Source organism: Scomber japonicus, chromosome 13 (genome assembly GCF_027409825.1).
Source record: "Scomber japonicus isolate fScoJap1 chromosome 13, fScoJap1.pri, whole genome shotgun sequence".
Taxonomy (NCBI): domain Eukaryota; kingdom Metazoa; phylum Chordata; class Actinopteri; order Scombriformes; family Scombridae; genus Scomber; species Scomber japonicus.
In genome coordinates this window covers 17,798,100-17,940,545 of record NC_070590.1, presented here as the reverse complement: position 1 = coordinate 17,940,545, position 142,446 = coordinate 17,798,100, and the positions used below count along the sequence as shown (strand labels likewise).

At 40.0% G+C, this 142,446-nt stretch overlaps 10 protein-coding genes across 12 annotated transcripts; 4 read left to right on the top strand and 6 right to left on the bottom strand.

The window, feature by feature from the left end:
- The first annotated feature begins 87 nt into the window (after window positions 1-87).
- smpd1 (sphingomyelin phosphodiesterase 1) lies at window positions 88-6,458 on the top strand. The gene is made up of 9 exons (XM_053331732.1): window positions 88-239; window positions 410-653; window positions 1,992-2,312; window positions 2,726-3,006; window positions 3,312-3,485; window positions 3,812-3,983; window positions 4,283-4,359; window positions 4,937-5,082; window positions 5,180-6,458. The coding sequence occupies exons 2-9, from the start codon at window positions 447-449 to the stop codon at window positions 5,596-5,598; spliced, it is 1,797 nt and encodes a 598-aa protein (XP_053187707.1). The 5' UTR covers window positions 88-239; window positions 410-446; the 3' UTR covers window positions 5,599-6,458.
- Window positions 6,459-7,622: 1,164 nt separating this feature from the next.
- On the bottom strand, window positions 7,623-14,071 carry tpte (transmembrane phosphatase with tensin homology). 2 transcript variants are annotated; one of them, XM_053331501.1, is made up of 19 exons: window positions 13,855-14,071; window positions 13,430-13,520; window positions 13,205-13,285; window positions 13,079-13,126; window positions 12,810-12,971; window positions 12,243-12,362; window positions 11,539-11,638; window positions 11,385-11,448; window positions 11,205-11,269; window positions 11,058-11,118; window positions 10,889-10,970; window positions 10,544-10,632; window positions 10,309-10,370; window positions 9,441-9,521; window positions 8,820-8,925; window positions 8,622-8,719; window positions 8,432-8,527; window positions 8,247-8,317; window positions 7,623-8,132 (listed from the first exon to the last, which is right to left on the bottom strand). In XM_053331501.1, exons 2-19 carry the CDS (start codon window positions 13,474-13,476, stop codon window positions 8,030-8,032), a joined length of 1,536 nt encoding a protein of 511 aa, XP_053187476.1. In that variant the 5' UTR covers window positions 13,477-13,520; window positions 13,855-14,071; the 3' UTR covers window positions 7,623-8,029. The 2 variants fall into 2 exon arrangements, with proteins under 2 accessions (XP_053187476.1, XP_053187477.1); XM_053331502.1 differs by lacking the exon at window positions 13,430-13,520.
- A 1,326-nt stretch (window positions 14,072-15,397) lies between these two features.
- On the top strand, window positions 15,398-17,734 carry fgl1b (fibrinogen like 1B). Its single transcript, XM_053331096.1, has 9 exons — window positions 15,398-15,403; window positions 15,522-15,620; window positions 15,817-16,084; window positions 16,222-16,381; window positions 16,543-16,640; window positions 16,790-16,878; window positions 16,971-17,096; window positions 17,192-17,256; window positions 17,493-17,734. The coding sequence occupies exons 1-9, from the start codon at window positions 15,398-15,400 to the stop codon at window positions 17,671-17,673; spliced, it is 1,092 nt and encodes a 363-aa protein (XP_053187071.1). The 3' UTR covers window positions 17,674-17,734.
- Window positions 17,735-17,737: 3 nt separating this feature from the next.
- LOC128371214 (thrombospondin type-1 domain-containing protein 1) lies at window positions 17,738-25,141 on the bottom strand. Its single transcript, XM_053331473.1, has 8 exons — window positions 25,089-25,141; window positions 24,121-24,236; window positions 22,738-23,132; window positions 21,989-22,649; window positions 20,563-20,724; window positions 19,960-20,380; window positions 19,346-19,862; window positions 17,738-19,234 (listed from the first exon to the last, which is right to left on the bottom strand). The coding sequence occupies exons 2-8, from the start codon at window positions 24,170-24,172 to the stop codon at window positions 18,596-18,598; spliced, it is 2,847 nt and encodes a 948-aa protein (XP_053187448.1). The 5' UTR covers window positions 24,173-24,236; window positions 25,089-25,141; the 3' UTR covers window positions 17,738-18,595.
- Window positions 25,142-27,383: 2,242 nt separating this feature from the next.
- Window positions 27,384-35,092, bottom strand: vps36 (vacuolar protein sorting 36 homolog). The gene is made up of 14 exons (XM_053331510.1): window positions 34,933-35,092; window positions 34,733-34,801; window positions 34,570-34,640; window positions 34,115-34,229; window positions 33,881-33,970; window positions 33,306-33,392; window positions 32,815-32,847; window positions 32,551-32,628; window positions 32,229-32,363; window positions 32,003-32,068; window positions 28,613-28,677; window positions 28,126-28,210; window positions 27,861-27,937; window positions 27,384-27,726 (listed from the first exon to the last, which is right to left on the bottom strand). The coding sequence occupies exons 1-14, from the start codon at window positions 35,026-35,028 to the stop codon at window positions 27,645-27,647; spliced, it is 1,149 nt and encodes a 382-aa protein (XP_053187485.1). The 5' UTR covers window positions 35,029-35,092; the 3' UTR covers window positions 27,384-27,644.
- A 254-nt stretch (window positions 35,093-35,346) lies between these two features.
- Window positions 35,347-46,038, top strand: proser1 (proline and serine rich 1). 2 transcript variants are annotated; one of them, XM_053331487.1, is made up of 12 exons: window positions 35,347-35,958; window positions 36,050-36,115; window positions 37,006-37,074; window positions 37,294-37,388; window positions 37,549-37,642; window positions 38,006-38,116; window positions 40,807-40,908; window positions 41,180-41,258; window positions 41,540-41,632; window positions 42,713-44,111; window positions 44,837-44,981; window positions 45,072-46,038. In XM_053331487.1, exons 1-12 carry the CDS (start codon window positions 35,914-35,916, stop codon window positions 45,195-45,197), a joined length of 2,424 nt encoding a protein of 807 aa, XP_053187462.1. In that variant the 5' UTR covers window positions 35,347-35,913; the 3' UTR covers window positions 45,198-46,038. The 2 variants fall into 2 exon arrangements, with proteins under 2 accessions (XP_053187462.1, XP_053187463.1); XM_053331488.1 differs by lacking the exon at window positions 41,540-41,632.
- A 2,687-nt stretch (window positions 46,039-48,725) lies between these two features.
- On the top strand, window positions 48,726-53,053 carry stoml3b (stomatin (EPB72)-like 3b). Its single transcript, XM_053331003.1, has 7 exons — window positions 48,726-48,786; window positions 50,510-50,613; window positions 50,706-50,778; window positions 50,948-51,030; window positions 51,141-51,344; window positions 52,005-52,139; window positions 52,316-53,053. Exons 1-7 carry the CDS (start codon window positions 48,726-48,728, stop codon window positions 52,502-52,504), a joined length of 849 nt encoding a protein of 282 aa, XP_053186978.1. The 3' UTR covers window positions 52,505-53,053.
- Window positions 53,054-59,310: 6,257 nt separating this feature from the next.
- Window positions 59,311-84,933, bottom strand: mtus2a (microtubule associated tumor suppressor candidate 2a). The gene is made up of 15 exons (XM_053331095.1): window positions 82,858-84,933; window positions 81,683-81,941; window positions 77,903-78,150; window positions 68,311-68,479; window positions 66,302-66,400; window positions 63,530-63,717; window positions 63,312-63,437; window positions 62,302-62,368; window positions 61,440-61,654; window positions 61,206-61,311; window positions 61,030-61,103; window positions 60,424-60,522; window positions 60,091-60,210; window positions 59,857-59,957; window positions 59,311-59,740 (listed from the first exon to the last, which is right to left on the bottom strand). The coding sequence occupies exons 1-15, from the start codon at window positions 84,931-84,933 to the stop codon at window positions 59,311-59,313; spliced, it is 4,377 nt and encodes a 1,458-aa protein (XP_053187070.1).
- A 10,918-nt stretch (window positions 84,934-95,851) lies between these two features.
- slc7a1a (solute carrier family 7 member 1a) lies at window positions 95,852-116,049 on the bottom strand. Its single transcript, XM_053331001.1, has 13 exons — window positions 115,879-116,049; window positions 107,033-107,300; window positions 106,767-106,949; window positions 106,479-106,637; window positions 106,069-106,246; window positions 105,723-105,856; window positions 103,702-103,924; window positions 102,910-103,049; window positions 101,125-101,227; window positions 100,400-100,605; window positions 99,530-99,681; window positions 99,313-99,421; window positions 95,852-99,046 (listed from the first exon to the last, which is right to left on the bottom strand). The coding sequence occupies exons 2-13, from the start codon at window positions 107,211-107,213 to the stop codon at window positions 98,862-98,864; spliced, it is 1,953 nt and encodes a 650-aa protein (XP_053186976.1). The 5' UTR covers window positions 107,214-107,300; window positions 115,879-116,049; the 3' UTR covers window positions 95,852-98,861.
- A 337-nt stretch (window positions 116,050-116,386) lies between these two features.
- On the bottom strand, window positions 116,387-126,179 carry paxbp1 (PAX3 and PAX7 binding protein 1). The gene is made up of 18 exons (XM_053331000.1): window positions 125,766-126,179; window positions 125,394-125,516; window positions 124,001-124,213; window positions 123,512-123,733; window positions 123,317-123,417; window positions 122,867-123,090; window positions 122,340-122,529; window positions 121,142-121,265; window positions 120,403-120,505; window positions 120,055-120,170; window positions 119,717-119,916; window positions 119,469-119,616; window positions 119,238-119,359; window positions 119,024-119,100; window positions 118,850-118,916; window positions 118,409-118,555; window positions 117,392-117,546; window positions 116,387-117,152 (listed from the first exon to the last, which is right to left on the bottom strand). The coding sequence occupies exons 1-18, from the start codon at window positions 126,082-126,084 to the stop codon at window positions 117,032-117,034; spliced, it is 2,772 nt and encodes a 923-aa protein (XP_053186975.1). The 5' UTR covers window positions 126,085-126,179; the 3' UTR covers window positions 116,387-117,031.
- Between the last annotated feature and the right edge of the window lie 16,267 nt (window positions 126,180-142,446).

Here is a 142,446-nt window from a genome sequence, read left to right as displayed (position 1 = left end):
GGGGTGCACGTGATAAGTCAGGTGACTTTCTGTGCCTTTCACCAGGAGGAGCAGCAACGAGACTCATCATAACAAGCCGGACTCAGCTGACTGGGGAGCACTTCAGAGGAAGGGCTTGTTTCGCTACAGTTTTGTGAAAGTGGAACCGGGGCTTGAAGCTTCCTGTCTAACCTGCCTGCTTTCACCCGGCGAGGCGACGACGGACATCCGCTTCGGACTTTTTAAACATTTTTGTAGAGGTAAGGGTTGCAAAGGAGTTGCAAGTTAGCTATTTTGTTAGCAGACGTTCGCATGTATGTTTTCTGCTAGCGTGTGTCCGAATGAGTCATTTATTCTCCAAGTTTAACCGGTGAGTGTATCAGCACTTCATCTACACTTCTCGTTTTTCTGGTTTTGTTCATGTCGGCAGGCGCAGAGGTTGCAGACCAAGACCAGCTGTCGGAACAATGAAGCTCCCCACGCTGCTGCCCTCTTTCGGGCTGACAGCCTGTGCTCTCCTGTTATTGTTGCCACTGTTAGGGTCCTGTCACCCAGCACAGACCTCAGACAAATCCAAGCTGCTCATGGAGCAGTTTAGCAGCAGATTTAACTGGAAAAATGTTAGCTGCCCCCTGTGCAAAGCTGTCTTCACCATCCTTGATATCGCTCTTCTGGTATGTTTTAAAATGTCTCTTTAATCCAAAGAGGATCACCTACATTATCTACAAATCTAAATTGTGTAATTCCGTATTATTATAGGGAAAAAAGCATAACATCAAGTAATTGTCTAAGTAGAAGTTTGACCAACCATTCAGTCCGAGACGTCATTAATCTTTAACTGGTCACAAGTAGAATAAAACTAAACATAGCTACAATGACCATGAGTGCAATATATTCTGCATTCACTCAAGGTTATGTTGCTCAATTATTGCTGCAGCTGTTCAGAGTTGTTGATTCAAATTGTGTGTCAGTAGGTCATGGAGGCTGTATTTTTAGTGCTCTTGGATTGTATTACATTGTATTGAGATGTGTTTCTGCAGCCTCCAAAATATAGTTGATTAAACACCTCTCTAAAACATTTTAAACAACCAACTGAACACTGTGACCTTCATGAAAGTAGGAGCTTAAAGAAGATATGTTCAAGTTACCTGGATAATGGTAAATGTAGTGGTAACTGTTTTAATTGCATTGTTGCATAGTTCTTTTTGGGTTTGCCCACTTCTTTTTATTCAGCTTTTTTTTCTTTTTTTTTTATTGTGACTTGATGCATAGCAAAAGTAATTTCTGTCTTAGCTAGATATGTTCTGTCCTGAAACACTGTATTGCTCCCATATTGGCCAGTGCTCCTGTGAAAAAGAAATCTTGTAATCTCAATGGGATTTAACTGGTTAATTAAAGGTTTAAATTAAGCAGTTAGAGATTTCTGACTTCCTAAACTGAATTCAGGGCTAAATGGTTGGCTTAACTTCTGGTTAGATGTCAAAAATGTTTTATTTATTTTTTTAATCCATTTAAAAAATGTATATTGTAGGCACTTCATACCAATTATACTGCAGGTAATATAACTGTTATACAGGGTTATTCAAGTTTGCCAGCAAATGGGGAACTTGAAAAAAACCTTTTTATATATATCTCCTTGTGTTTAATGCTGACATGGCACAAACACATGCTTAACACATCAGATCTCTTTGTTGACCTCAAGTGTTCCTGCTAACCAATAATTATAGATGTGGAGTGCAAAAACATGCTGATTCATTTTGATTAATCTCATTGATTTTTATTAAAATTCAGAGTGTAAATATTACACTTACATGCTGCACCCATTAAAAATGTGACTTATATGATGTCAAGCTATATATATTGTGGTCCAGTAAACTGAGTATTTCAGATGAATCAGTCCATTTTCAGCTTGACTGCCTTTCAGGATGTTTGAGGTTTTTACATCAGTCACTGAAGCATAACTTTCAAGCCACTTCTCTGATTCTGTTCTGACTTTTTGCTACTTCTGCTAGAGCGATGCAAATGAAGAGCGAGTGGCACAAGCAGTAGGCAAAGCATGTATCCATCTCCATCTGGCTGATGAGGTGGTGTGTCATGAAATCACAGAGTTGTTCAGGGATGACTTCATCCGGGCCCTCCAGCAGTCTTTGCTGTGGCCTACTGAAGCGTGTGCCGTGCTGGTGGGGCCTTCCTGTGGCAAATTTGACATCTACGCATCCTGGAACATCACCTTGCCTAAAGTTCCTAAACCCCCTGTTACACCACCATCTCCTCCCAAACCTGGTTCTCCAAAGAACAGGGTCCTATTTCTAACTGATATCCACTTGGATCAGGTGAGTGTGTGTCATTTGGAGAAATTATCTAAAGAAGCTGCGAAGCCAGTGCTGGTACAGTTTGATTATCCCTCTTTTTAATGTATTGGTTAGCATGCCAGGTTGTTTGTTTGTTTGTTTATTTATTCATTTATTCATTTATTCATTTATTCATTTATGTATTTATTCATTTATGTATTTATTTATTTATTTTATAAGCCTTCCAAGTTTCAGCAGTCTTCAGAAATAGAAAGTGGATTGGAATGTTTTCAGTGAATTCACATCTCCCAAAACTGCTTGAAATGATTGATTTTAGTTTTTGTCCTTTCAAGATAATATTGTAGTTTTCCTAGGAAATAAGGAAATAACTACACAGAAAATGATCAGGGCATTTAGATCAGCCAGACGTTAAATAATATTCTCCTCACTAACAGGAGTATGAAAATGGCAGCTCAGCAGACTGTAAAGACCCTCTGTGTTGCCGTAAAGACTCTGGCTCTCCCAGCTGGCGGCGGAGGGAGGCTGGGTACTGGGGAACCTATAGTAAGTGTGACCTGCCACTACGGACAGTGGAAAACCTCCTGGAAAACGTTGCCAGAGCTGGACCCTGGGACTGGGTCTACTGGACTGGAGACATACCAGCACACAATGTTTGGTCTCAGACCAGGAAACAACAGCTGTCTGAACTGACCGTCGTCTCCAGGCTCATCCACAAGTAATCTTTCTCAAGGATTAGATAAACATAATTTCATTCACAATGCTATGGGGATATATTTCTAATTATTACTAATATTTCAGTGCCAAACTGACAGGGCCACATCATACAGCTAATATTTTTAATGTTTCAATGCTGGAATTTCTGGATAATGCAGTTGCTCCATTTTAACCTCAAAAGGCCTTTGTACTATGACTGAAAACACATGGGACATTTTTTGCTGTAACTTTAGGCAAATGTTTGTCATGTGTAACTTGGAATCAATTCAAACAGCGATTGACTCTGTCCTCTGATCTTCTGTCCAGACACCTGGGACCTGATGTAACAGTTTATCCTGCAGTAGGAAACCATGAGAGTACACCAGTGAACAGCTTCCCACCACCTTTTGTTCATGGCAACAGATCCTCTGCCTGGCTCTATGAGACCATGGCAAAGGAGTGGGCACCATGGTTGCCAGAGCAGGCTTTAAAGACTCTGAGGTTGATTTAAATTTCTTTTTTTTTTTTTTTCCCCATAAAATTTCAAATTGTATTTTAATTGAATTGTGTGACCTTTTTTGTGCAAGCAGGTGGTGCAGATAGACATAAAATTAATATCATGAAAGTAGAAACTGTATCTGATACTTGTTCATGCAGTTTCACATTCTACTATTTGTAAACAGAAGTGGTCACATTTCTCAGATTATTGTTCCCTAGGTTGGGTTTGGAATTTTGGCGGTTATCCTCAGAGCTTCTAACTTGGTGATCAGGAAAATCCTTTCCAATCATTAAGTCTTCCTATTCTGTCTGTTTGTGGATAATTTTAGATACGGAGGATTTTATACCATGGAGATTCAGCCAGGCCTGAGGGTGGTCTCACTCAATATGAACTTTTGTGCTCGAGAAAACTTCTGGTTGATGGTGAATTCTACCGATCCTGCTAACCAGCTGCAGTGGCTAGTCCATATTCTCCAGGCCAGTGAGGACAAGGGAGAAAAGGTGAGTAGAGCAGCAAAGACAAAAGACCATATGAACAAAGCAGCATTTAAGAACGTTCAGCACCAATAACTGAAGACTGCACAGTAGTTTCACTTCTTAAACTGAGAGATCATGCCATGCTCAGTGTGGTTTTAATGCAGCTAAAGTTCACATTGTCCTACCTTAGTCATGTGCTTCTTGCTACAGGTAGATAATAACTTCATATTTTACCTTCTTGTCACCTGTACTGAGAATGAGATTGTTCTTGTGTATAATCTGTGTAATAATCGTCCTCTACATGGTGTGATTTCCTCATTTAGGTGCATATTATTGGTCACATTCCACCTGGCCTGTGTCTTGGCAGCTGGAGCTGGAACTACTATCACATTATCAACAGGTACACTGATCATTTATAGTAAGATGTAGAAAATGAGAAGCTGTTACAGGGAAGTGAAGACAGTTGCAGTAGCAGTTCATAATTTTGTCACGTTTTTGGAAGGACATAATGCACTGTACACTCGCAGTGGTTAAATGTTAATATGCAGCGTGATTGTTTGTGGTAGCTGCAGATCATTGGATGTCATGTGTAACATGCATTCCCCCATAGTGAATGTATAAATGCCACATGTCTATTGTAGCTGACACTACTTTAAGTGTAATGCTAGTAATTGGCATCAGTCCAGATTACGGGTAGTCAGGGACTGCTGTTATCTTGCAGATGACCTGTGGTTGTCTCATTAGCAGCAGCACTTGTGTCTCTTCCCCTCTTATTTGCATGGCTGATGTCTCGTGTTTGCTTTTATGCACCTGCTTTAGTTAATAATTATGCACATTTTTTTTGTCCCAAAAGGTCAGTGTCCCACTGGGCATAAATTTGCGTCACGTAACAGCCACTGTTTGCAACCTACCAATTGGAAGAGAGATGAGAAAAGTTGTAAAGTGTTTTTTTTGTTTGTTTTTTGTTTTTTCCCCAGATATGAAAGTACAATTAGTGGGCAGTTTTTTGGCCATACACATCTGGATGAGTTCCAAATGTTCTATGATGAGGAAACCATGACCCGCCCATTAGGAGTGGCATTCATCGCTCCCAGTGTCACTACCTTTGTTAATCTTAACCCAGGTGAGGACATGAGCTGATTTAGCCCTCTGTCCTGATCTTAAAGGTGAAGGGCAGTAATGCTTGGGCATGGAAACTATAACATTTATCCTTTTTCCAGGTTACCGTGTCTACTATGTTGATGGGAATTACCAAGACAGCTCTCGGCTGGTGCTTGAACATGAAACTTATATCCTCAACCTCACAGAGGTAAACCACAGTCCAGGACGGCCAGGTAAACCTGAACCGAACCCAAAATGGACTTTGCTGTACCGTGCCACTGAAGCTTATGGTCTTTCCAGTCTGTTCCCCTCTGACTGGAACGGGCTGATAAAGACCTTTTTCAGTGATGACCAGGTCTTCCAGAAGTTCTGGTACTTCAGACATAAAGGACATGTCTCAGAGCCCTGCAAAGAGACCTGCAAAACCACAGTGCTCTGCTTTCTGCGAAGTGGGAGATATGATGAGCTGGAACAGTGCGACCTCCTCAATGGATTTGGGGGAAACTTAGCCAGGGCTGCTAGAACAACCCTTTGTTGATTTGAGGAAGTTTGGACTGGATGGGTAGTGGGGCAAGGAAAGCAATATGACCAAATATGAAATTGAGCCTAAAAGTTCCTCTTTGTTTCCTGTGGCTATTTAATCAGATAGGATTGTTATATTTGTTAGATTCCTATGTCATTTGGGAGCCATTACAGTTAGTTTGTGGATTTCATAAACCTGACAAGAGTTTCAATGGTTCTCAGATATGCCTTGTGTTCACTGATTGTATTTGGCAATAGGCCTTGGGTTTGTCAACTGCTTGAAATGTGTTTTGTTTACTGGAAATGAAAAGAACGACTGAGCTAGTAGGTAGTTTGTTCAGAGTCAATACTTTTGGCAGTAGATTGTGCAGTTCTACTGTAATGGGTGCCTTGTTTTGTCCTGCAACTATAAAAGCTGCTTACATACTGTGTTACTACAGACAATGAGTTTAATAAAACTACAGTGTTCATCAAAGGCTCATCAAACTTTGCTTTGGGAGTAATGGACCTTGTCGATAATTTCTCAGGTTTGAGTTTAGCTGATGTATACAGCATGCAGTGAGTGTTAAATTAAGACAATTTTGACAATTCATAAGTAGCACAGTTATGGTCAGTTTCTCAAGTATCTAACTTTAATGCACAGCATTTCCCTTTTGAGGTTTACTTCTGTCTGCACTTTAATTTTTGGTTGGGCAGTTCACTTGAGGATTGAATCCAGAACAGTATTGATAGACACACAGTGCAAGAAGCATGAGAACGTACTCATATCTTTGTCTGTGTCATCTGTGTTGTTCAGTGTGTGACAAGTCATGCAGCTTGTAAAATGAGCAATAATTGGAAGAGATTGTATGAATTATGTATAAAAGATTAAATCTGATACTTCTATCCACTTTGTTTTTTGTTTGCTATGGCATCCTGTGTTCTGGTAAACTGTTATGTGGTTTTCACCTTTGCCTCACCATTGTCTCATTTTAGTTCCATAAACTAATCAAGTAAATGCAGTGTAGTAGGTAGAAATGGTACATTGAAAGTTTGATACTGACTGCTTCAGAAGCGATAACTTCACAATAGCACTGGAGAGAAGTTCAATATGTCAAATATTGTCATTAGTGTGAAACCAATCTTACAGCATTATAATTTCATCAGGTGCAGACTCTTCAGATTTTATTTTAGGACACCAAAAGGACACAACTGATTCAAATGACTACTTATTAAATATTGACTCTTAACACATTTCCCCTTTAGCAACTCAAATTCTGATGTTCTTTCTAAACAAATTTAAAGTAGACTTCATGTTATCCAAGGAGGATTACATGTCTACTTTTCCTCTTGGTTGATTTGGGATTTATATGAAGTGCTAATGAAAATGACAAGTATGCTTCAAAAATTCCCTTTTTAATTTTTTACATTTTTATAAACAGAAGTTCAAGTTCTTTCAAAATACAAAATCTAGATCATTCATAGTCAAAATAAACCTGAGGCATGTACTACGAAGCTGGATTCACATACCCAGGATATCTCTCCATTACCTGGGTTACCCAGACATTTGCAATCATGATAAGCGGTACTACGAAGCTGGTTATCAACTTGGTAATTGAACCCAGGGTTTTCCAGTCTGGATCACTGCGCGCTCACAAAGGGGAGGTGTTTGCAGCGTCTGACCAATCACAAACATGGAGAAACCCTGCAGAGCAGACTACTTTACCATGGAGGAGTAGACAATTATACTTCAACAACAAGAATTAAATCACATCATCCAGGCCAAAAGCAACACTGTTGCTGCAGCAAAAGCCATACAGTTGGTTTGACATCATTCACTCAAATGGTTGAAGCGCATAATAGGTTTGTATTTTGAAAGTCAAATGAATGTTGAATATTAAACTAAATGTCGCTTGAAAATCATTCTGTACCTTTCATATAGGATGTCATCGGGGACATCTAAAGGATTGCATCTCCCTAAAAACTCTTATCCGGAACATAACCTGCTCCGGAGCAGGTTAGCCGTTCAGCATAAGTTACCATGGTGATTTATCCCGGTAAGAAGTGAACCAGCTTCGTAGTACGGAAAACCCAGAGTTAACCCTGAAGTTACCTCGATAAGAGAAAATCCAGCTTCGTAGTACAGGCCTCAGATCTGTCCTGACCATCATGACAATACAAACAGAACTTTTGTCAGGCCTGAGTTGGCTCAATGGGAACCTTAAAAGTCATCTCTGGCATTCATACAACATTCAAAAAAAGAAAAGCCTTATACATTTTTTTCACACAAGACATTTGAACAAATGTAAATTAATGCTTCTATTAGAAATTTGAACCTTGTGCTTCCATTCTTTTCTTAAGTTAGTGTTCACTCTACCAATTTATGCCCACCATCCATCATTCGTGTCATGTCACCAGCCATTTTTATTTGTTAAGAAGAACCTCCTCATCTTTGTGAATGGCTTTTATTAGGGTTCTGAGAAGAACATAGTGACACCAAAGTCCTCCTTGTACAAGTCCCACATTTTGGGTTTGTGTGGGTTGTCCAGCTCCTCCCTGGGTAGAAACAGCCTGTGGAGAGTTTGGTGGGAAGGCAGAAACATCAAGTTCATCATTAGCACTAATCGAAAAGTGGAACATGAACACTTTTGAGTATAAAATTGCATCAGAGCAACAGAAACATACTTGTTGTCCACTATGAAAGAGGTATTGAACCAGAAGTAGAATGGAACATCCTCATATCCTTTTGGAAGACCCTGCGGGGAATGTGTAAAAAAACAAAAGAAACTAGATCACAGGAGAGCTACAACCAGCCTAAACACAAGCTTTTCTCACATACATGGTTTAAAAGTGTAAATGCAAGCACTCACAGCACTCGATTCAAACATGACCTTCACATCTCCATCAACCACAGGCCCATTCTGCAGGCTGATGACTGCTGCATTACTGCCCACATCAGGAAATACCTAAAAAAAATCCCACCAGCAATGCGTTAACCAACAAATGATTCAGTATGACTTGATGAGTGTGTGTGCTAAGTGTGCGTGACTTAAGACTTACTGTGCAGTTCTCCTGCTTGCTGCACACACACTGAAACACGAGTTCTTTCCTCACGATTATCTTCACCTTGAGATCGCTGCCGTCACCTTTACCCACACCTGTATGAAAGCAAAACAAAGGAGAAAAAGCAAACATTACCATGCGTATAAACAGACATATAGAATATGAAGTTAAATGTATTATTTTGTTGGGTTTTACCTGCTATGGAGTGAATGCGGATGCTCTTGACCCTGAGGCTTTTAGGTGGAGGCAGCTGTCTGTTGAACTTAGTCTTCATGGTCTCATAGTAGCCCACGTACCTGCTCTTTAGTTCACACAGACAGCAGAGCTAAAGCCTCCTCACTCATCATTTCAGGTTTTATGTGGAAATATATTAATTTTTCTCCAAAATGTATTCAAATCTTACACTGTCAAGATAACAGACAATTAACTATAACTACTGACTTGAAATAATGTTCTACTATAGAAACGGATAAACAAATATATGGATTGACACACAATAACTAGCTTATTAAATTCTCCAGCTTGTGTCATTCATATGTTAAAATCACTAAGTGTATAATCTGTGATTGCAGTATCTTTCAAATTTGTTTTACTTTATAGAAAAATGAAACCATTCTGGTGGAATGGTCTTTCACCCCTTTTATTTTCAGTATCTTTTTTGTTAATACTACTGTACCACAGGGGGGCGCCAGAGAGAATATTTCAAATTCTATACAAAGTGGTTTCAAATAAAGTCCTAAATTGGCAACATTTCTAAATAAACACTTCTGTTAAAACGTGGTCTTTGTAAGTGTGGCCCAAATGGCTTGTTCTTACCTGTGAGGGAGTCTCCACTCCTTGAAACTTGGAGCTGCGACTCTTGTCTGTCCTCCTCTCACCAAAATACTCCAGACTGTCCTGGTGAAGAAAGACAAATGCATATAAGGAAGTCAATTTATCAAAATTGTTTTACTTCTCAATCTAAATAATTAAATCAATACAATTTTTACATTTAAGAGCAGCAAATCATCCCAACACGATTCTTTAGCCTGAAACTATCCTCAACTGACATGGAATATACAAAACTTAATTTTTTGTTCCTGTTTTAGGTAACATAGATCCATATTAGTGTGACTGTGATCCCCCCCCCCCAACAAACCTGTAAAAACTAAATACACTCTCTGCTCTTTAATGGTTTAATCAAGGAGTTATCACTAATTTATTAATGACTGATAAGTTTTTTTTATGTTTTATGGTACGTTGTTTTATGGTTCACAAATTTGGCATAGACTAATCATAAGGGGATACTGTGAAAAATAACAGTATTTAAAAGGACCAGTCTGTAGGATTTAGTGGCATCTAGTGGTGAGGTTGCAGGCTGCAATCAACTGAATTCCCCTCCCCTCAACTCTGGCCTTTCTAGCATAGGGGAACCTACAGTGGTTGCGAAACTCACGAAAAATGTGAAAGACCCTCTCTAGAACTAGTGTTTGGTTTGTCCATTCTGGGCTACTGTAGAAACATGGCGGTGCAACATGGTGGGCTTTGTGGTAGAGGACTCTAAGCTAACAGAAACACAACAATTCTTATTTTCATGGGATTATATGCTAATTAAAACATTCCAGTGAATATTATTTTTAATTGCTGCAAAGTCTGGTCCACTAAATTCTACACACTGCACCTTCAAAAGGTTACAGAGACTTACCTGTGCACTCTCAAACTGGTCACTGTCAATAAGCCAGGTGCACACCATAGTACCTGTACGTCCTGTGAAACAGAGCACCAGCATTATCAAACCATATGTGACTTTTGTTTTGTACAGTTTCAACAACTGTACAACAACTGTACAGTTTCAACAACTGTACACCAAAATAGTGTCTTTATTCAACTCTAATTATTCACAAAATAATAATGAAACAAGTAGAGATGTTTGGCGTCACCTTTCCCTCCTTTACAGTGAATAGCAATGATGTTTTGGGGATCAGCAGACATCCAGTCCCTCACATTTGCTGTGTATTTCAGCATGTCCCTGAGACAATCAGTCCAATGTACAATTATAAAGACGTTAAGATAAGCTGACAAGGTGCTTTACAACCAGTAATACCAGTTAGTGATACTTATTACCTTATCAAGCTTCTATAGGTATTTATAATACACATGCTCACAACTTTTAAGGATACTGTTTACAGTTCAATAATGTCAAACCAATGCATCCATACTATACCTATGCCTCAGTATTACAAGCAAAAGGAAGAGACAAACCAAAAACAGGAAATGTTACTCACTCTAAAGAAGGAACGTTGTGGTCATCAATGAACACTCGTTCAACCTTGTAGTGGAAGAACTGGGGGTCGTAGCCTTTCTCGCCTGGAAACAGTAAGATGATTTTGACCAATTGTGCAATTCCACAGAAAGGAAACTAAGTGCATGTGATGAGAGGAGGTGCAAACTTACTGCACAGGTTGTAAACTTTATAGTGGCCTTCATGTTTAGTGTCAAAGAACCTTGCCACCTCCTGTACATGAGAAGAGAAATATGTGGGGAGACTTGTGCATGCTGAGATGCTTAATACATGTGTGCCCATTTCCTCTGAATACTTACCTTAATTGGATTCCTGTAGAAGGACTGTTTGCCAGAGGAGGGGAAAGACATGGCGATGACACGGTCTAGAGAAGTAGGTAAAGATGCAATCAAGTTATAGTTTTCTACTTTAAGGGTTTAGCAATCTACTCACTATCTACTTTCTTTTTTGCAGTGTGTGATCCAGTATATTACAACTACCTGTAACATAGGTAAGATCAAGGTCAAATCCATCCTTCTGATATCGCCGCTTGTTCTCAGAAACCTGAGAAAAATAACATTGGGAAGCAGCAGACATTAGTAAACAACTACATTAGCTGTTCAGTTTTCTATGCTTCCAGAGTGATGACCTTACCATCCTCCTGGTGACTTTCTCTAGCTCCTTGCTCTGAGCCGCAAGTCTGAAAACCCTTACCAGGATTATTATTCTCAAGAAACGCAGGAACGCCACTACCCTGGTGAAAAAAATTGTACAGTATATGAAGTAAACAAATATAAATAATGTTGTCCAGAACAATGTACTCAATATCATAATTGTATTATATAATATGTTCTATGTACTATGCTAGGACGTTGAAATCAATATTACGGTACACCCCTGATCGGTACTGTAAATATCACTTCATTCTCAACATGTTTGTTTCAGATGTTCACTGAACTGATTGTTCAGTCTGACATTCTGCATCATACCTAGATTTAAAACATCCACTGCAGCTGTAGCATTATCATTATTATTATTATTTTCAAGACCATTGCAACACATTTTTTTCCTGTATTAATATTGGATTGTCAATCATTGATGCAGCACTTTGAATTGCACAAACCCATATGAAAGGAAATAAAGTTTGATTGCTTTATGATAAACAAAGCTGTTATTGTAGTGTTTTGCAGTATTTAAAGGTTCCCCTAAAGCAGGGCTCCCACTCTAGGCTTAGCCACAAATCAGCACATCAGTTTAAAGATAAAAAAAGAAGTGTATCATATTATTCCTCAATTAAAATCTATCTCCAGACTAACATTAAGCGACCTTTAGCAAGGAATGCAAGGGAGAGGAGGTACCTGGGGATGAGGCTGGTTCCTGACAGTTCAGTGAAGGTGTAGACCATGTTGACCACGAGTGTGATTACCACAACACAGGCGTCTACGATGTTCAGCTTGGATCTGAAGTACACTTTGAACCTAAGAAATGGTCAAGGGAAGTTAACCATTGCATGAAACAAGCAAAAGTGGCCAGATCATGCAACTTATTGCAGTCTGCCTGAAGCTTACCACTGTCACAGAGAGTTCAACATAAACTACAAACTAATGTACTCATTACATTACATCATTATATTTGCCATGGAGCAGCATGATACATGCCATGAATTTCCTGCCTAGCTTCCTCTTCATTGCTTCCTGTTTAACAGTTAATCAGAACTTTACACTTTGTTTCTGCTGACACAGGACACTGGGAATGTTTGCGTCACTCACTTTCATGTTGCACAATGAGAACTTGAGACAACGGTTTGTTGCAAAAACAGCAAATAAAAAAGTGTTCATTGTTTTTACAACATTGTATAAAAGACAGCTTAAGTGCATGAGTTTTTAATTACAGGGTGTTGCCTGTGTGTCATAAATGGCACTCACCCTTCAACATAGACCCGCAGGAGAACATCAATGAGAAAGAAGAAGGAGATGGTGAGGGACACAGCCTCTAATGCATTTCCAACATCCCTGTTGCTGGCTGGCAGGGAAAGGTCCACAATCACCAGCACAAAGTCCACTAGGATCAGTATCACTCCAAAAACACTGGAGAAACAGACAGATACACTTAAGCATAATCAAAACACCAGGCAAAGATAGAACAGAACGATCACACATCAAACACTCTAAAAGATCTCTCAAAATACACTCACCGAAATCCAAAGGACATAACATACGGTGTTATCTTCTTCCGGATATTGCTGCAAATGTGGATAGAAATTAATGCTTCTGAATTGGGTGTTGTAAACAAATTTGCAACCCAAGCTGTGTGAACTTACTGGTACATCGTGTCTGGTTCATCACTCTCATCTTTTCCATCATCAATCTCCACTTTGGCATCCTCCATCTTTGCAATGTTTCTAACAGAAAGATGAACATGATAGAAACACATCTTGACAAAAAAACAGATGGCAAAACAAACACCACATGCACACATAAAGCAATTACATGTCAAATACTAAATGCTGCAATTAACATACAGTAAGGACAATAAGTTTCCTCACCCATTTACACCTGAATCCGACCCTGGACTGAAATAGACAGAGGACATGATGTGTGTATTTTGCACTCCTTGCTTTGTTCTGAATGTGTAGTCTCTAGATTTGAAAGCAAAAGAGTGTAAAAAGATTAAAGTTCAGCATGCTGCTCCATGGTTACAATGTTAAAAAATAAATAAAGAGGACAACTTTGAGTCTTGTTCGTCATCAGTTTGTCACATGCATCCTCTTTCTCTTTAAATTAAACAAACTTCTAATCAACATGAGCCCATTAGTGTTAATTACATCCGCACAGCAATTAGTGCTCTCGTCTGCAGTAAATGTTAAGCTCCAAGCAAGAAATAAGCAGTTTAATAAATCAAATGAAGGATTGCTGGACCCATATCAGGAAAAAGAATGAAAAGCGTCCAATAAAATTTAATAACACAAACCATCCGATCTCTAGCTCCTCTGGGCCAAAACAACACAGTCCAGCCGTAGTCCTCTACACTCCTGGAGGAGTTTGTTTAACTGGTAGACCCCCAAAAAACTAGTTTAACCAACACCGCCTGCTCACTGTTACGATTGCCACTCGTGAAATTATACGAGAGTTTGTCTTGTGACTTCTTGTGAAGGCAAAGGAAGACGGTTCAAAGGTTAACCGGGTGATTTTTTTTCCTATCCATCCACTCATCGTTTCTGCAAACGTAGCGGTTTCGGACTTCCTGGACAGGGGTAAAAAAGCGCTGTGGGTTTTCGTCGTTTAGTCTTCACCCATCTTTCCTATTCAGCCCACCCTCTCTCTCTCTCTGTCACTCTCTCGCTCTCTCTATCTCACGATAACTGACTGAGCCCTCCTGTGCAGAAACGTTCAAACTTCAGTATTAGTTGTTAAAAAGTAGGCCAACAGGCTGCTGCTGCTGCTGCTGTTGCTCTCACGTCTCCCTCCTCTTTCAAACATCTGGTTCTAATTGAATGCACACTCTCAAACAAATGGTGCTATAGATAGTCTGTAAAATCTAATCTGCAAAGATAGCGACAAAAATTATGTTGGAGGTTTATTGGTTGTTATTGTGAATTTGGTAGCTACATTTGGCAATTATATATTTTTCACGTTTTAGCTTTTTTTTCCAGTAGGGAAAGGGTGAATTAAAGTTTAAAGGGGTATAACATTGCAAACAACAACTGTGACTACGCTACGATATAGCATTATAAACGTCTTACGTGTATTTGCATAACTTCAATTCGTTAGTAAATATTGGTACTTTTACTTTTAAAAATATTGAAAATATGGCATAGTAAAATAGCCAGTAAAGGCCTATCAAAACAATGAAAACTTTTATTGTTAATTTTTTGAATGCGCAATAACCCACAGCCACCACTGGAGGGAGCCTTTCTACAGTGCATATTGACTTCCAAAAGAAGCATCTGTTATGAGTCTGCTGTTCTTGGACTGAATAGCTTGTGTTTGTTTTCATGTTTTTGGAACGTACTGTTATTTGAGGTACTCTGAGTTTTGTATACTCATATAGTTGTATAATGTTCAGTGTAGTCTAAGTTAATGCTGTTCCCCTAAGGATCAAATTGATCTAATATTAATTGAACCACTACTAACAAATTATAATGTAACACAAATCAATAATTGATATGAAAGATGAACATACAATGACTTACCCAAACATAAGGATGTACAAAAAAAGGGGGGGGGGTGTCTTATCAACAGCACCTGTGGTATGTAAGGAATGGAGTCCTGTCAACACTTTCTGTCCATGAGGAAATTTGCAGCTCTATGATCAGCTACTCTTTGAAATAATGATTTCTTGATAAAAGAAAAAAAAAGACACACTGGCTGGAGCCCAGTGTCTGGCAAGGTTGGTCCACTCTGGATCCTCTAATGTGGACCATGCAGAACCGGCCCCACCTATAAATAATGCTGACACATTTTTAGTGGAAAAGAACATTCAACCTGGACAAAACAAGTGGAGGCATCGTGAAATGAAGGTACTTTTTACTGACTTTAAAAAAAATGACTTTTTAAAGTAGGATGAATTGTACATTGTCTTGTCCATCTACATCTATATTCTTCTAAATATATATTTTATGTGTTTTATCATTTCAGACCGATACTGCAACAAAGGACTTCTTCCTGAAAGGCATGCTAGTGTTCATGCTTTTGGCTCTGGTGTTCCCGACCAAGGCTTCTTCTACACAGTTCTCAGTAGGTGATCTTACTCTCTAAGAACTTTAGAGCATGCTTACATTGAAAAGAAGCAAATACCTGAGCAAAATATTTTAGAACTTTCATTCCTAGAAAGACCAGTAAGTCACCATAAATTAAACATTTCACAGACGCTTGCAGAGGCAACCCTGGCTCTCTGGATGCTAGTATATTCATTTGATTTTCCTCATTTAAGGCAGTGGACTCATGCGGGCCAGAGGTTGCAGCTCTTAAGGACAGCATAAGGAAACTGGAAAACAAACTCTTCATCGTGGCTTGGCAAGTTGAGCACTTGCAGACACACAAATACTTCCGTCCATTACAATCTACGGTGTCTGATACGGACCTTACTCCAGATACAGATGCTGATGTAAAAAACAACAGCAGTGGGACATTAGACAGCTCTAATGGGACACTGATGAACCCACTCCCATCTGCAGGCAATTTAATTGTCTATGACAAAGGTAAGGAAAGCTCTCATCCTTTCTTGTCCTCTCAGTGTCAGGTTTATAGGTCTTTAATATGCATTGTGAAGTACACTGTATAACAGTAACTATGGTAAGCAGAAATCTTTAGGGTCTTTTCAATGTCACCTTCCTAGACTGCTCTGAGCTGTTTGACAGGGTGAAGGCACCCAGTGGCTTCTACCGTATCAGACCCAAGTCACACCAGGAGCCATTTTTGACCTATTGTGACATGGAGGACGGAGGAGGATGGACAGTATTTCAGAGACGTAGGCATGGAAAAGTTGACTTCAACAGGTTTGTAAAAATAGAAAGTCCCCATGTACAGTACATTATGTGGGAAAATAACAAGCCCCACAATCCTTGCAAAGCCCAGCATCAGATTACAATGTAGGTGTTGATAGAGTTTACACAGCTTTTTCATGTGAGGTAACAGGTCTACCTAATTCTCTTTTTAGAGACTGGGTGGACTACAGAGATGGTTTTGGTGACTTCAAACTGTGGAATGATGAGTTTTGGCTGGGAAATGAGCACATTTATTCTCTGCTCTCAGAAGGTAAGCAATTAATAAAATCCCAAAACATCTGAAACTATAAATTGTACTTCTTTTATATACTGCATTTTATTTTGGAACAGTCTTGTTTTATCTCAAAGGTCTGCCTCGTTGAATGTCTTATTTATTGCATGTATGTGTCTGTCCTAAAGGAAAGAACCTGGTGAAGATAGACCTAATGGACTGGGATGGAGAGAGAAGTTATGCATTTTATGAAAACTTCAGGATCACAGATGAAGCTGTAAGAATTTTTTTTTACAACATTCTTTCTTGGTCTCAGAACAAACAGTAATCCTCTCAACAAACATTAACTTACTCTAATACCTACTCCAGGATAAGTATCGTCTTCACTATGAGCTCTACAGTGGGAAAGCTGGAAATGCTCTGGCAGGTGGTGGAGGGATGGTGGAGCAGTGGTCTGCCTCCCTCAGTGGCATGCAGTTCAGCACCAGGGATCAGGTTAGTCATCTGTCCCTTTTTTTACCCATTCTAAGATGGTTCTTCTATGGTATCACTGATCTTAGTCTACTGATGATGTTGTTGATCACCGACAGGACAATGACCGCTACCTTCAGGGAAACTGTGCCAAGGAGAATCAGGCAGGTTGGTGGTTCAACAGGTGAGACTTTTCAAATAAAGCCAAATGTGTATTACCATTTCTCTATCTGTGATATTCCCTTTGTTTGATTACTGTGATTGACTGTCTTTTCCTAAAAGTTTTAGTTGCTGTACTGGATTTTGTTTTGCCTGTGAACCATGAAAAAAAAAAACGTTTTTCCAATTTATTACACAAAAAATACTTCTTGTTCAACATATATATTTACATATTATGAACTGTGAATTTTCTATCTACAGGTGTCATGCAGCTAACCTAAATGGGAAGTTCTACTACAGAGGGAACTACAAGGGCCAATATGACAATGGTGTGGTGTGGGGGACCTGGAAGGGCCTCTGGTATTCCCTTCGACACACCACCATGAAGGTGCGGCCTCTGGTTTTCTTGGACACCATGGGCAGTGGAGATGGGGACATTTAAAAATACTTCAGACACTTCATATTTGTGAATGAACAATAAAGAATAAGTGCAACTTAGACTGATGGCATGTTTCAATTCTTTATATTTTAATGTCTCCCTTTACTTCATTATCTGAGACAGTTATCAAAAGTACAGTGACTCCTGTTTTCCAGTAGGCACTTGATATCATTAAAATGTATGATATTACTCAAACAATAAAACAAATTGCATCTCAGCCACAGTGTCTCGTTGTTCATAGGTGACTGCCCTCAAGCATCGCAACAAGACACAACAGAAAACATGAAACACATGAAAATGCTCAACATTGCTTGGATCACACTCGTTCTCAAAGGAGGGATTTTTGTCTGAATGACACATTCAAATTGTCCCTTAACAGTAAACTATGTCTCACTACAGCACAGTATGATTTCACAGCATGGTAAAAACAGCACATTTAGTAGTGTACAATAATAAGATTAACCTCTTTTTGTGGTGTTTTGAATAATGATAGATCCTGTGTTTTACAGTGCTTACAGACATGTTAAATATGAGTTAATATAGCAAATACTGTACACTAGTTACTGTATACAAGGTTGTATACAGTGAAAAAAGCAAAATTCTGACAAACTGGACAAAAGTATGTTCAATTATAATGCCTATATTGAAATATTATATTGAATATTAAAATAAGTACAATTAAAAATGCAATAGAAAAACATTTTTTATAAATTGAATTAACTTGAACATCTTTTCTTTATTTTTACTTTCCTTCCCACAGATGTGCAAACTCCCTAAATCTCTAACCAACCTCTCTGATACCTGTGTATTGTTTAATGTCAGAGCTGTAGTGGAGAGGGTTTAAGTTAGGAATATACTGTATGCATATGGCAATAACAGTTCCTCCATTGTGTGGTATTACAAACCTGTCTCATCTAATCCTCTATTATGGTGAGGGCAGATCTAGGTCCAACATCCTCTGCTCTGCCTCACTCAGCCTGAAAGGAGAGCCGTCACTGTTGTTGTAGTCTCCAGACATTGGCAGAGAGTGGCAGCGACCTTTCCTCTGCTCCGAGGATGACGTACTGAAGGTGGAGCTGCGCTGACGCCCTTTGACTGCGGAAAAGGACTGAGCCTCCTTTAATTTCCGGGCCAGGATGTTCCTCTGTATAGGTGATGGGCCGCGGCGGTTCCAGTTCTGCTCAGCCCGTTCTGCCCGATCCACACTCAGCTGGTTCATTCCACGAGAACTGGAAGTCACCGTGGCTGGACCCCCAATCCCTGAGATTCCCTCTCCACCTCTACCTCCTGTCTCACCACCCCTTTGCCTTTCCCTAGTTCCATTGAGGTTGGCTTTAGCATTTTTTTCAAAGGTGATGTTTGTGTTGGTTCCTGTGTGTTTGAGTTCAGTGTTAAGAGAAGGAACAGCTGTCTCTATCCAGGGCCTCCTCTGGTCATTTCTCTGGGGTCCGGATTTAGCCCATTCTGAGGCCCCATGCTCTGGAATGGGGTAAGAGCAGTACGGCTGCCTCTCCCTCACTCCTTTGGTCCAACAGCTTCCTTCAGGAAGAGTCCGAGATCCCACCTGAAAAAGATAAGAGTATGAGTATTGTTCATTTTGACAAAATGCTTAAACAGATCTACATATACACTGTAGCTTAGATAGGAAATTCATAATTATAGCTGTATAGATGACCTGAGTCATGCTCCTTTCTCTGAAGTGTCTGGAGTGTGCAGAAGATGGAAACTGGGGTTTAGTGTCATTAAAACTGGAGGTCCGGCGGAAATTTGGATTCTTATGATATGAATTTCCCATTCCTGATAACCCGCTCCTCTCTACCATCTCCACCCAGTCAGCAGTGCGGTCAAGCCATTTTGAGCTACCCCGACTTGCATGTCCAGAAATGGGAGGGCCTAAGACCAGCTCCACTCTTGGACTCAGTCTATCTGGTGTGATCCTAGAGGTCTGTGTTGGCAACTCTGAAAAGGAAACTGCAACGTGTAAATGGCTATGATCGGTGTCGCCTTGGAGGCCCAAAGGTAACGCTGATTGAGCAAATCCAGTTGGTGTGGGAACGGGGGAGTTGGTGGGGGAAGCGGATGTCTCTCCCAAGGTGTCATGGACTGGGCTTGAAGAAACATGGTACATCTGTGTGGCCTCCTTTAACCCCTTCTTCTTCATTTCTTTTAACTGCTGCTGAGCTAACCGGTACCTGGGGAGACAGATTTTGTTTTCCATGACTGTGAACTGATAGAATTAAATTACTTACAGTCTATGTCTGATTAAAGAAAATAATATTCTATACATACCCAAATATGGGTGGCAACATCTTCAGACCTGTGGGAGACAGCCTTTCTGGGTCATGTGAGAGAGGAATCACCAGGGTCTGTGGGAGAGGCTGACTGCCCAGGGAAGGCATGCCATTTTGGGCCACACCCACACTCATGCCCACTGGTGGGCTATGGCTGTCAGACAGGCTAGGTCTTTGGAGGCTGTGCCCACAAATGGAGGCCTCATCAGAAAGTTTGCGTCCACCAGGGGAATGCATGGACCCTCTGCGGACAGAGCTGCACTGAGGGGTCTGGCAAAGCTTTCTCCACACCGTTACCACAATAGTGGCCAGAATCGCAGCCAGACAAAGTGATATACCAACCACCACAACCATGTTACCACCCAGGGGTGCAACTCCAACAAGAACAGGAGGGAGGGATGGAGAAGGAACTGGCATCACTAGGGAAGAATGGGAGACAATAATGGTCATAATTATTGTGCTGCAAAGTGAGAGAGAGATGTGTTTCATTTTATAGTCTAAGGTGAGAAAATAAGAAAAAGTGTGTGTGTGTGTGTGTGTGTGTGTGTGTGTGGGGGGGGGGGGGTCCAGGAAAGAGAAAGTGAAAAAAAGGGAGACTGACCGATACACTCCTCCAGTGAACAGAGGGACTGTTCCTTCTCCTTGACAGTGCAGTGCATCTCTCCCACACCTGATGGCATCAAACACTCCCGCACCCGTTCCCTCATCCCTTCTCCACAGCTCACACTACATACACTCCATGGCTGCCAGGGGCCCCATGAGTCTGCAAAGAAACAGATTATCAAAAAGCATGTTAAACAGCAGGTAAGTGAGTAAGCTTGTAAACAATACTATTTTCCTAATTCATCCACATGTTCACATGCTAAAGAGCCCCATACGCTGTCCTCATCCATATTATCACAAAACAGTAAGGTTTCCACTATGAATTTTTTAAGAAAATAAAAAGCCAGTGGAAGTATAACAAATCAGACTCTTCTACACACAGCTGAAAAATACATTACCATCACATCATATGACATCAACCAGTTAATGCTTTATCCCCAAAATAGACAAAGTAAGGACACAGCTGGAGGAATCTTTCTATAATGAGAATGGGGCAGTTGTGGCTGATTAACTCCCATGTGTGCATAATTATACCGATGTTAAATGTGTCGACCATGAAACATCACATTTAATGGATTTCCATTTAATTTGGTAAGTGGGCTTAATTACAATACATCTAGTTTTAATGGTGCTAAACATGATATTTTCTTATGAATGATGCAATTATGTATCTGTATAAAGAATAAGTGGTTATGTGCTGAGGTTGATACTTCAAAATACTGTGATATTATCTACTGTACAATTTGCTACACTGGTATGTACAATATGAGGGTTATTCTAGCTGCAGGTTGCCTGTTTTCCATGTTATCATGATGCATTGATTTCATAGCTTTGTTTGGTGGTCCATTTTGAGAGCGCAGGCAGTCACACACAGATAGTCATGTAGTTATTAAGACATACAAGGTCACGCTCCTCTTCAATATTGACAAAAAAGATAACTTCTTTAGTCTTTCATCACCTAAAATAGGGATTTGTGATGCGTTATTAATTTCTCTTCTTAAAGTTTGATTTTATTATGCCACCAAAAACTGCCCCACTACCAATCCTTTTTCTTCCATGTTCATCTTTTCTTTTTCTCTTTTTCAGTGCAGTGCTTGTTCTCAACAGCATATTGTTATATACAAATGGCACAAATCACAGTTAGTACCATACTAGGATAATAACAGTTAAATACTGTCACTAATATAATTAAATTTAATTTCAAAAGTGAAATCAGTGATCAGTAGTCCAGTCAGTCATAACTGCAGCCAAACACATTAGCAAAGGTAAAAACACATACTAAACTTTACTGTTTAGAATATTGAACACTGTCTACATGGTAATGACACCACATATTTTAATCAATGTGAGAATATTTGATTAAAATTAAGTTAAGCAGCTTTCCTTCCCTCCAAATGGGAATGTGTTTATATATCAAATCTTACCTGCACTCCTGTGAACCACCAAACAGGTCTGTGCTGGACTAGGGGAGCTACTGTAGTTGAAAACAAAACGGAAGCAGTATTTATTCCTCCCTGGGTAAAACACAGAGCAGTTGAATTCTGTCTCATTCTCCCCCCGAGTCAGCCAGTTAAAGGCCAAATGAGGAGAAGACGGTTCCTCTGGTCTGAACCCCATCAGTGCTGTTCCTCCTGCTCCCATCCCAGTGGAAACCGCAACCCCTCTTCCAGCACCAGCATCCTTATACAGCAAAACTTTCCCATCAATGTGTGCACACGGTGGGGTTACAAGCTTCACAGTCATAGTCCCTTCACAACCACTCTTATAAATGTTGGCATTTTCCACCAGTAGCTTATAGGAAAAGATACGGGACAAGTAGAGAGGCCCAGCGCTCTTCACTTCCTGTGTTGTATGAGGAGACCGTAGAGCCACTTGTATGAAGTCCTTTTCTGTGAAGGGGAAGGCACATGACAGCTCAATGCTCTGGGAACGGACAGGTTTAATTGGATGTCGTGTGCGGGCTCGGACTTTGTTGATGCTGTTTCGCCCAATCTGGTTGTATTCCATATAATTGACTTCTAGGAAGAGAGCAGAGTCCAGGCCGCTGGAACAAGCCTGAAAGTACTCATTGGTGGATATCCTGACCTGGAGAGAGACAGAAGAGGAGATGTTGGGACATAATTCACTCTGCTGCACACTTAGATTGTGAAGTCTGAGACCTTGTTTGTCTTGCCTGAAAAGATCCTGAGTGGTTTCCAGCCCTCTCTACAGCGATGTGAAAGGTGGGCCACTGCACCTGCAGTTCTGAACTCCACCACCAGGTTGTGCTCTCCCTACTACCGCCATTTGTCCCATTTCTATGAGAAACAGCAGTGATGCTGGTCTGCCTCAGCAGGAACCGGAAAGTTCCTGCATACAGGAAGCATGAACAGTTGAACTCCACCCGACCCACAGTGTGGTCGTTAGGGAGAGTCCTGGTGAAGAGGCTGGTGTTGGTTTCTGTGTTGATCAGAGACAGACTCGTGTTGCAATTGGAACTGCGATTGGATTTTGTGCTGAAGTCCACAAATACGCTGGCGTTGCTAAGGGCAACGTGGAAGGAGGGCCAGATATTGAGCCCTGCCAAAGCTGCAGAAAAGGATACACATAAGTGAGAAGTCATGAACTTTGTGCAAGACATTCTGAACAGGTCCACTATCCATGAAGTGTTATCTCACAGATTTTGCCCTTAATTTTTAATTCCTCTTTTTTCTTTCGAAATGCTTCCAGTACCCGTGATTTTTTCATTTTTCAATTTTCTTCTTGTGTGACTTGGCAAGGTATCATTTGGATCTCTTTGGCAGGGTTTCTGGCTCTATTTACAGCAGAAATTCCATAAGATAGACAAACAATACATATATTGTTGGTCACTTTCACTATTGCATTGTATTTTAAATATAGCGTTTACACTAAAAGAGAGGAAGCTTTCCAGAATCGATTCTATCCTTAAAACTGTGTAGGTGTGCTAAATTATATGTTAAGACATCTAGTTGATAACCATCACCTTGGACTGTGTGGTAGGATGAAGTCAAATGGGAATTCTCATTTTCTCATACATTTTAGAAATAACTCTAAGAGAAATGTGATTTACTTGCTATGTTACTTTTGACCGCATAATTACATATCATAATTCATGATACAAAAAAGTGACACCAAGTTCAGTTTTAATGACCACACAACCACAAATGGTGGAATTTGCTCTCAGTACAACTAAATAAACAACTCAGTTTTCAAGCGAGACACTGTGGATCCACAATAATAAGTTACATATTTCATAGACAAGATAAGTTAAACCATTAGTGCAGTATAAGTATAAAAACAAAGCGTAGCATAGCATATCATGTTAATAGCTTTTGTGTTGTATAGTGTGTAAATCTGGTTGTGCAAACCCCACATCTTCAAGGAGGGTGTTGGGGAGGAAGAGGCTGACACCCCCCCCCCACCCCCCATTATCCTCCTCCACTCCTCCGTCTCTTCATTCAGCCCTGCTTCCCTCTCCAGTTTAAATGAAAGTACACACAGTAGAATACGCAGAGTTAGGCTATGTCGTTTAGGTGAACGGTTTTGTGACACTCACCGTATCCCATGAGCGCCAGCAGAAAAGTCAGCAGTGAGACAGCTTGTGGCATTCCGATGTCTGTGCCTCTGTTTTCTCCTACTCCACATGACCGTACCCTTCCACCATCCCTGCCTCTATACAAATCAGGGGCAAATTACAAGATAAACAACAATAATCCAAAAGAAGGCAGCACACAACAACAAACAGTGCTTGTATGTTGCCATCAGACAGAAGGAGGCATGGACGAAGTAGTGCACTTGTCAAAGGTATGAAAAACAGGAAAGCCAGTGCAAGAAGCTGTGACCATGAGCATTCTGGATTTACAGTGGCGTCTTCCTCTTCCTTCAGTCTTCACAATGGGTATGTAGAGCTGCCGTCATTGCACAATGTGTAGAAAAAGGAGGGCTTTGTCCAGTGAGGTAGAGCAAAATATTTGCTGTTTGATTGGTTTTCACTATTGTTTTTCTCTATTGAGCGTTCTAAATTCCTCAGTTTCATATTGTTTCTTTACAAACACAATACTGTAGGTTACTGACTTTCTGTCCCAGAAACAAATTAAAGAGAATCACATATGTATTAGAAACATTGGATTTTGGAGCACCAGACTGCTGATAGTTTTTAATGGATTAATCCAATAAAGTGGCATGACATCAATAGACAGTTCTCCTTATTCTCATGTGAAATGAATCATGTATATTTGAGATTAATACTGAGAAAAAAACCCCAACTAAATAGTTAGTGTAGCCTTAATAACCTATTTTTGTCAATGTAAGTGTATTTGTGCTTACTCATTTGGCATGTCACTGAAAATCGGTTATAAACTTCACCCATAAGTGTGCGCGAATATGAAACGAATACTGACTGTAAACCTGGACTTTTCGCCCAAATGTAGTGGGCTACCTAAACTAAAAAAATAACTTGTGGTGATGTTCATAACCTTCATAGTCTTTCCTAGACTACATGTAAAATAAAGCTGTTGTACTCACATCTCAGCACATCGTTCTTCCTCTTCACTGTTCCAACACGGCAGACTGTAGCACCAGCCGCTCCATGTGCTGCTATCATTGCATTATGCTTCTGACCCATAAACTACTAATACATTTCAGTGACTGTCATGAGCGTGACAGAGCTAGTGAAGTTTCCCGGAGGCGCGCGCCGGTGTTGTGTTCCGTGAGAGCGCGTGGGACAGAGCCGCTCACCTCGCGCTCAGCAGCACTGCAGCTGCACTGAGCCAATCAGCTGTATTTCTATGTAATTCATTAGTGTTTCTCACAGTATGCTGCTTTGAGAAAAACTAATGAACTAATGGTAGACCGGGCCATTTCTTTCAGTAAAAAAGTCGAATATCTTTTTGGGGGAAAGGCCAATTACAAATCCCTAAAACTTATGCTCTGTGTAATACTACTACTACTACTACTAATAATAATAATAATAATAATAATAACAATAACAATAATATATATATATATATATATATATATATATATATATATATTTTTTTTTTATTTAAATCTTTCAAAATATTTGATATAAGAATGCATTTACAAGGTGACTACAAACAAGTTAATTTTTGCAAGATATAGTCTAATTTTAGAGAATTATAGAAAGCTATAGTAAAAATTACAGGCTTCTTCCCCTCCAGTCACTAAAAGTATAGCATTATACAGAATATATTAAATAATTCTGGAGATTGTTATCAGATTAAGCAACAAGCCCCTGACTCATCACAGGATTTCAGCACAGGTGCCTGAGGAAAGTGACTACATGGAGAAAAATGTGAGATTCAAGTGCCAGTTGCACATACATCAGCTGTTGGAAGATTACAATTAAACAGAAACTAATGTGGGTTTTTGTGTTGTTGTTGTTTTTCCAGCCCTCTTTTTGTCTTTTTATGCTAACTGGCACACACAAGGAGGCATGGTAACAAAATAAATAATTTCCTCCTATGCTTTCATACCAATAAACTGCAGAGCTACTTATCCCACACTAACAGAGCACTTTCCCTCCACATTAAAGGACTGACAATACATTATTCTATAATCCACTGATGAAAGCAAACATTATTGTTATTTGAACAGGATATGGATTAACTTAAAATGAACCACTGTATAAATCAATTCATCTCAGCAAGCAAGAACAGAACCCATTTTGTATGAAAAAAATTTCACCAAAAGACATGGTCATGGACGAATACCTAATTATTATGATCTGATCTGCCTCATTTCAGTTCTCAAGATTTCCTAAACCAATTGAGTTTATTTACTATCAATAAGTGAACCACATGGTAGAGTAATCTAATCAGCTGTACAGTTCTGCAGACCTTCATTTTTTTTTCTCCAGAGAAAACCGGCAGAAAACAGGAAGCTTCTCTGGAGATGAAACACCGCTCACTGCTCAGCTCATTTCACAATGGGAACAAAGGATTTGCTATTCTGTGTTTGAAAAGCACTATGGGGACATACAATATTTAAAAAGTCCAAGTGCAAACCTCCCAGCAGCAAGTATAAAATTTAGAAAGCAAGCCACATAGACCAGGTGGAAGTTTGTTATAACTTCTGTTACTTTCTATACTGTAGAAAGAATAAATATGGCAATCTGATAGCACTTTTCTGATTGAAAGGTCTGTTTTAAAAGCTTTGCTGTGCCTATTGATAAAGACACTTATCTTTTAATTTGGCTTCAAAACAGTCAAATGCAACCTCTGCACTGAGGGGATTGATTGCTTTAAGAAAGACATTTGGCAATGTCATCCATATTTTATAAGCTTTGAAAAGGATTGGCAGCAGATCAGGTATTTTATTCCTATCTTGGTCTTGTCTAGGATACATACTAGACAAGTCTAATATGTTCAAAGACTGTTTTATTGGAAGGAAAGGGAAAGTTGGACAAGACTGAGAGACCAAATTGAGATGATTGGTGAAGTAGGGTGTTTAGATCCATTGAAACTTGGACATCTGGGCATTTATCTCCATCCTCAGAAGATAGTTTTATTCCTTACTCATTTGTTGTGTTATATGTGCCTTGTAAGGTGACCTTGAGTGCTTTGAAAGGCGCCTTTAAATAAAATGCATCATTATTATTATTCTTGTTATTATTATTATTTACTACATAAATGTATATTTAATTTGATATCCACCTGATCTGCCTGTGTCTCAGTGCCTTTTCATAACAGAACACATAGTTAGAAAGATATAAGCTATGTAACATAGGAAGGTGTTATCAATTAAATTAAAAATCAGAGCAGTGCAGAAAAAAAGAAGCTGTACTGTATATTCCCCAAACCCATTTATTAATAAACACACATGATGATCACTCTACCAAGCAGAGTAAATCTAGGAACACTTTGCTTTATGTACAGTATTTGCAGGTTGTTGAGCAGTTTCCCAGAAATTCTTTGCAGAGGTCTACCAGCACTAGATGCTGTTCAATAATCATAACCAGACTGGATATGATAGTGGATAAATACATTACAAAAAAAGTACAGCAGGCACTCTGCTTGTACGTAAGGTCAGAAGATTGTGTTAATACATTATGTCAACAGGTCAAAAGAGGTTTGGGTAGAATCTCAAACCCTCAACAGAGTCATCTCTACACAGGTGACCCATCTTCTCAGCCAGCAACAACCTAGATTCAGGAGAGAGGAGCAAAGACAAGTGCAGAACACAAAATCAGAAACTACAAAACTACAAAAATACTACTTGGTGAATTCTCATCTACAGTATGAGGTGTTTTACTGTTTTTTCTATGAGATAACTTACCGCTCTTTAGACAGAAGAACAGAGAGACCCAAGAGCTTTGCAAACTCCTCTGCTGTTAAAGAGCCTTTATCTGACACCTGTAGAAGAGAAGATTAATCAGAAAGAGAGCTACAAAGGTAAGATAAGAAATATGATAAAAACATACATCCTATGAAGTTTGATCTCTCTTTTAAGATACAAATCCAGGATAGTGGAACATTTTGTTTGATCAGTGTTAGGCTCATTACGTCATTGCCAGTATAGTGTTTGTAACGGTAAAGCTTACATTGTCCAGTGCGGAGGCTATCATTTCCTCTTCACTGTGAGACTGCAGCTGGACCACCATCACACCGCTGTCAAACACTCGCAGCCTACACAGAGGAGAAGACAAACAAGGGAAAGAGTGCGTGCGCTTCAGTTTATTGTTAAACTGAATTTGACCCTTTATTAGGCTAAAGTGGAGGGCTAGCTAAAGGACAGTATCTGATATGGGGGTAAAAGGACCAGCATGGCAAGCTAACAAGGGAAACAGGCTGGTGTTTTTTTTTAAATCCTGGGAAGTGGCAGGAAATGACAACCGCACAGGGCTGGTCAGCACTTCCAACAACAGGAAGCCAGGCAGGAAAAGCCTGACCGATTCCTCTGTGAAGCAGGCGCCAACCCTGCCCTATATTCCTTTAATATACACATAGCCTGGTCTGTACACAAACGAATGTATGCAAGCGTGCATAGATAAATTAAACAACACAATGACAAACTCAACTCAAACTCACCTCAATGGGAGTTTCAATGACTCAAACATCCTGCATGCGTTTACCAAATCTTCTGGAGATAAAAGCTAAGGAAGAAAAAGAAAAAATAACAATATCTGACAAGACTTTCATGTGGAATGTGAATGCATAGATAGAAAAGTTGCAATATACTATCACTTTAGTGTGAACGAACATGCTGGAACATGCCTGCACAAATACGAGCTATGCAAAATTTCTGTTGTTATTGTTAGGGAATTTTCCATCATTAATATGCACTGGTTCAATATAGGTCAGTGTTTGACTGTTTTCCCGAACGGGGTAAAGGTAACTGGAGTCAGAGATTTGATATAGTGTTGGATGGAGGACAAAGGTCCTGAGTGTCATCTAAGCTAGACTAAATTCTGTATATTGTAGATGTGTTGGATCTGCCCATATTTGGGCATGGCTCAACCTGTGGCATTATCTGTGTGGTTTAAAGTCTATCCCCGGAGGACAGAAACTTCAGAATTGAAGGAAGCATCAGTGGTGTAAAAACGCTGCAGTTATTTCAAGTCATTGCTCAGAGAACATTGAGTTTTTAACCCTTAACTGCCGTCCATTCTACCTGCCGCGTGAATTCAATATCATCAACATCACAGCTGTTTACCTCGCCCCCAGCGCTAACACAAAGGAGGCTCTCTCCATTCTGTACAAGTCAGTGAGTACACTACAAAACACACACCCGGACGCAGTCTGCATAATCGCTGGCGATTTTAATCAGGCCAAATTGAAAACAGTAATGCCACACTACCACAAGTGTGTGAACTTTGCTACAAGGGGAAAGAACACACTTGACCAGGTCTACACTAACATCAGACAGGCCTTCAAAGCTGTTCCCCACCCTCACCTGGGTTCATCAGACCATCTCTCTGTTATGTTAATCCCAGCCTACAGACCTCTGTTGACGAGAAGCAAGCCAACTGTGAAACAGATCAGGGCCTGGCCAGAGGGCTCCACAGCAGCTCTACAGGACTGTTTTGAATACACAGACTGGTCTGTTTTCAGGGAGGCGGCCACTACCAACCGGGAAGTCAACCTCACCGAATATACAGACTCTGTAACAGGATACATAACAAAATGTATGGAAGATGTAACCGTCACCAAGGACATTATAGTAAGAGCAAACGAAAAACCCTGGTTCACCAGGGAGGTACGTGAGCTCCTGAGGGCACGCAACGTTGCTTTTAAGTCTGGGGACAGGGAGGCCCTCAAGTCTGCCAGGGCCAACTTGCACCGGGGCGTGAGAGCAGCCAAGCGTGCATATGGACAAAAAATCAATTCGCACTTCACAGACACAAAGGACCCAAGACGCCTGTGGCAAGGCATCCAGTCAGTCACAGACTACAAACCATCCCCCCTACCGTGTGAGGACAACACAGACTTCCTCAACTCACTCAACACCTTCTTCAGCCGGTTTGAAGAAAATAACACCACAACACCCACAAAAAACCCCACAAACCCAGACAGCACAACACTTCAACTGGACCCAGCCGACGTGAGGAAGACCCTACTCAAGGTGAACCCCAGGAAAGCTGCAGGGCCAGACAACATACCCGGGCGCGTGCTCAGAGACTGTGCAGACTCACTCACTGACGTCCTCACAGACATCTTCAACACCTCTCTGAACCAAGCCATCTTACCAGCAAGTTTCAAAGCTACCACCATCGTACCACTACCAAAGAAGTCACCAGCATCATCACTGAACGACTACAGACCCATAGCACTCACTCCCATCATGATGAAGTGCTTTGAGAGACTGGTAAAGGTCCATCTAACATCCATCCTCCCCACCACTCTGGACCCATACCAATTTGCCTACCGCCCCAAGCGCTCCACTGATGACGCCATAGCAACAGCACTCCACCTCTGCTTGGCTCATCTGGAGAACAAAAACAGTCATGCACGGATGTTGTTCATTGACTTCAGCTCTGCGTTTAACACCGTCATCCCCCAACATCTGGTGAACAAGCTGAGTACAATAGGCATTAGCACTTCACTGTGCAACTGGCTGCTGGACTTTCTTACAAACAGACCGCAAACAGTCAGAGTCGGAAACAACTCCTCAGCGACCACCATCATAAACACCGGGGTGCCGCAAGGATGTGTGCTATCCCCCCTGCTGTTCACGCTGATGACCCACGACTGCTGTGCCAGATTTGAAACGAATCACATCATCAAGTTTGCAGACGACACAACAGTGGTGGGCCTCATCAAAGACAACGATGACTCAGCATACAGAGAGGAGGTGCAGCAACTCATCGCCTGGTGTGAGAAGAACAATCTGCTTCTCAACGTAAACAAAACAAAAGAAATTACTGTGGACTTCAGAAAGGAACAACCAACACACATCCCACTCATCATCAACGGCAGTGCAGTGGAGTCTGTGAAAAGCACAAAATTCCTGGGAGTGCACATCACAGATGACCTCTCATGGACCACCAACACCACTGCGCTAGTCAAGAAGGCGCAGACAAGACTCCACTTCCTGAGAAGGATGAGAAGAGCTGACCTTCCCACCTCTGCTCTCACCATCTTCTACAGAGGTGCTATTGAGAGCATCCTGACCAGCAGCGTCTCTGTTTGGCACGGCAGCTGCCTAGCTGCAGACAAAAAGGCGATACAGAGGGTGGTGAGGACAGCAGAAAAGATCATCAGGTCACCCCTACCAGCCATCCATGAACTGTACACTTCACACTGTTCCAAGAGGGCAATGAACATCATCAAAGACACAACTCATCCAGCACACAGACTGTTCTCCCTTCTACCATCAGGGAAGCGGTACCGCAACCTGCGGTCCCGCACAAGCAGACTGAGAAACAGCTTTTTTCCACAAGCCATCAGACTCATCAACACACTGAAGAAAACCACATGAACATTCCAAGGTCATTGGATGACATTCCATGAACATTTCCTTCACCATGCCACTGGCACTTTACTATGACCACTGATTGTACTTATGCTGTTATGTGTGTGTGTGTGTGTGCGTGTGGTTGTGTATTATGTCAGTATTTGCACACTGTGTGTGTGTGTGTGTGCGTGTGCGTGTGTGTGTGTGGTGGGGGGGGGGGGGAGATTTTTTGTCTATGTCTTTTTACATGTCTTTTTAACTGCACATTGGAGACTGGTAAAACGCAATTTCAGACTTCTGTGCTAACCCTGTTACATAGATTTTTGACAATAAAGTTGAACTTGAACTTGAACTTGAACTTGAGAACATAACGTGTACTGATCATTCATTCACTTCTCCTTGGCCAAGTAAATAAACCTTTCAATGCAAGACATCCTGGACTCTCTACTCTCTCCATTAACATATAGGCTGCATAATTAAAATCTCTAACAGTTATTTTGTATGTGCATTTATACAAACATTACCTCCATCCCTCTAGCTCGGTTGACGAGACAGTAGACCTCAGTGAGAGCCATCATACCCCCACGCTCCTGAGAGAGTAGCGTGTGGCAAAAAGGGAGTGCGAGTTATGGAGATTATTGAAATGAGTGTATATATCATAGACTGAATAGATTTGTCTTGATCAACACAACAGTCATAGTACACATCATTTTGCTGTCAAACACACATTAATGCAGACAAAACACTTACCTCGAGAGGGGCCTGTAGCATATCTCCCAGTTGTTTAGCCAGCTGCAAATGGTAATGTGTACCTGACCCGTGTGTTTCTCTGGTGACAGGGTCAGCGATACCCATGCTCAGAAGGTAGGACTTAAAGCGGATTGTCTGTGAAGCAGAATAAAACTGTTAATAAACAGCAAAACTAAAGGAAAACCAAACTGTAGGTGTTTATGAGTAAAGATTGCATGGTGTACTACAGCAGCATCATAGCAACTGAACATAATTATTATGTTTCATATGTTATGTTTCATATCAGGCCTCACCAAGGCTTTTATCATTAAGTCCTCCTTACCTCATCCTCTGTTATGTCCCCTTGCTTGTCTTTGATCTTGTTAGCTATAGATCTGGACACCTCCACCATTTCTTTAGCCTGTTAAGTTAGAGTGAATAATCACTTACAGCAACAATGTCCACAGCATAGCAGTGTATGGGCTTAAAACAAGTCAGTTATGATGTGTAAAACAATCATATAGTCATAAATAGATCAGCTTTAAGAAGACCTCAAGAAAGAAAACCATTCTTATAGAAATGAAAAGACAAAGGGAAGCATTTTTACCTTCACCATCAGCTTACTGAGGTCCTCAAAGGCCTGGAAAAGGGACCAAATGGGTAATAGTGCTAAAACATGTTCACAATTCAATAAACCACAAAACCTCATGGCTACAGATACTATTTAAATGTCATTCCACAACACCCCCACCCCTCTGGCTGATGTCAATTTAACTTATATTCAAGACATGCATTCAGTATGTCCAACCACAGTTGTATAAACACATCATAGTTCAGTCTATAGTTACCTAATCAGTGTCATGGTGGCTGTGGCCAGCTTGAACTCACATCAGTTATTATAAATTCCGATGGTGACAAGATTTTTATGACAGAAAAAAAGAGACCAAACGTTCGGGAGCAAAGTCTCAAATCTCTCTGAATTTTCAATGTGTTCACAACCATTTTTGTCTAAATAACTCAATGACAACTACAGTGACAGCACCTGCAATTCCCATTCTGACACATTTTTCAGTACTTTAGTATTTTACTTTACACTACCTCTGAAATGTTTTTGTCTGTTTCTTTCCTCTTCTCCTCTATCTTCCTTTCAATGCCGACAATCCCCACTGCACGTGTCCTTCCTGCCTACATGACCACAAAGGAAAGAAAAACACACCTCGTGAAAGATACAAGGAATTTAAAAGTTGGCACAAAGCCTCGAAGGAAAGGCGAAGAAAAACAGTGAAGAGAAAACAAATTGTGGCTGTTACAGAACATTTTAGTCAGTATTATTTAAAAAATATATAGTATTAAACATTGTAGTAACTAGTGTTCAGGGTTAGTTTTACTGAGCTCTGTGAAGTAGAGTTCAACTGATGTGTACTATACCTAATTTAATGTTTATGCCAATTTCTACCAATTGAGAGATACATGTATTGACCATATATCAGCAACATCCATACCAATACTGCATCTCTTTGAAAAGCCCTAAAAAACTGAAAAAAGTTCTGATTCAATTGTTAGGTCCAAGAATATAGTGATAACACTGCCACCCTGTGGATGATACTTTGAATTGATAGTTGTGTCATCCCCATGTACATGTAATGAGGTGGAATGTCTGTTCTACTTCTAACCTGAGGGCCAGTTCCTGTGGGGATCGGTTGTGAAACTGGTGTATTCTCCCATCTCTTCTGGGTCATCTCCTCTGTTAGCCTCCTGTAAAACTGCGAGCAAATGACACCATGTGATTTCCAGGTAATAAAGCATTGAACAAGAGTCTGTGTAAAGAAATCTCAGTCTATCGTGAGCAATGAGTACAAAAAGTTAAAACAAAAAGCTCTTTCAGATGCATGTGTGAGTGAGATTACCTCAATCTGCCCATGTTCTTTGAAGGAGAGCTTGATGTGTGAGTATTTGCTGTGTTGGTAGGGTCCTGGCTCCTTGTTGGCAGGTACTGGATGCAGGTGAATAACTATTTTTGCACTACAGAATAAGACACAGATAGTGAATTTACCACTCTTATTATTATTGCTGTCATAAGTGTTGACAGTTGAGAGGAGTGACAGTTCATGGAGTTTTCAACCACATGCCATAGTCTAAATAAAATAAATGAATACATAAATATAACATTGACAGTGTTGGTGTGCAACTACTTACATGTAATGGTGCAACGCAATTTAACTACAAAATAAATGTAACTATAATCTGTTACAGTTACTGAGAAAAATATTTAATTAAATTACAGTTACTTAAATGTTGATTATTACAAAGGGGGGACATATGAAGTCAGACCACAATACAAGATCTATGTACAGAATGTCACCTCTTTCCTATTCCTGCAGCCTGCTCCTCAAAGAAGATGATCTGAGACAGGGGCATGGCAATGCAGCACTCCTACAGATGACAAGAAAAATACAGAATAAGTCATGACACTTGGGGCAGGCCAGGTGTAAATAGAAGTATATGATAGGTAACTGATCTCTTACATGACTTTTTACATCCCTCCAGATCAACTGATGGGTGCTCAACAAGGCGACTCCAACATCCAGCTTAGCCTGGTAACGTTATACGACAGAAAAGACACACGTTATTACTCATTACTACATTGCTGCTCTATCAAATATCTTATTAACACTGTTTCCTGTACGTTTTAGCTGCCGTATTGTGTCAGACCAGGAAACTATACCTTTTCATCACCGTCATACAGTTTGACACCTCGCTGTTGAATCACTAAAGTTTCGTTTATTTCTAGAAGCCCACTAGACCACGAAAAGCGATCCATGATCGCCTTAAAAGCAGCAACTTATTCTCTTATCCAATTCCGCCACAGGCAGGCTCATTTTATGTTTACTTCCTGTGTAATGTCTAAAGGGATGGCCTGAGACTGCCTGTCGAGAAACCCCAAGGTGGAACATGGGGGGAAAAAAAGTTTTAATTTAATTAATACACACAATTACTATGAATCGATTATAAATACTGATTTTATCCCCAAAAGCAGCTGTAATTTTGTGTCTTATCTGACAAGCTGCCTCAGAGGGGTCCTTTCTGGTGTTGACGGTCCTAGCCTATGGTCCTAGCGCCAGCTGTCAGTGGAAGCTAGCATCACTGCTATATCTCCTAGCACGTCATTTTGAGATTTGTCTACTTTTTTGACGTTTCGCTGCCTCTATAATAATTGTCGCGGATATTGGACTTGAACTGAGCTTGAGTGAACTGATGTGCAAATACTTATTTTAGCCTATTTGTGTGTGTATTTGAGTTAAATGCTCGGGATTTAGGTAGCCGTAGCCGGCTAGCTTGTTGTTAGCTGCAGGCAGAAATCTGGTGCAGGCATTTTTTTGCACCGCAGAAACATAATAGCGGCAGCAGTTTGGATGTCATTGTTCACGGTCGGAAAAGTTCTGTCGTAGAGAACGTCTGGAAAGACCATGCAGGTTTACCACGGAACTAACACATTTCTGCGAATATTTATTTCTTCAAACGATGCTTTCAAAGCATTATGAATTCAGTTCACTAACGTTGGACCTTAATGAATTAAAGTCATCTGAAAGCTTGTAATCTTAAATGACCTTAGCTGTTGTATTGAAAAGAAAGAAAGAAAACGTGTATTTACCAAGTGCGTGATATAGTAACTCTGTTCATAGTCACGTTTTTGTTAGTCATCAACATGGATAAGAAATCATTTGACATTGTCTTGGATGAGATAAGGAAGGTAAAGACTGACCACTAAAATTATCTGTCTGAATTTACACTGAAAATCATCTCAGCTTCACGGTTTGGTGATTCTTCATCCTGTGTTTTAGTGTGTCCTGACCGATCAGCGGATCAAAGCCATCGAGCAGGTGCATGGATATTTCTCCAGCGAGCAGGTAACATAACTGTCTAGTCAACAACATTGACTGTGTTTTATACGCACTGGTATCCTGGTTTAGGGAGTATCCCTTTATACTTTTTTCAAAAACCTCGATATGCTGCCCAGATTACTCCGATAGAAACCAGGATTTTGTCACATGTAAACACCTGATCCAGGTTTGGTACAGAATATGGTGGCTGAGATGATGAGTGATTAAGACACAACAGGATGATCAGGAACCTGTATACCGAAACTTTCAGTCATGTAAACATGATATGAACAACCAGGTTTCTCATGTTTCATGTAAATGCTATGTCCTGAATATGAGCAAAATCAGGATACTAGTGTGCATGTAAACCCTCTCACTGTTATGTCATAATTTGCTTTTCAGTACCTTTTTCAGCAAGAAACAATTCTAGACCTTCATAGCCGGACCTATTCAATCTATCACTGGATACATTCCCTTTTTCCACAGACTGGTGAAGTCATTTAGCCCCACAATTCATTCAAAATTCCTCTTGTCCAGAGCTGATAATATTACTACTTGCCTTATAACCAATGCTGCATATGGGTAGAAAAATGTAAATCGTAAGTTAATTGAACTTAAAGACTGTTGATTATTTTAACATTTGTAACAAAATGAATAAAATCACAAAGAACATTGTTAGCTCTAATGCTTACTGAGTATACTTTACATAGTGTATGGATATGAAATTGCTGTTTTCATGCCAAATAACAAAGGCATGGTTAAAACTTACAGACCAAACTGCGAGAATATCTTCTCTCTTTTTTTCAATGTATCAATTACGATGGAAGTCAAAAGTGACAGGGTGCTATGTTCACAATATTCAAGCAGCAAAGCTCTAGTGTTATGTTAAGCTGTAACACTGTCTTGAATGTCTGCAGGTGACGGAGATATTGAAATACTTCTCATGGGCAGACCCTCAGATTAAAGCAGTAAAAGCTCTGCAGCATGTAAGTATTCTGTTGTAAGTGATCAGTGCAACAATAGGAGTAAAGGAATAAAAATGCATTTATGTGTGTAAATATATATTTATATTTGTGTGTGTATATATATATATACATATATATATATATATATATATATATATATATATATATATATATATATATATATATATATATATATGTTTGAAACTGTTAGTTGAACTTGTTTCTCCTTCTTTTGCTTAGAAAATGGTTGCAATCCCTACAACCAAGGTTGCAAATATTCTGAATTGCTTCACCTTTTCGAAGGACAGACTGGTTGTCCTGGAACTGATAGCTTTGTGAGTGCAATTTAATAATAGATTTTACTCTTGTGAACTGTTTTTTCATTTTTTTTTGGTAACATTTAAGTAATATTGTATTATAATATTTCCCCATTGGGTTCATTCTATATAGACTAATTTGTTACTCGATCAATGTTGGAATTGTGCTCTTATACAGGAACATATCAGATGCTCAAAATTACCGTCCTGTGGAGGATCTGTTTCGCATACACTTGTCTGAGAAAAAGCGGGCTCGCAGGATACTGGAGCAGGTAAGTTCAGCTTTCCAAATTCACCCTTGTCGTGTGAAGTGTGTGTGCGCTCTAATCCACTTGGTTTCGGAAGATCTTCTGGAGTCCCTGTGGTAGCCTTTATGTCCCAGAAGACACTATTGTTGCCAAGTGAGATGTACCAGTACAAGTGATTAATGCAATTAAAAAATCAATTTAAAATAAATAATAATAAAACAGTCAATAAGTCTTCATGTGTAAACGCATGATCTTTTGCATCCCTAATAATCATAATATTTTCAAAGCTGTACACACACACACACACACACACACACACACACACACACACACACACACACATACATGCACCCAGTTTCTAAATTGTTATTACTTGTGTTTCCTCAGGTGTGTAAGGTTGGCTGCAAGGCTCCTGTAGCCATGATATCCTCCTGTGGTATGATACCAGGAAATCCATACCCCAAAGGCAGACCCAGTCTGGTCACTGGCACATTCCCCGTAAGTATGTGCAGGACTCGACTCTGAACCTTTCTGTAGGAATCCCAGTCCTGAGCTGAATGCGGGGGTGTTACCTGGCCTGAGATTTGTAGCTGTAGATCTGAAGATTTTTTCTTCAGCCCCAAATAATTCTCCACCTTGATTGGTTTCTCACTAAAGAAGACGGCAGTGTAATTTTGTATCTTCAGTGAGTTGAACGAAGGCAAGAATAATCAGGTTTTACAGGGAAATACATGAAGTACTTGTGTCCTATTGGGTGACAGGTCTCTTTTAATTCTTGGGGTTACTATGCCAACTGGTAGCTCACACTGTCAGTGTGAGCAAAAACATGGACAAACAAATGTTTTTTCCCCTGTAAAAGGGAAGCAGAGGCTCTCATGTTGAGCCAGGAAAACAAGGTGTGTACTGTAAATGTCTGTATGAATTCAAAAGTACCTGAACATGATATTAGCAGAGCATAAGTCTAATGCACTTTGCATTGTACTGCCCAACTAAACCATTTGCAATGATAGCTTAGTTGTGCCTCCCCATGCCTTGCAACACTAACCTAGCCTAACTAACCATTTGGGGTAGACAAAACACAGAACATAACAAACATTGTATTATGTGTTGTAGATTGTCATAGTTATTGTCATCATATCGTCATATAATAATAATGATAATAGGTATCTCATATGGCACATGTTTAATGGAGACACATTTTTATATATATATATTGATGTTCATTTATTTGTCGTAGAGCTGGAGAATTGACCATAATTGTCTTGTGTCTACTGATACAATTATTACAGATGAGCCAGACAGGATAGAGGAGAAAGAGAAAAACAGGAAATACTGAAGGAAAGGGGACAGAAGAGGGAGATAAAATAGACAGTAAAGATGAGGGAGACCAGAGCAGAGGGCAGTGAATAACCAAGGAGGCAACAAGAAACATCCTAACTGAACACACTGATTAGGTGCCAAGGCGAGTAAAAAAAATCACTGCTTTCCATCCAGCAAGTTTGGCCTGCAAAAAAGATACATTTAAGTGACTAGAATAGTCTATAACTGCCAATGCAGCATTCTGTTTCATGTGCAGATTATATGGCAAACTAAAACAAGCAAGCAAGCAAGCAGCTTCTTGGGAAGCAGGGGATTGCTTTTTGAGGTCAAACAGACAGTGACAATAAATTGAATGTTATTGAGTGCATGTTATAACTTCAAGGACCATCGCTGAGATTAAAGAGGAACATGTATTTGATAATGGTGGATGAAGTAGAGGATTATTGTTTGAAGCAGCTTGCATTTTGTGTGCGATATGTTAGTTCACAGGGCTTGCCGAACAAGCTACTTTTTCGATTTTCCCCAGCGTGAAGCATTTGATGCTAGCTCCATCCCTGACATTATAGAAAGGACTTTGAGAAACATGAAATGAGACCCCTTACATGTCTGGCAGCAGTGACAGTGTACAAAGCTTGACTCAGTAAAAAGCATCTAAAAGCCCTATACATCCATTGCTATGCCCATAAACCATCATTACACATCTTTAAAAAGCACCCAGGAATAGGGACAGAAAACTTGTCCAGCTGTCAAAGACTCACATGGAGTCTGTGAATGCCACCCTAAAAAAGCTCCCTGCTTTGATCCAAACTTTAAGAAGCATTTCAGCACCTCTGGCTAAGGGACTGGAAAGTCAGCTTTGCAGATTTAGTATGGAATACTACAGTGTATAGTGTCTTGGGAACACCAAGGCACTGTTTGAAGATCTTGATATCTATACTACTGGAACACAGAGGGTGACGTGGAACCAGTTTAGTTTCTTGTGTTATCCATGTTATAGTACGATATATATAAATAAATGTAGACTGATAATGCTCAAAAGCTTTTTGTGAAAACTGATTGTCAACACACATGTAATGTGTGTGTAGAGACATATATTTGTGTATGTGTGTATAATTTCTCATGTTTTATTACATGTACCACTGAGGTAGGAATTGTGGTTTGTATCAAGTGGGTTCATCAGCAATGATTTTACAACCAAATTATGAGTAGTTTGCTGATTTCAACTTTCATTTTTGAAATTCGATTTTGAGGGTTTTCCGTCACGTAGGTATATAGTAATAATGGTAGCAGGGATCTGATAGGACTCAGTGTCTCAGTATTGTTTGAAACATTCAAGTGGCTGGAATATTTATGTGCATATTATATGGTAAACCAAATTCAAACCCTTCCTTCCTCCTGCAGTTTTCCTATTTTTTAAGCAAATTGTAGCCCCCCAGGAATCTCTATAGAAGTATATTTTTTTGAAAGAGAATCTGGGCTCAGCCTCTGATGGTTAACAGTCCAGCCAGTGAGCCTGGCTGAATGATCTTACCAAGCAGACCATTTCATATTGTTACACACAAAGTAAAGATGTAGATTATATTGTGTATTTAGTCATTAGTGAACAGAACAAAATTCAAAGTCTGTGACCTGCAGTGCTCTTTGTACACTACAAACTGAGGGAGCTTGAAATGGAAGTATTAATTATATTTTTCCCCAATTTTCACAATTTTAAAACTAATGTAAAAAAAAAACAACTTTTTGGTAATCTCATGCATGTGGCACAAAAAAGGTGGCACATGTGTTTCAGCTCCTGGAGGTTTATCTACATTTCTTCCATATCAAAATAAGCCTGACCATCAACAAAGTGTGTTTTGTTATGATCACAGGGAATCCCTCCAGTAAAGAAAGAAGGAGAGAAGAAAGAGGACCCATCTAACAGTATGGAGGGGAAAGGAATCGCTTCCCGGATTATCGGACCATTTAAACCTGTAAGTACAAGAAAATGTATCACTGGGCCAATGATGTAATAGTGACAGATGCCCCAGAAAAATGTCATGACTGATTGAGGAGCTCGCACATGACTCTCATATGACACAATTATGATAGTTGGAAGACAAGATAAAAACTTCAACGTACAAATTACGCACTGTTATCTAAGCTAATGATTGACTGCAGTAAAAGAGACGAATATCGGAAACACATAAACTGCTTACTAGTATGAGTATGTGATTGTGAAGTAATTGGCATTTCCTTCTTTAGTTTCCATCTACCTACAACCCTCATCGGCCTGTGCCCTACCCTATACCACCGTGCCGACCACATGCTACCATCGCACCAAGTAAGAATCAATGCACTTAAACACGCCCATCACTTCCTTTCCTGCCCTGTACAGTGCATTAACACCGTATACAACCTGTCACTGAGAAGAAACCATATGTGAAAGATGCAAAGCACTAAGACAGTTGAGGAATTAATGATGATGCTGCTGCTGCACACTAAGACATGTTCCATCAGTTTGTTTTACTTCTCTCTGGGACTGGTCGAGGCATAACTGTAGTTAATGGTATAGTGTGTATGACTGCGTGGTGGACACTGTTAATATTTGCAACTGCTACTCAGGTGCATACAACAACGCAGGCCTTGTTTCTGTGGGAGGGGTAATAACAGCCAGCGTGCCCCCTCCCCCCTACAACTCCGCCCACAAAGTAGCAGGTATGATTCAATGGAAACGAGTGTGTGTCTGCTTGTGTGTGTGTATGTGTGTGTGACAGCAAATAGACACTCCTCGAAGCTTGCTGCCTAACTACCTGGCATGCTGCTTACCTGCGCTTCTCCAGTTTAATGCCTTTAATCAGGTGAAGAATCTACTTCCTACTTCTGATGACGTACGCTGAGTGACCAGAAAAATACAAACCCCCCTGTACATTTTAATGCAGTCTATTCATGTGTCCTGGCTTCAAGGGAATTTATTTTAGAGTTGTTGGAGAGATGTTGATAATTTAATACAGTATTTCTGGTATTTTTTATCCTCTATTGATGAGATGGACAAAATGTTAGAAAAGTTTCTCAATATAATTCTGTCCAATACAGCAACACCACCAGCCTCAAAATATGACATAGAATGTAATTTATTACATTGCATTATACTGTGCAGGTGTTTTTTGGTCAGTCAGTGTAGATCTATGTTTTAATGAACTGTGAGGACGGGCCTTTGGTTGGGAATCGCTTTTAATGTCATTAATCTTTTTTTCTTTCTGGATTCATGCTTGAAGCTGAATATGTTCTGCACAGGCATTTAACATGCATCGCTTAGAATAACTTGGTTTTTTTTGTTTGTTTTTTAATGCACCATCTCATCAGTTTTCACATTTGAAATACATCTCTTGGGGCCTTTGGGGAGATATGTGGGCAGAAAATGTCTCATGTTTCATTGAACAAAAAATGGTGAGAGATGTGATGAAAGTTAATTTGAGGACACCAAACGAAATAAGATATTTAAACATTTCCCCAAAGGTAAGAAGAAGATATTCCAATCTTGAAAATTGTAATTTATTGCACGCAGGGAAGCTCTCTGGCTGTTCCTCCTTGCTCTGTCTCATTTTCTTTTTTAGATGTGAGTGGATTGTTTCCTCTCGTGTGTTGGGTTTTAACCTACTCTGGACTGAAATTAGTTTTTTTTTAACAATAATACCACTGATTAGAAAAATCAAACATCTAAGTTACAACTTACCATGTCAGATAATAGTGGTCATCATTTTAGATTCTCTAACTCTGATTTCTTTTTACCACTAGGTTACGCCAAACCAGGCAATCATCAGAACACCACACCCGGAGTCAACAGCGGACCCCTGCTCATTCCTCATGGGTCCACACCGTCTACCCCTGTCCCACCCCAGGCTTCTCCTGCTCACCCGCCTCCCACAACCCCCATCACACCAGTTTTCCCTGGCATGGTGCCCTCTCACAACCCTAATGCCCCCTCACCCTCACCTGCTCCATCCCCGTCGGTCATCAGAGCAGGTCCACAGACCCCCACTGGCCACGTTACACCTACACCCTCATCTGTCATTAAAGCGCACACCCCCTCAGGAACCCCTTGTGCAACTCCTGTTTCCAGTAGTGGGGGCTTCTCCTCTTCCCCCTTCCATGCCATTTCCCGACCTAACACGCCTGCTACCTCACGCAGTTGCCAAGATCCCCTGCCACAGACGAACTCCATGGGCTCAACTCAGCAGAGAATTTTTACCCAGACTGCAGACCACCAGTCAGGACCCACCTTCCATGGCTTACCCCAACAAGCAGGTAACCTCTCTGGGTCTGTTATAAGAAGTTACACCCCATCTGGACCACCATCTCTCACTCCTGGATCTTCCACTCCAAATTGTTCCACCCCAGGCCCCACTCCCAAACTCTCCCCAGCCCTCTCTGTACAGGCTCACGCTTCCATGGGGCAGGCTGGAGTCCTTCAGATCGAAGATCATCGAGCAGTCCTGAGTAGACACACCGGTGGTGGCAACAGTGGCAGTAACAGCCCAGTACACTCTGCTTTTAAGGGCACCTCTCGCTCAGGCACACCTTCTGTTAGCTCTCTGGTGGTACCAGGTTCTGCTCAAGCTGCTCTGGCACGTTCCTTGGGTCTGTCGCACCCTTCAGGTTCCCCTCAAGTCTCTCTCCCCAGTCCTGTTGCTATCACCGGCCTCCAAGCTCTGTCCTCCAGCCCAGCACCCTCTCATTATCCAGGCCTGTCCCCGTTTTCCTCCCTTTCTTCCTCTCTCCCTCCTTCCTCCATGCCTTCATCAATAACAGCGATGCCTCCTGTTAGCAATATGTCCAACCACCCACAAACCTCTATCTACCCAGGCATGGCACCCGGCATGGCACCCAGCGCTGCCCCCAGTGCAGCCTCCCCTTATGGTCTCGGCCTCACCTCTGCCTCCTCTATATTCCCAGGCCTTCCGCCTGGCCCCAGCCCTACTGCCTTCCCAGGGTTGGGGGTTTCAGGAGGGCATGGTGCTGGGAGCCCTGTGTTGTCTTCATTCATGGGATTGCCTGGTGCCACTCCATCTTCAGTAGCATCGGTGGCACCACTGCAGGCAGTGGCAGCAGCGGCAGCAGCAGCAGCTGGGGTTCCATCATCATCACCAGTTTTACCTGGATTTGCATCTGCCTTCAGCTCCAACTTCCAGCCTGGGTATGTCATATAACTTTGACGGACAATTACAGAAAACTTTGATAATTGTTTCTGACAAATATACAGAAGCCATGTCATTTAGTCCACATAATTAGACCAGAACAATAACTGAATTTGCCAATTGTGTTGCTGTTGCATACCCATATAATAGAGCACAGTATTCAGTGGGCAGAGTTGCATGTGAGCATGTGACTAATTTTCCACTTGTGTGTTAAATGGCTGGAAAAAGATGATCATAAATCATGTAAATGAATCCTCTTGGGGTGATAAGTGCACCCACAAAGGGCAAAGTCCGCTCATAATTGTTCCTGTAGTGTCAAGCTTAGACTTTAGTTTATGCTGTCTTGTGTCGGTCATAAATGTACAATGTTATCTTGCCAATGAGCAAGTTGTAAGCACAAGCCTCACCTATGTGTTGACATGTGATACATTCAAGAGTTTTGAAATAAGTCAACAACTTATAATTTTTAATGTTTATACAATGAAGAGTTGCAAAACTGTAAAATATATACAAGGGGGGGAAAAATCATCAAGCATCCTACAGTCATCTACAGCATGGCCATGTTTTTTCTTTAAGGATGTGTATTGAAAATGGAAAAAAACACGGTCATCTTTTTTGTCTTGTTGTATACACAAGTTACACCAGCAGATACAGAATGATGTGAAATAGTAAAATATGAATAACGTGTGTCTGTAGTTAACAGGAGTTATTGTGCATGTTCCAGGTTGACCAGTGGCCTCCAGCCTCCAGGAAGCAGTGGGTTCCCCAGCTTGTTGTCCTTCCCCGGTGTACCAGGCTTCTCTCCCTCTGCCTCCCCTGCTGCCCTTGGTGGCCTCCACAACCCAACCATGCAGTCTGCCCTGCTGCAGGTAGACACACACACAGACAGACACACAATACTCTGATAGAAGAAAAGTATTTGAATGTCAGTTTAAAATCTCGTCTTCATCTCTTTCCAGGCTCATCCCACATCTGCTTTAGAGAACTTTCCTTCTCAGCCCAATAGTTTCGCCAACTATCCCCCAGGCCCAGGAAACCCTTTCCCCCTCCAACCAGGCCTGCACCCTCAACTGGGCTGGCAGTGAAGCCTACCGTACATTTTGAAACATTGAGTATATTTTCATGCTGACCTCTACTGTTACACCCTTCCCTACCCTTTCAGGATTTGACATGTTTTATTTTCTGGCCTTGAACCCTGCAGAGCAAAGGACATCCAACTGAAGAGTTTGATTTCTGTGTATTTTACAGTCAGAGTGATTCACCACTACGAGGAACACTACTATGTAAACAGTTAAAATAGTGTGCAGGGGAGAAGTCTTCTATTATAGTGAACAGTTGTAAATATCACTTGTCAAATTTGTTTGGTTTTACAAGTAGACTGTGATGAACTTTAATGTTAGCTGGATTTGGCAGTTGGTCAACAATAATTTGTAAATAATGAAGTGTAGAAATAAAAACAATATACATGATATCATGTAATGAATTGACAGTATCCTTATGTAGTATTTCATGTCCAAACTCAGTGTAAAGGCCATTCTTATGATACTGATTGATTGCCTTGAATCAAATATTGTTTTATGTCTTGAAATCTTAAGCTGACTAGCATATTGAGTTGTATGGCGCAGTCACATTTGGAAGTGGCCACACCATACATCTTTTGGTGTGTAAAGGGTGGAAGCGTTGTGCACAAAAACCCACATTTGGCAGTTCCACTCATTATTTGTATTTTCAATGAACACTCACTCGGGGCTGTCAACATTTTAATGTGATTTATGTTTTGTATGTTTACAAAGTTCTTTTGCCAGATGTGACACTGCTGTTACTGCTGTTACAGTATTTGACCAGACATAAAGCGTTTTCAGACTGGAGGAACTTTTTCGTAGTTCTGTTGGTGGAACTACCCCTTTTTATTGTGTCCACACTGCATACTGTTTTGAGGAAATTCAGGGTAGTTACTCTCCCAGAACAAGTGGAACCTTGAGTGACATAAGTGTACAGTGATTGGTTCAGATATAACTGTATGCTGATTGGTCAAACTCATGAACCAATTCAGCTCCGGCAACCACCATTTTCATATATTTACATACTCACATTTTTGTCTCCTTTCTAACTCTCTAATTATCATGAAATCCACAAAAAACTCATAGCTCCAATCCCAATGTCCCTCATCTTCTTGTATTTTGCTCAGAAGTGACTATAGTGTACCGTGCTATACAGTACCGACCACCAGCTGGCTTACGTCACTTCAACGTTCCTATAGGCAGTGTGAATACAAACAGAAAAAAGCTATTGAAAGTATGAAGCTGTTGCAGAAACTCCCCAGTGCGTAGTTCCTTGTAGGGAGTTCCTAGAGTTGTTTGGTCTGAATGATCCTGTACTGTATACAGATGATACAGTTGAAAGGTTTGTTGAGTTATGTGACTGTATTTTTCAGTACAACATACTAAAAATATTACATTTTACTTGATTTACTGTATACTGTATGTAGTGCTTCTTACCTGCAGAGGTCACTCATGGGCACTTACTGTATTGTTTGAAAGTAATCATTTTGTTTCACTGTTTTCTTTTTTTTTCATTGTTTCCCTTTTTTTTGTATTTGCCCCTGTTTTCTTTTTTGTCAGTAAACTGCTCCTTGCTGTAGCTTTTGCTGTATTGTATTTGTATTTCTATTTCTATTGTATGTCATGCCATGGCTGTCAGGCCCCTGAAAATGAGTGGAGGTTGACAAAATAATAGAAACACTTCATGGAAAAACTAGAAATACTTGCCCGTGGTTATATGGCTCTGCCAGTTGAGATGCATCCATGTCTTTCCAGACTTACATAATATCTGTAGTGAAGACTTTGAAGGAATTTAATAAAAGGTATAATGTGTATGTTTCTTGTATATGTTCACATGCTTGACCAATGAAGTTGATTCTGATAGAACACAAAGTTATAGACAAAGCTTCAGATATGGACATTGCTGCAATGAAGCTACAAATTCTGAAATGTGGAGGCTTAACACATCTTCACCTGGCAGCACAGAAGATCTGTACAGTGTTAAAACAGCCACCCAAGATTTTTGTCAATTAAGTATCTGACCAAATGTTAAATATGGTAACAAAAAAAATCTAATCAGTTCATCTTTTAGTAGATATTTGAGCCAAATTTGAAGAAATGTCTTCAAGGCATACCAGAGGTATTAAGTTCATGAGAATGAGACAACCCCAAAAGATAATGCCTCTGGCCACGACTGTCGCCAGCACCGAGGCATAAAAATATTGCTTTCTTACTATTACAAAGACAGCATGCAGATCATATCAAAGATGTGCAGTGCCTATTATTGGAGGCAAGTTATTATGTTTAAAGAGTTGCAATAACCATCGTCTATGTATGTAGTTTGTGTATATATATGTATATATATGGCTTTAAACTTTTTAAAGTTCATTAAAGTCAAGGTTTATTATCAGAATCTATTTCTGAGATAGTTGTTAAATATGACTACTTACTGCCTAAACTATGACCAGAATTGAATTTGTACCTTTGGCTCTGGAAGTCATACACCATAATATGTGTATATGTATATGTATAGTACCAGTCAAAAGTCTGGACTTTCTTGTTGATGTGAATGGGAAAGTGTGTCCAAACTTTACACACATGCACACACACACACACACACACATATATGTCTCTATATATATTTAAATATATATATATATATACATATGATTTTGTTATTTCAATCCACTTATAGTCCTCTTTGCACTCTATGTGGTGCTTATCATGAGCATCAGTGATATTGCGCAACACAAACAGTGGGTCATGCGTCAATTAGTCATGAGACAACTAGTCCGGTGATTTCATGGAAAAATATAATTAACCTTTTTTTCCATTCATTGCTCAACTACACCTAATAGTCCAATATATGCAGTACAGACAATACATTTATTATACACCTGTAAAACTTAAGATATGATACTTTAAGGCATATTTTGATCTATGACATTGGTTTGCATTTTATAGCAGTTTTTCAATTTCTTTAGCAGAGGAATCATGTTTTGTTTTGATTACCTTTACAGTAAGTAATGTTTGTTAATGTAATCTTACCAATGAGGTAACATGAAGGGAAGAACACCATTTCATTTTGTAGGTCCACTTTTGAGGGAAAAACAACCTCTCATTTTTGGAGGTACAATATGTTGAATGAGGAGAGGCAGGGAGGGTCAACTATTGAAATATTTACTCATTGGGTAATCTCTGAGTGACAGTTGCTGGTATTTGCATCTTTGGACAGTTTTACTAATATATGTATGTAATGTTATCATGTATTACTCTATATATTACCAGTAAATTACATCCTTCTTCATTGTGCAACTGAGAAGGATTGGTCTGTTTTTTTTCCCATCATAACATACTGAAATAGGAATTTTATGCATAAACACTAAGATTATTTAGTGACCTATTGCTGATTGTATTTTGTTGATGATCAACTCTGAGTCTTAGCCACACCTACTCATCTTATCTGAATTGGTTTATGTGGCAGTGTTACAGCTTTAAAAGGCTGGACAACTCCCTCTAGATTAGAAACATATTTGCTCTCTACTTAGTTCCACTCTCAGTTTCAACCATTATATGGAAATGGACCAAATGGAGAGCCAGAAGAGAAGGGGAATAAGCAAAGAGGACCTGATATGTAAGCTGAACGACATTTTCTACTGAGCTTTTTAAATGTTACATAACGGATTGTGTTAAAGTAAATAAATATAATATATGATTAACATTAGACTGGGTTAAAGATCAACAAATGTGTTGTTTAGTCTTCGCTAAACCGGCTTCCATGTTAACATTGTCAACATGCTATCAGTTACATGAGCTGAAGTACATTGTGTATGCTGTATAAGTAGGAGCTTACCTGTGCAGGTGGAAAGCAGACACAGAGGCAAAGGCATAACATAACTGCATCACCATAGAGACAGAACTCACATGTCACAGAGATAAAGAGTCCCAAAAGCATGTGACTGTGAGTGTTTGTGTGTGTTTCCCTTTTTGTGTGTGTTTATTCACACTCTATGAAGGCAGGTGGCCAAGGACAGTCATGTTACGTGGTTGTATTTGGCTTGTGTGAATGTCCCTTCATTTGGTTATAGATAAGGGCTTGTTTTCATATCAGAGTTTTTGCAGAATAATTATTTCCCAGGTCTTTGTTATCTCCAACCTGTTGGACAGGATCATGTGACATAAGGCAGATAGACAGCACACACATCATTTACATACATCCACTTTCAATTAGATCTTTATTGACAAGGAGGTTCAAATCAATAAAACATGAATTGGGTGAACAGATTATTAAGGAATAATTTGTTGTAATTGTTCCATTTAGGTTTAGGATATATATAAATGGTAGAGTGAAGTTCTTCAATAATCAAAACATTATGGTGCTATGGTGTAACTCATCAGCCAACTTACATTTACATACCTTGGCATTATGTCATTATGATATATCTATGATTATGTAATAACAATCCTCATAAGCTTCCAACATACTCAACATAATAATTGTCAGAGAATATATGAAACAGTGGAAGTGAATTTGCAACTTTCTGTGATGTGCAATAATCCTCCTCCACAGTTTTGCAAATGTGGTAAATTTCCATTACTTCAACTACAGGAAGTTGCATTTCCTGTGGTTTGGCCTAGAAAGAGAGCTTTTGCTTAATGTAATATGAGAACAAAAGAAATAGTTACTTGAAATATGAGGCCATGAATCTTTATGTTAAAATGTAATTAGCCTACTCTGACAATGTAAGAATGCTCGCTCAGGTGAAGTCAGGTGAAGTCAGGTGAAGTCAAATGCACCTTTGATATTTGACAATATACAATGTCATGGAAAACTGGTCTGTCTATAAATATGAGGCTAATACTGTGATCACAACTGATTTATTGTGAAATATAATGACTCTGAAAAAAAGATAGAAATACACCCATTAGAGCTGGAAACTATGACACAGCCTATGACACAATGACCCTTCCCTTACTTAATGACTTCTTTTATTGTCACAGCAGTACTTAAGAGATCATGTTGCCTAAGTAAATATTTTACTGTTTGCACTGTGTACTTGACAATCTCTCTTTATGTAAACTCTGAGTTTCTCTGTGTGTGAACCACTATCCAAACTTTAAGATAAAACACTGAGATACAATCCATTGATGCATTATAGTTATAAATGATGATCTATTTTTGAGAAGGTCAGAAGAAATCTTATCTACTTTCAGCCACATATTCCTCACCTTTCTTCAAACATTGCAAACCTCATACTTTGTACTGACGAGGAGTGTTTCCTCTCTGCTTCATGATTGTTTTAAGGATTTCACAGTATTCTAAACTCTGTTGTTTCTCTTTGTGTGTCTCTCCGTAGCTGAACGGACAGGGTCTTTGGGATGTGTTGGTTGGTTCATAGTCATACTCTCTGGCATCTTTACAGTCTTACTCTTCCCTTTAACCATCTGGTTTTGTCTGAAGGTGAGTGCTTTGCAGGGAACGTGTGTCTTCTCTATTGGAAGTTTGAATGTGAATTTGACCTGTGATTTGAGCCTTGTGGTCTGGTCTTGCAGATTGTGCAGGAGTATGAGCGTGCTGTCATCTTCAGACTGGGCCGCATCACAGACAGGAAGGCTAAAGGACCAGGTAGAAACACTCATAATGTATATATTTACTTATTTCTGGACCAATTGTAAAAATATATATGTGTATAATATCCTGATATGGGGATGCCATTTTGTAATTGTAAAAAGAAAAAAGTCACTTTCCCTTTCCCTTCATTTAAAAAATCTATCTTTCTCCTGTTTGTCCAAAGGAATTTTCTTTGTTTTGCCATGCACTGATACCTTTGTAAAAGTGGATCTGCGTACAGTTTCATTTGACATCCCACCCCAAGAGGTACACAACAGTTGTTGGGCGAAATGCTCTCTTACAGCATAATGAAATGATTTCAGTTCAAATCTGTGGACATATACACATAGTATACGTAACATGTATTTCTAATCTAGATCCTGACCAAGGACTCAGTTACAGTTTCTGTGGACGGAGTGGTGTACTTCCGGGTCAGTGATCCCATTGCCTCTGTGGCCAATGTGTCTAATGCTGACTTTGCCACCCGTCTGCTGGCTCAAACTACCCTCAGAAATGTCCTGGGGACCAAGAACCTAGCTGAGCTTCTGTCTGACCGTGAGGGCATCGCTCACAGCATGCAGGTATCAAAGAGTATATTCAATTTATAAGTCCCTAATGTTTCACGATGGTCAATTTGATTGTGAAGTGGCTGCCTTTTAGATAATTACTATTGCCTGAACAGTCTGATCTGTTTTATTTTGCTTATATAGGCCTCTTCTAGATTACTGGGATCTCTTTTGAGTCTTTTTGTGGAATCACAAATATTTACTAAATATTGGAGTAGCTTGTTCATATGTGTGTTGTGCTGTTTGTGAGAACATTATTTACAAAAGTTGTAATACATTTTGTGGTATAGTTTTTCAAATATAGAGTAATGAATAGACACTATTGAACAGTGATTATCACTTTAAATTTGGTATGACAGACCCACAGACAGGTAACAATATTTTGTTGCCATGAGATTTATATACAAAAAACAAGTTGATTACCTACTAATAAGACGTAATTATTAGTTAGGCAGACAGACAGGTTTCAGATTCTGACAAAGATTAGTAGCCAAAATGAGCTATGTGGATATATGTCTTGGTTTTCTTGACATTTCTGACTTTATTTAGATAAGTGGATATCCTATCTGGTTGGTATATTAGTATTTTTCTCAAAATGCACCACATTGACCAATATAATGAAAGCACATTGCATTGTTAACTACAGGTGTAAACTCTTCTTCTTGTCTTTTCCAGTCCAGCCTGGATGAAGCCACAGATGACTGGGGTATCAAGGTGGAGCGTGTGGAGATTAAAGATGTGAAACTGCCAGTTCAGCTACAGAGAGCTATGGCTGCTGAAGCAGAGGCTTCACGAGAGGCCAGAGCCAAGGTCAGGACACATATAGTGTTAACAGAAAGATTTACTGTAAAACACAATGTGCAAACACAAGTATTAAATGGTCATTAAGGAGGGAAAAACACATCATTTGGGGCAAAGATTTGCAGGCATTTATTTTATGATGGTTATTGTGTGCTGGGCTAATGTTTTTATTCAACTGTCAATAGGTAATTGCAGCAGAGGGTGAGATGAATGCATCTCGTGCCCTGAAGGAGGCTTCCCTTGTCATTGCAGAGTCTCCATCAGCCCTGCAGCTCCGCTACCTGCAGACTCTTAACACCATTGCAGCAGAGAAGAACTCCACCATCATCTTCCCCCTACCCATGGATGTCTTGTCTCACTTCATGCGGAAGTGAAACCTCAGCTCAGTTTGCTGAGTTTAAGGGAAATAAAAATAATAATTTGATGGGCTTTGGGATTATTAAAGTTTTATTGCTGTATGCATGATATTTTCACAAATTGATCAGTCTATGGTTAATATAGTACAGCTGTGATTGGGCCAGTCCTCTTAATGTGATCTGGAAGAAATCCACAGTAGTCAGCAGAGTTTACATGTCTTTGAAAAGAAAGGAAACTAGTATCTTTTTATTTTTAATGACATAATGAATAGTGTATTGTTGATGATATTATATGATGTTATGTTGATCAGTTGCATGTTTTGATACATTAAATGTAAAATTTGTAAAGCCAACAATATTGAAGTTTCTTTTTTTTTTTGTCTTGCATATGGCTTAAAAATTGTGTGGTTGTCATGGGCCAAAGGCCAGTGGCTTGGATGGGCCTGTGGAACATGACAATGGCACAGTTGTTAGTGAGTGTTGTGTGAGTGTTTTTCAGTCTCTCATTCTCAGCCTCTCAGTTGTTTAAGCTTTCTGCAACTTCTGTTTTTCATTAAAAGTAATCAGTCGTGACCTGGTAATATGCCTGATATGTCCCCCTTTAATAGGGTAGAATTTCAGTTCATTTCATGTTGACCTATCACATTTAAGGCTAAAAATTTAGCACTTATTACTAATTCTGTATCAAATGTGCTTGTATACAGAGTCAAGAACAACTGTACACATATGTACTTCTTTTTGGTGTGTTAGGGTTCTGGCTGGGTCTCCAGTTTTTCTTCCTGTGTGTGGTAGGTGCAGCTACCCCTGACTTCCCCTTACTGGATGTTATATAGCACACAACAGCTTTGATCCAACCATAACATTTACAGCAATGGCAACAAAATCCTAAATGTAATCGCATTCCATGAAAGACCCTGTACCAGTACACCTTCCTTCACAGCTTTGTGTTGTCAAGCATTGGTCCTGGTCACACTCCAAAAGAGTGTGACAGTGTTACAGAGTTGTCGTTTTTTTCAAACATCAAGTATGAAACAATTTTTCCCACTGTGTGTCCATGATTTAGACAGCACATGAAAGGGTCAATTCATCATTATTATCTGCATTTTAGCACATGTGAACATGCCAAATTAACTGTGAAGATGCATTGCATTTTGGGGACTTTTTTTCACCTCATTCTTCTCTTTGTATAAATCATGTACAATCATTCATATAACTACCACTTTAGATTCAAATACAATGTAGTTATTTGAACAGTTTAATTTTTAAAACACCATATCACACAGGCCCGGCCCTAACCAATTTGGCGCCCTAGGCAAGATTTTAGTTTTTAGAGTTATGCTTTAACATGAATGATGTACACTTTAACACTGATGTAAAGTTTAACACTATAAACACACTTTAGACAATATGAACTGTAACACAACATACAGCTAGGCTTACAACTATAATAAAGTGGTGGAAAAGGAATAGCATTTTGATTGACTATTACAAGCTAAGAAAACCTTAGCTAACCAGATGTTAATAAAAATGCTGAATAGATCTAATATTTACATATTTCCCTGAAGAAACCCAGCGAGCACAAACCGTAATTTCAACGTTGATTTCCGGTTGAAAACAGGTTGATATGAGGTCTGAACGTCTTTTCAACCGTCTAAAAACGGTTACAACATCAACGTGTCACATAACACATATTTGTTTGATTTCGGTTGATAATTACCTCAGTTGTAGCTCTCTACAGAGATTGATTTTTTCTATAAATGAGAGGAGGTGAAATGACGCCTAAACAAAACGTAATTTCAACGCATTTAATGTTGAATATCATAAATATGAAACTATATAGGCTATGTCTGCACACTAAATAAACTGGGACTTTTCTATACAGCAATTCCCGGTGAAATATGGTTTATATGTGAACGTTGAATAAACGTCTCCATATAGCCGGTAAAAAACTTTCACTTTTCAACCAATTTTCAACGTCTTTTCCCTAGTTACCATAGACGTCTTTTAGAGGTCTTTAAACCAAAATGTGCTTGCTGGGAAGTAAGGTGGGAGTAGTTACAGTACTATTTTCCATAACAACTTAGGCCCTTCCATAACATTAACTTGCGTTAAAACAGTAGTATATATAGCTTTTTATTGATTAGCAAACCATGTTATGCTAATGGTTAACGACGTTATTGTCATTCTGCAACAGACAAATAATGTCATGACATCATCTTTATTGTAACGTTACCTCTGTCTTTGTCTCGTTTTTCCTCCTCTTCTTTTCTTTTCTTCCTCCCCTGGGCACCAGACAGTTTGGGACGTTTTGACATGTTGTTGTTGAGCTTGCCTTGGGGTCACATCAAAAAATGCCCCCCCCCCCCCCAGGTAGCAGGTAGAGTCTAATTAGTCGGTGGGGGGAGGGGGGGCGTCTTAGGAAAGTAAGGTGTCATCATTATTATTATTATTCCTATTTAATAGGCTTTGCTATGCAGTTAAATTAATGTGGGCTTATTATCTTCACATTAAGACACAATATCAAGTAGTTTTAAGAAAAGAAAAAAGTCTTTTTTTCTTCCCCCATTTGTGGCGCCCCCTGGATGGACGGCGCCCTTAGCATGTTAGTACTGCCTATCATGCCATGGGCCGGCACTGATATCACACACACTGGTGTCTTCCAAGACATACAGTTGAAGGCTAACTCGTGTAATGTATGGCAAAGTCAGTTTGTCAGTCAAAATGTTCATATATTTATTTAAATAGCTTTATAATTACTAGATGAATTGCCATGCATGGTTCCCAAGGAATGAATCCTATTGACTTTATAATCCCATTGCCTTTTATCTACAAATGTGACGTTCTTTCAGTCTCTCAGTTTCTCCCCACACCTTCTAAATAACCAAACGTACTGCAGTCCAGACTCAATGTGTTTCAGCCTTTATAAACCTCCATAATGAGAGATCTTCATTATGTCGATGCAATCTGCCAGTCAGCCTTGCTCCAATATTACAGATCACTGTATAAAAGATAAATGTACAACTGAAGGCTGACACTATTTCACTAATCCAGCCCTGGCGCCTACCTGCAATTACCTAGTTCAGTTTACATATCTCCCATATCTCTGCAGCATTTGCAGTGATATGTGAAACATTCGTCCTTGACCTGTAGGCCTACTTATGTTCCGGTATAAGAACTCACTAATCAGTGCAGTAGACCTGCTCTATGTGAAAAGTGTTAAGAGGTACATATATTTTCTAACTTTGGGAAGAGAGAGCATTAGTACTTATTATTGGCAGGTTAGTTGGATATCATGAGTTGCAGCACTGGACTGTAGTTTATGTGCTTTTATTGTTCAGTCTTGAAGCCCAAAGTGTCCTTGCAGGAGAAAGGTGGAAAGTCTGAGCACGGGATATCTCACGTCAAAAAGTTTGATATCACTAAACTCTAAATCTGTAGTATACTTTCAAGCTTGTAATCAGCTGTTAAATAAGACAATCCTGTATCCTGAATACATGTTGCCTGTAGCTATGTGTGAATTGAGGGCAGGACTTATCCTTAAATGAAACAAGAGCATCACATAACTTCTTTTTAATATTTTATTTTTGAATATTCTTATTAATATTTAGGTACCGTATTCTCCCCAAAAAGTACAAATGAGAGCATCAACATACTGTGTGTACATTACGTGTTGAAGTATCTCATTCCTCATCCTTTAGGCCTCCTATATGCTACACTTACATTTTGACCATCACAATGCAGAAGAGTAAAAGAAGAGAGCGGGAGAGTGAGAAACAGCAAAGACAGAGAAAACATGCTTCTAGTACTTTGTTGGTGCACTAAGACACAACTCATGTTGTAAATGTATTTACATTCAAACATACAATCAGTGCCAGAACGAACAAATTCAGTAAACATTGTCTCTGGACCAAATCCACAAGGGGTAATTGTATAGCTTACCTACACAAGTTTAAATTCTAGTGCTGAAAGCCATGGACACATTTGTTATGACAGTGTTTAAATATCAACATGGATGTTTCAATCGCTAATGAATTAGTTAATTCACCCATATGTCTTTTGGGGAGGCTCAACCAAGTGCTACATATTAAATGGCTGCTACATACTGTTCAGACAAGAGGTCCTTCCATATTTAACAAAATCACATGATCGACTTATATAAAATCATTACATTTTTGACATTCAGCGCATAGTGAGACACAGATGTCCACAGGACACATTGAAGGGTCATTGCGATACCAGTTTGTAGTGAAATATTAATTTAGCTGTTGTTTGTAAACAATAGTTTTTGTTGCATTCTTGTAGACTATGTGTTTTTTTGCACCTGAGGTGACCTTTAGAAGGAACCTGCAGAATCATTCAATTACATACAGGTGAACTTTCATTCTAAACACTTGTGAAAACACAGTGACTTTCTGACTGGTATGTTCTTACAACTGATCAAATACATTCTCAAAATCATCAGTCTGGTATAAAATTGGTGAGAATTGGGATACATTTCTCAAATCATATGCTGTACTTGACATTCTTTTGTTTGAGAGCATGTAACTCTGTGTTCGCATCATAGAAAAAAGATTGCTTTTCAACATCAAAAGTGCTGGTATAGCACATTTGATATCTACTCACAAGTTTATTACTGGAAAAAACTTTACATGCTGGTAAAAAGTTACCATTTACTCAACCTGTAGAAGTGACCAGGGCAGGAATTTAAAGAAGGCCCTGTGGCAGGCTTAAGAACCCCCCCCCCCCCCCCCAACCCTTCCCTTCATGCATCTACTTAACAATATTACATTAGTCACTAATCCTATCTTATTCCTCAAACAGCAATGTTGCTGCAACTGTCTACAGCCAACACAGCCTTTATTACCCTCATCCGTTCTCTCTTGTCAACTTGAACTTCGTCTTTGTAAAGGATACCACTCATGTGTGAGTAAGTCACTGACTGTATAGTTGACTTGGTCAAAGCAGCTCCAGATGAAAGATTAGGACCCTGAGGGTAAGTTTGTCAGTAGAGTACAGCACAGGAGGCAGCTACGACACTTATAAAATACGTCTTCTTTTTATATACCAAAGGTTGATTTCTCTATAGTGGAAAATTATCTTGGGAAATATCTTGACAGTGTATTATGTCCCGTAGAGAACCTATACAAAAGAAAATGCTAATCTAAATTTAAAAAATAATTCCCTGAATGATTCATTTCTACACACTGAGAATACAGTGTAATTTGCAAAAGTTTAGAAGATAAAAATCAATAAAAAGTGTTGTTCAGATAAACAAAGCAGAAGCATCAGAAGGAAGCTTCTGTGTATGTCATATTCTCATTTTATGAAGAGGTTTACATACTGTAGGTTCAGAAAGGGCTACACTAATCTAGTACATCACAAAGAGGTAAACAGAGGTTTAACCTGTGTTTTTTAAAACCTACATAGCTTATAGACCCAAATCATTTAATAAGACAGTCACCCTGAACACCACCTATGTATCAGGACAAGTCCAAAATATCCATAGTCCATTCTCCAGGGGTACATCACATATTCCATTTGTGTCCCATAGGTGATATTTTCAAAGTTCATCTCTCATTTCCTTCATCCTCAATCCTAATAAAGAGACAAATCACAGCAATAATAACATTCACATTAAGACTGGAAGACTTTCACGGTACATGCTTTCTTACGTAGCAAAATACATGTAATAAATAAATGAGATAACATCACATTTTAAAGAAATCCACAACAACGTTTAAAACAGCAAGTCCTGTGCTAAGTCCCCCCCCCACCCCCTTTTAGCTTTGAGCTCCCTGGTGTTTTGTTGCTGCTGTTGAGCTACAGACACAATAGACTGCACATTCCCGATGAGGTAAAATACAAAATGGCAGACTTTGTTTTTGCAAGTTGACCTGAGGGATCCCAAAAGTGAAGAGTAGCCCATGTGGCAACACTCTGTACTATAGGAAGACCTGGTGAGGTTTTTTTAAAAGACTTTCAACATTAAGTTCTCTATGTTTTACAGGTAAAATGGCTGGGATTCCGGGTTGGCTTGTCCCACACAAGAAAAACTACCAGGATTGAACTGAATACACTTTGAAGAGGCTAAGAAACATGAATCCCTTTGATATTTTTTTTCAATTATTCATGAAAATCTGATATGAAACAAAAATGTTGGTCGGTCTCTGCTGATGAGATGGCAGGACTACCTATAAGGCGCTTTGTTTGGGATTTTTTTGTCCAAATGAAAAACAAAAAATGCTGAAAGACGATTCAGGTCACAACTCAGAATTGTAACTCATCTTTTAAAAGAAACAAATCCCAATGAGAGAGAGAGTATAGCTTATTTTATCGAGGACATGACCGTGTTTTTAACTCACCAGAGTATTGTGTTCTGGTGATAAGCGAGTGCTACTGTACTTTCCGTGTGTTTGTTTCTGTCTGTGTGGGACTCATGAGGACACATGCAGGGGAGGTTTAACTACAATTTGACACTATTTGTGCCACTATCATACAGTATGTACATTTCAAGATTTTGTATTAATGCAAAGACTTGAGCTCCAGTCAACTACCTTCATTTTCCCATTATTTATCTGTATGTAGAATATTGTGTTTCACATGATGGACACCTCCTGCTGTAGAGGCATGAGAAATAAGTTCAAGCCTCTTTGATGCTTTGACTGCACTGTCAGCTTATGCTGTGATGACTGGAGACCACAGTCCTTCTCCAGTATGTACTACAATGCCATTCACATTCAAAAAGGGAAGCGGGAATTAAGGAATTAAGGAGATAATAAAAAAAAACGGAAAATGAAAATAAAAAGAAAGAGAGTGATATGAGTTTATCGCTGTAAAGAGCTGAAATAAGCAGGTGAGTTACAGCGATTGGCTGACACTCTGTGTGTAGGTGTAGCTGGGCCAGGGGAGTAATTCTGATTGCTCGCTGCTCTGTGAGTGGGTGTGGTTGGCCCAGGGGAGAGATTTTGATTGGTGTTGGCTCTGTGGGAAGGGGATGAGTATTGCGCCTGTTGGGGACAGCCGTAGCAGTGAGTTGGGGAATCGCAGCCTGCAACAGGTGAGGAGGAAAATAATGGGGATGAGGGCACGGGGGAAGTAGAGAAGGAGCGGTGCAATGGGGAGGAGGAGGGGGACATAAGGGGACTGGTCTGGAGACGCCAAAGTAGCTCCTCATTGTTCCGACTCAGTCGCTTCTTCTCAGTGTTCTCCTTCTCGACGGACTCTTGGAGGTTGGCGTTGTCCTCTGACAGTTGCCTGCAGGGAGAGCATCACAGTGACAGCAATTGTTAGTAAAAAGCAGGGAGTAAAATTTATAGATAACAGCATTAATGATAATTACAATGCCTTATAATAATGATAACGTGTCTCACCTAGAAACGACTACTTTCATATCAATCTGAGCCTTCAGATCTTCATTCTGCTGCTGCAGAACCTGGACTTTCTCTTCGAGGAACACATTCTTTTGGGCCTGCTCAAAAGTAGAACACAACCACAGTGCAATCTTTCATTCACCAGACATACTGACAGTGTGTATCTAGACCAGTGTGCCTCTGTGTGTGCTTGAGTAGGGGTGGTTGTGGTGGAGACAGCTTATTTGAGCCTACCACTTTCTCCAGGTCAGAGATCTTCTTATCTTGCTGGTGTATTTGCTGGTTCTTCATTTCGACAACCTCCTTCAAGCTCTTTAGATCCTGTTCAATGTGTTGGTATGGTGCCAAAGCATCCTATTACAGACATGTGTGAACAAGACATAAGAAAGGTAGGCAGAAATACATTGAGTGTACCACTTCAGATGGCCAGTTCCCATTTGGACTATATATTATAAATACAGTGTATTTGGATATCTACATTATTTAAAGTGCCACTTGAAATATGCATGCAGTCATGTAGGTCTACTGTGCAGTGTCTACAGTGTATTACATTATAGGTAAACTCACAACTATCTGTTCGTCGGTGCTTCTCCTCAAAGCCTCCTCAAAGCGTTTGGCTTTATCCCTCAGACTCTGGTTTTGAAATGTGAGAGTATCCACTTGATCCTGAACAAGCATCCACACACAGACACATGATATAATGCATTGCTTCAGTACAGATTAGTGTGTCAACTAAAAACGTTTAAATGTGTCTCAGAAATGTGTTTGTCTTCTTCTTCCTTCAGTTGGATGTTTGAGCTTCACTGTGCAGAATGATGTATGTGCAGAGTTTGACACTTTGAGGATCTTTTCACATTCATCTGCTGTAGGTGATGTGTGACATCACAACTAGTTTGGAAACAATCATGGCCTCGTATGCAACTTACACAAGTGTGATGTGGAAGCCTGAAGCCCCCAATGCACAAGTAAGTAGAGAGAGATTATGTGTTCAGCAGTTAAACTTTTTATATTAAAATAATATTTCAAATTCATAGCTTCTGGATTCTTAATGAGGGAGACAGAGCAGGTGTAATTTTAATCATTTCTAACTAGATGATTATATATATATATATATATATATATGTATATATATTAAAACGGAGGGGACCTTTAAATACTTTAATAGAATCATACCTGTAGAGAAAGCCGGAGTTTCTCAAAATCCTCCTCTAGAAGTTGCTTCTGTTGCTCATGAGCTTTCCTTAAGTCTACAGACAGATTCAGACACACATTAAGAAAGAGAGTTGATGTTGTTTTTTAGCAGTGCTGGGTGTCATATTGTCTTATATTGATGAGATTGATGATCATACCTCTCATGGTACGGGCATGCTCCTCATGCAGTGTTGCCATGGTGATGTTATGCATGTCTCTGAGCTCCTGAATGGCTGCCTGGTGGTGGACTGTCATCTCCTCCACCTAACACACACACACACACACACACACACACACACACACACACACACACACACACACAGGCTCTCAAATTACTGATCATATTCAGTGTGAAAGATTAAATTTAATCAGAGCCAACATGAAACAGACACCTGTTCTTGTTGCTGAGTCCTCAGCTCCTCCATCTCTGACTGATGCTCTGTCTTCAGGTGCTCTGCCTCTGCTGAGTGACATTTCCTAAGCCCCTCCTCCACAGCAGCCAGCTCTGCCTCCTGCTGCAGCTGCAGCTCCTGCAGTTCTTGCTCAAACGCCACCTCCAGTGCTGTCTTTTCACGATGGAGTCTCTCCCATCGCTTTGTGTTGGATGCTGCAGGTTTGTGAGTGCAGAACAAGTTTTACTGTACATTTATTACTATCTATACTGGGGTCAGGTTCAATTCACTTTCATTTTAGCTAGTTAAAACTTAAAAACATAACTTCCATTTGGGAATCAGTGACTCAATCATTTGATGTTTAAAGTTGATAAAGATAAATAAAGTTGAATGAGAAGGTGCTCTCTCAGGCTTTTTCAGAACAAATTGGTATTATTCACAGAAAACATTTTGATTTGTCATGGAAAAATAGATTATATATAATAAAATGAATGACGAATGACTGAAATCTGTATTGCACTGTCACACTGTCATGGCTTACTAGGACACTTGAATTGAACAGAGCCATCCTTAGTGTCATTAGTAATACCTGTGACTTTATGGGATAAAATTTGTGTCATAGTAATAACAGCTTTCAAAAATTAAACAAAAAGACTTTGTTTTCCACTCACTTTTCATTCATTTTCTTTTTTTTGGTCTGATTCGTGAACATTTTTATTCAATTATTATGACACAATGACCATAAAATCCCAGGTGTTACTGATGACACTAATGATGGCTTTGTCTACATATTTTACTATGTCGAGACAGTGAAAAAGCGCCATCTGCCTTAGCGCCTTATGTGATTGATTCTCTCACTCACCCGTTTCCTCCCTGATCTTTTGCATTTCCAGGGACAATTTCCTTTCATTCTCTTCTGTAGTTTTACACTGTAAATTGGGAACAAACAACATTTTGATATAGCTGGTACAGCTTCAAATGACCAATTGTACAATTCTGGGGTATGGGTGTAAATGGTCAAACAGCAAGTTGGTTAGCTGATGGATAATGTCAATAATGTAAAGAGTCAACAGCCATACCAGCAGCTGTCCAGGAGAATATGATATCTGGAAACATACTGCACTGAAAGATCCTGATGTACTGGTTAAACTGAATTAACCTGCATGAGCTGCAAAACACTAGATGTTGCTTACTGATAAGAATACATGTGGACAACTCAAAGCACACACTTGCATGCTGTGTTCCACTGCTTATGCTGTAGCTGTTGTGCCTGACTGATGACAGCAGAGGGAGCTCAAACCTACTCAAATGAGCACACACAAACAAGTCCTGTCTTTTATATCTGCACTATGGGCCCTTGACTGCCACACTCAGACAGTGACCATAAAATAACCAGACAGTCCCCCTATAGTCTGGCAGTTACAGTTATAGCACCTCAGAGGCTAAAACCATTACATATACCTGCATGAAACCAGCTCACTGACACAACTTTAAAGGACCCATCCCACAGTCGCTATCATTCATGCTTATAGTACTGCTCATTAACCATGCTGTGAATCTCACCTGATGCAGTTAAATACTGTGTGCTCCTGAGTTTGTGTGTGTGTGTTTGTGTGTGTGTGTGTGTGTGTGTGTGTGTGTGGAATTCAGGAAATAGAAAGATTGAGGCACTGTTGGCTATCTAAGCCAGATCATAGATTTATCTTAAACCTCCTCCATCTCCTAGCAATGTTGTCCACCAAGAGCCCAAGACAATCCTCAGTTAATTAATGAAAATATAGACTTAGCACAAAATAAGCCTACACAGGTGCATTATTATCTTGGTGTAAGACAATTTTATTGAGTATGCACTGTATTATTCCAACTGGCTACCTTGAGGCAGTAATGCTGGGTGGTGATGATGAAGGCTTCCAGACCCAAGGATGTCTTCCTCAGCTCTTCTCTTAGAGCTCTCAGCTGCCTCTCCTGCTGCTCGCAGCGTCCCTGCAGCCTCTGCACCTAAGTGACAAAGAACAGAAGGGAATAGCAGAAAACAGAAAACACTAGTGCAGACTCCAAGCTGTGCCCGGGTATTTTTCTCAACAGCTCACCTCCTCCTTTTGTTCCTCTTTTTCTCTCTCCTCCACTTGCCTCTCTCTCTCTTTCTGTTGAGCCTCTTCTTTCTCTCTCTGCAGGCTCTCCTGCTGTTCCTGCTGCAGCCTCTGGGGGGCTAAGTGATGAGGGGACCCTGGGGGAGCTGACGCTCGCACGGCTGCTGCGGGACGCTGCCCAGACTGGACTGTGGGGAGAGGAAAAACAAACATAGGAGATTAAACTAACAGTTCTTGACCATTCTTGTTTAAATAAAGAGTTCCTGTTAATAGTGATGGTTCCACAAGGTGGAGCTATGCGGTGTGAAGTTGTGAGTGAACATCATTTTCCAGTAGAACAGTATTTGTTTATGGAAGTCAGACAATTTGATTGGCAATTTAGATCATTCAAAGTCATGCAGCTTTCGCTCAGAAAGTTAGCATGGCCACCAAGACAAAAGCAGTAGATTGTGTGCTAAATAAATTGGAAGGCAAGTTCACTTTGAAAATAGAACAAAAACTTGCACTGATTTTTCCTTCATAAAAAGGAAATGTTTGCGCTGCTCCCTACAGGCTCTGAATACGTCATTGTGTATCGTTGATATGATTGGCTGTAAGTTTGTCCAGTAGCGTACAGAAGCATTTGATAGACATTCGTTGATCCCGCCTCAAATACGAGGTGTATTAGGCTATATCTCCACTATGTAATGAATTACTCATTCCTTAATCTAACTGGGAAACATCTATCTATAATATTGAAACTGATGAGTATTAAATCAGAGGAGGATTTGACATGACCTATTGCTAATGACTGTGTTCACATGATAAATGATGGTAAGTTAATTGAATCTTTTCTACAGAGGAAGCCCTGGGGTAATACCCAGTCCGGTGTTCCTCATGTTGGACAATCTAATCTTGTGATGAATGTGACCAGTATCAAGAAATTACTGCAATAACATGTGGACATTGTTACAATATATTGTGTTTGTGTAAAAACATTAGAGCACATTTAAGTAAAGGCTTGATGCATTAATGATGGTGCTAATTTAAAGGCCAGACAAACACAAGCACAAGACATTTTTTCTTCGCGCAGGCAACCATTAGAGCTGCAGCTGATATAGAGGCAGTCCGATTAACCCCTGTGTGAGTCACCTTCACGCAGTGTGAATACATACTAACCTGCGGAGATACATAGCATCTCTCGGATACATGAAATTCTTTCAAGAATTACTTACCATCTATATGTTCACACAGACTGAAAAACAAGCATCAGTGTCCACATACACACAGTAAATCACTGCGGCCCAACATCTACCGCCTCAGCCATATCATTCAGGCCTAGTGAAGCATGGGGAGCAGTCTCCATGACAACACAGGGCTGAGCTTGGGGTGCAGGGTCCCAGGTAATGAGTGAAAGATGGGCTAGAGGGAGATGCTGGGAGGGGGGATAGAATGAGAGGAGTTCTCTCCTCATTTTCAGACAGGAGGGGGCTACCTAAAGGCACCGAATGATTGTAATGGTGACAGACATGTTGAACCAATTTAGAGAAAAGACAGGAGCTAAAGGTCTAAGTTGAAAACATACAGATATTCACAAGTGCGCATGCGTGCAAATAAAACCTGAAATGGGGGAATTCTTCTCTGCACAAAGACAAAAAGAAACTGAAAAATGTAAGAACTAAACATAATAAGGAAAATGTTTATTTCATGGCATCTAATGACCCATGCAGTGCCGCTTCTACAAAATGTTTCAATATTACCGATATATTTTCATCAGTGTCTTTGCCTCAAAGGCACATTAAAATTTGCCGTCTTTGAAAATGACTCCTAGAAGTATTAGTATGCAAATTAGGTATTATTTCAGGCACACACACCGAGCCAACTCTAGTTTCTACCTGAAAGGTTATATAGAAAATAGTGAATACTAAGTGAGTTTATATGGCTGAGTGTGATGGCAGCATGCAGATTTAGGTAGACGGGTTGATGCGAGACACAGTGAGAAAAGGTGATGGCAGACCTTGTGGGGTGCAAAGCGTGTTATTAAAACTGGTGAAGTAGGGTAACTTCAACACGTTGACATTTTACCAGCACACTATTCAGAGCAGCTTAGAGTAGGAGCAACACTAGATACTGTTAATATTTGTATATCCCAGTAAACAAGAGAAAATGCTACAGTGCTGACTAGAAACTAGAAACACTGTTTGTGTTTTGAGACTGTGGGGGAGGAAACAAAGTCCAGCAAAGAGCAAGCAAGATGCAGTAAAGAGAAGGGTGATCACTAAAAACAGCACTCAATATAGTAAGACACAGGTGTAGCCTGAGGAGATGTGTGTCAACTCAGCCAGGAAAGGTGGGGAGGACCTCTGCAATCTTGTGTGACCTGAGATGATTGTTTCACCACTGTTTTAAAACTCCAAACTGTAGGCACCAAGGCACAACATGGAAGAGAGTGCTACAGTAAGCATTGTGTAAGGATACAGGTCATAAATAAGCACACAGCCAGCACCAGAGAATGGATGCAAGCTACTAATTGGTGTGAGTGGAATAAGGACAAAATAGGGTACATTTGAATAGAACTGAATCATCATTTAAGGTTATAAGTAACACCAATGCTTTTACTAATATCACAAGTCAAAATGTCTGCTATGAAAAAGCCCTTTTTGTGATTCTGTGTAAAAGAGACAGAAGATAACCTTTATGTTGCTATTGGGTAAAGATGGACATGCTAAGACAACTGACAATAACTTTGCCTATTGGCTATGGTGTGTTTTGGTAACAAGGGAAAAGACTCACCTGGGGACTGAGGTTTGGGAGGAACCACCGCCAGCCTCTTTGGGGAGGAAGGGAGGGAACGTGTGACCTCAGAACTCCTCTGAAACTCCTTCCTGCCAACTGCCAATTGACAAGGATACAACCAATCAGTGGGTAAGGAAATGTTGCAGTGAAACGTTAAAATCTATCTGACCACTATATTATATGTCCTTATGTCAATCAAACATCATCACACACACTCACACTAGCATCAAACCAACCATCCCTCCATATTGATGCCACAATCTCCCCTTTTCCTCTTTTCCAATCCTTTGTTGATTTTTCTCCTCTCCTACATTTTTTTCAGTCTCTCTGTTACCATCCTGCTTTCATCGCCAGCTACACCCCCCCCTGCTGTGTACTGTAGCATAACTACGTCTCATGGGAATACAGGTAAAAGAGAAGCAGAGCATACTGGGAGAGATCAACTCACTGCTCTTTGTGACATTACACACTTTGCAGCCAAACTCAGAACTCGAGCATCATTTTTAATGTTTCTGTGCTCAAGCATCTTGTCACATGAAATCTGTCGCAGAGCTGTTGAGGTGTGTGGGTGTGAAGAATGTAGCTGGTTTTGAAACAATCAATGTGAGATGTGTTACCCAGGAGCTCAAAATGGTGAAAAAAGTGGAGGAAAAAAAAACAGATGCTAGTGAATAAAGAAGTAGGTGTCAGGAGGTTAGCGGGGAGTCTGTTGTGAAGCAGGGAGGAGAAGGCCTTGGAAAGAAACTAATTAGACCTGTAATGTGAGAGAAGCCTCTGATCCTGAACAAATCCCCATATAACCCTGGAGAGATACTTCAGGCCTGTAGAGGCACTGTGTGTGTGTGTGTGTGTGTGTGTTTTCACTGTGGATAAGTTGGTGTGGTGTGTAGTTGGTGGTCAAATGTGGCTCTCAGAGTGACTCATTACTGCAGAGTGAACCCCAGAGTCACACACGTACAAACACATACAAACACACACACACTGCCACACCACATCACTGTGCTTGTACAACCCCCCCCCCCCAAAAAAAAAAAGAAACTGTCACAAATATATGTTGGAAAACACACCAGGAATTAGTTGAGAACACCAATAACACAAGTTTAAAGTGTGATACTAGAGGGCTTATGGTGTTCATTTTGAGGTGTGAAAAACCACTGTGTGTGAAAAGCATTCCTGAAAGTGAGCTACTTCTTCTTCTTCTCTTCTGACCAAATTGGCACCGTCAACCATGACATATACATCAACATGTATACAGAGCAGACTATGATGAACATGGTAAAAGTGTGGTGTTTCTCCCCTGTACAAAATGTTAGAAGTATAAAAAATAATGTTTAGTTGAGAATCTCTTTCATCATTGTATTTCAATGTGCAAGCATAGTGTGCATTATTATTTCTAGGACGTGAGAAAATACTGTCATCATGAACAGGAGTACATTGGACAACATGTGTGAAATAAACACTCAAAGGGTAATTCCACCCTCGGATATCTCCAACACACTTCAATACATTCTCTGAGTGATTTTATATTGAATTTGAAACATACATTTCCTACGTATTTAGTTGGCTGCAATCTGCAACCTCACTGCTAGATGCTGGTAATTCCTTCACACTGGTCCTTTAAAACCTCATGGGGCCTATTTTAACCATCTATAGTGCATGGTTTGAAGCGCATGTCCAAATCCACTTTTGCTATTTTGACAGTGGAAAAAATGGTTGTACTGAAGTCTCTTAATAATCATGGGTGTGTTTTAAATCACTATTTGTGTGTTTAATTAATTCTGATAAATATTATGACTAACCATTATGAAATGCATTTGTCAAAAATATGTTGATGTAAAGAGTGTATGCACATACACCCGCCTCATGCAATCTTGATAATGTGCCCTTGCCTTCAATTTAGTTAAGTTCAAACACTTTCCACTGCCTCAAAATAGCAATGCACCAACAATGCATATAATACAATATCAGTAAATCAGCTCTGTTTTTATAGACAAATGCCTACTGACCCCCAGGGGAGCCTCTTGGCTGGGTAGGCAGGTAACGTCGGGGCAGGGCAGGGGTCGAGGGCGGTTGGAGGCTGTTGCTGCGACATGGCACACCTCTCTGGTGATCTGTTGATGGAGGGCTGGTGGTCACTCTGTGAAGAGGAGGCTCCTCGCTCACACTCAGCCCTGGAAAAAAAAATCACATAGAGTATCTGTATTATGTCTGAATCACAAAGTTCACTGGGCTGCAAAATGGTGTGTAACCTCTGGGTCTCACTGCTGCTGCTCTGTCTTCCCTCTGTTAACCTGGAGCAGTGCACTTATCCCGCAGATGCATTCACAGTCTTACACACATGTTGACACAGGGCCTCTTGAGCACAGAGGAAAATACAATGTACCCTCACACATAAGCACACCAATCATTGCAGCTGTAATCCATCAAATGACTAGTGAATACACACTTTCTCGCACTGCGTATATTGTACTTATCTCACAATCTCCGATCAATACTGCACTTCTCCACCTTCTGTATGTGACGGTGATAAACTATCTAATGCAAAGCTGCATATAAACAGCCATGAGATGGTGATTAAGCCATGCAGTATAAATCAAAGTGCAACTTGTGATGGCTAGTTATTGTGAAAATGTAGATATCAAGATTTCCTTTTGGTCAGCACTGTCTTATATCTGTGCCATACGCCTCAGGCGCTCAAGATAAGAATAGTACACTGCAGGGAACCTTGTCTATTCAGAGGAGCAGCTTTGCCACTGGTGAGGATTGTTATGGTGACCAAAGGACTCTACCTCAGCATGCGTACATAACCATGCAGGAGCACACACAGATCTCTTTATGAAAACACTTTCCATGTGCTCCCACCAACTGTTTGCTGTATTGTACCAATATTGCTCTGAATACTCTGAATACTGTTCTTATACTCTTGAAAATACAGACTGAGATTGATTCCTTACTAACTTCTCACTAACTCTACACATAAGCATACTGTATGTAAAAGCATAATTTGGTCTAATAATTCACCATTTTCTGGCCACAATCTATTTAATTCAGTCATTTCATTTTATTGAGCCCTAAAGTCTCTTTTATCTGTATGCAGACAGCAAGTAAAGGCAGATCATGTTGTGTTTTCTTGTTTGGCCTTCTTTTGTGTCTTTTGTGATACTATGAATTACTGGTATTGCAGACACAGGGATAAAGACGTTTTTTTGTTTGCTTATTATTACAGCAACGTGCCGATGTGTAAGGTTCAGCACTTTCTTTCTTCTTGAAGGGTTTTCATGGCAGTAACAACAGATGACCAACACCAGGTGCATGAGACAGTGAAATGCAATTCATCTGAACTGTAATTTTTCTTTCTTTGTGTCATTTGAACTGTTTTTGAGGCATGTAAAGTTCAACATATACAGTAATTTAGAGGAGAATGTGAAAAGAAAAGCAAAAATCACCTTGTCAAAGCCCTGACCCACATGTTGTAGATCATAATTATCTATGATCTCTCACTACTGTGTGTACATGTGTTGCTATGTCACCATAGGGACAACCTGTAATCTACATTCCCAAAGCTTCATTAGTCCACCCAGAGGTCCTCCAGGAGTTGATTAACGAGGCTGTTTACAGTATTTCCTTCTTATTAACCAGTCAAGGGCAATGGCAGGGATGGGTAGTGTATCATCTTGGTCAGAGCACTGTGTTACTATTACTGCATGATTTAATTACTGCTGTCAACATCCTATACAGTATGTGAAGACTTTCAGAGGTTAGAGTCTTAAGGATGAGAACAGAACATACAAATAATAGATTCAATTATATATTTCTTTAAATCAAAGAAAATAGTATCTTTCACACTGAATGCTTTCACCAGTACTCCATTATCTGAGTCAACACAGATAAACTGGCTGGTTCATATGAACAGAAACATGTTCACTAGTCATAGGTCACGTATGTATGAAGAAATTCCCAATGCAGGGAGCAGAGAGAGTAAGAGTAAATGATTACATTACAAAACATACACAATTGAGGAGTGCTGTGAATGATTAAAAGGTGACTGTAATTCACCAGCATAGAGAGAGAGAGAGAGAGAAAGCAATGTATTTCATTAATGGTAAAAGCAAGCTGATATGCATCACTGATTGGCAAAACGGCAGCTGATGATGGATAACAGAGCATGAGGAGGAAAAGGAAGGAAGAGACTGGCTGTATGGGAGCAGGAGGAGGTGAACAAAAGGATATAAAATAGAGCTATGAGAAGGAATGAAAGGATGGTGCTGATATGGAGCCAGTGGCAAGCATTGCAAATTATGAAGACGGTTGAAAAATATCAGGGATATTAAAAAAGGACCATGAGCAAGAGGAGCAAGGGGAGAACAAAAGAGAGCAGTTTTTCCGACTCAGTAGGGGGCCATTTGATTGCAGTAGCTTGCACTTCATTGCTCAACTAATGCTTGTAGAATAATGCAGATTTTTGGATCTCAGTCCTCTTGCACTGACTAAACAGGAAACGGATCAAACAAGCCATATGACCTCTCAGTGCTTTCAGTGTGTATTCTCAAATGTTCCACCTTGTCTATATGTAAAATGTAGCCATGTCACTAGCAGGATTACAATGAAATCTGATAGTAAAAAAATAAAATTCAGACGTTAGAGGTGGTTATTTGACTGTAGCATGAACCTGTCTTCACTTGTCAACTACATCAGCACATTCACATCATCATCATGCTGTAGCCTGTCCAGGTGGCAAACAGCAGCCAAAATAGGAGCATACAACCAGGTGCTTATACACATAGACTGCTGAACTGGACCCACTGCACAGCTTGCACTGCTGACATACCTAAGAAATAGCTCGTATTCAACAAAAAAATACGTACCATGGGAAATGAGTGAATACTTTAAGTTGAATTTCTTCATAAACATAAAAACAGCAGCATCTGGTACAAATCGACTCAAGTATGTTTTATGAGCATTTCTATGTTTAACATCTATATTTGCGCATGCTAGCCTAACCCTAACCCATAACCTTACCCTAACCCTAATCCTACATAAATACAGATTGTAGTAAATATAGTCTTCCATATTAAAGGGAATATATGTGAAACTGAGATAAAAACAACTGAAATCATTTAATTCCACATGGAAAGTTTTTCAGTTAATAACGATAATGCTTAAATACTGATTTTATACTTGTTGTGTATTTTGAGGTGTACCCTTAATCTTGCCTGTTTAATTAGACTGCATGCTCCCACAGACAGATGTCAGCTTCATTCAGCAGTGCTCAGTGCAGAAGACAGTGTGTAATTAAGCTGGAAGATTGTATTCATCAGAGCCTGTAATTTGTTCTGCTTATTAATCTTTGCTTCCTGTCATTTGTTTGAAGCTGGTTTCAGATGTCTGTCAATCTTCATCCAGCAGTTATAATGTACAAGGTATTACCTATTAATCACTTTTCCTGTGATATTTTATGTATTAGCAACTGTTTTTGCTATGTCCACAGTATATGCAAACATTATTTTGTCTGCATTCGGTTTCAGCCCGTTAAAACAGAAATTTGGAGATGATATATGCTAATAATTTAAAGTGATTGTTATTTTTTAGGTATTTGGCATTTCAGATTTGGTAGTAGGCTACATATAGTATATGTGTATGTTCTATATATTGTGGATGAAACAAGCTGTGTCATCGATCCCAATTTAATCAAAGTCAGATTTAATATTGTTAAAATACTGACTTTTGTGTATTTAGGAAAGGTAACTGATGCTAAGGGTTCTGAAAACTTCATAACAGCCATAAAACTATGTATATTTCCTCCTAGCAACAAAAAAAGTACAGAAAATGTGCATGTGCAGCAATGTGTATGAAAGCCAAGGTTAAAGCTGCTTACATAAAGCACAACATAATGACCCTGCAGAAACAGACCTGGGCTGTAGAGAGATACTTAAGATGATAACACCAGAGCTGACAGCAGCAGCCACGGGGCCTCCTGTCCTCTGTCAGGTCCCAGATGTTAGGAGATTAAGGTTGAGTATAATCAGGAGGACATGTGAAGTATTTCTTCTCTTATAGTCAACAATGCCTCTATCAGCATTTACTAAAACTGAGAAAATGGCAATTAAATGGCAGTTCAATCAAAAGTATTATTTTAGGACTTATGTCAAAAATGGATTTTCTCTATCGAGTAGATGCTGTCCTGAATCTTCTGAGCACAGTAATTAAAGTTTCCCTAAAAATTAAGGGCTTAGGACAAGAACAAAAGTTTCTAAATGGAAAAGGAGGATACAATTAGGTTGTGGATTGAAAGAGAGGGCAGTGGAGAGACTTTAGCCTTTGGCTGCTGCCACTGATTACATTCTGTAGAATACTGGTAACAATTTTCCCACTACAATCTTTCAGCCTTTGCCAATCTGCACCTGCTTTTTTTCACATGACCCCCCGCAAACTGAGTGAAGGTTAATGTAGTGAACTCAGCAGAGTGCACAATCAGCCGCGCTCACAGTGTAACATTAAGCAGCCAGGCTATGTTCTGGAATAACTCAATATAGCCATAAGGTAAAAAGAGAAAAATAAAAACACACATTTACAAAAGTCTTCAAAAGCTTGCATTTGATGCTTTACATTCACATTTGCATTTCCAGTGGACTATTTGAAACCCTGAAAAAATAAGGTTATGGAGACACTATTATGTATCTTTTTGTATCAGCTTACATTATAGTGTGCTAGTTTGTTTATTACAGTGTGTTTATATACTGGGAGTGACTTGAAGTAGAGTCTTACTGGTTCTTCACTTATTTTCACATTTCTGATATTTTTTTCTGAACAATCGCTTAGTCATGAACTGTGATTAATATGGAGCTGGATGAAACATGCAGGTAGTTTATTGGGTAATGAAAAGGCCTATTGAGCCAATCCAAACTGCCACAGTTCCATTGCTTCAATAAGCCTCTGCCATGTTAGTTTTTCTCTCCACAGCCGCATAATGGCAGCCATATCTAATTGGCCCATCTAATTTGCTGCTCTACTTGAGTGTGTTTTTTTGTGCATGTACGCTTGTGTATATCTGCATGTGCACATACACCATAGAAACCATCTGTTCACAGTGAGCCAGCATGAGTCACAGGCCAGATCTGAGCCATGGCATCTGGGGTATCACATCCACTCTCCTCCCATGCCTCTCTTTTTTCCCTTTCACATGCTACCTTCCTGCCCTCATTTTCACTCACTGGATTTGGTTTTCATCACTGCATCTCCCCTCACTTCTTCTCCTCTCAGCTCAGCCCTTTAGTTCATTTGATTTCCACCATTATTTCATTAAAGAGTAGACTGATAGAGGCAATAATATTCTGTTTATTTTAGCGATCGAGTTTCCATCATGAAGTCAGCGCGGCTCAAAGGCACAGGCTTCATCTGCCTCCTTCTGCTGGATTCACCTTTCAGCTATGTAATAGAGTCTGTCAATCACAGAGGAATTACAACATATCCCCCAATGTACCTTACATGCACGGATGCCCTCTCTCTTTTCACGCACACACCAATAAACACGCATCCTCGAAACACCTTAGGGGATGTCAGAGACTGGGCTAAAGGCAGGATTGGGTTAATGGCTAATCAATGTTATATAGAGTAACCTATAGCCCCCCAGGTGCTAGACAACCCCACTTGCATGCAAACTTATACGCAAACAGAAGATAAGAATGAATCAAGTCCATATCAGTTTGGCTCGGTGTCAACTTTCAAAATGTGTATGAAGGCGTACAAGTCTTTGTGTATTTCCAATGTATCTGTATCTGCATTTATGATTGGTTTCACGACAAAAAAATCTACACTACTAGTAGTTTTTACTTTACAATAAAATACAAAGGATCAATATCAAAGAGTTGTGTTGGTTTTTGATTTTTTAGGTATGCAGTACATCTTTCAAAGGTAGGTGGCACAACAGCAACAAACTCAGAGATGGATTTTTGTATAGTTGCATGGCTTACTGTGTAATATTGGTGAACAAGCCCTTTAACATCATGAATACATAAAGTAATGTACAAATGAGTGCACAAAGTAGTCCTTTTCCTCTCCCTCGCCACTCTCTTCTTCACAGTCACACAATTGCACATCTGCACATCACTCATTGATCAGAGCAGGTTTAGGAGCTATAACAGTGGGGAGTTTAAACTCTGGGGATCTTCCTCTAACCCACTTTATTGAGATCTCACAATCCCTATCGCTCTATTCCTTAATGATTTCTTGTATCTGTATCATCCAGAGCCCTAATGGAGTCTGTTTTGCTAGCTGATCAATGGGGAAACGAGCAACTGAGCCCAGCCTTTCTTCTCTCTGTTAAAGAGGGTTGCTGAGGCTCCTGACATCCTTGATGGAAGGATATGTGAGAACTAATCAATCTATCAGTTCTTTGATTTGCAGTGCGGCAAGTTATAGAGGAAGATAAGGTATAACAAACACTCCTGCATGCATGCCTTTCTTCTTGCACACACATTCACAAATTAATCTCAACAGAGACCCTGGAAATTAGAAACTGAAGATTGTTTACCACTTTCATGACTGCTACTTAAGTTTTCTGATATCATCTTGCTGTGAATTCCACCACCAGTCTACAAATGTGTTTGTGCTGTCACTCAGAAAAATGGTAGCAGAAAGGGAAGCAATTGCAACTGAAAGTTTCCTCAGTTTCTCAAAGAAAGGTTAGCCAAAAAGACATCAGACAGCCTTTTGGTTAAAGCTCAACAAGCACTCACACACACACAGTGGGAGAGACAGAATGGGGTGTACAGTTGAGCCCAGTTTAATCCAGAAGGTCAAATGTGAACAGGGAGTTCAAATGTTTCACAGCTGAAAGGTCACGAGCATCACACAGAGTCAAAATGGGAGGTAAATATTCCTGCTCTTCCTTCCTGTCTATCTCATTGTTTGAAATACACATACACATACAAACACACACACACACACAGAGAGAGAGAGAGAGAGAGAGAGAGAGAGAGAGAGAGAGAGAGAGAGAGAGAGAGAGAAATGAACATCAAAGGTCCTTTAATCTTTACCCTCTCATGTCTATCATTCTTGATTCCATTTTCGTCCCACTGTGCTCAGAGCAGCAGCAGTTCAACAGCAGAGGAAACATTCTGCTGCAGGCATTACATCGAAAACTTCTAGTCTTTCGTCTTCTACTGGCAGGTGTTTCTCTGCTTTGCGTGTTCGTGTGTCTACAGGTGTCATATTTATAAATGGTCACACTGGAGTTTTACACTACAAGTGATGAATGCAGTGAATCTCCACCCTTACATCGCCAGCTACTTAAATAAACTAGGATTTAACTGATGCACTTGTTACCATAGCATACAGAGTTATATAAAGTCTGATGGATATTGCTGGGAAAAAAATATGATTTTTTGGCTACAGATCAGTCACTATTTTGGCCAGCAGAGACTTTTTTTTTTTTTGCTAAGATTTATTTTGGGCTTTTTCACCTTTATTTATATAGTAACTGGCAGAGAGGCCGACAGGAAACAGGGAGAGGGGAATGACCAGCAGCATAAGTGCCTGGCCGGGTTTGAACTAGGGACGCTGCTATTACATGGCATGCACTATGACCACTCGACCACCAGGGAGCTCCGTCCAGCAGAGACAAATGAAGATATCAATGGGAAGGGAAGGGTCAATTCTATACTGATGATGATGTTGTATTTCTCTGTGAAAACAAACCATAATAAAGACAACAACATGAAAATCTAAATAGAGTAGTTGCAGGCAGCAGTTGATGGCATATACACACCTAAGTGCCATGGGAACTGTGCTGTAGCTCATTACTGGTCTGTTTATATAGTGACTTTTTTCATTTTCTAACATGTGCATATGATGTCAGAAGTCAGTATCAGTTTGGGTTTGAGAAATTGATTGATATGGTGCCACAAAACTTAAGGTTGACATTCTGTTGGACGTGGAAGTTTAAAGTCTGTGTCACTATGTGCAACTGGGGAAAAACTGAGTAGAAGAAAATGAGTTTTCACTTTATTATTGTTGCATAGGGCATCAACTGACAATTATTTTCATTATTGACTAATCTGCAGATTATTGACTTGATTTACCAATTAATTGTTAAGTCAGAACATAGCTTTTGCTTAACTGAGTCCAAAAATCCAAAAATCCCACATAAGTTTTATATTTTTGACTCTGGAAGTTGCAGATCAATTTGCTGTTTCTTGACTAATCGATTAATTGACAATGGCATGTGTGTGTGCAGTGTCGCCAGTATACTTGGTCAATGCAATTACAGCACCATTAGAGAGCACTACTCCTGCAATTTGAACACTACTCAATCGTTAAGGCCTTTCTTCAATAATGTTTTTACTCAAACAGAAACCATTGAGGAAAAGAATGATCAAATCAATGTCTATATTTATATGAAACAGACATGACAATAACATTACAGCAATTTTCTAAAGCTGTTCAAAAATTACAACGTCTCTATGTATGCCACTTAATAACATTTAACAATTGCTGTGGAGACCCAGAAGAGTACTCTTTTTCCTATTTCACAGCTCCAGAAAAGCAGCCTCCCCCGCATTGCAAACAGTATGTATTCACTTTCATCCAACGGGGAAGAGAGAAAGAGAGATGAAAAAGTATGACTGGTATGGAGATGGGGGGGTGGGGGGGTGTACAAGGGAAAAGGAGTGATGACATAACAGGGAGCTTGATGTGCGTGAGAGTTGAGGTGCTTACGTCAACTGTAACTGGGAGAGGGAGAGCAAGCATTCTTTATGTAGGTCACATTAAAAACACATGCAGCTATCACAAATTCAGCCAACTAACCGACCACCCTACCAAGCAGCACTGAAATCACAACTGTAAGTGCTCTTCCAGCTCTCCATGACTGTGAAAAACTAAAAAACTATCCACATCATTCAGTCAGCAGCATCACAAAGTAAATTATACTGTAATCTGTGCTAATGCTGTCTGAATCAATCCTGTTTAGGACTCTAATTTAAATTACTGATAAGTCTAGAGAATTCTTCTAACATTTAAGACAAAAAGGTGGTTATAAGCTCTGATCTGTCAAATGGGGAATCACTGAATTTCCTGATAAACTGTACCTTGTTCAGAATATACATCAATTAATTACTGTATCACTGCTGCAGTAAATTGCAGTAAACATTTTCTGCTAAACTAGAGTCGATCCTGCCTTAACATCACACCTACTTAGCACCATGTCATCGCCATTAGTGCATGCATATTTAGAATCAACCCAGAGCCAACGTTCTGACCTTTAATCTTAAATAAATGATTGAAAGTATAGCAAAACTTTCATGAATAAAAAAAATGACCCTTTTATTGTGCCCTCATGTCTTTTATAAAATGCGCTTTGCTACACTGCAGTTGCATAGTAGTTAATGACGTGGAATACATTTGAGCAGGGAGGAGCTCAGGAAGAGAAAGCAAATTGTAACATAATGAATGTGGGAGGGGGCTGTTTATGCAAACTATATTCATGAGGGGGATACATAGAAGAAGGTAATAAAAACAGTGTGATGATGGTGCACTCATGATGTAGTAGTAAAGTAGGTGTTAGTGAAAGCATCCCTGAAATCACTCACGGTGAGCTGTCCTGCAGGGGTCACTCTGTGTGCTCTCAGCAGAGTGGGCAGAGGAAACGGAGGAAACACTGGAACTCCTGACGAAGCCAAAGGCTGCCAAGCGGCCTGCAGGGTGACGGCCGCTGGAACTGGAGCCCGGGGGGCGCAGGCCTGACTGGTTCACTTTGGGAGGCAGAGACTTGGAGGTGGCGGCCTGGGTCTGGGCAGAAACTGCCACTGGAGCAGGAGGTGGAGCATGATGAGTGAAAACCTCATCTTCTATTGGGAAAGTAGAGAATGAAGAATAATGTATTTTTCTTAATATTGAAGCATAGAGTTAAATCTACATGGGTTGCCCTTAGCTGAACTGATATTATACAGACATAGAATACAGGTAGCAGCCAGACAGTATAGAGAGCGGTAAACAGAGCAACTCATTCATCATGCATTTCATCATATCTGGTAATTAGTTGCATAATGATCCATTTGTTTGAGCTGTTGTACTACAGCACATAAACTGAAACCACAAGTCTAGCAAGTAAGACTGCGTGTGTGTGTGTGTGTGTGTGTGTGTGTGTGTGTGTGTGTGTGTGTGTGTGTGTGTGTGTGTGTGTGTGTGTGTGTGTTAGCGTGACTACTGTAAACAAAATGCAGGAGGTTCTGCATAGCCATGATGTTTACTTGCCCCTGTGAATCATTTATCATCCAGTGTTGACTAAGCTCTCAGTGGCCAACCAGGAAGTTCTCTGTGTTGGATGATTCCAACTGCTACTGCAATCAAAATTTAAGTATAGCAACCTGCAAACAGCACCGTGTTGTCTTCCTTGCAGACTGGGCTAGCAGCCAGCACTTTTTCTAATGCCAACACATTTGATATGCCCCCCACAGTGCAGCACACAGGTGATTTATGCACTATGTTTCTGGTTTGCCTGTGTTTAAAGTTCCGTATATTATCAGTACCCAGATAGCAAAATTCTTTTGGCCCATATCTGGCCCACACCTGACATGTTCATCCGGTCCACATACAGCATAGAATGATGGCACTTGGGCGGTCCGCTCATGTTTGCCAAAAGTGGGCCATAACCAAGCCATCACAATGCCAGATGTCAACCAAAAACACACCAAATAAACCAGTTCGGCCAAGACTGGCCCAAATATGTTTCAACAAAGGTGGGCCAAGTATGTTTCCTTATATGTGGGCCTCTTTAGGCTCACATCCGGATTAGTCATTGCCATACTTGCCATATTTCGGCCAAAGATGGGCCATATTCGTTTTGTGATATTTGGCCCAAATGTAGCATTTACTACATGGGCCAGTTTAGGTTCACGTCTGTTTTGTCCGGGCCAGAAGAATGCCTACAGTGCCGGATCATTGCCTCAAGTGGCCCACATTCGCATGCTATCTGGGTAATGTCTCACTATTTTAGATATTACAGTGAAACTAACTAACTAAACTAAAAGCTGTGGTTCTACCTTCCTAGTTTCCAGACCTGTAATGAAAGGTAGATTTTTTAAAAAGAAAGAGATATCTGCAGAAGAGACAGAAAAGACAGGGAATCAAAGAGTGAAAGGACGGATAAAAAAGTAATCATAGCTCCACAGTGGAAGCTATTTTTCGCCGAGCAATGGGGAAAAATCCTCCCTCTCAGTAATCTATGGTTTCCAACAGCAAAACAGATGAAATGTGCAGGCATGAACAACCATGGCTGCACACACACATGCACACAGTGGGCAGTGGGCAAATCCTCAGGCCTTGGATTGAAGCCCCATCTTGGCTACCCCAGCCTTCAACACAGGGTCCTAGATCCTGGGCTGAAGAAGAGCATTATCCCCTGCTGGCTGCAGAGATAAGGTATGAAGCCCTCCTTTCCTCTCCATTTGGCACAGCTGTGTGCTCCAGTGGATGCTACAGAATAACCGCCACATCAATACCAGAGAAGGAAAAAAAACTCAGAGAAGGAAAATACAAGCTCTGCTGATAGAGAGAGACAAAGTGGGACAGAAAGAAGGAGAAGTCTCCAGTGTAACTCCCCTCCAGCATCATCAGTGCCGCTGTTCACACTTCCTCAATATCTGCCTATGTGCCATGCAGTCTGTTTATTAGATTCGAGCTTGCTCCTCTTGAGTGAGAGAGTCCGAATCATTAAAGATAAATGTCGTAATTTCCCTCCTGCCCTACACTACTTTCATCCCCTTGGGGAGAGGGAAAAGAAGTGAGTATGGCAAACATCTACTTAAGCCTAGATATCACAGATCTCTGCTCCTGCTAAATGGAAAAAACACATTATTCATGAGGAGATCAAACTTAAATAAAATGACTTTGAATGTCCTTCTTTCTTTGTGTAATATAATAATAATGTACCTGCACAATACACTGTACCTGATGAAGAGGCTCTCAAAAAAGTACAAAAATTCACACATCTGAAAATGTGACATGAGCATCCTAACTTGAGGTGAATTATAAAAATTGATCTCAGTAAATTCAATGGGACAGCAGGAATAAGCACAATATAATGACCAAGTGATTTTAATTACAGCCCAAGGTGACTGAGACAAACCTGAATGGATTTCCTCTACAAAGCGTTAAATTGCATGCTATTAAATGTGATAGTTGATTGCACTACATAACTATTGAAGCAAAGCACAGGCTTTCATGCTGCGAGAAAGGCATGGTGAGAGCCTCAGTATGCAGAAGTTACAGTACCTTCAACACAAATGTCCTGTAAGTGGATGATCCTCATTACCATAACAATGCAGAGTTAAAACCTACATGGCAATTATGTGAGTAGTTACAGTACTTTGATAGCTATGCAATTCCTATATAATTACTATAGCTATGTCAAATGAAGAGATTTCCTTTGACAAATGCCTGAAAGAAAAAAAGCTAAATTTATTGACACATTTTTAAGGGTTACAGCACAGGGTTCTCCAGAAAAAGAATGAGAAAATAACAGGAAATCCCTCACTTCCACTGACGCAGACAAACTTGATGCTGACCAATGCTACATAATATATTTTAGCTGATGTTTATCCATGCTGTATGTGTAGGGCTGGGTACAGCAGCTATGAGGGATGATTCTAGCAGGAGGATACTGACATTACTTAAGCATTAATTGCTTTGCACTTCAAAGCCTGTAGTTCCCAGAGGGATGAGCACCATCAAGACACCATACATATGTATTAATAGGGATTATGATAAGGAAGCCTGGCAAATTATAACACTATGCTGATCAATTCTGTGTGTGCAGTTTTGGTTATCACACCCAGGGAGACAGCAGATCAAATATGCGTGGTGGTGATAAATGGCGCTGGCCTCCAGCAGTGTGCAGGGTGATGAGCAAATTTCATACTTCAATATTCCAGCGACAGTCAAGCTGTAACATAAATCTGACTTCAGCAGTCAGAAGTGGTATCTGAAAAATCTGAATTAGAAATTTGAAGTGTGTGAACACTATGTATGTGTTCAGAGAAAGTGCAAGCCAGCGTTCATTTATTTATTTTGTTTTGTAGATGCAGCCTTCTGGAGCACAAAACGTCCCTGCAGAATATTTTCTTAAAGCGCTCCAATCAGATCAGCCAAAATTAATCTCAGAGAATGCATTTTAATGAGCTGCCTTCATCTCAGGCCAATTTGAGGGGAAAACAGTCCCATGACTGCTCATTGCTGCACAGAAGAAGAAATATAAGGTAGCTCTGTGTCAAATTTTTCGTTGCTAAAATGAAATTTGACACATTCTGTAACTCAAAAGAGGACATCTCCATCTGACATTCTAGTTATTTTCTGAGAGTTTTTTATTTTTATTTTTTCTACCTGTGTTATCTTGGCTTTGGTGACTGGTTGCTGGGCTGACAGGTTGGACTGGCTGGCTGAAGACAAGCATCGACCTCTGACTTTGACCAGGTCCTCTGCCCTTGGCTGAGCCTGTAGCCGTTCTGGTGACTGCTCCCAGGCCCAGACGCAGACCTCGGCCAGAACGCAGGAGACTGCCGCTCCCTCCGGCTTGAGAGGCTGTGCGGGGCTGCAGCGCGTCCTCAGCAGAACTCCCTTTAAAACTGGCTGATCTTCCCACCTAAGGATCAAAAGTTCATACAATTAAATTGTACTTAAGCAAGACACTCTGTGATATCAAATTTCAATATGAGCAAGACAGATAATGAGAACATGATATGCCTTATCATGATCATGTATGCTGACTACTTTGGTTACATTACTGCTCTAAGGCTTAAAAAAGTAGATCACTGCAAATCTGACATGATTAGCTCTTAAAGAAAATGTAACATCACCCTGAAGGGAAACGAAGATCAAGAAACATTAACTGTTTGACATCACCAACACAAGAGTATCCTCTCAAGGACATCATCTTGTGTAGTGGACAAAACATCTAACATACAGTACTTGCAGTGGCATGTACAGTAAAGTGTTGAGAATTGTCTTGTCCCTGCAGGCTTTGCACTTCAGCATGCATTAAATATTTATTTTCACATACTGTGTTTGCCATAAGAATATGAATGCCAAATGAAGCTATTTAATCAGAATCAATAAGGAATGATTTCAAAGTGATAACGAGCAGCTCTTGTGAGAGCAGGAATAAAAATGCAGAAGATATGTGATCAATTATACATGTTTTTACTGCGGGATAGAAGTTATGGACATCTGCTGGGGAAATTAATAGGCAGAACAGAAGAGGTTTGTCTTTGTACTCAACATATATGACAAACTATCATAAAGCCATTATCTGAAGACACTGCTAATTGATGCAGGAGCTATCATAATGAAATCTTATGTCTGTCCCTTTTCAATGTTTGTGTGACTGTGCTGTGATAGTGGATTGTGCTGACAGAAAATCCTTTGTTGAGAATGAGTACGATACCAAACTATGAAAGAAATTAGAGTATAAGCTTCATTCTTCTAAGGAAGAACTAAAGATCCATAAAACTTTGAAGTCAGATACTTCTAGTAAAGACAGTACAGTAGAAAATACTCACCTCTGATGATGCCCCGTAAAAGTCACCTGCTTTGCCGCCCAGTTTTGGGGGTGCCGTGTGGCTGTGTGTTTGTGCATGTGGAGTGGCATGTGTGTGCGCAGGGGGAACAGTGTTGGTGTGTCCAGGGGGCCTGATGCTCCGGCACAGCATTCCTGATGGGAAGATATTTGTTTGCATCTCTTGGCGATACTTTTCATAAAGCAGGTTGGAGGCACTGAGTACTGGGGCTCCCCTGATTTCTTTGTCAGGCTTGGAGGGGTCTTTATGTATGTCTTTGAAGGAACTGGCTGTTTGGCCATGTGTGTATGCTGAGAGCCTGGATGGTAAAGAAGATACCTGATATGGTCCGTCAGCAACCTGGGGCTTAAACTGAGGATTTTTTCTGACGTAAGTGATGATTTTGGGGCGAACTCCTTTGGGTTTAAGTTTAGGTGAAGGAGAACTCTCTTTGGGGCTGGAATTGTTAGAGTTGGTGGAGCTCTGCTGGTTGCTGAGAGGCGCTTTGGGAATTCCAGTTGTGCTTATATTGGTTCTGACTGGTGCTCTTAAGCAAGGGTTGCCATAGCCCTGAGCTGATGTTGGTACAGCAGGGTTGCATCCTGACGGGATGTGTCTAACCGCTCCAGAGACATTCCTGGAAACAAGGTACATAGAGGGTTGCCTGCGTGGTGATCCCTGTGGTGTCCTGAGAGGGGAGTGGGGAGGGGTAGATGCCCCAGAATCGACCCCAGTCCTTTTGGGACTGGAGCAGTTCCTTCTGTATGTAAGCTGAGTCTGGGGTCTCTTCTCTAAGGTGGAGGGGTTGGAGGGACTTGAATTACTCTGTGCAGTTGCAGTCGCCTGATTTTCCACAGGCAAAGCCTCACACTGGGCCACTTGGTTGGGCGGTCTGGCCTGGGACAATCCAGCTGTGCAATACAGGTGGGAGAAGTCTGATGGTTCACGTAAAGATGTTCTTGTTAACTTTCTGTTTGACCCATTACTGTGTGAATCTAGAGAGGGGTCTGGATAAGTAGGTTTGATGGCTTGATGAGCATTGGGATCTGCTAAGTTCCTTGCTCTCCCCATCTCTGTCTGACAAAGGGGTCTGACAAGCTGTTGCCTTCGTGGTGGCAAAACCCTCTCCTCAAATCCAGCCTTCCTCCTTTGGCCCAGCAATCCATCTGAGGGCAATCCATTCTTCTGATGACTTCCCTCCTCCTCTCTGTATTGAAGGCGGTCATGTTTCTCCTGAGGATGCAATGGTGAGGTGTTCTGGTTGGCATCTACAGGGGTTGCCCTTCTTCTAGTCTGGGCTGAGGTAGTGTTGTTGGTGTTGGGATAAGGGTTGGTCTTGGAGTTGGGCAGAGAGATGAGAGACTGTGGTTCTCCACTACAATCCAAAGCACTGGATAGGCTCCCGCTGTGGGAAACAGCTGACAGACTGGAGACAAACACATTTGTCTCAGACTTGGATTCTTTGAGACCTCCCTTCCGTCTCTCTCTGTCTCTTGATTTGCCTGACCTTGTGTCCCTTCTCTCTACGGAGCCTGTCACACATGTGTCTAGCTCTTCAGTGCTATGACAGCCAATCCTTTTCTGTGACTCTTTGGCCCTCTGTATTCTGCTCTCCACTTCGTTGCTGTCATTGTCATTTCTCTTCGCCCCGATTGAAGCAGAGCTGGCAGTTGAACTAGAGGATATAGACATCGGACCATCATCTTTACCATCTCTCAAACTTCCTCCATCATCTTCCTCCTCATTCTCCTCCTCCTGATCCCTGTTTCCCAAGAATGTATGAATCTCTGGACTCTCCACAACCTCAAACTCTCTCAGTTCAGGCTCCATGCATTGCTGCTCAGAGTCCCAGATCACTAATTTGTCATGTGATTCACTCTGAGAGACCAAAGGAGGAAGGGAGCTTGTGCTGTGCCTTGTGTCCTCTATCAGGCCTCTTCCACTTTGATCATCAATTGAAGACAATTGATTGGCATTATCATCCTCTGGTTGGGAAAACTGGATCTGGGTTTTGTTTGCAATCTTTTCTGCTCTGTCAACATTGACCCTCAGTCCCTGGAAACCAGTTGGGGTGCTCATGTCGGACCACTCAAAGACACCTGCAGGGTCCTGAGGCCATTTATAGAGTTACAAATATTTTTTTCCCTCCCCGTCTCTCCTCTTCAGGGTCTGTGTGATGATGGCCCTTCAGTTGATTCTTCCAAGGACAAAGAGTCATCTCATGAATTCTTGTCTTCAATCCACCACTTATCTTGGCTTTACTGTGAGTTAACAAAGTTGTCTTTCAAGGAGATGTAGGTCTGTTCAATCTGAAATAAGAACCAACAAAGGAAACTGTAAGACCACAACTGCAGAACAAGTAGGCCTGAAATATAGTCATTTTTATAGCAACAATTCATTTTTTTCCCCACTGGGCAACTTAAGGTGTTTCATATTCCATTTGGTCTGAGTACCAGCAATTTCTGACATCAGGTCTGTGTAGCTCACAATCTTGTGCACTTTAGTTGTGTGACACCTATCAGTGATGTCATTTGAAAGAAAATAGGAACAGCTTCCCATAGCACAAATATGTACTGGTGGCATTACAGGAAGTGACAGTCCCTGAGCTACCTTAAATACATGTTTTGTACCTTCAACTTGCTGAATCAAATCATTTACCATGAAATGATGCTAATTTACATGTAAAATGTGATGTTTTGGGTAGCTAAATAACTCAAGGACTAAAACATTCATTTTATAACGAGCAAGAGTGGTATGGCAGTGATAATAGGAATGCAATTATCAAATGATGATGGATGTTCACTGTAGGGCAGAAATAAAGCAGATAAGAGAAGAGAGAGGTGGAAGCTAGCTCAAGCTACAGAGCTGTTTGCTTGTGAGTGAAAAATCACCCTGGGGAAGGCTGATGAAGACAGGCGTAGGGGAAGAAAGGGAAGGGTGCGAAATGTTTTGTAATGAGCTTTTTTTTTCTCAAGAGACATTGAAATATAGATGGCAGAATCAGGATTGGGTGAAAGCATCAGCAATGAAACGTGGTTCCAAAGATTTGGGTTTATGGAGGATATAGTACCATAATATTTTAAATACATATGTGTGCAAGAAATAGTGTCACTAATAAGGTGCATGCATGTTCCTAACATGAAAACCACACAGGTACAGCAACACTAGTTCAGGAAGGATTAATCCATACTGTAGATCTGATCACTACAGGAGGGTTGACACTCTTCTCTCAATGTGTCTCCTCTAACATGCCATATGGCTGACTGAGCCAATGCCATGATTCGATTGCACACATCAACAGCATATCCTGCTTCATTTAAAAACAAAACAAAAATCTGCAGGATGTACACAAAGCAGATTAAAATATTCATGTCATTTGCAGCAGAACGCCATTGCTAAGTAACTGACTGTATGTGGTGCCACTGAATGACTCAACACATGAGCAGATGGCAGGGAGGACAAATGTCTGAGAGGTTTTGTCACACCATGTCAATGCAGGACAGTGGTATAAAACACTACAAACCAAATAAACAACCATACATCCACAAGAGTGGTGTTTCTCGACACCATTGTAAATGAGGACTCCTCCTCAATGGTCTTTTGAGGTAAAATAAAAGTTAATAAGAGAACATGAGTGACTCAGACAACATGATCAGAAACATTAAAATGAATATTAATTATTTGCTTGCCCAGCAGGGAGGGTGTCTTTTGTTTACTTGTTCATAACACATAGCCTATTTACTACCTCATACAGCACATGTAGACTTAAACTTACATTGCAACCACTTAATATAATTTCTTATCATTTAAATGTATTCAGCCACCTGTCTCTGTAAAGCACAAATTTAGACTTATATGGTCATTATGTAGTCAAAAATGTGTCATCACACTGAATATTTGAGTAGATTCCAAAGTTCAAATAGAGCTCCCACCCTCTAATTAAATGTGTAGTGGAGGCGTCAGTTCTCATTAGCAGGTGCCCTCACCATGTGTCCTGTGGCAGTGATATCAGCTAACTGAGAAAAGTGCTAAGCTCTCACCACCTGTGGCACATTTGATGCAGCTTGAACCAGTGCTGAGCTAGATTTTGTCCAAATACACTGGAAGCAGAAACATTCAAGGATATTATTTGCATTCCTGATGGCTATCTTAAAAGTAATCTTGATATATTATCATTTTCCTGAGGAGTGCGTTGGGAGCTCTGTCAACTGGTATATATGGTTAAAATAGGTTGCAAAGATATAATACAAGTATGAAAACTTTTACCAAAAATACCTTAAACTCTATCTAATTGTGCCAAGGATCAGATTGCTGAGAACCACCAGGGGAAATTAATTGTGGTACACAAATAGACAAACAAAATGCAGGATAATCCTCACACTGTGTACTCTACTCTGCCTCTGTGCACACTGATAATATTTACCCTTAACTGGTGCACACAATCAAATAATTAGCTAATTATAAAACACAAACAAACACATTTCAAAGAGGCAGGAGGAGAAAGAGACGGAGATTGTGTTAGAGAGTGAGCGAATTCTCTGAGAGGACATGGTGGCAGATCAATTACGGCACTGATGTAGCACTGGAGGTTGTGCTGATGACAGCAGTCTTGGGAGACTGAGCACTAAGCCTGGTCACAGTGGCTGAACCAGAATAAGCCACATCATCTCCTCATGGCGAGGCAGACAAAACCAATCTGGCAAAAGCTGAATGAAATTAGACAGAGAACGAAAAAAACTGTCTCTTTGAATAAATAGGCCTTTTGAGGTGATAAAAAGTGCACAAACATGTATTCAGCTGGGGATGCTACAGGAGACATGCACCTGTGAAAAAAAGACAGGTTTTCCCTCCTGTCCTATGGTGTTGACATAACTACTTACTGCAGATGCTAAAAGTAAAGGGGGGACACATGGGAGTGAGAGGATGAAGGAGGGCTGGAGAGTTTCCTTTAACTGGAATGTGAATTATGCAATTACAAGTGTAACAAATGTGGAGAAACATCTTTGATCATGAAGCCCCGACTCTTGAGGAAACACTTAAATATGAGCACAGTGTTTGGCTTTATGAGATGAGTATGCACTCTAGCATGAACGCTCTCTCAGTTATTCTCAGTGAATAAAAAAATGATATGTTTGCATGATGATGATATGATGATAAAATGTTTAAAACTAGTACTAATGTCCTATATTTTTGGTATGATTTGGTCGGGAGATACAAAATGCACTGATTTCATTTTTAATGGATTTCAGTGCATATCAGAGAGGACATTAATCCTGCATATATGCATGTTGAGGCAGTCTAGGCTTGAATATGTGATGAGGGTAAGCTTTGTTTTACCTGATGCTGAGTTGTAACTAAGCAGGGGGCAAAGCCTAAGAAAAAAACTGAACAGTCCTGTTGTCATGGCAATGCCATATCCCTGGGAATTGAAGAATACAAGTCCTGACCCTTTCGTCTTCCATCAGTGAGAAAGGTCACTGTCAGAGAGATGGGCTGCTCTGAAGGTCAGCTTTATGCTTTTACTCTCACAGCTCATGCATACATTCTGCTGTGTGTCACTTTCACACTCATACACAACTATGGCACAAATACACATCTCTTAGTACCAGAAATAGCTGAGTGAAAGCCAGGGTATTTTTCCCCCCACTAGGTATGTACTACTCATCTATGAGCAATCATATCCCTGCAAGTGGGTAGATAGATGCCAATTCCTGAAGTGATGGGAGCATGGGGAAGGATGAGACGATATCTGAGCAGTGATCTAATTCAGTAAGGGGCTGAGATTTGTGGTCTCAAATCACAAGCTCATAACCTATCAGGTGCTGCATTTAACCACCGAAAGCACATCTCACAGGGTGGAAAATAACAAGCAGAGAACATGACATAATGAGGGGCTCTCTAAAAATCGAGGGAAAAATAAAATGTAGACTGCAGTAGAACTGGAAAAGAGAGAGCCTTCCTCATCATCTCTCTTTTTTTCTCTGAATACAAGTAGGAATCAGTCTGTGCGGGTGAAGGAATAAGTCAGACACAGGAGGTGGGAGATATGAGACGTGCACATAGATGCAGAAAGGAAGAGAGCTATCGCAGGAGAGCTACAGCTTCTAATTACGTTGATGGAAGGGAATACATCATCTGAACCTCTATAGTAAAAGCTAGAACCCCATTTCTGAAGTAGCATATTAAAGAGCCCCAGAGAGAAGAGTGAAGTAATTACTGAAAATCCTTTGCCATATACAGTATGATGCTATTGAATACTAAACTGCTCCTGTTTATGTTCTGTAGGTAGATATAAGTAAATCTAATGATGGCGGTTAAGAGCAGCACAGGATTTTATTCAGAAACGTAACATTTTAATTGAAAAGAACTTGCACAGGAAAAACACCTCATATTTTTCTTTCTGTAACACACAACTTATAAAGCCAGTGGGATTGTTTGTGTAATCAGAAAATATTGTACACATGTAATAACACAAAGGCTGTATTTGCGCATATGAGCACATAGTGACACATACACCAGCACGCTCACCTGCACAGGCACACGCATACACACACACATATATCAACACATGCTCTCTCTCTCAGTGTCTTTGTTGTCGGTCCAGCAGCACATGTGGCTATTACAGAAGCCATTTGTCTTTGGCACTTTGCTTATTCCTCTCCTCCCCCACTGGAGAGCAGCAGACAGGTTTTATAGCTCTGTTGTCTCAGGGGAACCCCAACGGTACACACACACACACACACACACACACACACAAATCGCCCCTGTCCCATCTCCCTTTCATGCATACCTACACACACATGCTTCTGCAGAGATGTGAATTCTAGCACAATGAGACAGAAGCAAAAGAGAAGGAGGCGAGCACAAATGGACAGAGTGATGTGTGAATAACCATAATGACTGTTGAGTGTTACCACATGACATAATTAGATTTACATTTAAATGCAGTGTAGTAGTTATCTTTAAAAATGAAAATCCATCCGTCTAATAGAGAGCATGCTTTGTCTTTGCATGCATCTAATTAATCTCTAATGAATTCATCCTTGCATGTCCTTGTACACTTTCCCAAGGCTGGATTCTTCTTTAAATGTGTGTGTGTGTGTGTGTGTGTGTGTGTGTGAGTGTGTGTGAGAGAGAGAGTGTGAACTTGTGAACATCTACCCTCTACAGACATGCAGATACTTGAAGATTTTGCTGCACAAACAAAAACATGCCTTCTTGTTCTCATCCTCTTGTCCATTTTGTAAAAATTTTAAAAATTAAAAAATTAAAAATAATAGAGAATTCCTTTTTCCTTATACAACACATTCTCTTACAACCAACCAGCAGGATAAAGCTTAGTGCGGAAGTCTATTCAAAAATAGGCTTAGCTTTAGTCATCCATTCCTTCTCCTCCCATCTCTGTCAATGACACAACAGAGATAGAAAGAGCAGTGAAATAAGCTAAATGCTCCATTGTCACAGAAGATACAATAGAAATCCTATAGACAGAATTTTCCCAAGTGATGATTCACTAAACTGTGCCTGTGTGTTTGTACTAGAACCAAGCAATAACTCGCTATGCACGGCAAAGAGATTATCATCACACAGAACAGTGAAGCAGAGCTGGGAAATATCTAGAAATAGTCTCATCCAGTTGTGTGATTGTTGCTCTGCACCTTCTGTAGTGATGTGCATCAGAAAACAACACCAGGCCTACACCTCATATCAACAATCTTTACTTCTTTGCCAATATAGCTCATAATTGTATCCAATTAAACTTTGTCCTTTAAGGAATTCTCATCTGTTTCATCTCTCCTTAAAAAACCTTTTGATGTTTGTTTTTTTCTCTTCTTCCTCTCATGTGTCTCCACCCATTCCCTCTTTCACCCTAATAATACATTGTTAATGAGGGCAGGGTGAGGTGATCAATCCCATTTTCATCCTTGGAGACGACACATCAGCAGACTACATCTGCCCAAATAATCTCTTCTACCCCCCCCCCCTCCCCCCTCTCTCCCACTCCACTCCCACACACAGTCGGACGCCTTTTTGTACCCCAGGGGGAGTTATTCTATATTGGAAGGGGGACTATAACAGGATTTCTGCAGGATTTCGGGTCAGAGTGGGTGGTCATAGTTAACTGAATAAAGAAAATAAGAAAATCAGATCATCTGCAATAAAAGCTGATTTATTTCCTTATTGTGAGTAGGCAGGCAGTGTTTGCTACCTGCTATGAAATCGTCAGGAAATCACAATATGACAATAACAGGATTTATTAACTGAGGCAAAATGAAAAATGGCAGAGGACTGGCACACATTCACATTCGAGGTCTGTCTCCTTGTTATTCACACTGCCGGTAAGACAACAAACTGTGCTAAAAAAGCAAACGAATGATCCCAAACAATATTCAAAAGCACTAAAAATGTCACTTTACTGTACAAATGCAAAGTGAGCTAGCCTTAACCATGCATGTGTTCAATTTTAAATTAAATTTCAATTGCATACAAAGTTACACATGTTACACACACACACACAGACACACACACACACACACACACACAGGCTCTCGGTAAGTGACCGTCACTGCAGCGGGAGCAGAGACAAAGAGACAGCTTCTTATTGGGAGAAAATGTGGCTTCCCAACTAGAGGTCTGTCACACACAGACACCTTACCCTTTCCTTAATTGTTGTTGTTTTTTCCTTTTTCTTTTTTTTCAGTTTTTTCAGTTACTGGGAATGATTCTCCACTAAATCAGACACACTTCTGCTTCCCTGTCTGGTTTTGCAGTGCTGTGCAGCCTGTAGTTGATAAATGGAAGGCAAATATGGAGGAAATGAAAAGACAAATGGCAAGAGAAGGAGATAAATTGAAAAAATTTGGGAGGGAGATTTCGATAGTTAAAATAAATATATAAATAAACTAAATCTGCTACGGTGTGTAGGAGAGAGTAGGACAAGGAGGAAGATGTGAGGTTTGTGTTTATGGGTTCATTGAGCCCTGTGGTTAAAACACAGACTAGAATAGATCCAGACAGGGGTGGCATGGAGAATGAGCGTGTCCATGCTGGTTGCTGATAGCACTGCATTGTTATTAGCAAAGCCCCTCCACCCACTACCCTCACTCCTGTCGCAGAGAAAAATATTAACTCTTGCATGGCTGTATGAGGGGACAAAGAGGAGAAGAGAGGGGTTCACTTTGAATACCAAGCTGTTATTAACGCATTAATAGTGGAATTCTCAGTGGGACTGTGAGGAAGTTGTCACATGTTCACAAAAATACACACAAACACACACACGCACACACACGCATACACACAGTCAGACATAAAGCTGGCAAGGTGGGACAGCCCAGACAAAGAAAAGCTGAGCGCAACTTATCCCGGCTGAGTCACTTCTGTTATTTTAAGACAATATGATAATAGAAACAAATGATGCTGCAGAGAGCGAGGAGGGGGAGGAGAGGAGGGGGAGGAGAGAATGGGGATGCAGGAGATTCTAGTCAGTATTGTAATGTGTGAGTGTGTGTATGCATGAGTAATGTGCAAGTGGCAAACGCCAGGGGGGTGGGGGAAGGGGGAGGGAGAATTGGCGAAGGATCAGTGAGAGGTGAGCAAAGAATAGAGCGAGTGGAGAGTTTCGGGGGGTGGTGATGATTTGCAAAAAAAAAAAAAAAAAAAAATGTTAATGAGTTGAACTGGCTATGTCTACATGAAAAAAAAGACTAAGGGAGGTGAGAGTGCACAGGATGGGGCAAAGAACTCCTCTGGGAAATTAAAGAGCAATGCTCCTCAGTTTCAGTTTAAGGATTCACATATACTATTGTTTTGACATATGAGGGTTTTTTTGGGAGCATGAACAAGGCTCAAGATGTACAGTGTTGAGAAATCTCATAAAAAATGAATGATGTGGGCTCACTGAATATTTCTGTTGCTTTACAGTTGAGTTAAGAATAGCATTAATCCGTCCATATAATAACACTGTTGTTTCAATTCATTCATTCAATAGCTTAATAAGGAAAAAACTAAGAGATCTGCCTGCACACTTGCAAGTGTCTGTACGTACATACAAACAAGTAAAAAAGGTCTTTCATGTTGACTCCCAATGAGACAGAGATGTGTGTGTGTGTGTGTGTGTGTGTGTGTGTGTGTGTGTGTGTGTGTGTGTGTGTGTGTGTGTGCATGTCATCAGCGGAGGCGTGTCTCTCCATTCAGCCTCTGATGTCCTGCCAGTGACTGCAGGGAAGGAGCTACTGTAAAACAAGCTCATTGCCACCTTCCAGACAAAGGAGGCAGGAATTTGAGAGTGTGTGTTTGCACGTGTGTTGACATCACATTCACACTGAATTTACAAACACGCACATGCACCATGCACTCACATGAGCAAATGCATCCTCATACTGAGCAAAAAGAAGCCTCCAAATTGTTTAATTATGAGCTATCACAACCCGGGTTAGCATAATAACGGCAGCCTCTTCCTCTTCCTGCCCTCTCTTTACACACACACAGAAATTTACTCTCCTTAATTGTATGTTCTACTTTTATATACAGTGTTCACACACACATTATATTACATATAAAAACCACTGTAGTATCTGTTACCATTGTTCAGTGGGAAAAAAAGCAATATATGATTAATAAATAAATAAAACCTTGCAACATGTAATTGAGAGTCATACTGACATACTTTTTCTTCCCTTGATCCTCCACTTATCTCTATTTTCTCCTTCTCTCCCTTTTCTCCTCCTCCTCTGTTTCGTCCTATAAAATGACCTTGAAGGTCGCACCAGTGCGTTACACTCATGGGCTTTGTGACAAACTGTTTTATACCTGCAGAAACACACACACACACACACACACACACACATCAGCACCTGAGCCAAAGAGCGTCAAACACACACACACGCTGCTGCGAGTGGTTTTCCTGGCAGAGATCTGCTGAATTGATTGTTGCTCAGACATTGCAGAGGTCAGATGTAATGAATCAATCACACATGCATCAGCATCTAGAACACTAGAACAGCAACTACAGCAGACAGCATACAGCAGTAGCCAAGGCCACAGGCTCTGCTGCTCTGCTTTAATGCAGTGTCAACCTCCACATTAACATGACTGGGAGGGATTGGCAAAGATTTAGCAATATGGACTGAGAAGATCCATAAATGTGGGAAGTCTCTGATATCGTGATCAATAACGGCAGCAGACAATATCAATAAACACAAAACCCACACTTCCAACACATATTCTATGCACAACATCTCAGACATATTTGGGTGGAGCAGAACAATAAAAAAATGCTAAACAATGTGCAACTTTGGACAGAATATTGTAACAAATACAGCAATTTTAGTCAATTATTCTGCATGTGCACACTAACAAAGACAGGAAAACTGCCCTCCTCAAGTGCCTCAAGGACAACCTGATCATCAGACACCAATCAATCAGGACACAAGACAGCTGAGTGTGAAATACACGCCCTCAGTCTGCTCACCTTTATTTGATCCATCCCTTCCTGTCTTCCCTCTCCTCTCAGCCCTCTAAAGGTGAAGCTGAGGACATGGGAATTGTTGCAAAAGTAACTCAAGTACATACAACCACTGTGCCTTTGAACAAGATTCCTCAGGCTTTGTGAAGTAGTTGGAAGATACTAAAGAAGATAAAAAAGAAGTGAGGTGTTTATGTGTGCAGCTGCAAGAGCGGGGAAGCCTCATTAATATAGAGGAAAAGACTAAAATAGATTGAATGCATTTCACAAAAGAGACTTGTGCAATTGTGCTTCAAAACCTACTTCAGTGGTAAATGGCTTCAGTCTGAGTCAGCATAACAGTACTGTAAGCCAAGAAATGGGATACATATCTAACACAACTATAAAACAATCAGAATCTTAGCCTACTATTCCTCATATAGTGGAAGAACTGTAAAGGATGGGGGTTATAAAATGTTGTTATAAAATTTTACATATTTTCTTTGTATTGATGTCTGAGATGATCATACAAAGTCTGTTATGCAGGAATCTGACAACACAATAACAATTAAGAAATAAAAAAATCTCCCACCAAAATAAATTCCTTCACCTGCTCTCCTTGTCACCTGTCAGTGCAGTGGATCATAGCTGGAGTCAGGTCTAAAGCTAAGATAATCTATGTGATCATTAGCATTACCCTGCTCCATCCATCATCAACCTGCTCTCCCACGTCTGACCTCACTCTCCAACCAGCCTACTGCTCCACTTACAGTCTGAGTCAACTTCAACATTACAGTCATATAGCCTATGTATTTTATGAAGAAACTGATTTTTAAAAAAAATTCAAATACATTACCTCAACGCATCGGGCCTGAGACAACTAAACATCAAATCCGTGTTTTTTTTTTTTAGGATGCTGAGCGACCTACATGCAAAACATACGTGCGACACTTCTTCAAGAAAACTGATGATGGCTGGCCACCGGAGCATCGCGGCAAATTACCCGCATGTTTTCATGTGTGTGACTTACCTCCAGGTTTCTCTGGTGTTGATTCATTGAAGAATGTCGGTCAAATGCAAAACGACACACATTATACCCACGCGTGTCTCTTCACTGTCTTTTCTTCTTGCTGTGAGTGAAAACAGTGCAGAGAGAGAGAGAGAGAGAGAGAGAGAGAGAGAGAGAGAGAGAGAGAGAGAGAGAGAGAGAGAGAGAGAGAGAGAGAGAGAGAGAGAGAGATGCTGCGGACAGGAGGAGGAGGAGGAGGAGGAGGAGGAGGAGAAGCGGTGCTGATGCTGCAGCCGACACCTGGCAGAGAACCATGCTCAAGCTCCAGGGCCTTTCTCACTCTCTCTCTAAACACGATTGCGCCCTCTGCTGGATCATAAGAGAACTATGATGAACAGTCTATTCATGCTACAAAAGATTACACCATACACTTTTGCAAAGAAGGAGATTGTCTTTTTGGAAATCTAGTTTTTATTTACAGAAGTGATGCATGAAACATTTTTTTAGTGTTTCATCTGTGAGCTGGAAACTGTATGACTGTCTCTTACATTTATAGGTCTGTTACATTTATAACTGAAAATATACCTAAAACCAGAATGCAAGGTTCACTTTCTAGCTTTATCCAGAGCTTTCACCACTTCTCGACAGCTTCCTCAGCAGATGGAGTTTAACATCACCTGATTTACAATAAGTATGGAACTGAATGCCCTCTTTCATCCCATCTTCTGGTGCCTGGTCAGTAACTTTGATCCCTTCCCGGTCCGTGCTTGTATTGATACATTGACAACAGAACCAACTCTGTCTGCTGAAAAAGACTGGTGTAAAATGCAGAAGTGGACCATGAGTTTTTGGATGTCCAAGTATATTCACAATGTCCATGATCTCCAGAATAAACATTTGGCTAACACACCATGTTGACAGTTGTGAAGTTCATTTTGAAAAAGCTGCATTCTTGTGTGTAAATGCAGCATCTCAACAAGATTCCCCCTCTTATGAAAGGCAACATCACGTGAGGATGGAGGGAAGGAACCACATTGCTGTATAACAAAATGAGAAGCCATTGACAAATAGTGACCCACTAATGTGACTACAACAGACAGTTTTTTTTTCTCCAAAAAAATGTACACATAATTTCACGCACCAACAAATAATTTTTGAAAAGGCAACCAAAAAGCATCAATAAAAAACATTAAGTAGCAAGAGGATATTATCTAATCACAGCAAAATGATAAACATAAACTAACCAGTCGTCAACACTGACTGGTTCTGGATTTGAAACATCAAAAGCCTTATAAATGTGACACACATGATATGTAAAGGGGAAGGCTAAGGTCAGTAAGATCTTAAAGCAGCATAACAGGAGAAAGAAGCTCTTTCTCAGAAGTTATATGATCACAGAATAGAGTATTTATACATGAGTATATCATATTTACTGCAGACGTAAACACTGAGATTTGGCATGACATGTGGCAAAAGATAGCAGTAAATCTTCACATGAATCCCTTCATGTTAATCAAACTGAAAACTGAATGTACAGTAAATACTTTGGTTGTCTGTGAAACTGCAAGTTTATCTCTGCAAGTACCAAAAAAGTTAAATATTGCTGAGCTGTCTTTTGAACTGTAAATTTCACAAATTACAGAAAACTGCTGGAAAAGTCAGTTATGTATGATTAATCAAATGAATATAGATGTCAGATTATTACACTTTCCCTGTGAACAGCTACAAAAAAAGAAACTGACAATGACCCTAATGAACTTGTCTCTGCTGTCGTCATGCCAATGTCCCGTATTTCTAGTTTTGTAACGGTAAAAGTCAAGACAAAAGAAGGTGAAGGCATTGACTATGCCAACCCTGAGGATACAAAGTTTCAGTTGCACTCATCATCATGTAAACACAAAAAGAACACAATGCTGGACACTTTGCAGGGCAACGTAATATCTGCCATAACCAAAGTACCCACAGACAGATGCTACTGGTTATGCACTAAAGTCATTAGGCAGTAAAAATAACAAAAAAGCCTTTTTTCCAATTTACAAATAATTTACTGCAAGAAATATAAACAATATCTTATATACACAATCTTAATTATACATGTCCCTACTTATAGACAGCTACTTTGTTGTAAGAGACTCCCAAAACCACAGTTAATGCACTAAAGGGTTACAGCTAATGGGAACACCTAAATGTTAACCAATTAATACTTATTTTTAATCTTATGAAAAGAGAAACCCATTTTAAAAGTATTATATATTTTAATGAACACAAACTAAAAATAGAAAAAAAAGTGTGTACCTGATCAAATTCTTTGTAGGCTCTCTCCTCATTATAAAAATTAGTCTGAATCAGATTTGAAAAACAAATAGAAATGACCACATTTTAAGAAGACACATAAGAAAGGCGTAAAATAAACAGGGAACAAATACAAACTCACACTAAACATTCAAAAGGAAAAAAAAAGTTGGCCTGTATTATTTTAAAATAAACTAAATGTTATAAAGGTACAGATGCAAAAAGACACAGCAGCCAGCACTGTGAAAATCTACTATCATCTAATGTTACATGACATTAACTGACTTACACCGTCAGTGTCTTCACCTGATGTTTTACATGTATCAGTAACATCTGTCTTTTATATTGAGAAGAAGATGCAGACATCTGGTAACAAACTGCTCAAGATCTCCTCTTTTGAATCTTATATGTCTGGAATTTTTAACCTAGATTGTAACAGCTGTTTCTGTCTAACACTTAGACATGCAGTTGGACGCGTGGATACTGTAGGCTACAGCTCCCTGCTGGTCCACTTATAGGTGCAACCAGTGGCCTGATCACCTTGCTCTGCTAAAGAACAAGAGTAATTATATAATGGACAAGCAGTGTATTGCTATTACTCTACTACAGCATTTCAGTCACATAAGAGTTGGCAGGTATCCACACATTTGCAATATGAGAATGTAGCTATTTGTACCAATCTGTACTTAATACTGACTGTGATCTAATGTTCAGGAAAGTGTGGCTATATAGTGTTTATATTTTAACATAATGAAAGAAAAGAAAAGAGATTACTGTCTCTGGCATCGGGACAAAAGCTGATTGCACATGTGCACATAGTTCTACTTCCAGCACTGTAACCCAAACACTCTCCAGACGACCCAACATGACGAGAAGCAAATATTATAGTTTTCCAGTATCCCTGAACCTGTAGGAAACGTTGACATGTTTAAAGTCTCCAACATGTCCCCTCCCCCCTGAGACAGCCAAATGATAATGGCAGTTTAAACCTGAGGCCAAGCAAAAGGAACAACAAACAAAATACTGAAATGATACAACAGACGTCTTCAGAAGTCCTGTTTTTGCATGTGAATGACCACCAGTTATGTGTCTTCTACCCAGCAGCTGAAGGGGAAAGTCACAGGTTTGTGAATTTGAAGTCAAAGTTATTTATCATTACTTTGAACTTCCAAAAAGAGGAGTACTGTCAGTGAGGGGACTGGGACTTGTCCTGTCAAAAATACTCACAAACAGACTGCAATGTACAGTATGTTCTGATACTTCCTACAAATCTCCGTCTTCATCTTCCCTGACCTCAATGCTGTTGTGAAGGAAAGCCTCCTTTTCTGGCGACATGGCCTCTGAATCGTGGTCACGCTTGAAGCCATTCATCTCTGTGTCTGGAACCGAGTGGGCCGCAGTGGCCTCGGCGCTGTGATGAATACCGTAGCAGAAGTAGATCAGGAAACCTAAAAAACAGAAGAAGAAAAACTATTATCTCTAAAATCAGATTACAGTTTTAGATTGGCTGTTGAAACATATACAAACAAAACGATGACATAATAAAGTGGACTGAATGGTCACTGTGTTGAACTGGCAGAGTTCAACCTACTAAGGAAAACAAACTGATCATTTGGTGGTCCCTTTGGTGGATCAATATCATTTCTTGCAACAATTAAGGCAGTCTAAACCCTGGAAAAACAAGAAATGATGGCTAGAGATAGAGTCTATCTACCTATGGCCATCCAGATTGAAAATCGTATCCAAGTGCCTCTGTCCAACTGCATCATCAGGTAGACATTGACGAACATGCTGATCACTGGAATGAAGGGTAGCAGTGGAACCTAAAGAGTCAAATACCGTAGCAGAAGAGGAATAGCAATTATTAAGTGTAAAGATCAGAGGTAGTGTTGAAAAACATAAACTATTAAGAACCACTCTGCGGCTCAAACCTTGAAGGAGAGTTTTGTCTTGCTCTGAGGCTGTCTCCAGACGATAAAGGTGAGGAGAAGACATGCCATGAAGATGACACTAAGGGCTACGATATTCCACATAGCCATGCCCCCCTGCACTGCCAGTATACTGAAGGCTAGGATCAACAGTCCTGGAAAAACACACACAACAGGATCAGTCAAATTTGCAAAAGGACCCAGATTTTAGATTATTTCAAGTGTAACTCTAGACTCAGTAATGGTGCTTTTCCACTACATAGTTCCAGCACTACTCGGCTCAGCTCGGCTCGGTTCCAGGAACGACCTTTTCCATTACAAAAAGCTACTTACTCAACGTGGGCGGGGTCGTCATAGCACGGCTCAGCGATACTGCCGTGACTTTGTTTTATACGTGACACAAACACATAAACAATGGAGGACATGGAGGTGATGGTGTACTTGCTGCTGTATGTGGCTTTCTGTCACACACAAAGCAAGATTTGAGCCGTATGGCTGTAACACTGTTACCGGTATTTAAAAATGGCGGGTTTGATTCTTATGTAGGACGGCTCATGACCCTTCCAGTGAAGACTCTCTGACCAATCAGTGGCCAGCAGTCTGTTGACGTCACATTTAGTATCGGCTCGGCTCACTCGGAACCTCACCAGAGCAGGTACTAAAAAAGTAGCAGGTACCAGGTACTATCCCTAGTGGAGACGCAAAAAAAAAACTGAGTCGAGTCGAACCGAGTCGAGTCGTGCTTGAACTGTGTAGTGGAAAAGCGCCAACAATGTACTTTAAATTGCAATATCATCCATTATCAATCTACTGTATATCTGGATTCAAGACAAATAAAGAATAAATGATCATAGGTCTTGTATCTTCACATACCCATGAGAGAGACACAGATGTTGACAGTGAAGCCTGACAGTACAGACGGCTCAGGGTTGTCCGGGAACATCAGGGTGTTGAAGCTGAACCTCTCCTCCATACCGGGTAGGATGTCCATACTTGGGGCACTGATGCCATCGCTCATTTCCACCTCATCCTGGGTATTGGCCATCTCGTATCCTACACTTGGCTGCGCGGGCTGATACCTGACACAATCAAACGCGCACACCCATAGAGCTGTTTTACCATTGCAATGTTACTCTGAACTCACACTACTTGAAATTAGTCCTAATGGTAATGCAGAAATAATATTACAACAGTAGTGTACAATGAACCTTCTTATGAGTAATGTCGGTTGCTAATATCAGCTACAGCCAAATTTTCAGCAACAGCAGTGTAAGTCAGTCATAATTTTTTCTGGTAGTAAAACTGTAAACTGTGTATGAGATTACATTCAATATGAATGTAGTAGTAGTAATAGTACTGCTAAGTAGGCTTTGCAATATTATCATCTTCAACCAATAAAGATTGGTCACTGGAGTAACTACAGTAAAATGTAGTCTGGTTAAACGTCACATTGACAAGCATTTCAGCCTCAAGCCGTACCAACTTCAAATTACTTGCTTCTCAAGCTGCTTGCCACTGTAAATTCCACACATTCATAACTCAAAGAAAAAAATATGTCCCCATTTAAACTCCACATATGCTGTTTGTCCTCAACTAACCTGAGCACCAGGACACAAGCAGCCACTAATGTGTAGGCCAGCAGAGTCCCTATTGACATGAGGTCCACCAGGTCCTTAAGGTCGAACAGAAATGCCATGATAGCTTCAAAGGGCAAAAAAAGAGAAAACAGAGAGAGACAGAATACATGTTTAATCCTAAGAAAACTTGTGATACAAATTATTAAAGGGCTGTGATGTGTGGTAAAGGTCTTGTGTGAAATGTTCATTAGCCATGCTACCTCACTAAATCACTAAACTGGGAGCATGTCTAAGTTCTCTCATCCCTATGACCTCTCAGATCAGGCCCTCCACTAATGAGATCATATTTTCCTTGTTTGTTGGTCCGTCTGGTTAACCCTAACCCTGTAACCCTAACCCTAACTCCTGCCCTTCAGGAGAACCCTACAGTGTATTATGCTCTGGAAGGGCCAGCTCTGGTGCTGAGGGAACATAATGCTCATGAGGGAACATGAGCTTAAGAGGTTAACATATCTGCTAAACATCAGTGTGCTAAAGCATCGCCTCACAAACCTGCTAGCATGGCTGTAGACTCTTTGTAAAGGTCACAAACATGTTTGTTGTGGGTAGGACACAATTCTAAACATATGTACAGTACTAGTCAAAAGTTTCAACAGCCCCCCCCCCCCCCACTCTCTTGAATGAGGCAGTGTCTCCAAACTTTTGATTGGTACTATATATCGCAAATGGCACAACAAGCACATAAGAAAGATTGGCAGCTACATTAGCTACCACACAGCTCCTTTCAGATGAAAATAAACAGAGTTAACCGCAGAATAAATAGAAAATAAATACAAAAAAAATAGCTTCCTGTACTGACAGAGGTCAAACCTCAACATGCAAGTTGTATTTTTTCTATTGTTTGCTCTTGAATTCACTTCGCGTCATATCTACTACTTCTTCCTCACTCTCTGTCATGCCCCCTTATTTGACATTCCCTATTAATCTTACCAGACATAACCCCGGCAGTCATAGTTGACGTAATAGGGGCTTTCCTCTCGCTGACACGGGCCAGGAAGGAGAAGAGCAGGCCATCCCGAGCCATGGCAAAGATGATACGAGGTAGAGGGAACATGGAACCCAACAGACTGGGATTGGCGTGAGGAGGAAAACATCAGATTAGGGGGACAGGTGTAGAGTAGACGCACAGGGGGAAAGGAAGAATTGAAAGAGGTCAGTAGGGGAAAGAGGGGGAGAATTAGCAAAAGAAGATGAATATGGTTGGCAACATAAGAGCTGCAGATTTGGGGCTGACGAATGTGTGACATACATGATACCAGACTGGCTAAACTCAAGAGCTGGAGGGGCGTGATGTTGGACCAAAGATGTTCTGATACCAGCATGCACCATTTTTTTCCTCTTGAATAACAAATGTTGTTTCACAAGCAGTTACTCTTCATTCCAAGACAGCAGACCATCTATTGGCACTACACCATGCATTTTATTATGGTATTATTCCTCCTTTTCCCCAGATGCAAACATCCCTTAAGTGTCTTAAAGTTCATTCGCTGACCCATGTTAGAAGAACAACAAAGAAGACATACTATAACCTTGACTGCTTCGACTGAATAAAAAAAGAGACACCTGGCCATGAAAGACAGGGTTAGAGACAGTTAGTGATGCCCTTTTCGTGCTTGAGTGCTGAATTCTGGCAGGTTTCTGCAAGTGGCAGATCATTTACAACCTGGCACAGCTCAGCCCAGCAGCATGAAAAGAAGCTTCAGTGAGCACGGATGCTGTTTTAAAACATGCATGTTAGTGTCTCACCTGCCCCTATGCCAGAGGTGAGGGTTGCAGTTAGCGGGGTTTTGGTGCGGGGGCTGATCTCGGCCATGAACTTGAAAAGCAGCCCATCGTCAGCCATAGCCCAGATCACACGGGGCATAGGGAACATAGCACCCAGTAGGCTACCAGGGGGGGAAGACCAGGATATATAGTAGCCACACTTATACCCACAAGAATGCCGTGAAACATACATGAACAGAGACACCAGCTCAAATATAGGAATATAGGAACATCATACAGTATACATATGGTTATTTACACAACATAATACACATTGTGCATAAGGTAAGAATGATAGTAACATGAAGGAATGTGTTTAATATCAAAGCATACTTCAACCAATATTTTTTTTCTGCTGTGCTGATCATATGAACACCAGAGATGATGGTCACTTCAAACTATTGACACATTTTTAAATGATATAATTTGTGTATATAATTAGTACTGTATTTACAACAATACCACAATTCAAAATTGATGATTGGTAAATATGCAGCTTGTGGTGGCCTTTGGTGACATGAGCAAGTGTTACTTGACCACATACATAGTCTGATGGCACAACATTCTTAGCAATGCTCTTATTTAGTTAAGGATCATATGCCCATGAAAGTTAAATATACTCTCACATAGTAAGACATATAGACACGATAATATGTATGTATGTATATGTGTGTGTGTGTGTGTGTGTGTGTGTGTGTCTGCATGTTTGAAAGAGTACATGAGCATGTATTTTTAACTTAAATCAGGACAATGCAGGCATGTGTAAATACTTACCTAGTGGACAGAGCGCAAAGAGAGCCTACAGCCACAGCATATTTGGCTCCTCCCCAGCCCACATATTTAAAAGCTACAGGCAGAGGGCTGTTGTTGTCCAGCAGGTAGTATGGCATCATTAGGGTGAGAGCAGCAGAAACACCGAAGTATGCTACGAAGCAGATGAGCAGTGAGGACACGATGCCAATAGGGATGGCTCTCTGGGGGTTCTTCACCTCTTCACCTAAGGCACAGACAGTGAAAAAACAACACTGTTAACTGGGTGTTATTTTTGTCAGACAAAAAGGATACAAAACATTTTACTGCTACCAATTGTCCTATCAAAGGTACAGTGTGCAGAATTGAGTGGTATCAAGCAGAAAGGACATTATCTTAGAATGAAAGCAGACAGGTTTGGTGAAAGATGGTCAAATAACAATACATACAACACCAGAACCAATTCTTACTTTTATTTGTTTCATTGTATGTATTTTGTTGCACTGCCATGTTCCTACAGTAGACTGGAATGGACAAACCAAACACTTGCTCTAGAGAGAATTTTGCAGCCAACATAGCTTCTCCAACATGCTTGGAGGCGGAGTAAAGGGTTTATTCAGTTGGTTGCAATCTTCAATCTCACTGCTAGATGTAGTAAAGTAAGTAAAGGGTACTTTTATTCGGCTGGACGCGTTCGGCTCCCAAGACATTCGACAACAAGTGCAGAACGTCAAGATTTCAGAGTTTACCACTTTTGACTGAGAAGATGTCATGATAAACTAGGCCACCATAATAAATTGTTGCAGAATAACATTTATTTATTTGCACTGAAAGTAACATTAATAAAAATAACTAAACTGTCCACTTAGTTGTCACTTGTTTAAACGGGACAGGCTGTTTCAAATTTTTACTTTCTCAAATGATCATTTGTGCAACTGTCATTGCAATGGCCTGATATCCCTACATTAGCTACCACACAACTGTTGGTGGAAACAAACTATACCCATTTTAATACAGGGCTTTATATGCATCATTTAATATTTTATAGCAGTATTGGCAGAATTCCAGTTAACGTGGCAAACTGACAGAGACAAATAGAACAAGGAAGTTATTTTCTCTGTGCACCCCGCAAGACTGAAACACCCTATTATTCTGCTGCAGGCCATTACGCAACAGTGCTCCACAGGTGAACACTCAGGTCTTGTTCTGCAATGAAATCATGTCGCAATGATGGAGTATGTGAGTAAGTCTGTATCTGGATCATCTCCTGCTATACTTTCCATGACAGGTGACACACACAGATTGACCCAGATCATTGGAAGGTCAGGGGTCATAAGCGTAACAGTGGACAGTGGTGAAAGATGTGTTCCTATGTCTGTGTAAGTGTGTGTGTGTGTGTGTGTGTTGAGGGTGGGGGAGGTAATGGCTTTATGCCAGTTTAACTCTAGGTAGCCACACACACACACACACACACGTGTGACAGACATGCCCCTGCAAGCCATACTCAAGCAATCATTCAGGGTTAACTTCATGCTAGCCAATCAGCATTCAAGAAACAGAGGGGTGGTAACAGCTTGGGGGCCACATAGCAGGCAAGCTGGAAGAAATTTGTAAATTCTCCCTTTATTACAAGCCAAGGTCCTTCAATAGAGTGAACAGAATAGAAACGAAATGCATGAACAGTGCACAGTGTAGAAAAACATGAGGAACACCCCCCCACACACAAACCTCACATCACCATTTTCCCTCCTAACTTGCGTCACATAGCTTGGTGTTTTGCCAAAAGCAGAATTGGGCCAAATGCACTAAACAGCATCTTTTTTCTCTACCCTAACCCTCTTATGTAATACTCCTGAATGTTTAGACAAGCTTAGGATAGAAATGATCCCAACTCCAGATCCTGTTACAGGACCCCCCATCCCCCCTCCCCGGACCAAAACTGAAGCATGTACAGCATGCAGTAGAAGGCATATGAAAAGAATAACAAAAAGGACAACAGATCTAGAAAACAGAGGAAATGTTTTCTGGTACCCTGCGGCTCTGACCTGTGGTGGCGATGCAGTCAAATCCTACAAAAGCATAAAAGCAGGTAGCAGCTCCCGAAAGGACGCCTGTGAAACCGAATGGCATGAAGCCACCCACTCCTAAACGTTCTTTGGATGGTAATATGTCTGTAAGACTGGAAAGAGGAAGAAACGAACAATTAAAAGTGTCAAAACTACATTGGATTGATTCTGGTTCTGGTTTATCCAGAATAACTGAGACATTGTTTCTGAGCTAGAAGTAGAAATGATGCTGTACTTCTATCAGAAGTACAGCATCAAGTATAACAGAGTTGCATCATGAAACAACGTAGGCATGTCAAAAAGCTTGTCTATGAGCCAGTCTTACTTGAGGCTGGAGTTACTGATATTGTTCTCATGTAGGATCTCTTCGGGGTCTATGTGCCAGTTCTTCAAAGTTCCTTTTACCAGGCCGGAAACCACCATGAACAACAAGACTAGGACGTTGATGCATGTGAAAACCTTGTTCACCATTGCTGACTCTTTGACACCAAATGCCAATAGACCTTAGCCATGGAAAAGACAGAGAAAGACAAAAAGAGAGAAGAAAGAAATTAACTTTTGTTGGAGAAAGAGATGTGGAAGATGTTGAATAAATTACACCAGTTTATGCTGAAATTTGTCAATCTGCAATATCAACTATTACAAGTCTTAAAGGTTCAAGAGTGAGACACAGGGTACAAGAACAATTAAAAAAAAAAAATAAAACAAGAGAAACAGAGAGAGAAGTTTCTTTACCTGTAAGGGTGATTATGATGACTACAGCGAACATGTCTGGATATGCTGCTAGTATACCTGGTGCATTCATAGGCATGTACTCTTTACAAAATTGTTCTATGCGCTTCCCGACCAACTCGTCGAATGTTGCGCTCCATGCGCGGGCCACACTGGAGGTACCTGAAATGGAAAGAGGACTTAGTGACTTTTTCCTATTTTGTTTTTCAACTACATGTGAACACAAACTGCTCGCTACACTTCAACAAAAAGGAAAGAGCAGATAGGAAAGGGTTCTGTTGCTATGTTTACCTATGATATAGGAGAGGATGAGGTTCCATCCAGTGATGAAGGCCCAGAGTTCCCCTACAGTCACATAGGAGTACAGATAAGCTGAGCCTGTCTTGGGAACACGGGCTCCAAATTCAGCATAGCACAAGCCAGCCAACACTGAGGCTGATGCTGCTATCAGGAAAGACAGCACAATAGCAGGACCTGGGGGGAACAGATCACATGATTATAGAGGTTTTAAGAGAGAACACAATACATTTTAATAGTCTACAATAATACAAATGTACCTGAATTCTCACGTGCAACAGCGCCAGCTAGCACATAGACGCCAGCCCCCAGCGTGCTGCCCACGCCCAGGGCCACCAGGTCAAAAGTGTTGAGGCATCGGGACAGTCGTGATTCGTCTGAGTTACAGTCCACCACTTTCACCCTCAACAACTGCTTCCAGAAATGCAGAAGCAGCGCCATGGATCACAGTCTGGCCTCAGAGAGGGTAGGGGAGGCGAGGCGGAAAAGGTTGACCAGGGCTCAGAGGTAACAGGGGATCACATACACCTTAGAGGGAGGAAAGGGACAGAAATAATGTTGATTGATCATTGAAATGATTAATAATGATGAAATAATAATTTAGGGGCTCTTAAATAAACATGGCACCACAGGAGTTTAATTTTATTCAAGATTATAGTTCAAAATAAACCAAAAAGAAGCCTGTGTGAAGAGTATAAAAGCCATATATGCAATCACATTGCAGTGATTAAGAGTTATACACTGAGCTGGGAGGGGTTCACTTGTGCTTGACAAATGTATTTTAAGTAGAACACAGTTTCCTGGGGTATTACATAACACAACCTAAATCCACAGTGTGACTGCTAGCCAAAAAAACCAGGGGCCTATAGGGATAATCCATCTTATTGCTGGATACAATTCTGACATATGTTACATAACACAATGCAACTCACAGGAGAGGAGGAGATGGTCTTTAACTGTTCAACACAAAAAGAATCATAACTCATGACACAGAAACACTTTCTTAAAACATGCAATGGAGGCTCATCGCATTGTGTTCCTCCTACACATACCAGAAGTAATAACACCTCCGCTGAGGGTAGTACAAACAAGGACAGTCCACCATACGGTTCAGTGCTCCAAGTAAAAAGACTTCATGGAAAGCAAAAAACAAATAGGCCAATGTCGATGGAAATATAATCTAGACAATGACAAGCACTTACTCTTATTTTAAAAGGCACTATGAGATTTCTCTTTATTTATATTCTCTTCAAGCACATTTCAAGTCTATATTTATATTCTGGGGTTCTACTTAAATTCTAGGGTCCTTTATGCAGCCCCTCAGTACAGCCTCTGTCTGAAACCTCTGTTCATATTGGTTCTGGAAGTCTGCCGAGACACAGCCGGCTATGTAAACAAACAGCAGTAGTAGGATTTCACTTTTGTTTCTCATTTTTTACTCCAATTAGTTAGTCCAAGAGTTTGTGGGCATGTGTGAACATTGTGACATCAGTTCAGTGAGTAAGTAGAGGTAACTTTGCAAATGATGTGGTCAGAGCAGGCTGAAGCCCTGGCTTTTGAATTTCAGGGAACATTTTTACAACATCTCAAGTTTTGAACCTTTGACCATGTTTAACATAAACATTGGATATAATAGTACATTACGACAGAAAATCACAAAAAGCATGTTATACCCCCTTTAATTTAAAAATCTTGAAAATATAAAATCTTAAAGGGAAACTGGTATTTTTCAACATGGATCCTATTTTGCACCGAGGGGCTCAGGTCGTAAGAATCTATATCCAAGGTAACTTGCTAGCTAATTGAAACATGCAGATATTAATCTGTGCAGTTTGTTTACATAATTGAGGCTAGGAGACTTTCACCGCAATCAGCCTGTAAGGAGTAAAATAAAAGTGCAATGGCAGATTATCCTGTGAACTATTATGAAGATGATTGTGGGACGTGGGACATTTCATTTTAACTGGCCAAGCGTATCTGAGACGAAGTACAGAGGACATGAAACAGATAAAAGGAAAAACGGAAAGGGAAGTGGAAGCAGAATGAAACAGGACCATCAGGAAAGACAACGTACAGTAACGGATCATTCAGAGAAACCTGTTGCTACAAGACTCAGAAAAGCTCATCTAAATCGTCCAAAGATGAGAGCAATGACTACTGTGTAAATGCTACAAATGGACTTATAGTGTTTATTAACATAATCATGCTGTAGTAGAGTGTGTAAGTCACCTACATATTCACACATGCATGCCGGTTTGTTTCACCGAGGTTGGACTGTAAGGAAACTAAAAAGTTAGCAATCATGCTGCTACATGCAGCTAGTTCCTGTGTTAACTTTCTTTATCAGAAACATATAATAACAATCTGATCCTGTCAGTGATAAAAACAAACTCTGTTAATGGATGTACTTTCACTGCAGCCCATTCTGTGGCTGCCAGCTGAAGCACAATGCTGGACACTTAGACCCAAAATGATGGTAAAATAATTCAGGTTGAAAAATACTGAAGTTTCCCTTTAATGTTAAAATCTAAGGTTTACTCCAGCAATTAAGCAATTAAATTCTGTGCTCACAAAACAGAACAGATAGACAAACAGATAAGTCAAAACTGAAGCAGCAAGGACCGTAATATCAAGATTTGTAGTCCCTCTTTTAAACCTTTCACTTCCAGTTTGTGATGCTAGCTCTCTATCCAAAAGTTTTAAGTAAAAAATAAACTCTGATTATGTCATCAGTGATTTGTTTTCTCAAACTTTAGACAGCTCCTCCAGAGCCACAGAAGACATTACACACCTGTTTTCACAGGCTGCCATACATAAAGTTATCTGTATCTAAACTGAAGACTTGGAGCTGGAACTGATTTATCTTTGGCAGAATGTTACTTTCAGACAGACTCATATCTTATTGCAATAGTTTGTGCTCATGAAAAAAAGTAAAGAATATGGGAAGGAATGAGCAGCCGACACAGTTTGACAGTGTGTCTTCCCTGTGGAGGCCACATGCAGCTGTATGACCCCTCTCTACTGTGGTTGTTGGGACTAATCTCTGAGTTAGTAGTCTGTCCAACATTTCACGCACATTCCCCAGAGCTGAACTCACATGTGGTAAAGTAATACTCGATATTTGGCAGAACAAAAATTATGGAGGTTAGATAGAGGAATGGGAAGGGGAAAAAACAAGGGGCGGGGCTATAAACAATGTTCTGGTGCAACATAAGTTCAGTTGGTCTGGCAGAAGCCCAGTGTCACGTCCTGTGGAAGAGAGGCCGGGCACTGAGTGAGGGACATGCAGTAAGCATAACACTGTGACCCATTTCTAGACAATGGCACCTCTCCAGAACCAACGGACATGAGGACACAAAACCAGAAAGGTCATGTGGACAGTGCAACAGTCATGTCACACCTCATGGAAACTTCCACAAGGGTAACTTGAGGTGACAACCTTGCAGACCTTTTTTTTTTCTTTCCAGAACACTTTCCAGACTTTCCAACCTGGGCTATTAGATCATATATAAAAAATATATTGGAGTTATTTAAGCTGTGAAATGTCTAATGCAACTGTACACAAACAAAGATGACTTTTGCAGAGGGAGAAATCTCTGTTCGTTTTCCGAGAGACCCGTCAAACACATTTAATTCATTTGTTTTCCTCGTAGGGGTGATCATACAGAGATGAGATACGATACATTTTACTAAAATAGATGGCACAGGTTTTATGATGCGATTGATCACAACAGATCTAACAAAAACACATAGAAGCTTACTTTTTTTTAAATTTTAAATCTCGTATAAACACTCCCACTTGCAATATCTAGTTAGTGTTGTAGAGGTCACTATTGTTTGCAGTGTGTCATTAATCATAAATTGTATTGCATGTCAGCAGTGTTCATTAGAAATGCTGTGAATGGAATCACTCAGGTGTAGGTTCAGACATCATATAACACTGCATTACTGCCCACCATTATTATATTGGTCCTTTACCAGATTATACTTAACAAATGTGATAGTGCTGGATACACTGGAGTGTTTTGTTAAATATAATATATGGTACATTGTTCTGACATGGAATTCATGAATGTGTGGAAGTCTTACTAGAGATGTCACACCCACGTAAAATTTCTCGAAAGAGGCCATAATTGTGTAAGAAACAATCTAGACCCGTGTATTAACATTTACACTTAATAAAAACAAAAAAACAAAAAAAATACAAATTTCAAAAACAAGTGCTGTAACACTCCAGTAAATGTAACTAACCTGACTCGCCAGATGGTTTGTCAAACAGAACCATCCGAGAAGTCGTCCTTGGAAACTGGAAAAGGGCAGGCACTTTCAAAAAAGTACTTGGCAGGTGATTAGATGAACCAGCTGTCTATCAACGTCTTACCTTGCAAGGCAGCTGAATTTGCGAGATTACAAAATCACACAAGAATCCTCATAGGACACTGATTGGTCAGAACCACTGGGGGTTTGGACGCATGCACAGAAATTGAAGCCTGACCAGATAGATGGATTCTCTGTGATCTCGTGATGTTATGATCTCACAAATCCAGCAGCCTTGCAAGGTAACGAACGCAACTGCACTGTTGGGAAGTTCAGACATAGGGCAAAATAATCTCATGTCTCATTCATCTGTCACAAAATACTAAATACTATTAAATTACTGGACTAAACTAGCAGCAGCAAGACTGCTCAGCTCAGGCTCATAATCATTCTGCTCACATAAATAAATATCTAATTACTAAAACGGCACATTTATCATTGTAAAACACAGTGGAAAGTGAAGGAGCCTATATGAACCACATGACCCCTCACTGACCTGGGTATGCAGGTTATGCAACTGCTGCATCAATACAGTCTTCTGTCAATACAGTCAGGCAAACCAATAATGACTGCTTAAACAACCTTACGTGCTTGAAGCAGTAAAGCATAATCAAGCACACAGGTAAAATTGCATACAATGTCGATGCTGGAAATCAATGTCAAAATGTCAATAACCTGTTTCTGTACAGAGGAATGAGAAAAAATACAAATAAATCGGATACTTACTTGAAGCCACCTACACATACGCTTCACCTGTTGATAGGAGCAGAACGTTTCAACGATGGTAGCTAAAGGGATTAAACAACGCTTTTGCTAACTATTCTTCGAGCTGCTGTGAAGAGTGCAGAGTGTTTGACAGACGCCGTTCTGAAATAGAATCTAGAGGAATCACATGGCTTGGCTATTCCAAGCAGCTACTGGGTGCTCAAACACACACATACACACACACACACACACACACACACACACACACGGTCATAATGTAGCAGTAGTTGGTTGACAGTGGAAAGCTTGATAAATGTAATTTTACAGCAATTATTTCAGTTGCATATTAACTCTTATGCAATAACAAAGCTGCACTTGAAAACATGCAAATAGTCACAGTAACCCAATTTATCTACAGAAATGCGGCTGTAACTGGTGGCTGCATCCAAATAAGCCTGTGGATTGCTGTCACTCGTGCATGCCAGTGCACACATTTATGTATGGATGCTTTATTTGATTTACTGTAACAGAATGATTATTTAGTAGAGAGTACCACAGGCTTTAGAAAGCATGGTACTCAACCCACTGTAGAGAAAGCAGAGGCAGTGTGTCAGCGGGAAGGAGTGGATGAACGGGGAAAGGGGTGTGATCCTCTACAACCAATGAAATTAGACCATTAACATGACACTGCTTGACATTTAGGGAAGGCTGAAGGCCGAAATAGAGCCTTTTTCCAATACTACAACCAAATAATTGGGGCTTATATGATAGTAATTAATGAAGTGCCTCTTCTATAAACTAAGAACAGTAGAACACATTTTAGAAGTTTAATAGAGATTTATGAGAATTACCCCGTAAGCCACTGTCAAGAAATGTATTTTTCTTGAGTATGGTTTATTATTGGCTTGGACAGTCAGAGTTATGGAAAGCTGAGGGGAGAGAATTCTTTTTACTTCTGATGACATATGTAACAACCTTATGTGGCTTTAGAGTATCAGGATCACAGAATGAAAAACGTGACCACACTCTCTGCATAAAGTGATCATGGTATGACCTACAGAGGGCAGATCATACCATGCTGGCAAGCTAAGACCTGACCTGTATTTTCACATGCATACATTTGAGTACATGCAAGCAACAGCTGCTCCTTTTCACTTTGTATCTTTGGTTGTTCATCTGTCTCTTATCACTGCATTGTCCTGCATAACAATCTTGTTCACTGTGTTGGTGGGTCGTTTTACTGCTTCAGAGTTGCTTAGTTAAGCTCTAAGTAACGGCTCACATGCATACCCATGAGGAGAAAGAACGGCATGCAACAGTGGAGCAATGACTACTGTCTGTTGACAGTTTCCATCTGTTACCATTCTGTGCACATGCCTCCCAACTCTGGCAGACAGACATCACTGTATTAAGAGTATATTTATCCTATGAACAGTATATTAACAGCATACTAATATCTGGTTACATATTATGTTTGCAATGATTTCCTGGTGTTGTCTAAAATACCCTGGTAGCTAAGTTTATAAAGGCTTTATCTTTTGGGTTGCAGGCGCATATATAAACAAAGCAATGTTTTACTGTTTAACAGACTGAAATGGTGGCTGTTTGAGGCCTGGTCTGCTGGGTCACCTTGAACGTTTCATGCATATGGATTTTAACAAAAATAAAATAATATATCCACAATCAACATTAAGAGTAGTTTGAAACTTGTTTAAATTGTGGACAACAAAGGACAAGAAAGCATTACTCATCTATCACCTAGTAGAGTACCTTCTTTGTGCGGTATGTGTTAACAAAACTTACACCAACTGAAAAAGGACAATGACAGGCAACATGCACTGCACCATGAGCAACCACCCTGCCTGTTCTCATCCTCTTCCCTGAGTCTGGGACACAGGCCAGAGAAATAATCACATATTTTAGGTAACAAAAGACTAACCGTTCACCTCCACTTCTTTTAGCTACAGAGATGATTAGCTTTTTGAGGTCAGGACACTGGAAGACCTTTCATTTTTAGCAAACAATGTCAGACCTAAAGTGTATTAAAGATAGGAAAATACCAACAGTATCTCTGTTTAACACTACAGCCTCTTTGCTGATTAGTGCTCAGTATTTTTTTAAATTGTAAAGATAATTTGGGTGGACTAACTGTCTACACTGGTCAAAGGTTGGAGACCATCCAACATAATCATTTTTACTTTCATTGCAGGAAAGTGTTGAACACACATTCTCATTCAAGAGAATGGGATGGTGTGTCTAGACTTTTGGCTGGTGCTGTATATTGTAATATAAAAGGATTAACTCATTTAAAGTTAATTCATATAAGCAAAGGGCACATTGGTTTTAAGTTCATTCTCAGAATCTGAGTCTGTTTCTATTTCAGCATGTAATCACTTCCGTAGCATAAATACATGCTTGTGTGTGTGTTACTATTGCACATCATAATACATCCTGATCCATGTTATGTACACACTGCAATCTATTTACTGCAGCTACTGTCACTCACATTTTGTACACTGCATAGTCAAAGTCACCCATAAATTGTTTAGTCTTTTTTCGTCATGATTTTTTACAAAAGCCACGAACAGCTTAGAGAAAACAGAAGTTCATGCTAATATTACTGAGCATAAAGTCAATCAACCAGCTAGCCTGGAGGTGCAGCAGGCAGGAAATATGAAGCCTCTTGCATGCATGAAGCCCTCTCCAGAATCTGAGTGAACCTGGAGAGCTTCCACACACACACACACACACACACACACACACACACACCCTTCAGTGGTTCTCAAAGTGGGGTCAGGCCACCCGGGTGTCCTTGACTAACTTCCAGGGTGTCCCCAGAAAAATTGGTGAATATTTTAATATCACTATTATTTCACTGACTAGAAGTGGGAGAATGTGTAAGAATGACTATTCTTTTCATAGGTTTCACACTCTTCACTGTTATCTGCCCACCTTCAGTGTATAGATTACATACAGGACATATTCCATCCCTCTAGTCAGCAACTTGCCCGCTAGTGACCCACTTTCAAAGCAGCTAAAGTTAGACTGACTAGAGATATATGAGATACAGACTGAACTATTGCCATTGAGATCTAAAAGGCTCGCTACCGTCAGGGCCATTCTTAAAATATTGTTTCATTTTGGTACATAAAAATAGACCAGTTTAATTGAGCAATTTGGGTCACACTTTTAAATGTTTCACTTTACAAAACAAGCCTGATGACTATTTCTGTATTCAAACTGTTTTTTTTTCAAATGTCAAATTCATGTGCAAATCCATTAGGTTGAGATAACCTGAGTCTCAATCACAGCATCCATCACTGCAGACACCTACAACCTGTGTTCTTGTTGATAGGTTTTATTTTTACCTGATGAACGATTGCATGTGACCTCTCCATACTATGTTAAATCATTTTTCATTTATCGAACATATTTCCTAGAATCCTTACATTGTATGGAAACGTTTCAGACAGGACTTCAATGCTTTAATGCTCAAAGGGATTCTATTTATTTGAGCAATTCATTTTCCATCCTACTATTTTCACTTTTCCATTGTACGAGTACTTTTGCTACCACTTCTTTTTGCTGCCTGTTCGCATGTCAGTGTCCAGTGTCCACTGTCTGTGGCCACTTTCTTTCACTCCTTTCTTACCATCCCCCCCTCCCATTCCCCTTCCCCCCCTGTCCCCCCCACAGAGTGTCCATGCAAACCTCTCAGTCCTGGTTAGCAGTTCTGAATACGTTTCAAACATAGGTAGTGATCTGTACCCGTTGTGGAAGAAGAAGAAAAAACTTAAGTTGAGACACTTCCTCAGCAAACACATGCACGCTGCAGAGGAACAGCAGCAACGTGAAGTAGTTAAAATGGGGTCCGACGGAAACCAGCATGTGGTTTGCAACGTGTGGTACACACGTTCAACTTTACGCACGCAAAGCGGTTTCTCCTGAGGGACTGTGTGGGACATGCAAACCACAAAGCCAAGCCCGGGGAACAGACTGTATAGTTAGTAATTACTCCTTTTTTAACCATCTTCATGCATGTGGCTATGTGGCAAAATACAACGTTAACATAGTTGTTCTTTACCTTGAAACGCAGCGCATAAGAGGTGAATCCAAGATACTGACAATTTCCTTGAGAGGTCTGACTAAATTGGAAACGATGGAAATCAAAACTGTCCACACACGACGGTCGTCTAAGTGTCTTTCTTTACAGGTGGTGAAGAGGAACTTGTTTAGCGAGTTCAAATGGAGGAGAGCGCACCGAGGAAAATAATCAACCCCGCCCTCTCCTTACTACTACCGTTTAGCAAAAGCTACTGGTCTGAATCGGCTGCATTTGGGAGCATCCGTCTGAAGAGGCTGAACTTATTGACGAATTTGTTGGATATCATTTCACATTAATTGGTTTTGATCATGAGACACACGGTAAGCAAATTTGGAGAGCTTGAACTACAAAAAAAGCCAGTGGCAGCTCCACTAAAGCTCACCTTCTGGTCTAAAAATACATTTTGACATATTGGAGTCTTTTTTTTTTTATCCCTAAATTGATTGTGGATTATCATCTCGTGGTAACAAGACAGGCATCTTTCAAATTTCTATTTTATTCACAGGCAAATAAAATGCTAAAACAAAATTCTTACAAATAGGAATACAAAGCAGTCAGCTCTGGTATAGTCATAAGGGCAGTCCAAGGGTGACAATCTGCAAAATGAAGTGGGGATCGAAATACAATGACCATTATTAAGTGGTTCACAGACTCTTTGCCAGTGTGCAATTTCTACTTTTGTGGGCTGTGAGAAAATTATTTTGGCACATAACAGAAAAGAGGAGGATGTGAGAAAAAAAGTTGTGGTTAAGCATTTTTTACAGACAAGTGTCAAATTCAGAGATGAGATGTTTTCCAAACAGGTCAGTAATCCATGTCAGCAAATGTTAATTCCTAATAAATTATGTAATTAAAATATTGCCAGCATGTAGCAGTAATATTTTGGAGCTGACAACACAAGGCCAATTTCATCATCAGTCTTGTGCTGATGAGGAGTGTGAGAACATTGTTCTATACATTATTCACAATATTTACATTAAGGTTGTTTTTTTTTAACCTTTTCTTTTGAGTCAATGTAACAATTGTTCAATTTTAGATAATGCACACATTTTCCTGGAATCCTTCTTGTGATCCCATAGCTTCAAATGTGCTGAACACAACAAAGTTGAATGAAAAGTTGTTGATGTCATGTCTAGGACTTGGCTTCCAAAAGAGGCTTCATGTCTTTAATGCCATGCTCTGCTGCCACAGTGATGATGTAGTCCAGGGCATTCATGTGGCCCAACATCTTCACAACCTCTTTTACTAGCTCCCTGTTGGCAGAAATTAGTTATATTAGAAACAGGATGGACACACCACCATATCATCACAACATAGTTTAAGAGAGAGTTATCCAGGATCACTAGAGTAAGGAAATTGTTATTATGGAATTAGATATAACAGGCCTAACTGTGCAGTTTCTGTTCTCTTCCAGCAGATGGGGTTACAAATACATTTAAGTTCTCCCCAGTTACGACATAAACCCATATATGAGCGAAGTAGGGCTTCTTACTTGGCCGTGCGTCGTTCGATATCACCCGTGCCCAAGCTGCTACGGTGCAATAAGCTGGCCAGATGGGTGAGGTAGCGACAGAGTGGCTCCAACTGAGGCAACGTCTGCTGGCCCTTAAGCCCAGAGAACCACTGCACCGGCAAACACTCGACCACCTGAAAAAAAGAAAGGACAATGAAGAGTTAAACACCAGCTCTCTGTCACCTTGTTTACTGAATCACAAATGACCAAAGTTGGCCAACTGTGCCTGTTTGTTTGTTGAGTGAAGTGTAATAAAGGCACAGGGAAGTGGCAAGCAGATTATCACACTGACCTGGTGTGAGATGCCTCTTTATAAAATACAAGGACCTCTCATCAAATGTCATATACTTGAAATGTGTACAGTGTATCATCCATTCAAATTTGCCCTCATGCAAGCTGTGCCACCTTGTCAAATTGTGATTAACTACCCCCTTAATTTCAATAAATCAAATATGTTAATGTTTGGAGATAGGACAATGGGTGTGTCAAGGGGTTCCCCTTTTCTTTTCCTAGGACTTGCTCTCAAGTCACCTGGCTTGTCACATGTGAGCAGAAGAGGGGGGGTTCAAGTTTTATGCTGAGAATGATATGAGCACAGATGGAAATTTGTAATTAAGTTTAGGTCACAATGCTTGTCTGCAGCACAAAAAGGAAAACACACACCAATTGAAGTGAAATCATCAACTTCTACATGAAAAATGGCAAATTGTCATATGCTAAGATGTTAAATTTATGAACTGATACTTGTGTGTATTGACCTTTTTAAATTTTTGCAAAGACAGGCAAAAGTAGAAGTAGACAACATCTTTGGCCTTAATATCCATGACACATCAGCAAGTTGAACTCACTTCGGCTAAATTTTAAGCTAATCTTTGTACCCGATCATTGTCTAACACAATTAATTTATCATGTCAGTTAATCTGAACAGGCTTCCTTACTACATGGGATACCATTTTGTCTGTTTCTATATGAAGCATGAAATAGCGTATCTCTTACCTTCTGGCACTTCTGAACATTCTCCTCATTAGTATCTGTGGTCTGCAGCGCAGAGAGGATGTATCTATTGAGAGTGCTGTCTAAAGCCAGGTCTCTTAGGCAGGAAGTGGATAAGATACCGTCCCACTGCAGGATGTTGCCCAGCAGCTATGCACAGAGATGACAACAGTTAGACTGTATCCATATAGACAAGGAGAGCCACACAACAGCATAAACCATAATATCCAAGAGGTTTTATTAGCTGCTACAGGTGTAAATGTTACCCTCAGTGGTTACTATACAAACTATATCAAGGACATAAACAGACCATCATAAGCACTTTGCCTACTTTACTTGTCTTTTGACCAACAATGATCACTTACAACTTTCTGCTAGTGTAATCAGTGCCTAGACAGATGAATTAATCTAAAAACACAGCTTTTGTCCCACTTGTGTACATACCTTGACACAGGACCAGAATTGCCTCTGATAGAACAAGTAAGGCCCGCAATTTTTATTCTCCAACACACTGAACAAAAGCAAAAACACACTTTTAATAAATCATCAAGTGTCTATTTTGCAGATTGAAAAAATCAAAACTGGACTACTCTCCAATTTAACAATTGTGTAACATACTTTTTGGGGTAGAGTGGCAGGAAGACATCTTCATCCAGAGTCCGCCTGGTCCGTAAGACGACTGTTTTCAGAAGCTCCTGATAGAAGGAAACGACACGGGAAAAATCTTGATGACAATTCTAAAATAATACACACAATGGCAAAAGTAATCTATTATTTTGTAGAGGAGGTAACTTATGTGCATGGAGGCAGGGAAAGAGAAACTGGACAGTACCTGTGTGTATTGGTTGTCTCCGTGCAGCACCGTGGGGTAACCTTTCATTAGTCTGTGAATGAAGCCCACTAGCCTTGCTGTCTGACTGCTCGACAGCGGATCCCACATTTGCTCTGCCAATTCTGACAAACCAACACATAGATACAGATGCCGTATTTTGTTTTGAGGCCTGCATTGTTATGGCAGCATTTCTTATTAGTATTGCAGGTGCAGCTGTGTGGGTTTCTATACCTGTCAGTTTGGAAATGATGACCTTCTCCACAATAGCAGGCAGCAAACCGATATCCCCATCTCCTCTCTGCAACGTGCTGTGCTCCTCAAAGCCGTAAAACAGCAGCGACTCAAACCAGAGCATGTACTCAAAGTTTGCACACTGTGCCTGGACAAGGGCCAAAGACAAACAGATTTCAGATTTTTTCCATCTCATTTCTAAAAAGGCAAATGTTTGACTGAAAACACAAATACATAACACGCCTTACCTCAAGAGGGTTCCATGTAATCAGCTGCAGACGGACTAAGGGGTTAAAGAGTTTGGGCAGACAGAGGCCTATGTAAGCATCTCTGTAGCAGTCTGCATACTCTCTCCTCCACACTTCAAAATGGGATTTGATGCAGTCAAGAGAGTGAAAGTCCTCCACCGCATCCTCAAATACTTTCTTACATTCCCTGATGATACGATCTGGATGGGACAAAAGGCTTCCGTTAGACATAAGTTAAAGAAAATGTCTTGAGTGTGTCAAAACATATTTGATCGACAGTTTGAAAATTCTACTGATTGTGGTTCAAACTGTAATTCTGAAGCAATGAGATGATGTACCTCTCTCCATGTTGAAGCTGGTGATGTCAGTAGAGGTCTCCTCATCATCAGATGATAAGCCTTCTTTATGCTCAGCCCTCTTTCCGTTCTGCTCCCTAGCTTGACGCCGTCGAGTTCTGTACTCAGCCACAAACACAAAGGCAAGAAAGTTAAAAACTATAATCAGGCTAGTACTTAACCAACTACGGAAAAGAAAGAGCATAAGTAGCAGGGCAAACCTTTACAAAATTAACTTTTGGCATTTTCATGGTCTGAGGTGTCTACAGGCACAGTAAGAGCCTGTTATATAAAAACATGACACACATTCTATACATTATTCTAAAAAACATGTTTCAGTGTGCATCATACCGTCGTGCCTCTCTTTCTGCTATCCTCCTCTGACGACTATGCTCTTGGTACGCTGCACGGTCTCGACCAAATGAGTCTAGATTAGGAGCCATGACAGCTTTATCTGCAAGAGACAGGAGCCATATTAGAGGCAGTCATGAAAAGCAACCCATAACGTCATACTTATCCTGGGCACTTAACACAAACAGTACTCAAATGTAATAATTCAAAGTGCTTAAAATAAATAAGATGTGACAGGAAAACAGCAGGCAAAAATCTTTAACCTTACAAAAATATGTTAACCTCCTAATCTATTAGATACTCCCAGCAATAAGACACCATATTTGTTACAAATAATCCTGAGGCATCATTCATTTTCTAGTCACTTACCTGGCTCCAACTCCCTACATGTTACAATGTAGATGTAAAGTGACAGATGACATGGGACTAAGCGATCATTTTTGTCATCTTTTTTAGTGACTCATTGCCACCTGAGCTGAGTTACAAGCACCCAGCTGATTGCCAGACTCAGCCATTAAAGAGTAGCCGAAACAGCTGCTCCAATAAAACATTTTTCCGTGTACGTACATGCTCATTCACTCAAACTCAAACCTCAATCGACCTTAGTCACGCTCATGAGGGAAACATAAGAGGGTGTAATGGGGAACACAAATGTCAAACAGGACACACCAACACTCACACCACAGAGAACTAACGAGGCCGTTCAAATAAATCATAAAAACCTTCAAGATGGACTGACTTGAAAGGCTTGCAAACTCCGACGATTCATCTTTAATATCATCCTGTCTTCTCTGGACAAGTCGTGAAGCCCGTTGCCTTAGTAACTGGTGCATGGCAGCCTCCAGCTCCAGGACAGCAGGCACCTGAAAGATATGATGCCTTCTGTGACCTCTGACACAAATAAAAGCAGGGTTCCGAGTCACAGGGATGTCTTGCTAGAGGGAAAAGAGGAGCATGATGGACAATAAAATACTGGAACCAAGATATTACCAGTGTCAGGTGAAAACTTGTCACCTCTGAAAGGCATATTTCCTTGAAGGAAATTTTCAACACTATAGACTTAAAATCAGCCAATGTTTTAAGCTGGATAATATTAATAAACCGGTAAAAGGCATTGTTAACTGCCTTATGAAAATATTGCATTAAAATCACAAAATTAGAGTAAAATAGTTTTACCTAACACTGACAATATACAGTTCCAGCCTTGATGCTTTACTTTTAGTCATGCTCATAATGGTTGATTAGTGTCCCGTTCCATCACTACGTTTTGTGTACTGTGAACCTCCTAATAGGGTTAAAACAACCATTAATGTAGTTCAGAAAACACATGTTGGCAGGCCGGTTCTTTTTCCTTGCTCCATGTAGTAGCTGCTCTGCTGCTTCAAATTCTTCTGTTTAGACATGCATTTCGTAAGCAGGTATGGGTTTACAAAATATATAGTTTGTGTCAGAGGCATCTTTTAATTATGTATCACCATGTTGGACTTATAGTCTTTGTTAAGATGACAATCATTGCATAGGGATCAAGCTATGTCATTTTTTAGGTTTTACAGCTCAAACTCATTTCACAAAAAGTGTATAAGCAACAACAAGCATTTTCTTGAATGCAAAAACTATTTGCATAACTGTGGGGCCAAGACAATAGAAGTTAAATTATTTTTTGTACAAAAATGAAAGCAGCTGTGAAACACCTGTGAAACAGATGTGCTCCAAGTGACTTCTGCAGTCAAGTTTGCTTGTCGGCACTGTTAACTAAGATTCATAATAGTATCTTATAAAATTAACAAAATCATAACACTAGAAATTTTGCTCTAAGACTCAATTAATGCTTCCTTAGATGTACATTTGATTAGATTCTAATCCTCATTATGTGGTCAGAGATCATAGACACAAAACAGAAAAACAGCTAATCGGACAGCAGATAAATTCTCCCTTACCTTTTCACTGAAACACTCAAGCAAGTCTCCAACATACCCTCGCATCTCTTGCAAGAATTTATATTGATCTGCATTGTCATTGGATGAGCCCTCCAGCTGCTGTATGGTGCTCTCGGAGGCAGCTAGGTCTTCGTCGATCTGTTTGTAGCGCTTGGCGTTTGCATTGTAGCCTGCATGCATTTGGCTGAGCCTACAGACACATGGCATACAGGGAAAGACAGTAAGGATAACTTGGATGGTGCTGTGAACTAACAAGGCAGTCTAATCTTAATTGCTAATATACAATAATTGCTTTGGAGTTCATCCATCAAAGTAATATAGTCATAAAGGGCGACAAAATACTGCACTGCAGGTCATACAGGAGTTATGTTTAGGAGGACTATGTAAGTCCCCGTCCTGACCCAGGCATTCCCTCTCTGGCCCATTAGATCTGTAGGTAGCTTTGCTGGGTCTTCAGGACCATAGCACACAGAGAAGGAAGCTGAGCTGGAGACTGACATTAGAGTGCAGTCTTCCACTTTACCTACCTATCCTGCAGGCGTTTCTTTACCAGATCAATGGATACTGGGGTTAGGTCACTAATAGAGGCCCCGTAGTGAACAGAGCCATTGTCTGCTCGGCCACTTGGCTTGCCAGTCTGTGGAGCTACAGTACTGTAGGTGAAGGGCATGCTGTAGGACGAGCCATAGGGCTGGCTCTCATAGCTGTTCTGATAGTACGCAGTGTTGTCCTCTGGCTGGTTGCTTTGGACCTGGTCATTAGAGACAAGAAATATTATTTTACCACTATGACTAATAGCACTTCTGCTTTCAACAGAATTGATCTGTTGATCAATTTGTTTAGTCATTACATTTCATAAAAATGACAATTTGTCTCAAACTAAATATGAGCTTTTAAAATTGGAGCAAACACACATTATTCAAGTTCAGGAGTCATACAGAAAGGCAAAAATATTAAACACCTTTGTTACAGCTCACCTGTGGTATGCTGATTCCTTTCCGAATCTGCTCCTGCTCCCAACGGCTCACCTCTTCATCCTGACCTGTATCCAGTGCCTCGTCATCACTCCCCTCGATACCTGGACAGGTATGAGAATGTTCATGGCTTAATGAAAACTGATTGACAACAGTAGGCTATAGAAGTTCCGTAAGTAAACCATGTTTGTAAGGTACCTATCTCCTCAGCTATCTTTTGCCTCTGGCTTTTGTTCCTGACTCCACTGAAGCGTATCCTCTTCTCTTCCTCATCTTCATCATCGCTGGCATCTTGGTCCTCTCGTACCAGTCGTTTCTTAGGGGTTTCTGTCTCCACCAGAGGGGCTTCACCCCCCTGCTCTCGAGCCAGTTGTCGTCGCTTTCTGGCAGCATGGATGAATGCAGCATCAGGGATCTCCCCTAGAGTAGGACAGAAACAGGTCTTGATCTCATACTTTTGTGTCAACACATCAAAAAGAAAACTAAACACATTGATATTTCCTGTTGTATAAAAAAAAAACAACAAATAAAACACTTCGGAAAAGGACAGAGCTATCAACAAGAACATTCATGAGTGTTAGACTGGTTGAATCAGTGATGTTAACCCAAATATAGTATCACTCAAAGGTTTGAGCACTCTTGCTGTACTGTATTTAACAGTCACTTAGTTTTTGGAATGCACAATACCTGGTCTCAGGGAGCTGAGGGAGGAAAGCGTGTTGAAGGTGGCTCCAGTGTTGTTGCTCCTGGAGACTTGACTATGTGCCTGGCCACCTTGACTCTTCGCCTCTTCCTCCTGCTCATCAGCACTGTCCACCTCCATTTCTTCCTCACCCTGTTCACTACCCGCTCTGCTGTTAACTTCCTCTTTGATGGCAACCAAAGGTTGAGGTGGAGCATCTAGGAAAAAAGAAGTAGAAAAAGTTGAGTCAAGAGGATACAAACCTTGTACATTTACAATAGAGCCCTTCAGCTTATCACAAATGAATGGTGAAGAGTTAGGTCTTAGGAATCTTGAATTTTGTGATACAGGTCTCTGGAACAACTACTCAATTTAGATAACCAATAACACTGCTATATCCGGAATCTAATGGCCTTACTTCAATTTAAGTAGGCCAAATTTCAGACATCTGGAGGAAGTACCCATAAGTAAAACAAGAGGGTCTCATTTGATTTCTGCCTGTTACTTCATTTAATAATGCTCACTGAGCATCTAAAGGATTTGACCATGACCAGTGCAACTCTGCAGCAGGTTCAGTAATTAAAACAAGCCTCTATGTCAACACTGTGCATTTGGGGCATTGTTGCATTTACTCAACCAGTCAGTATAGGACATAAGGAACACCACTGGAAAGAAAAACAAGTCAGCTAATACATATCAAATTTATTAGAACTTGAGCAAAAATGCTGCCTGACAATTGATAATTAATTGTGATAAATATATCACATATTCACTGAAGATCATAATTGTTTTGATGAAAGCAAACAATTATAATGTATTACTTTAATGTAGGGCTCTGCAATATATTGATATAATATCAATACTATGACATGAGACTAGATATCTTCTTACATTTTGGACCGCATTATATTGTGATATGGAATAAGTGTTGTCTTTTGCCTAGTTTCAAAAGTTAGTTGCCATACAGTAAAGGGATGACATTTTCTGAACTTACCAGACTGTTCTAGCTGCTCTATTATTTGCCATTACCCACTTAAGTGATTTTATCTACATTACTGATTATTATTTATCAAAAAAATGTGATATTTGATTTTAGACCATATCTCCCTGCCCTACTTTAAAGATGATCCTCAGAGAATTACTCCCATCTTGTGGTACAACTACATAATAACGTCTTACCTTTAAGTTGCTACAAATTTGCTATACAGATGCGGCACAGTCTAAGTACAATTGTAGCAAACAAATAAATCCTCTATATCCTAATTCTACTAAGCGCGGTGTCATATTTGGTGACGAAAAGCTGAACAAGTCTGCTCGATAGATATTCTCCTCTTGGCAACATGACAGCAGAGATGACAGGTATGGTAATGTTTTGCAGTAGACAGTGGGACACCTCACCTGATCTGATTTCCTGCTTGACGACGCCAGACTTCTCCAAATCCTCCTTGTACTCCCTCTTCAGCTGTTTGACAATCTTCTTGCTATGATTGGATTTCTTCACTCTGAACACCTCGGATCCTTCTGTTTACGAACAGGTGATGCGAGAAAGTGAGGGGTAAGTCAAGCTAACCGTGCACATCATCCCGGTTAAGCTGGTGATCATGAGAATGACTCACCGTCAAGTGAACTACTCATCTAGTTTATAATCGTCTATGAAAAACTTAATGAGTTCCGTATCATTTACCAAAAACAGAAAGGCTAGTGTTCATACTTCTACTATTAACCAGCTAAGTTAGCGAGCCCAATGTTGGTTTATCAAGTTAACATTACCTTCTTCATCGTCGAAACTCAGCAAACTGGCTTTCGTGGGTCCTGGCACCACAGCCGTATCTTTGGCTTTCTTTTCTTTCTTGACAGCTTTCAGACTGTTGACATTAGCCTGAAAACCATTGCTTTGGTGATTATCTGTACTGCCAGCTGCTCCGCTAACGCTGTGGCTAGACGTCTCCATAAACGGGATTTCTTCCACGACAGGCCCGAACGATGTCGGCGCCAGCGGCGGCTGCAGACCCTCATCCTGCTGCTGCTGCTCGTCTTCGTCGGACTCATTCCGCCGTCGGAAATTGGCTCGTTTCGCCTTTTTAAACATTGTGGTTCTCTGCTAAACGCACCACTGCATGCTCAACATTAAGAAATTGTGCTCAGAGCCGAGAGAAATTATTCCCTATTTCCCAGGCAGCCATTTTCTGTCAGCTAATGCGATTGTTCCTCGTGTTTAAATGTGAAGCAGAGCACGTGCATCGCTGGCACGCTACTGCCCCCAAGTGATCAAAACTAGTACTACCAGTCTTTTGCACTAATTTGTTACACGCAAATAAAATAAAATATTAAAAAATGATTTAAAAAAATGCAAAACACAAGCAGAACATTATGTTAAAATCATTTATTTTATTTACATGAACTGATCATATTGCAATTTGTGGTGAACATTTTTTTGAAATATAATTTAGAGTAAAGGAAAAAAACTGGGCCCCTAGTAGGCTACCACTAACATGTTCTCTGTACGTTTATGTTTATTTGTTTAGTTGCGTTCAGGTTTCAATATGATTTCTTAATTAATGCAACACAATGCTTAAAGCAAAATAAATTATCTGTGGCACTATGGTGAGAGTATTTAAAACCTCATCATATCTTTATAAATGTATAGGCTACAATAATACATTTTGATAACATCAACTAAGTTTGCTACTGTATTTGAGATTACTGGAATAATTCATGCCCTATCTACATGTCAAAGCTGCTGTGGATTGATTATCTGCCCATCATAAGCATGGCCAATCAAAGTCCCTTTAACCTATCTGCTCCGTCTGCATTTGGGTCAGAGTTATAGTTACCATCGTGCCAATTCATGACATGGTCATAAGACAATGTAATAACATTTAACTTTATTTTTAGGAGACTTCAGAACACTACAACTGTAGGCTACTGTTGTTGAATTATTGATAACACTGTGATACCATGATATGGTTGACTTTGACAGTAGTGGCCAAATAAACCCACATGACAGTTTACAGGAATGCATTCTCACTGTAACACACTCAATGAAATGAGATATATTTGACAATGATAACTGCTATGACAGACTACATAACATGCCCCTTTGTTCCATGACAGGTTTCCAAGGCAGTGCCACTTTGTAATGAAAGTTACATTATCAACACAATGACCTGACATCTGTCAAAACCATCCAGTAAAGCAAGCATTAGGTAGTAGGACTGTCTAACCACTGAAATAATATGTTGCAGTTAAAGGCTGCTATATCTGTGCTGATCTTGCAGAGGTGCAATTGTAATTTAGGTTCTAACAACAATAATAATAATACTTATAACAATAAGAAGAAAAAGAAGAAGAAGAAGAAAAAGAGGAGGAAGAAAAACTTTACTCATATAGCACTATTCAAGCTATGTGTGTGTGTGTGTGTGTGTGTGTGTGTGTGTGTGTGTGTGTGTGTGTGTGTGTGTGTGTGTGTGTGTGTGTGTGTGTGTGTGTGTGTGTACAAAGACAGATAAAAGATAAAACTCTCAGTGAAAGAAATAAAACAAATAAAACTCATGACCACAGAAGCATAGTCCATCAGGAAAAGGAAAAGCCATTCTGTAAAGGTATGTTTTTAAGCCATTCTGTAAAAGTATGTTTTTAAGACTAGATTTAAAAGCAGCAACAGACACAGTTAAACTGATGCCAGATCATTCAGAGCCTTGTGATCAAAATCACTTTAAAATGGGCCCTAAGTGAGACTGGATGCCAGTATAGTTAAGCCAGAATTTGGTGACATTGGTGTGAGAATCACTTTGTTTTGGTCAATAGTCTAGCTGCTGAATTTTGAACAATATGGAGCAGCTCAATAGTTCAATTATTCAGGCAAGTAAACAAGGCATTACAGTTATTAGTAATTTTGGAAACATTCATCAGTCAATAAAAAAACAACTGTACCACTTTCTCTACATGTTGCTGCAGGCTGAAGTCCAGGATAACACATTTGTTATAGCTGACTTTATACTAGGAGTGAGGGGGCCCAAGGAGGGACTGTATTTGTTTTTAGAGATGAGATGAGAACTTGATGATGATGATGATGATGATCATGAGAACTTCTGTCTGATCAGAGTTACATTTTAAGACGTTGTGGGACATCCATCCTTTTATGTCATATAGCCAGCTATGTAGAAAATTTAATTTACTGGTTTCATAAAGTTTTAAATGACAGCTAAGTAGCTATTGAAGGAGATGTTGTGATGATCTGGCCTCAAGGGTAACACATATAGGGGAAACAGAACGATCAGCAGTGTAGGGCTGATTGCCACTATTGCTTCTTTAAGCAGTTTTTTTGGGGATATTATCAAGGGGATTCAATAAGGGTCTCATAAGTGACACAATTTTCTTGCAGTCATATTGGTTTAAAAAATCCAACACATCCAAGGAAGGTTGAGGCAGGTCCACTACAGAGGTGGGAGGAATGATTTTTGCCCTAATATGATCAATCTTTTTCATGAAGAAGGTAACTATTTTGTTGCAGTCGGCTAGAAAATAAGTGTCTGCAGTAGGGGGAGGAGAGTTTACAAGCTGATTGATGGTATTAAACAGGATTCTGGGTTTTTGCTGGTTGGCAGAGATTAGTTGTGAGAAATATTCGTCTCTGGCTTCCTGTACCTTACAATTCTACATGTGTACATTCTTTGAGCATCATGTAATGAACCTACATTCAACTGGACTTCCACTTGCATTCAACTTTTCTAGAGTTTTTTTAGAGGCAACACATTTCCTCGTTTCTCCACAGGCTGTTTTGACAATTTTTTAAAGGAGCTTTAAAACCATAATTGATAATAGTATATTATTAAACTGGTCATGAAAATTTAGGAGAAAGCTTGTACTGTGTTTGTATTGATAACTCTTTTTTTATAGTAATAATTTATAGTAGCCTGTAGAACTGAAATAAGCAGGTCACAGACAGTAAGATCTCTACTGGAGAGACTATCTAGATTTAAATCAAATGTAAACACTAGGTCTAGTGTGTGTCCACAGTTAGTTGGACTGTGCACACAACCCTAACCCAAAATTGTAGAACTCAGTAACATTTAAAAACTCAGCTAATCTGAAGTACTGTCGTCATGAACGTTAAAATTCCCAGGAATTATAATTTTATCATATAACAACCAAGGCTAAGAATTCTGAAAATTCACTAAGAAACACAGCGTTAAAAATTGGGGGTTGATAAATAACAATACAGAGAACTGGAATGAGTTGCCTTTGGGGATCTGAAGAATTCATAAATTTGAGGACAGAGTTCATTAAACTTGCTGTGATTACCGAGTCTTAACCTCGTTTCTATTAAAAATAAGAAATCAAGCTCCTTAGTAATCATAAAATCATTTAAAATAAATATTTTGTTGGAGACTGATGTCACATTAAGCAAAGCAATTTTAGCTTTGATGGATTCTGGAACTTTAGTTGTAGTAGGGAGCAACTGGCAAGTAGTAGGTTCTGATGGTTAAAACCACCTAACTTCGTATGTGGGATCCTTGGTCTGGTGACAGTGGGGATCCTTTGAGGATATTTATGGTTTTAATAGTCAGTCTGGGAGTAATCCTAACAGGAATGCTAGGGGCTGTGAGTGAAGGTGTGTGCATTGTACGGCAGTGGGTGGAGCTAGTGAACAAGATGGGAAATGTCAGTGGCAGTGAATAAGACATCTGTTCATTGACCGCTGCTGTGTGCAGCTGAACTGCAGGAATAATATGATCTGTGCATGTGGTGGTGGAGACAGCATGAAAGGGTAAAATAGTTTATTTGTTTGACTAAACAAGTTCACATTGCTTTCCTGAGTTTCACTGCACACAGTGCTATCCTATCACCTTTGTACCACACAAGTATGATTTGTTAAAACTATCTGGGCACTGTATTGTGAGCAATAATATGATTGCATCTCTCTAATTTGAGGCAAATATTGACCATGATGACTTCCTACAAATATACAAGTTTTTTTGAGTTGAGCAGAATGGAGTTGTCCTAAATGATATTAGTACCTGTTATCTGTACCTGTTCTATTATGACAAGTGAAAATGTAGATGTCAGATAGATCACATGATACCTGCTGAAAGGCTTTCAACCATATGACCTTTACATACCTCTTTTCTCACAAACAATTTTTTTCAAAAAACAGTCTCCTTTCATTGTAGCTCTCTTTCATTCACCCCTCATTATCTCTCGGCTATTTCTTTCACTTACCTACTTACTTGACGAAAGCTTTCTCAGAAATGGTGTGGAGAAGATGAAAGATCCAAATGCATACCTCTGACACCTAACACCTGATCATAGCATACAGTATGTATGCCAGCATGTTAAAGAAATTATGGACAAAAAAAGAGTTGAGAGTAGCATGTTTCTCTTCATAATATGTATTCAGGACTTCCACAGCGATCAGTTCTTTTAACAAATGCCAGACATGTGAGCTGCTGTGAGTCAGGGTCATTACAGAGCCGTTACTTGACACAGTGTAGTCTACACTGTGGTAGTGATAATAACTGCTGCAAATTAAAGTGTCAACACAGATGAAGCTGGAGTGATATGTTGTGATTAATTAACATCAAGATGACCCTTTGCCATTAAAATGATAATTGGAGATAAATATCTTCCCATTAATGGGAGCTCCCACTGTAATGCACATACACACATCCATCATTGAAGAGTAACAGAGCAGCATCTTTGTATTCCCAAGAATGCTAAATCAATTTCCATTGACTAGATGATGGAGTTGATAATTTCCTGTTTACATCATCAAGTAAATATCACGGGAAGCTAGGTAATGTGTCATTTGGATGTGTGATGAAACATCTTTGTAAGTATACTCTCAGTGTATTTAATGCACAAAGAATTTAATAAGTAGCCATTTTTTCTGTGACAAAAAAATGTCACAAAAACAAAAACATAATTAAATATGAGGTCAGGATGTTGCCTAGATTCTTTTGATAACTGAGAGTATAATAAAAAATTGCACATCTTCAGTACAATGTTAAATAACAACTTTGGATGTTCATAGTGCAACCTGCCTCATCCATGGTTGTAATACTGACAGAAGAGTGAACATTTTGCTCCAGTTCCCAAAGTTGAACTTCTCACCATTTCATAATTCTGACATTCAGAATAAATTAACACTTTGGTGACCTGCTAGTTTTTAAAGTCATGGATGGTCAACAGCTTTTAACCAGACAGGAGAGACAAAAGTGTCCCAGCCTTGGTCCTCCAGAGAAATTCTCAACAAGGAGACACACAAACTCCGACTGATTGTTGTCCAGTGTTTTTAACTGCAGCATGAGCATGAAATGCAATTAAAAGCCACTTGGGGGCACTATAGCCCCTTGTAAATGAAAGGCTGTGTCTTATTTGTGGCCAAGGTAAGCTCATAGTTCACTCATGTATAAATGCTAATGAAATACAATGACATTTCCTGATCCAGTGAATGTATCTGAAACAAGCCAGCATGAATATAGATGACATCGATACTGCACTTCAAAAGTTCATGAGGCTCATCAAATTACCCCTCTCATTGCTAAGAGGAAGCTTTTGCTATGTGACCATTTCAGGGGATTATTTGTATAAGAAAACCAATGCAATTTGCGTGAGACATATATCATTATTGGTTTAATTGTTGTGTGTGCAGGGGACTGTAGTAAAACGGAGCACACTATGTCTTCCTCCTTTTAAGTAGTGCAGCAGGAATGATACCACTTTCGATTGCCCCCGCAGGATACAGTGACTGTAAGAGCGAAGTTATAGAAGCCAAGGTTTTTATTTGCACTGATGGAACAAACATCAGGGTTGAATAACTCAGCTTATTAAATACACCATGTGCGTGTCAAGAGGTAATGAAGATAGAATGAGAATTTAAAAAAAAGGCAAAGTAATGGAGGACCAAGAGGATCTACACCTTCCACCTCTTACTAAGCACTCCCATTAATGCAAGCTTATGTATATTCGTTTAGGGAAATTTAAGATGTCAAAATTCATCAGTCAGTTTAAAAAAAACCCACTCCTTTTAAAGCATGTCTACATTATGTACAAATCATGAAGCCACATGCTTTTGCTTTCATGAGTGCAGTCATGTTTCTTTTAAGGAGGGGATCAATTTTCTCTAAAGACAGATATCTAATTTTGGAATTAGCTCATCACATGTCCCAGTGCTCTCAGGTAATAGCTTCCTTTGAAGACAGAAGATTAATGCTGCGATACAAGCACACATGTACAAAGCTGAAAAATGACTATTGTGGTTAACTAATTATATTTATCTCTAACAGGGGATCAGGAATCACTGAGGTAATTTCTGTTGGGACTGTGTGTATGCTTTGTGATAGCTGGTTAGCTGGATAGATGGATAGATAGATAGATAGATAGATAGATAGATAGATAGATAGATAGATAGATAGATAGATAGATAGATAGATAGATAGATAGATAGATAGATAGATAGATAAATAGATAGATAATCACATATCATCACAGAAACACAGTACACACAACCATATACAATATGGTGCATGGTAATACATGCCAGTCGTATGTGAGGAGGGGGCTAGAGGGACAAGTTTAGAGTCCTGATACTCTGTGCTAGCAAAGGGGGTATACTGGCCATTCTTACTATCATTTACCAAGATGAAATCAACTAACTGCCTCTGTTACCAGGGACACAAACTATTTGGGCACAAATAGACCTAAAGCACACGTGTGGACTCTAAGATTCCACAGTTTTCTGTAGAGAAAATAAATAAAAGGCTATGTTTTGATCAATGAATAATACAGTCCTTTTCTTATGAAGGTTTAATGCATTTTGTATGCATGTATCACATAGCAGAGTTTAGAAAGTGATGATTGGAGTTGTGTTGTCTTAGGGGGTTAATCCATGCTTGCAAATACTGCAGTGACCTCCAACTGCCTCCTTCATGCATTCGAATAAAATCTGACGTTACCGTTTCACGCTTCCTTTCAATTCCCCTTCCCCTCAGCCTCCCTGCTGTCACCGACCTTATTTTCAAGTTTATAGTGTTCCCATCTTCTAAGTGAAGCAGCTCTTTTTGTGTAGATAGAAAAGTGGCAAAGACTTTTTTTAAATAGCAAAGAAAAAGCGAAAGAAAGTTCTCACTAACTACTGTGTCAGCAATATCACCTTTCCTTGCCTTCAACCCTCATCTTGACTCTCTCTTATCTATCACTCAAGGTAACATCAAAGCCTAATCAAAATTAGACGTAGCCAGTCACTGTACACATCCTGCCCAGGTAAGGAAACGCTATCAGGACTTTTGTGTGTGTATATTTACACACACATGCACCACACTCCTACCTCTTTGCATACATGTATCTCAAAGACTGTCCTTCCTGTGACAACCTCTCCTCACCTGGCTGTGTTTGTGATCTGTAACCCCTGACACAGAAACAGACATATGCTTGCAAAGACTCTGTCAAGCATGAGGACTTCCATAGAGCACCTGTGAGCAAAGTGGATGGAGACTAAAAGTTGAAGAAGGGGGTGGAGGAGATGATGTGCCTGATTAAAGAGAACACAGAGAGAAAATGATGATGTTTAAACCCACTTTGAAGCCTCAAACTGGTAAATAAATGATGTGCTCAAGAAGATTTGAGAAATGGCTCTGGCTTCCACACCTGCGGCTCAATGCTTAAATATTCATTTCCTGTCATAGTCACACACTTGAGTGTGTGTACATCTTATATGAATGTGTGTGTGTGTGTGTGTGTGTGTGTGTGTGTGTGTGTGCTTGTGTGCACACGGATGAGAAAGATGTGTGAAAGAAGAGATGCTGCTCATAAACTGCTGTCTTCAAGTGCATGCATATGTTAGAAGGGGAAAGAAGAGAATTCAGGATTTATTTTCTTTCACTTTAATGATCAACTCAAACATCCTCAAAACCCCATTCATCAGTGGACAGCAGAGTGGAGAAAAAGCGAAAGCCCTCCCTGCTTTTCATCCGCTCTCTTCTTTCATCTCTGCAATACTCATAATGGTCCTGAGATTAGTGCTGGATGTGTTAACTAAACTTCTCATTTGGCGGAAAGGGAAGGCGCAAAGACACTTGTTTGAGAGAATTACTGCAGGAAAAAATGAAAAAAGAGAATTTTCAATGTGGATGTTTAGAAGATGAAAGGGGAACTAATTCAGAGAGAGGAATTTCAACAACATTTTAGTATAAACTAAAGTAATAAGTATGTCATTGTACCCAATTGCATCCATTCAGAAACATACACACTTTCAGCAGCAGATGTTCCAACTCGACACTGGCCAAATAGTTCATTAAATAAAATGCTGTGAATACGTTTGGATGATGACTGACAATAAACTCAAACTCGATTTAGTTCATTGTTGTGTGATTGGCAATCATCAGTACCTGGAATAACATGTCCTCATGATGCAGAAAATGTGACTCATTTACAGTTAAAAACAAATATTTACAGATTAGTGCACACACACATACATACTTTCTCTTTAGTTTTCCATTCTTCATCACTGTCTGCTGAACCTGTTTAATCCCTGCAGTCTAGCTGGCCATTTGCCAGGGAGACTATTGAATGGCAATGCAGAGGTGAGCTATCTGGAAGATGAGGTCAGCAGTTGGGGTTGAAGTAAACTCACCACCACTGCCATACCTTGGCGAGTGTCCCACAGCAACTTGCTGGTAAAGGAGATGCCCTGGGGAAAATGAGGCCTCTACGCAAAATAGGCAAGGGAGTTTTAAAAAGATCAAAATGACCAGCTGTCTCCAAGATTCCAGAGTTGCTTCAACTTGCTGGATAATATATGTGACTAAGCATCTGACAATAATGTTAGTCACAATCAGGTCAGTCTAATTCAGTTACCTCTCCAAGATGATATTTTTGTAAATGACTATACTTTTTATTTTAAAAGGAAAACTGTTAAATGTTAACCTATTGACAATACAATGGAATGGGGGGAAGCCATTTTCAGACAACTTGACTGTCTGCCATAAAATAGTCCGATCTTTTATAGGCTATGTTATCCACCAGATGGATTAAAATTAAACAAGGTTTACTTTTACTGTTAAAATTTATAATTTTTGATTGTGCAAAATTAATGTATTCCTGTCATAAAATATTCATAGATGATATTATATATTAAGTATTGGATTCTACAAGTTGTATTGTTTCCACATTCAGGCTTCTCTTTGTCAAAATGAATTAACCTGCCTAAAATGAGTTTGCTATTGGCAGTGTTTTGTATTATGCTAAATTCAAATATTGTGTTCCATGAATAATAGTAATAGTTATTATTAAAATTCTTACCATATCGTATTTTTATATATTGCATGTGTTAGTGTTATTTTAAGATTTTGAATGTGTAAATAGGTCTAATTCTACAATTCGGACTCTGCTATTCCCCACCAGATGCTGTTGTCACCAGTATAAAACAATATTTCACTCTCTTAACCAATGTAAAATAAAAAAAGGCATAAAGTTAGGGAGGTCTAAGGAGTAATGTACTGAAATTGCAAGGAGAAATTTGGGATTAAATGGGTTAATCATTGTATCTGCTCATTAGACCATCTCTTTTAAAACTGCTCGACCTTGTATTGACTCCCCCCTCCCTTCTCTTTATTTCACGTTTCTTTTTCTCATTTGCCTCTCTTTTTCGTCACTTCATTTCCTAGGCAGTGTAGGTTTCAGACAGTCTTTTAGGGGCTTTTCTTTTCCGTCAGCCTGAGTACAGATATTTCAGCACCTTGATTTCAGAGTAATTACATAAGGATAAATGATGACTCTCCCTGAATGCATTTCTCCCCTCTTTCTGTCAACCCATCAGGAACAGGACCTGGGGCATAGCAATCACTCAGTAGTACTCTGCAGGGGTGACTTCGAATCTCAGAAGTTTACAAGTAGAGACAAAAAGACTTTTCTTGATTTCAGAGTAATTACATAAGAATAACTCTATCTGAATGCATTCCACCTTCTTTATGTGAAGCTGGCAGGAACAGGACCTGGGGCACAGCAATCACTCTCTAGTGCTCTGCAGGAGGGAGTTACAATCTTTCAAAAGTTTACATGTTCTTTTTTTTTAGCGTTTAACTTTTTGAATCTTTATTTATACAGGGTTTTGGCTGAGCATGCATGCTATTTTTCAGCACCATACTGTGTCACATTCATAGATTCCCAGCAGGACTTTGCCAAGGGCAACCACAGTGTTGCTGCCACTGAGCAGCTCCACTGGAACAACTGGAGATTGGTCATGGATACTTCAATAATAGCTAGAGAGGGACAGCTCATTTACACCTGACCCAGATTTCCTCACCTGTTTCTCAGTTTAAACCCTGAAGTCCTGAAGCACACTTTTCTAAGCTTTAGGATACTCCTGGTCATCATTTTAAAGTTCTGTAGCCTTTATAAAAAATGAGGTTAAAACTGTGAATTTCTTAACAAGATCTGACCCTATGTACAACCAAATACAATTAATAAAACAATTCAGACCAGTCATTTGACTTGAGATTACCTTTTTATGATTCTTGTCACTTTACAAATTGCCCTTTTGCTCTTGAAGGCCAACAGCTCTTTGAAGTATATGTGTGACGACCATCAGAGTCCAACCTGGTCTTCTGTTTGATATAAAGCAAAAACGACTTAAAATTCAGGACAGGTACAGGACATTGTTAAGTGATGTACTGTATTTGGCCCATGTTAGGAAAAAAAGAAAGTCCTTTGAGGGAGCTTGGGATGAATAAAAATCAGGTGTTATGTAACATCTTCTCTCAGGAGCACATCCAGGGAGTATCCAACAGGGTTAGAAACACATTGCTGCCCCAGCAGAAGGCCTCACACCAGGGCCTTGATTTAATCACTGCCCAGCAAGGGGAGAGGCCAAGCAGGCAACAAAGCTGCCCTCCAGCCTTCCATCCTCCTACCATCAATGTTCCCTGTGGGTTGACGCAGGAGAGGCCATCCCTCACCCTCTACCCGTGTTGTTTGAAGATGAGAGGAGCTGAGTGTGAAGGGAGGGACGGCCAGGAGGAGGAGAGGTAGATGAAACCCTGGTTGTTCCCTTTGAACTGCTAATCACTGTGTTTAAAGCTGACCTCGCTTCCTGTCTCTTTCTGTGTTTGGCTTATTAAAATATGTACTCTGATAAAGGGTCCAGATGGTAGTTCACCAGGAACCACAATTTCTACTTCAGTTCCAGACAAACACGCACACCTCACATTCTGCCCTCAATATAAAATTATAAGTAACAGGAGAGAACTGCGTACGAGTCATTGGGAAATGTTTAATAATCTACACCAAATTGATTTGCTATTCCTAATATTCTATAAATAAAGATGGAGTTCTCTATTTCCACTCCATGCTGCCAAAATCTGGAAAAAACGTTTGTCCAAATAGCATTTTCACTTTTGTAAAGATCTCTGTTCACAATGGAATGGCAGAACAATAGGACAAAAGCCAAATCTCTTACTTCCTGCTCTTTCGGTGTCTGCAAACAAACTGTGAATCATAACCAAATATCTGATAAGGAGCAGTAAAGGCACTTCTGTGATACTTATCTCAGCTATACATGCTAGTTTTAGAAAAGGTGCATCATTTTTCAAGTCTGTCTGAAAACAATATTTAAATGCCTGTATTAAAACAGACAAAACACAAAATCCACAGTCCTCATTTTTAGCAAAAACATGTTTAAAGGTCGACCTGAAGATAATATGAGGCTTCTGCAGTCTGAGTTAGTGACAAATGGATCTCTTCCATGGCAACAGTCTTTTAAAAAATAAAATCCTACTTTGTGTTTTATCAGACAATGTTCTGAAACAATACTAAGAGATTTTGGCGAAAACCCCCCCAGTAACTTTTAATGATATTGGCTTAATTTGATTAGCTTGAAATAAACCTTTTAGTACATTTTTGCACAGGGGAGATGTGGACTTCGTCCCTCATCACATTGAAAGCGCATTAAAGGGATCTGTTAGTAGCCAGTATGAAGAAAATGAATGATTACAACAAGAAAAAACGTATCAATGTTCACTGGGGCACCTGACTGTGGTTTTATGACCAAAAAATATGAACCTGTCCTTTAAAGCTCTGCTCTGTCCAATCCAGTTCATGATCAATTGTGCTATGGCTCAATAGCCATTGCATAAGCTATATGGCTATATAGCAATTGCTTATAGCTATGCAGCTATCTTATATATAACTACAAAGGCACATACAGTAGCATAAGCTATGTATCTCAATAGCCATAGTATAAGCATCATTCTCATTTACTGTATTTTTTCTGTTGCCAGACTGCACCGCTACACTGACACAGTGAAAATAACACAAACATAAGCTACTGGGGGGAAATCCTGCACTGTGACAGGCTACACTAGTGGCAATGAATGATCAAAGAGTTAGTTACTGATAGCAGATTGTTGGTTTTGTCATCTCCAAAAGTTTTCCCTGTCCACTCTTAAATTGTGAGGCCAGATTTATCCAGTCTGGAAAGTGTTTTTGGGTGTGAAAAACACTGGCTTAGTGTAGATAAAAGGCTAAAAGCTTTTTCAGATTTGGCCAGCTTAGCGTGGACATGGTCTGAAATAATGCCAGGTGTGAATAGCAATCCATGTCAACTGGAGCTTGATCCAATTTGGATGCATTTGCACTGAAGATACTAGCTCTGAACAAGCAAACAGAGACTGCAGAGGCAGAAGAGAGGTGGGACATGGAAGGAGGGCATGATGAGGCAGAGGAGAGAAGGAGAGTAGGGTAGCAGGGGATCAATCAATCATCGCTCCTGTTGGTTTATATTGACTCTGCAGTCCTGCTGGGCTACCACGGTCAATACGCTCTCAGGCATTTTGCGTGGGTCGATGAGGGAGCGTGCCTGGCTTAACACTCACCTTTTATGGGGATACATGCGTGTGTGTTTGTGTAACATATTAGATGGTTTTATGAAGCATGTATTGACAGGTTTTCATACATAATGATAAGTGAATATGTGCTTTAGAAATTACGACACACTAATGTAAAGGATCAACATGACAGCCATGTGATGCCACTGGGCATAAGACTTCACCATGTGGTGAGGATTGCGCTCTTTTAAAATTAGTTGACCTTGCCACTAAATTGCATTGTGCCACATGGCAGCCTCCTGAGAACCACCATCAAGGTTGGCATTGGCCCATCGACGATGCTTGGCATTCATTTTGTGTTATAAGTGGATGATGAAAAACTGTCTGCAACACATAGTACAAATATCTCTAAAACCCATTACCCTACGCTGATGTCAATCTCAGACAATGGTTTAATGAGTTTGAACTACAATAATTGCAATGATTAAAATTACAGATTCATTGTTTCCAGTGACTTTTTTAGTTAATTGGATGTTAGCTGACAGGACCTTTTTCCTAAAAGGATGGAACATTTTCTGCAATGGTTCATGACAGATTTTGTTTCTTGATATTCACAGTTGTTATACACACACACACTTTATATTTTATTTCTTGAGATATTATGACATAGTGGTATATGAATAAAAACATTTATCATAGTTCATATTAATGCTATGCTTCTGGAAATTCAATTGGCAATTGAATAATCTATTTTAAAATTTGTGTCAATGTTTTTTTTCTTGTTTGCAAACCTTTGTTTATTTATTTATAACTTAACTTAATTTCATGTTTTCTTCACATTGAATGGAAGTCATCCAGGTAAGTCAGAGCTATATATTTGAAGCTGCTTGTCTAAGTAGTCATTACAGTGTAGCCTACACTGTGTGAAGTCAGTGAAATGTCATAGCAAAAGCTTACTGGTAATAATGAAATATTTCTTTTCATATTAGATCTAAAAGTGAAGCATGTATGGTGAGCTACAAACACTGATGATGGTGAGCATACTCCTCTCACTCATTACTCATACTCAGATGACAAGTGTATGTAACTGGGCATTAATGGGTATACTGTGTGTGTACATGTATGCACATCAGTAGCTTGAATGTCATACTGAACCATGCAGATCAAAGCAGACACAAGAGCTCTGTAAATAATTAAAAAGAATAAAATCAATAAATTATAAGAAAATTCCATATAGCCGCTCCACAATGCTCCTCCGATTTGTCCACACGAGAAAATAGTCAAATTAAATTTTGGGCATAAAAGTAAACAGATGGACAGGCACACACATAGGCAAACATATGCAATACAGTCTTATTGACAGTGCAAATTTTGCTGTAATATCTGAACTTACTAATTATGAGTCATTAACCTCAAGTCAAGCAACAGTGTGCTGTATAATAACTACTGTGCAGTCTGATGGAAAGCACAGTAGTTAGACCAGATGAACAGATGTTTATGCAACTTAACATACAAGCTCCTTTGGTGTAGAATGGTACATTTGCTGTCTCTGACACCATATTGTGTTGTTCTGATTGATCTCATATGCCATGCAATGTGTCAATTACTTTTTTTTTTCTTTTTCTTTTAATTTCTATGTAGAGCACAGTAAAAGTAATCTATGGGGCAGGTGAAGCTAAAACAAGTGGAAGGAGAGAAATTAACAAATGCTCTATATCTAGGGAAGGAATTTTTAGTTTAGGAGAGGAATGTGAAGTGAAGGCGGTACCTTTACACACAGAACTTTCCCGATGAAATAAAGAGAGTAAGGGGCTCAAGGAGAGAGTCTTTGTTGATCATCTCTTTTCTTGAGAGAACATTATCTTCTGTTGGCCGATTAAAGACAAAATCAAAACCTTATTCTCCCCTGAACACTATCTTTGTTCACATCCTTCTATCTCTTGAAGTAAATGAGAAGCAGACTGTTTACAGGTTTTATTAATGGCTTATGTGTCAGTGGTGAATAACTGTAGGAGATCCATTTAAAACCCCTGTATTCTTATGCAGTGGCACATTGTATAAATCTGCAGTATTTGTTAAAAACAGATTGTGAAACTACATATTTTTTTTCATCCCAACTGGTCATCAATCATCTAAATGATGTGATGCCATCAGCATGCACTGACAGGCTATGAGTGATGGATGATTGACAACTGATGATTACCTGAGCCGAGGGGTGTTTCTGGTCCCGAGGGCAAATCTCTTGGGGACTTTTAGCTTGTTGGTACAGATTGCAAGATTACTTGAGATGGACTGAGAGGAAAATACATTTGCACCACATAAATCAAAATCAGCTGTCAAAAATGATCAACTGTGTCTGTGACCCTTGACTAGAGACATTAGCAAACAACAACAATGTGTGTGCCTTTTATTAGATCACACTGTTAAATGTTAATGAGCATGTAATAGTTTATAAGTCAGGAAGCCATTCTGAACCAACTGCATAATTTTACAATTACCATTTCTGAAAAGCCAAATCCATCATGACTAGATAATTAGCAAGGTTCTGTCAAGTGCAAAGAGTTAAAAAGGGTGAATAGCAATGCATGAGGTGAAACTTCAAAAATCAAAAATAGAACTTGTTTGAATATAGAGGTATATTTTTGTTCCACTTACAAACTGAAAATGTGTTTTTCACATTGCCATTAAACCACAATTTGGTTTTGACATTTACTGAGGTGTTTTAGGTAAAAATGTTAGGAGCATAAATCCAAATTCACTTCAAATATTTCCTCAGTTTACCCCCAAAAGGGACCTTTACAGTCCTAATTTACCGCAGAAACTGTCAGTCCTGTTAGTGCTCAGACAATCAATTTTAAAGTGACAAAGTGTCTTCAGTCCACAAAATCAAAAGCCAACAGTGCGGCAAATGTCAGTAGGAAGTAGCACACTTGAAAGAGTCAGAGAGGAGGTTTGGTTTTACAGGAGTAACTTCATACTCTGTAATGTGTAGTTTTTCCACTACCCAATTTGCTGAGCATCTCTGACACCGTGACCCTTCTTTTATTAAGAGTTTGAGCAGCGTAAGAAGGGACAATGTTTCTTTGAGCTGGCAGGCCCACTCAATAGAGTCAAGGTAATAAAACGAGTTTGAGAGAAAGGCTGAAAACAAGACAAGAGCTGGATTGAGTTGAGTCGAGCAGCAGCAGGTGGACTGGTGAAGAAGTGAAAAGGTTTTCTATCTGACAGGTTATTGATTTGCTCAAACTTCCCAAAAGGATCCCGGAATACATTTAAAAGACAGAAACAGATGCTATTTGTAACCCAGTAGGAACAGAATTTCCTTATTCTATAAAAAATAATTTAATTTAAAATGTATTCATAATTTTATTTTTCTACTACTTTCTGGTTCACCAAACTATGCTTATTTAAAGTAATTTGGTTGATTTAAGTGCTTGTCAAGTTATTTAATTGTTATTGGAAAAATCACAAAGTAATGCAATGCTATAGGAGGGAAGAAGCAAGTGTGACATGTTAAAAGCTGTAGTTTTCATTAAAGGGCACATATTTCAGTGTTGACATGAAGGAAATGAATGTGAACAGTCTGTATTGTTTATTTTGTAATTCATGTGGTATTTATAAGTACATTT

Bases quoted from the DNA above. Each gene is read 5' to 3' on its own strand.
- proser1 (XM_053331487.1), top strand. From the start codon at position 35,914: ATGGATAAGAAATCATTTGACATTGTCTTGGATGAGATAAGGAAG. The intron at 35,959-36,049 runs GTAAAGACTGAC...CCTGTGTTTTAG, and splicing joins TCTTGGATGAGATAAGGAAG to TGTGTCCTGACCGATCAGCG. The intron at 44,982-45,071 runs GTAGACACACAC...ATCTCTTTCCAG, and splicing joins TGCAGTCTGCCCTGCTGCAG to GCTCATCCCACATCTGCTTT.
- fgl1b (XM_053331096.1), top strand. The intron at 17,097-17,191 runs GTTAGTCATCTG...GATCACCGACAG, and splicing joins AGTTCAGCACCAGGGATCAG to GACAATGACCGCTACCTTCA. The intron at 17,257-17,492 runs GTGAGACTTTTC...TTCTATCTACAG, and splicing joins GCAGGTTGGTGGTTCAACAG to GTGTCATGCAGCTAACCTAA.
- LOC128371214 (XM_053331473.1), bottom strand. From the start codon at position 24,172: ATGCCACAAGCTGTCTCACTGCTGACTTTTCTGCTGGCGCTCATGGGA. The intron at 20,725-21,988 runs GTAAGATTTGAT...GTTTCTTTGCAG, and splicing joins GGTGGTTCACAGGAGTGCAG to ACTCATGGGGCCCCTGGCAG. The intron at 20,381-20,562 runs GTCAGTCTCCCT...ATTCTTCCCTAG, and splicing joins TTCACTGGAGGAGTGTATCG to TGATGCCAGTTCCTTCTCCA.
- vps36 (XM_053331510.1), bottom strand. From the start codon at position 35,028: ATGGATCGCTTTTCGTGGTCTAGTGGGCTTCTAGAAATAAACGAAACT. The intron at 34,802-34,932 runs GTATAGTTTCCT...TAACGTTACCAG, and splicing joins TGTATGACGGTGATGAAAAG to GCTAAGCTGGATGTTGGAGT. The intron at 32,848-33,305 runs GTAGTGTAAAGT...TCCCTTTTCCAG, and splicing joins CAGACAAAAACATTTCAGAG to GCCTTTGAGGACCTCAGTAA.
- mtus2a (XM_053331095.1), bottom strand. From the start codon at position 84,933: ATGAGCACCCCAACTGGTTTCCAGGGACTGAGGGTCAATGTTGACAGA. The intron at 60,523-61,029 runs GTATGATTCTAT...ATGCTTGTTCAG, and splicing joins AACTCCGGCTTTCTCTACAG to GATCAAGTGGATACTCTCAC. The intron at 59,741-59,856 runs GTGAGACACGTT...CTCTCCCTGCAG, and splicing joins ATGAAAGTAGTCGTTTCTAG to GCAACTGTCAGAGGACAACG.
- smpd1 (XM_053331732.1), top strand. From the start codon at position 447: ATGAAGCTCCCCACGCTGCTGCCCTCTTTCGGGCTGACAGCCTGTGCT. The intron at 3,007-3,311 runs GTAATCTTTCTC...TCTTCTGTCCAG, and splicing joins GTCTCCAGGCTCATCCACAA to ACACCTGGGACCTGATGTAA. The intron at 5,083-5,179 runs GTGAGGACATGA...TCCTTTTTCCAG, and splicing joins CTTTGTTAATCTTAACCCAG to GTTACCGTGTCTACTATGTT.
- slc7a1a (XM_053331001.1), bottom strand. From the start codon at position 107,213: ATGGCGCTGCTTCTGCATTTCTGGAAGCAGTTGTTGAGGGTGAAAGTG. The intron at 103,925-105,722 runs GTCAGAGCCGCA...TCTGTGCCTTAG, and splicing joins TGACTGCATCGCCACCACAG to GTGAAGAGGTGAAGAACCCC. The intron at 99,682-100,399 runs GTATGTGAAGAT...GTGTTTTTCCAG, and splicing joins CATCTGTGTCTCTCTCATGG to GACTGTTGATCCTAGCCTTC.
- stoml3b (XM_053331003.1), top strand. From the start codon at position 48,726: ATGGAAATGGACCAAATGGAGAGCCAGAAGAGAAGGGGAATAAGCAAA. The intron at 48,787-50,509 runs GTAAGCTGAACG...GTCTCTCCGTAG, and splicing joins AAGCAAAGAGGACCTGATAT to CTGAACGGACAGGGTCTTTG. The intron at 51,031-51,140 runs GTACACAACAGT...TTTCTAATCTAG, and splicing joins TTGACATCCCACCCCAAGAG to ATCCTGACCAAGGACTCAGT.
- tpte (XM_053331501.1), bottom strand. From the start codon at position 13,476: ATGTCCTCTGTCTATTTCAGTCCAGGGTCGGATTCAGGTGTAAATGG. The intron at 11,270-11,384 runs GTAGTTGTAATA...CTACTTCTCTAG, and splicing joins TGATCTTACCTATGTTACAG to ACCGTGTCATCGCCATGTCT. The intron at 8,133-8,246 runs GTATGTTTCTGT...AACTCTCCACAG, and splicing joins TCTTTCATAGTGGACAACAA to GCTGTTTCTACCCAGGGAGG.
- paxbp1 (XM_053331000.1), bottom strand. From the start codon at position 126,084: ATGTTTAAAAAGGCGAAACGAGCCAATTTCCGACGGCGGAATGAGTCC. The intron at 123,734-124,000 runs GTATTGTGCATT...GTCCTACTCTAG, and splicing joins CCTCAGCTCCCTGAGACCAG to GGGAGATCCCTGATGCTGCA. The intron at 118,556-118,849 runs GTATGTACACAA...CTCTGTGCATAG, and splicing joins AATTCTGGTCCTGTGTCAAG to CTGCTGGGCAACATCCTGCA.